Source organism: Chanos chanos, chromosome 10 (assembly GCF_902362185.1).
Source record: "Chanos chanos chromosome 10, fChaCha1.1, whole genome shotgun sequence".
Classification (NCBI taxonomy): domain Eukaryota; kingdom Metazoa; phylum Chordata; class Actinopteri; order Gonorynchiformes; family Chanidae; genus Chanos; species Chanos chanos.
Window position 1 is genome coordinate 23,080,166 of NC_044504.1, and position 141,151 is coordinate 23,221,316.

The following is a 141,151-nucleotide window of genomic DNA, read 5'->3' on the forward strand; positions in this document are numbered from 1 at the left end:
ACAACCACAGACCAAAGCTTCTTTACTGCACAACAAAGCATGTGTGTGTGCACATGTGAATGTGAGATACAATTGTACATGTACATTTAAGCAATTTCCAAGATCCCCTTTAAATATACACCACACACATACACACACATACACACACATCTAGTAGCTGGGTGGAGTCTTACCATTCCTGGTCAGTAACTAAGGGGCACTGAACACTGAGCATTAAATCAAACATATGAGTCACTGACTGATCGCCAATGCAAAAACAATTACGCAAAACAACAAACAAATCTCATGGAGCAGGACCAAAAACAACACCACGTTTCACTTTTTTCCCTCTGACCTCATTTTCTTACCATCCTGAAGGAGAGACAGAGAGAAAGAGACGGTGAACAAAAGATCTACTGTCCAGAGCAAGAGTTCTGAGAACTTTTACCAGGACCCTACACACATAACACACATAATGCACAATATGTCAACTCAGACAGAGTAGATATACACACGCTTTGCATCCCAGCCGACATGCTCAAGTGAATGGTCGGCTATAGGGTAACCATAACAACCAAGACGACCATCTGTCCATCTGTGTATGTGCCCCTAATAAGTACTACCCCACATGTCCCCACAAACCCGAGGGACTGATAAACATAAACAATAAACTCAGACATGATGGGTATACACACGCACATGCACGCATGTGCACACACACATAAACACACATTTCCTGGACTGGGTCATTTTTAAACTCAGATTTCATTCCAAATGCATTGTTTAATTGATTTTTCTGAACTTTGAGGCCAACTGGGAGTCTTTAAGGTGGATTTCCAGGCAGCAACTGAGGCAAAAAGCCATTAAATGGAAACGGCACAGCACTCCGTAATGTGCAACGCAAATGGTTAGAAGACACACAGACACACACACACACACAAATCTGTGCAGTTTTCTGAAATCTTGAAATCTACAGTGTGAGTCCTTTGAACAGAAGTTTGCACCAATCCTTTCTGATGTATAGCCAGATGTGTATACGAGTGAGAATGGAGAAAAGAACAGAAACATGTGTGTGTGTGTGTGTGTGTCTCTCTCTCTCTCTCTCTCACACACACACACACACATGCAGGGATATCTTTGAAGGAAAAAGAATGAACATATGCGTCACATGACAGGCATGGCCCAAATCAATTAGGAGCGGCTGCCTCTCTTACACTGGGTCTTTCTCTCAGGGGCCAGAGAATAAGAGCACGCTCAGATGAGTTTTCCGCACGAGTGCTCACCCAAAATCTGCCCAGACTACCCAACCAAACCTCTCCTCCTTTCCCCTCCCAGTAGCGGCCTTCAAGCCACTCCACATTCCCAACACGCCGAGGGCACGGTTTGTGCTCTCGCTGCCAGCCAACCAAAAAGCAGCCGTCTGATGCTACCATTTAACATAATCAATACAGAGAGAGACATTTACTGTGCTCATTCCGTCAGAGAGGGGCCAGAGCAAACATTAGCTGTGATGTCATCTGGACTGATCTGGCCTAATGCTATGTTCACATTAAGACAAAAATATCGACGAATGTCTAATTAGCTTTCCTGATCAAATTTCATGGGTGTGAACTGGTGTTGTGGTCATAATCCTGCTATAGTGCTGTGTTGACTGGTAACTTGTACTACAACATCTCCTCTGGTGGCTATTAGAGTCTGTTCTTAGGCAAATTCAACTGGGAGAAAATCCTTGTACTCTTGCTGGTACTGTCTCTGCAGAGAAGCAAAGTCTGAAAAAGGGAATGCAAAGGAAGGCATTTTCATCTCATAACTGTCATAAAATTCCACAGGTTTCCCCATGAAGGCAACACTACATTACTGCACTGTTAAAGGTGTTCTGATGGCTAGTTTAAAAACAATATTAACAGACAGCGAAATATTTGTGCACTATTTATGGATGGCCAATGAATAACTGGTTCATTCCACAATTTGAACTGATAACTTTCATGTCTCAGCAGGTAAAATTTTCATATTGAAACTGTCACAGACATGATATGATTTACATATCTAGTATGTCCACTGTAGTTTGAGAAAAACACGAGGTAGCTGAAATCGAGTAAGATAATCTATTACACCAACCAGCCGCTAAAACGAGATCAAGGAAACAATGTGTTTGCTGTATGGGGATTAGAAGCAGCCAGCGGAGCGACTCATTAGAGTGTTCTGTCCACAGGGACTCAGTGTGAGACATCAGAAAGCTCTGTTCTAATGAGAGAACCACTCTAAACGTACAGTACATCAGTCCACATGCTCTCGGCAGCTGCAGTCCAGCAACACAACAACATATAGTCCACATAATCTTCTATAGAATCAACCGTCTACACAAAGTGCCTCCAGCACCCCACAAGTCAACTGATCAAATGTATACTGTTATGCATATCAGGAGTATAATTTTTACCTTGGTTAGGGAGGTTTGAGTTTGCACAATTTTTTTTTTTTCTTTTTAGAAAGTATGTATCTGAAAGCCAAAAAAGGTCATATTTAAGCCAGACATCTAGATGCATATGTGTGTGTGCGTGTGTTTTTATTTTGTGTGTCTGAAGACAGCAGGCTTTTAGAGGCCTGTTAATATTTAATGAGGTTTGGAGAACTTCATCCTTGCAGAGGAGAAAGCTGAAGGAGGGAATAAGGGAAAAAGAGGAAGTGGTTGTTTGGCATGTAGACGATGATGATGTATCAGCTTGAAGAGCTTCAGAAACAGTCTGTTTCTGCTCTAAAGTTTGAACCCTCATCAAAGATCAATTACCAGAGCTCTGAGTGTAGAAAGATCTCTGGTATTGAACATCAACCATCATCTTCAGGTATATTTAAGACCAGGCATCAGAGCGGACGACTCAGAGGAATCTGCTCTGTGTACATCTACAGGCTTGGGCTGGAGATAAGGAAAGCAATTTGAGGCGGCATGACAGCACACAGACGTTGAGGTGGATCACACTAGATAAATCTGGGGAAGAACCTCAAATCTTCTAACGCTTTCACATGATAAGGAGATTCAGAATTTCTAAGAGACCTGAAAAGGTTTACATGACAGACATATAGAGTGACTGCTTATCGTTTGTGTTTAACACAGCACCTTTAATGGCACACTTTGAATCACTGGAAATAACTGTCTCTATCTGTAATTAGATCCCACTTGGTCTGGCCATTTCAGCCTACTGATGAAATCTGCAGCCTATAAACTAATAAAACTCTAATATGTGCTGTAGTTATCAAATTCCTCTCTCATCTTGCTCTCTCTGCCTCACACAGCTAGCAGAAAACATCAAAACTCAGTGTGCAGCTGAAATAAGCTTCTGTATTTTTTCTTCTCGTTTTATAGGGGCAATAGTGAAGGAAGTGATGTATGTGCTAGCAGAATGCACGTGACACTAATTGGATTCCCCTTTTCTTGTGTGTTTTTATTGGCCTGTTGTCCCACTGCTAACTTGAACTGTTCCAATAAAGCAGTGACACTCTCCACATTAATTTTAAGTTCCCCTTTCGATGTGGTACACCATGAGCTAACAAATCAAACCTCTGAATCCCAAATAAATCTGTTTCTCTTACACCAATACAGGACTAGGCCAACATTTAAAATGAAACTGCAGACAAGAGAGGGGGGGGGTTACGAATTTCGCTAATTTTATTGGGTGCTAATACCTGTTTGATGTATGATGTAGAGGGCCTATTTTGTGAGGTTTTTGGACTCACTTTAGTTACTCAATGATTCAGGGATAGTTGAAGTTAAACCAGTATAAGAGTCAGCTGCCCTGACTCGTGGTACAGTAGCTAGGCCTATGTGTTTATGACATCTGAACTTGAACCTCAGGAACAGAAGCTGTGAACTGATAACCCTGAAAACCCCGCTTGGGTGTACAATAAAGCCTGCTCAGCCTCTGGCAGCCACTACTATGTCTGTTAATACAAGCTCTATAAGGATGTGTGAAACATAACATATTTCAATGTAGCCTACAGCTAGCAATGCTAATATATTACCCCAATGACTATAGCCTACACTTAGCGAAAAGCTAAATCAGGTGACACTAAAGCTCTGCTTAGACTTGAACACAGGCATGAGCTTGACCTTGGCTCCTGAAGCTATATGTGTTTGTCCAGACTGGGCTAGAAAGAAAAAGAGTAAATTAAACAGCTTTGGTGACTGTTCCATATGACTGTACTGAATGTCCTGAACTATCACAGAAACATGCAGATTAAGGCTCTATAGGCTCACATTATCCCACTCTGGACTTTCACAGGCTAGTCAGCTGACTGACACATGGCCCAGAGCTAACAGTTACTTAAGTCATATACACGACAGATGAGGAATGAGAGAGAGAGAGAGAGAGAAGGAGAGGGAGGAGGTGGGGAGGGGGGAGCTAAGTGTCAGGTATGTTTGCAGATCATGAGCTCTCCTTTTTCGTTCCCTTCCACAGTCACATGAACAAAAGGAGCCAAGCCCTCTTATAAAATGAATAATGGCCTTTGTACATGAATGCACGAACACAGAGACAGTATGAAAAATCAAGCGTACTTCTAAAGCTGACACACCTAGCAGTTAGAAAAGGACAATCTTTCTTCCCCCTCCACCCCAGTTAGAACAGGACAGCCTTTCTACCCCCTCCACCCCAGTTAGAACAGGACAACCTTTCTACCCCCTCCACCCCAGTTAGAACAGGACAACCTTTCTACCCCCTCCATCCCCGGGCCAGTGAGGTGAGGTAAGCTTCTCCTAACCACTTAAAGCCACATGGCTCCGTGGGGGATAATCTTGAAGTGTTTGTGCTTTCTCTGAACTACTCTTCATGAGCGTGCCTGACTAGTAACCCTACCAAGTCTATGTCTTTGGAAATCAGAGTAGACAATCACAGCAACATGCATCATTCCTCTCTCTTTCAGGTTAAAAGCAGGTGGGAGGAACTGAGAAAGACTGACAGTGAGTTTCTTAGCACCAAGTGTTTGTAAGTAGTTAATGAGTATTTCATCTCATCTGTAATATCGAGCACAGCCCCGATTCAGTCCCAAACACTCCTGTTTTAACAGTGACACAACAAAAATGTCAGCACCTAATTCCAAAGGTATTACTTGTATTTCCATAAACTCTTGGTTTCATCCTGCCACTTAAGAGTTAATAACACAGCTATACAACTCAAAAAACTTCCTTTTCAGCTATTTTTTTGTCTCTAATGGAGAGTGGGCTAATGGCTATGAGTAATGTAAACCTGAGTGGTTTGAGGTAGTAATTATAAAGACTGATATCATCATATGACTCAGATCTGACCACAGCATGTGACCTTAACCTTGATCCAGAGCCTAGAAAAGACCCTTACATAAACAAATTAGGATGAGATGGTATTATACACATAGCACTCTAAGCACATGGGACCTGAACATATGCAATGCTGGATCATATGTGGGAACAGATTAGAACTTCCTTTCAAAGGGGGGCTATCTTTCGGATAATTCCCTGTTCACAGAAGAAGCATGAAATCGCTGAGTCGTCTGAATGATGTGGATGGTAAGATTGGCCATGCAGCATTAGCACAAGGGGCCATGGTACTGATCAAAACAGTGCTGTTTCAAAGCACCTCCACATCCAAATGGAGTTCACCACACACACTGCAAAACACAACATCTTCTTGAGTATCTCCACAGACATGGAGCATGATTACTGATAGACTGAAAATAGAGCACTATTCCAGAAAAAAAAAACAGAAATCAACCCAACAGTACAAGGACACCTTTGTACCTTTGAGTTATTTTGAAGACAAAGCAGATCAAGGTGGGCTACTGCTAGTGCCCACTAGGCAAAACAGTGTTTTCTGTCTGATCTTTTGTTTAGGGCTAATCTGCATAAATAAGGTCAGACTGGCCAAACCTGAAATGCAAACTGGTCATTTGAATGAGATTTCCATCCCTAAATGCTTTGAATGACATCACTCTTGACCAGTGAGATAGGGATCCATCGCACTGGCACCAGCATAGGCCAACCATCAGCTCGGAACAGAGCTCAGCTTCGGTTAAAACCACCATTTTGGTTCAAACAACCATTTCGGCTCTGAAACAACTGCCCCTATGATTCGGATGCTACTCCAGGCCTCGCCCAATCCTCTGTGTTTGCAGAACACTGGAACACTAAGCCTCCATAGAAGGATGCTCTTTAGATAGACTTGACTCTTTTTAAGAAGGAAACCTTCACTCTCAGTGAACTGCACAAAATGTTACAAAGTAATTACAACAAGATGTGTCTCTAAACTTTTCTTTTGTGATAACCTGAAGATTAGTTTAAGAAGTAACAACATCAGCGATACTGAGGTAAACAGCTAAAATAAGTAAGGAGACATGCAGGCATTTAGAATGATGAAGCTATGTAAAATGTTACCTGTGTTTTTGTAAAACATTACCAGCGTTCTGTCAGAGGCCTGAGAGTGTTCACGGTTTGATAGCAGAGATGTCACACTAGACTTCCCTTGACAGAACATTCCAAAAATCTATAGATCAGACCCCCTGGAATGCCAATGGCACAGGTGAGATCCAAACAAGATGTGACTAATTCTGAATGATACAAGCCAATGTGTCATGTTAGGTCTGCCTTTATTTAGTCATTAAAGCCTTCTATTATACACTATACTTTCAGGACACCAGTGAAACAGCCTGTAATTTTGGATGATTAAAGTGAGAATGGCTATACAAATTACATGTAATTAACATGTGACTAATGCCACAATTAGACCTCATTTATCAGGGCCCCTTTAGACGGTTGTGTAAAAGCATGTTGTCTCAAAACAAATTTTACGGTATAACACAAAACAAAAGGTACTGTTACAGTGTTGACGGTGACGGGTAGTATTCAAAAGTATTCAAAAACAAATAAACATACACACACCCACAACATAAAACATCAGACGTGGTGCTGCAGGTGAAACGCCCGATGGCAAAATAATGAGGAGGTTCAGATAAGAATGACACAGGATCAGACAGGTCGACACAGAGTGACGCAGGCTGGATTTACAGCATCTTTGATTTCTTATACAGAGCCGCTGAGTTAAAGATGCTACTGCTGCATATAACTAAAGAGCATTTGGAAAAAAGACTGGAGATCTGTGAGCCTTGACGTCATTTTAGACACCAATGCACACAAGTAACAAAACAGACCTGGTTCTGTTGTTAAGGGAGTTAAATACCATAATGCAGCAGTTTTACATCACCAGTCCTGTGGACCCCTTGTTCTGCATATCTTTGTTTTAACCCTTCATTAATCATGAGTCTGATAATTAGGTGATGTGTTGGAATCAGGTGTGTCAGCGCTGGGCTTAACCAAACATTTGAGGGGCAGGTGGGCCCAGAGTTGTGGTTTTCTATCTGATCCTCAAGGGTCCTCTGCCTTTGTTTCAGCCCAGCATCAGCACACTTAATTCTGACTCATCAAGTAACCGTCAAACACTTGCTTCTCAATCAGCTGTGATGACCGAGGGTTAAAATAAAGATAAGCAGGGCAACAAGTCCCCAAGTCTGCAGCCGAAAACCACTGCCAGAGTTAGTCAACTTTACTTGGACACAGACACACACACACACAGAGTGAGAAAGAGAAAGAGCCCAGCTGAACTGTTGTGCCCAGCTAAGCAACATGTGTTATGATTAATTGGAGCTAATTATTGAGCCTGTGAACATTCATTCAGGGACATTTAATCACAATTCTCTGCAGTATTAAGACATACCTCAGAGACTTCAGCTTTCCTCACACTATTGAATATGAATGCTAGTAACACCACTTTACAATTCAGTCTGGTTTAAGGAGGAGACAAAATTAGGAACCTTTCTTTATTATTCAACTCCTGGGATTCTGCTTCTCTAGACAGCTTCATTAAGATGATGCACATGAATGCTTACATAACGATTATGTAATAATATGCAAGTTATAACACAGGTTTCCACTCCACTGAAGTCAACACCAGTGATTAAAACAGTAAAGCTAAGCAAAGTCTCTTCCACTGCAGAGAACAAATCTGTTTACACAGCTGAGCACAGGTTGATGTCATGGACTGGTTTCATACATACACATACATGGGGAGAATGCAAGCGGAAAGATAATGGAGCCTAAAAATCATTTAGACCCAATTGGAACCATAGTGCAAATGATTTTGCATGCACACACTCACATATGCATGTGCCACACACACACATACACATACACACACACACCATGTACATTCCATTCAACAACCAAATTAGAGCTGTCATAAATACAAGTATTTACATGCAGTCCCAATACAATCCAGAATAGAAAGTCTGGCAGGCAGTACAGTGTATCTATACACAGCTCATAATCACACACCATACAGCATACAGTAAAGAACAGCACAGCCAAACCTGTTGATGTCATTACATACAGCCGGTAAAGCCTTGGCCAAATACCCTGTCCGTCACCATGCCAGTGTGTCACCATACTCTCTGTGAAATATAATACTGCAGTTGTCCTAGAACAGGCATGGCCTATTCAGGACTGCCACAAGTCTAATGTGATTATTTAATGCCCGTAAAGCACTATAACTTAGCCCCTCCACTCAAAACAAAGTGATGTGATATTTGACACTAATGCAGTGGAGTCTAGAGCTGTGTTGAACAAGTGGAGGATCTTATCAGGTTTAGGTGCAAGGACACAACTAGCACTAACTGGAATGGATCTTTATAGATACATAAGATGCCTTGACACACATATGGATTATGGATTATAAGCAAGCACAAGCCAACGTACAATATGTGCACGCACACACACACACACACACAAAACACATTCTGAGGCATAAATGCCGACTTTGGTGGTCACTAAGCTTTCAATATCATGGAAGGCCCATCCCAAGATAGTGACCACTTGGTTCAAAGCAGCTGTTGTAACACAACTTAACCATAAATACAAACCAAGCCAATGTGGTAAACAGGGGTCTATCTAACAGCTGTTAAACACACAAACACGCACACAAATACACACGTGCGCACACACACACACACACACACACACACACACACACACACACACACACAGGCACTCTAAAGCACAGCAACAGAGGAATGTCCTACATGCACTAAACCTGAAGTGTGTTAATTTTTCAGAGGGTGTGGTGGGTAGGAAGTGTGAGGGGCTTGTGGGCTTAACACCGTCTGGCCTGGCTCTCTTCGAGGCGTCTCTGTGGCGATGCTTCTGAGTGACAGGCACTCAGTCCCTTCCTGTCACACAGTGAGACTGATAACGAATGGCATGGATGGCATGGGAGACACAGGCAGGAATGCGTTTTAGCACTCATACCACAACGTCTAGACACACAAGTGTAGAAACCAAACTCAGCACATTGTGTCCCTCTCTCTCTCTCTCTCACTCTCAGTCACTGATAGTTTGCCTTTGACAGCCTTATAGAAAGGGTAAAAGCAGTGGATAAACAACATAATTGATTTATAATGAGAAAACACATGCAAAGTCCTTGGGATAAATTGCGTCCACTCAACTTCAATGGTTGTTCACTGATTGGATATTACTTGTAATTATTCTTCTTCCATGATGTGAACATGACCTCAGGTCATTTTCTGTACAGAATTACAATAATCCGGGTGCCATTTCCTCTTTTCCGAAAAGCCTGTCAAACTGTAGGTAAACAGTCATATGTATTGAAACACCAGAATAAACAGCTATAGCGCCAAACCCATGTCCTAAAAGTTCTGGTCTACAAATTACCACCCCCTGCCCCCGATTTATAGGCCTAACACTGAGAGCTAGTATCTTTTGCTAGTTTCAGATCTCTTAAGAATGCATGGTGATTTCAAAGCCATTCCTACTTTTATTCATCAAGTTAAAAGATATGACTGAGCTGCAAAACACAACTAGCCTGCACGATGTAAGCTACCTGATTTTTTTTATTTAAATATTACATAAATGACTAAAAATACGGGTATTTATGCGGATCACTAAACAAAGTTGAGCATCTTTGAGTCACTTATGTCCGGAAGAGACCGTTGCGTAAACCATCTTCTGCTTGACTGGACCAGATGAGAGCACAGTAGCCTGCTAGGACCTGAAGCATCAGAGCGAATTAATGCCTAACAGGAGAACTACTGCGAGAAATGAAAGCGTTACAGCGTTATAACACAGGACTTATTCTCTGACACGAAACACCACCTGTTGGAGAACTTTACAGCCCGAGGCTGAGTGAAAATATTTTATAGTATATTTTAAGGAATAAACGTTATTTTTCACTCTACTGGGCTCACAGCACGAAGAAATCATGGTTAACTGAAAGGGCCAATACCATTAACACGTGCACTCAGAATCAACGTTGTTAACTAAGTAGCAATATGCAGGTAGGAAATATCTTTCAAAATTAGGTAGAAGTTTACCTTTCACACCGAGATTACTGGCTTCTGTCCATGACTACTGAAAGCCTGAGGTCAGCCTGAACGTTGGTAGTTCCTGACTTCGTTCTTAAATCTATTAATCCACACAAATTTGTCTGCTTCGATTTTCGTTTCCCAGCGCTCATGTACGTTAAAACATGGTGCAACACTATACTGTCAGTTGAATGTACTGTAATAGTACAAAATTATTATTCAAAACACAGTACGGTTACTGTGAAACATCGTCTGAAGCGTCACCTCATGCTCAAAAGCATCGTTGCTGAGGAAAAAAATCCAGTCCTGCCATGGTTCAGTGACTCGCGGGTTATTTTCAGCTACGGTAAAAATGTCGAGAGCTACTTTCTATGTCAACACAGACACGATTCATTACTATCTGAGATCGTGTTCGACAGCACACGGGGAAATTCCCATTTGAAGAAGTCTTTAATGTCAGTAAAATAGAAACCGATAACAGAAGCTATTGTATGAGACCGGGAAATCAGAATTTAAACTGCACTGTTCCCGCAAACGTTCGAGCTAGTCGACGAATGAATGAGATGCTCCAGATCTATTCCGACATCATCGTGTGGGTCCAGCAGGCTAAAGGCGGAGCGTTCCGGAGATCACCTGTGTCTCAGCGTCCCAGATCTTGTGACTGTAAATATTGACGATTCAAAACGATTAGCCTTTTAGTCTCCACACACGTGTAATGCCGTTAAAGTGCCCAATCAGTGGTGTCTCCGTATAAAACCACAACGTTACCGACTGAAGTCTTAGATACTGTCATTCAAACTGTACATACCTCGGGTTGTTTGCTTCCCAGTGTTTTCATTCCCTCCTCCATTCTCATGCGCGGATACTATGTGACTCTGACGTCAGACGTTTTTCATTAACCCAATCCTCTCCCTTTTTTGAATATGAGGGTGTAGTAGAGTATCAGCACGCGCATTTGGGTTGATGATTCTTGTGTTTGAATAGAGAGAGTAAAATATCCATACCGACAAATTATTTTCGTCTGTTTGTTTCCAGTCAAATAGTATTGACGCCTGAGATTTCTTGCTTAATTTCACACAGTTCATATGGTATTTGGCTGTCTAGTGGTGGTGTCCAAGGTTTCCTGTCAGCAGTTCTGTAACAGGGAACCGTAAAATGTTTAGTCTGCATCAGCAATTTAATCCGTCTCTACCTTGGTTAATCTGGGCGTGCAGTGCTTGTTCTCCACGACCTCTATCATTCTCTCCCAGTCACAACTGGAAACATCCAGGGAGACAGAATGTTTCCTTTCCACCCCAGTAAACAGGGGCAGTTTCTCAGCACTGGCTATGAAAATTTAATCTATGAAATCTCAGTTTTCTCAGTACTGTCCTGAAGAGGGCCCACTGCATTGACATTTTAAATGTCTTAAAACAACAATTCCACCACACTTTAAATTGTGAGACAAAGAAAACAGTCACTCACGAAATGATAAATCATCACGAATACTGTAATGTGGAACACATGGCATTACGGAGCAAGTGTCATGGCAAACATTATGTTGTAATATCACTTTTCACCGCTAGGTGGAAATAGTTACCTGCTTCATAGACAGTGCAATAAGTACTGGATGAGTCCAGTATAGTTGTATGTTGAATTGTTCTAACTTTAGACGAAGCGAGGGCAAACAAACTGATTAAATCAGATACAAAGATGCAGAGGAAAATACAGATGCTTTGTCCATATAGCAACTTGACAACTATCTGTTACTTGTTACTGGAATGGTGAAAGATTTTAACAACCAGCAGTTACATTTACCAGGCAGCTTTTGGTTGGATCTCTGATGATTCTGTCAGTCACTCTGCATGCCCTGTAATTTCTACACTGTGAGTGATTTAACTGTCCCTCAACCTTACTACACTCCCTCTGCATTCAAAACCATCCTGCAATGAAGCAATGGTTTTATATAAGTTTGTTTTGGAACTGTATATTTTCATTAGCCACAAAAACACGCGATTGAACTACTTAAGGCATTTGATGGCAGATTGATTTGTAGAATCAAGTTAGCTGAAACAATAAAAATGACCAGTTCTTTAGATTCCCAGAGATGGATTTGGAAATTTTGACACAGGCTGATATATTATTCTGTTTGTTGGATGTTTGGGACTCTCAGTATTTAGTGTTGTTATGAAATTCCAACTGTTCCTTAAGATGAATATTACATTCAGTAAAGACAAAAAATAGGCTATAGACATCTGAAAAAAAGAACAAGACAATCATCCATCAACTGGTAAACAATGGATGTCATTAATATTGTCTGGCAACTGAATGCAACCTCCACTTTTGCCATCTCACATCTGCTGGTATGTTTAACTAATGCTTGAGTTTCACAACACTGTGCAGGTCTTGTAGAACTATTGTAACATTAATTAGCCTCACTTATACAACATTTACAAAAAGTCATCAGGTGACAGATTATTCTTTGTTTACTGTGTCCGAAATCTCTTTTGTGTCTGCCCAGACATCAGGAGCAAATTTGATAGAGTTTATATGTCAAAAAACAATGTCACAATTTTATTGCAATTACTTTGAAACATCTCAACTTTAACATAAATATACGAGAGAGAGAGAGAGAGAGAGAGAGAGAGAGAGAGTGAGCAAGAAGAGGACTGGTTCTCATTGGGGCTGGCATAGTTCCATGGATACAAAGATTTACAAGGCAGAGAAACAGATGGGGGGAGAAAAAAGGGTAGGAAAAGAAGAGACTCCAAACAAGTGAAGCAGATAAACTTCAGACATCTCCTCTGCATTTATGTGTTCTCTACAGTGTGTGTGTGCGGACAGATGTGTGTGAGTGCGGTTTTCTAATTTAGAGCTCCTCACAGGTAAGGCTTAAGAATGTGCTGAAAAGAAGTAGAGAGAGGGGAAAAGATAAAGAAATTTCATAAAGCAAGAGGGTAAAAATAGCAGATCAAATAAAAGCAGAGAAAGAATTGACAGCAGACAGTCATAAAAAAAAAAAGCGGATCTAAAAGGAGGGGTTGAGTTGAAAAAGGGAGAGAGAGTGGGATAGAGGTATGTTACTGGCACTGGGAAGAAGAGCCAAGGAATACCAACAGAAGAAGAAGAAATAGTAGAAGTGGAGAAAAAACAGAAGGAGAGAGACAAAGACGAAAATTCAGGTAAGAACATCAACAGCGGTGGAAGAAAATAGCATGGAATTGAATGAGGCCGTCAAATTTTGACTGGCATGTTCATGTAATTTAATCTACTCTGAGCCGTAATGCACAGTAATGACTTCCTACGAATAAGGTCTTATTACCTCACAAAGACAATTATAAAGGCTTCTCTAGGGACCTCCACATGATACCAGCTCTGCAAAGAGAGTTGAAAATACTCACAAAACCCCAGAGACTCAAAGCCAAAAAGAGTGAGTTTACTATTAGAAAATAGCTTGTTTAGAAATGCAGAGACATTGTGAATTTGCTCTAAAGTATTTGATTTGTGCTAACAGGATGTCATTTTTGGAAAATAGTTTCCTTGTTACTTGTTACAATTTCGGTCTAACTGTAATTTTCTTGCCTTTCTTTCTTTCCTTCTGTCTTTCTTTCTTACTTTTCACAAAAAGTAGGTCAAGAATTCAGTAACATTTTATATTTGTTTGTTTTCTTGTTTGGTTTTGGAAGAGACAAGGACTTTGCAGCAGAACTACCATGTGTCTGAGATGTCACCTTCTCCTGATTGTGGTGCTGACCTGTCATTCCCATATCATCATGGTGAGCAACAAATGTTACTATAGCTACATCAGGGACCTTTGCTTGCTTGTTTTCTGTTGTCTATTTTCTGGGGGGGGGGGGGGGGGGGGGGGGTTTATGGGGAGTTCTGATATTCCATACCACAACATGTAGAGAGATGTAGAGAAACTGCAAAGAAGAGACAAATAGAGAAATAAAAAAAGAAAAATGAAAGAGAAATTTGAGAAACTGAGATTGAAACAGATCGAGAAGAGCAGTAAATTGTGAAAGACGCAGAATGAAAAAAAAGGAAACGAGAGATTGAGAAAGGTACAGTACGCAGAAAGAGAGGGAAACAGGCAAAAATAGCATGAAAGTGTAAACACCTGTGTCAGTGAGCTGAAACTCCCTCCTCCACACTAAACTGTTAGATTAGTCCAACCACTGAAAAATTAAACCAACCAGCCTACAACCTCACTACAAGTATTTCTACTTTTTAACCTGATAACTTCAGGTTATGGGGAAGATAAAGAACATGTGTAAGTCTATTTGAATGTGCATGTGTGCGCGCATGTGTGTGTGTGTATGCATGTGTTCTATTACTCTGAAGTTTGTTGAGTGACATAAGGTTGTTAAGCTATCCAGCCACAGACATACACAAAACACAATGAGCTGAGAGCTGTAATGTGTATGTGTGTTTCTGTTTGTGTGTGTTTGAGTGTGTGTGTGTTTCTGTGTGTGTGCATGTGGGCACGCGTACACGTGTATGTGTGTGTGTGTGTGCTTGCGTGTGTGTGTGTGTGTGAATTGCAGGGAGGGAGAGCACAGCGTAGACAGAGACAGGCAGAGGATTCTCTCAGGCCCTACATTGGGAGAGTGGCCCCAGGTGAAACTCAGCCAGCACACCCACACCCACACCCAAACATGCACATACACACACACACACACACACACATATGCACAGACACTGTATTCATTCAGTATGTACTGCCACAGCAGTAAAACATTTTGAAAGAAAAATGTGTAAATTAATTTTATATTATGTAGATCATCATTCTCTTTTTTCTGTCCACTCCTTCTCTCCTTCTCTCTCTCTCTCTCTCTCTCTCTCTCTCTCTCTCTCTCTCTCTCTCTCTCCCTCTCCAGAACAGTTGTGTGAGTTGTTGAAATGCCACAGCCCCATTGGTTCCTGGTGTCAGGTAGTCAGAGAGGGAGGGATACTTGTCCCAAAATGTGTGTGTCCCCAAACATGCCCACGGTAGGTTTTTCACACACACGTAGAAATATGCATATGCACACTTTAGTAAATACAACTAAAAAAGACTATAGAGTCAAGGCATTATCTTATCAAAGCATCTCAGAAGGTTGCTAAATGTGATGTGTCACCGTTCAGTGAAGAAAAGGATATTTAAGTCGAGGGAGAACTGGACTGAAAGAAGAGTGTTTCTGTATGTGTGTGTGTGCTTGTGTGTGCAGACAGGGGGTGCCAGTGTGTAGCGTACTGGGGAAGACATACGGGAATGAATGTCTTCTACATAAAGAAGCTTGTCGCAAGAGGCGCCGTATTGGTTTGGCTCACACTGGAATGTGTCTGAGTAAATATACTATAATCTGTCTGTATAGATATACTTTCTGTGTGTTCAGTTATTTTAATTAAGTATATCATACTGAGAAAATGGCCCTTAGTGGTTTTTCTGTGTGTGTGTGTGTGTGTATGTATGTATGTATGTATGTATGTATGTGTGTGTGTGTGTGTGTGTGTGTGTGTGTGTGTGTGTGTGTGTGTGTGTTGGTCAGTCCCGAAGGCTCAGTGCTCAGAGCTGGAGTATGGTCAGTTCCCATATCGTCTGTTGGACTGGTTTCTCCTGCTGAGCCGTATGGGAGAGAGTTACAGCCCAGCAGCACCAACACAGAGTTGTCTTTCACATACACAACGAATGCAGCTCGCCCAGGTCAGTTATACACACACTTATGTCACACATACATTCACACTCACACACAAAACTTGCACAACTGAGTTATAAACATAATTGTATTCTTTTACATACAGTTTATCAGTTATACATAATCTTTATGCATAATCTACATTTACATACATGTACTCTCTCTCTTTCTCTCTCTCATGCACATACACACACAAACACACACACACACATGCATGCAGCACAGATCAATCACTCACACACATTTACGCGTAGTAACACACTCACTCACACAAATAAAGATACACATACAACTAAACAGCCTATCCTGAAAACAAAGGACAGCTCCTCCCTGTATATGAGTAGAGTCATTATGTTCATGTTGACTAGCATAGACTGTATCCATGTAGTCAAAAATACCTAATCAATGATTTATCCTTAAGATGTCATTAACAACATCTTCTCAAATTTCACTCTTCCTCCGTCCAGTTCCCAGTATGAAAGAGCTCCTGCACGTATAAATAGATGTTATTGATAACTACTGATGGGTGGATTTTCACCAAGAACATTTAGAAGTCAGGAAAATAATCTAGATCAGCAATACCTCATAACCTTACACAATACATTCAACCATCTTTAATCCATCCCCCCCTTTCTCTCTCTCTCTCTCTCTCTCTCTCTCTCTCAGAGAAGGTTTTCTCTCCTGGATCGTAATGACGATGGTAAACTGAGCAGAAGGGATCTGAAAAAGCTGCATTATAAGAGAATGCCACTGGAGCACTGTGCCAAAAGATTCTTCCTGTGAGAAACAAACACATCACACACACACCAAGCACATGCACACACACACATATACAAAAACACACACACCACGCAAACTTTCCAGTGCACAAAACAATGATTGCGTAAAGCTCTACTATGGCCTTCTCTTTAATAGTGCAATTTAACAATTAAACCCCCTCTTCAACACTATGTCAATTATTTTCCCTTTTATTTCCTCCTCTCTTTCTGTCTATCCCTCCTTTCCCTCTCTCTTTCTCTCCCTCTCTCTCTCTGTCTTTCTCTGCCTCCAATCTCAATGTCAGCTCTCTCACAGCAATGATAATGTTTATTACCCAATACCCACTGAGCCTCCCTACTGTTTTAATGAGACCAATGCCCTTCAAACCTAATGGCTATGCAACAACCCCAAAGCCTGCATGTGTCCTATCAAAATGTTCAGTCTGAAACTTGTGCTTATCATGTCGATATTGAACTCAGGTCATGTGACAAGAATAAGAATGGAAAGGTGACCCTCAGAGAGTGGACATCTTGTCTAGTGGACCGTTCAGAACTGTGGTTCCAGAACTTCACGTGTGAGTGTCATTTACTTTCACATTTACAACAACGTAGATATATACAATACAAATAGTTATGCATTTATGTAAATGTATGAACTGCACACATCTCTAAGTGACATGCTTTCTTTTAACTGTTCTGCTTCTCTCTTTGTTCATTGACCTTCTCCATCTGTCTTCCAGCTATGAAGATGGGTTCCCGCAAGCTGTGTTCAAACACAGATCATCAGCTTCTTTAGAGATGGGCTGAATTTAACATGTATGTTCCATTATCAGATGCCATTCACAATAAACCCTGTATCGAGCTGACATAATCAACGAAATTGATTACGGATCTGTTTACAGAGGTACAGAAACTGCTATCTTACAGTATACTCTGCCCACTACAGTCTGCCCCTAGTGGTGATTTGTCCAAACTGCAGTTGGATGGCTATGAGCAGTCGTTTGTAAAGTGTGATGTGAATTCAACTTTAAAAACAAATGGAGCATAATAAAAGTGTAAATGTCTGCACTGCCCTTTCATTTACTGTCAGTGACTGTCTGTATGTGTGTGACTGTCTGTATGTGTGTGTGTGTGTGTGTGTGAGCTTGTGTGTGTGGCTTTAAACTGCTCATTGAAAAACAGACGACATATAGCATGGATCACAGATCCAATTACTGCCAAGGAGAGAGAGGAAGAGCCTGTGGAGAGAAAGAATGATAGAAGAAGAGAGCAATAACCTTAAATAGAGGGATGTAAAACAGACAAATAGAGGGATACAGTTTAATAGGAGAGAGATGAGAGAAAGATGGGTGACCTGTGAGAGAGATAAATGTCTGCGTGACCAGGGAAGAGAAGGATGGATAATACAGAGGGTGTGTGTGTGTGTGTGTGTGTGTGCGCGTGCGTGTGTGTGTGCGTGTGTGAAGAGGGGTGGGGGGGTGAGGGGGGGGCAAAACGAGAGGGGGGGGGGGGGGGAGACAAGAACAGAGGAGTGCAGTAATGCACTTAGAGAAAAGGGGGAATGAGAGAGAAGTTAAAAAGGAGGATGTAATGGAATTGGAAGCAGGAAACAGACTGATGCATGAAAAATGGAGCTGAGAGAGAGAGAGAGAGAGAAAGAGTGAAGGGGGTGGGGGGGGGTAGAGAGTGTGAGTGGGAGAAGGTGTGATGGAGGAGAGTGGGAGAGGAAAGGATGGAGCATTCGATTCAGGAGGGAAAGTGAATGGGAGGATTTTGGATTATAACACAGGATAAATAGCACTATTATTATATGAAACACTGACATCAATCATTAGAGTTTTGACATTATATTATTTTAGAACTGTAAGCAGTACATTATTACATAATAAGTGGATTTTGTGACAATAACGTAACAACACCAAACAGAAACAACATCAATAATGAGAGGAGGATGACAAGGCATAGAATGTAATGCAGTAATCATAAAATAACAACACTGTATTAATTGTATGGATCTACTAACATGTGATATTTTTCTTTTTTAACCATCTGGGTCACTCATTAGATTTGTGCATGTTACCCATTATTGCCTGGTGCCAAATCTATCTTTTATCAGTGTTTCTCCCTTTAACTCAGCATGTATCAGAAGCACAAACTGATGTGAATTATTGACTGTTAATTTGTACCATTAATTATTGCATCACTCAGGTGACTTGGAACATTTTTGAGAACATACAATCAATATTTGCACATACGATCAATACCACTTGTTTAAGATCCTTTAGGAGCCAAGAAAATCTCACTTAATCACATCTTATTGTTTGATGAGATGGTTTGTCAGAGTTTTTCTTTCCAAACAATACATTTTTATGTCAAGACTGTCAAACTTTGCTACAAAAACAACATTATTGTATTTTAATGAAGCCCGTCCAAAAGCTTTTTTTTTTTTTTTGCCCTTGGTGTTTTGTTGCTTCTTATTCCCCTGTGAGTAGTTGAGTGATTATTAAATGGCGTAGTTGGAGTGTTTCAGTGGAAGGGCTATGATACATGGCCCGGGGTTGTCTTTCACAGAGTTGCATTGTTTTACATCTGTTCAGCTCCTGTTGTTCATCAGAGATCAATGATGTACATTTTCAGCCTCAGGTCAACACTGTGGGTTTGGCTGGGGTCTCATTCCTAATTAACTGTCTCATCTGCCCTCTCTGCCTGAGGAGAGAGAGAAAAAGAGGGAGAGAGAGAGAGAGAGAGAGAGAGCGAGAGAGAGAGACTGAAGAGCTCTACATGACAGTAATTTGGAGATGTTCAAAATAAATAAAAAAAAAAAAATTAAAAAGAGAACGAGAAAGAGAGAGAGAATGTCTGTGTCTGTGTGTGTGTGTGTGTGTGTGTGTGTGTGTGTGTGTGTGTGCGTGTGCGTGTGCGTGTACAGTTCTGCTGTAAATTGAAGCAAAATTGTGATAGATGATGTATTTTAAAGGAGAAGAGAGAGGTGTCTGTATGCAAATGTGAAGAAGGAGATGTGATAGATGGGCAGTCAGCTCTATAGCAGAGCATGCATGGTTCTGTATGAGTGATCCACTAATTAAATATCTGTGAAGCAAAACTGTGTGTCTGTGTGTGTGTGTGTGTGTGTGTGTGTGTGTGTGTGTGTGTGTGTATGTGTGTGTGTGTGTGTGCGGTGTTTAGTATAATCATGAGTGTGTTTACAAGTGTGTTTCTGTTAGCAGGTCTCAGACACATCCTTCCCCAGGGATGAGCTTCTTTATCAGTGAAAATGAAATGAAATGAAATGAGGTCTTTGGGGGGCCAAGACCCCAGAGGGAGCAAAGCCACAGTCCCAGTCTCCTTTACATGGACATCCCATCCCCTGTACCACGACCACCAATAATAGAGATTTTATGCAGAGGAAGAGGGGTTACGCCCCCACCCCATCTCCCTTCAAAAGTATGTGTATACACATAGACACACACACACACACACACACTCGCATCTATCTCATTAATAGCTATTCTAATTTCCTGTGTGTCTGCTCCACCACGCCTATGTGCTTATGCTTAACTCCCCAGCATCTGAAAGCTACTCCCCCACTGCTTCATTCCAACTGTTCCTCTGAGAGTCTGAGCACAGGGCATAGACTCTATATTCCCTACAGTCTGGATGGTCATTTTAACCCCCCCATCCCTCCACGGCTTCTGTTCTAAGAATGAGATAAGTACTGTGAGTCATGTTCCAAAGTCCTGTTTGGCTTGGATATCATATTGACTCCACCACCCCTAACCTTGGTCCATACACATCACCATACATCGTCACACAGACACACACACACACACACACACATACACCAACAACAGCTGTGATGAACAAGTGATGTAAATTGCTGACATGTCTCATGCTACACTTACTTTCTATATTCAGAGGTCAGAAATTGACGTGTTACAAGGTTCAGAAGCATTCACGGTCTTTACTTGCCGTTGTTGTTGTCTTTTAGCTTTATCACTTCTCATTTTTCGCCTCCACTTTGCCCCCCCCCCCCCCCTTCTCTCCCAAGGGAGACACTAGCAGTGGTGGGCCAGATGGGCAACTACTCATCATATGCTAAATAAGGATTTCAGTCAACACACTCCTGCCATATCTCTCTCATTCCTCCTCTCTCTCTCCTCTCTCTCCTCTCTCTCTCTCTCTCTCGCTCTCTCTCTCCTTATTTCTCTCTTTCTCTATCTGTCTGTCTCTCTGACTCTGCTTAAACATGAAACATTACAAGAGTTCTCCAACAGAATGCAGAAATTTCGCTTCCGTGAAAAATACACTCCTCTCATGAGGTAAAAAACTCCGCATTACATATAACTGTTAACCAACGATAAATCATTAATAAAATAGGCCAATTCAGTGTTTGAATTCTATCAGATACTTGATGTATTTGGGTATTTGTGGTTGTGTGTAGGTTTTACTGGTGGTTGGATGTATCCAGTGAATGCTTGTGAATAAATTATTAAGAGGAAACAGTAAGGTTGTTTGATCAAACAAAATAACCAGACAGAGAGAAAGAGAGAGGAGGGGAGGGGGAGGGGGGGGGGCGTTTATTTATTTAATTTTACACAAATAAAGATCTAGTCAAAACTGGGTTAAAGTACAACAGACTTAAAGAGTGACAGGTGACAGTGAGAAAGAGAGAGTGAGTGAAGAGAGAAGAGAGAATAATAATTAGGGTTGTCAGTTTAAATATGTGCTAGAAAGCCCAGAAGGTTAATCAGTAATAACTTGAAAAACTCCTCGGCAGTGAAAGCCAGCGCCAGACCTCTGAAAGTTCAAAGGGATTTTAAAGTGGGCCAGGGACATCTCCAGACTCCCAGCTCCCAAAGGCTAGCTTGCAGAAAGGGATCCATCTAAAAACACCCAAATCAGTGCCCTGATTAATACGTTTACATTCCAAAATATCTCTCTTTTTCTCAAGGACTGACTGGTTGAACTTGCCTCTATAGCGCAGAGTCCAGTCTTGTTCTCATTTTATAAAATCTTGTGAATTGAGTTTAAAAAGAAAAGAAAAGAAAAAGCGAGAAAGAAAGAAAGAAAGAAAGAAAGAAAGAAAGAAAGAAAGAAAGAAAGAAAGAAAGAAATCTATGTGTAATCTATGTAAAATAATCTTTGTCAAATCATGAAAAACCAATTACTTTTAATAATATTCACATAACCGGGTTGTTTCAACTTCGAACAAATCTTGTGTTGTTTTTTGGGCACTTTGACATGAATGCTGATGTAAAATGGAGAGTTTGATGCATTTGTATAACTTGCTTCCTACTTATGATTATTTATTTTCTTCTGTCACTAACTTTACTACTCTGCTACATCAGTGTAACCAAGGGAGAAACCTTATTAGACTTCTTATACAGGTTTGTAAAGAATTTTTCATAAAAGGTTCATGATATGTCATTTCAATAGAAAACAATGAAAAAAGGTAAATATCCAATGCCCAGCTTGAATCAGTATGCCTTTAACCCTATAAAATCATCATTTTAAAAACTTTAACTTTAACATTAAACTTAAAATAGCAGCAAAAACTACAAGTAAACCTATTTTTGTCAAATTCTAGTTCCTCTGTTTCTTTTGGGTACTTATGTAAATATGAATTCAGTCTTATTATTATTGATTTGGTTTTTAATATTTTTATGAACCTTTAATAGAGCATTTCCACTTTTTCATTTCTCTCTGTATTATTTTTTCTCTTACAGAAACATCTTGTCCATCTATAAATCTTGTCCTTCTTTGTTTTAGACACATGCCTGTGGAAGGTCATCTTAAAGTCTTTAGGTTTCATTACTTGCCTAGTCTGGCGGTCATTTCAATTTGTTTTTGTGGTGTGTACAATATGGATACTCTGTTTCTCTGTGTTTGTGTCATGAGAAACTAACCTTTTACCAGAGTGTCTTAACTTTACTGATAAAGCTACTTGTAGTTTACTGGTAAACGTACAATATCCAGCTTGGTTTTAAACACGCGCGCACACACACACACACACACACAATGCCCTGTTGGGTGGAGTGGGCCCATTCTCATCACATCAATAGCAGAGCTAAAGTACCTCTAGACTGAATGCAAAAAAACCTCAAGAGGGAAGGTTAACACACACACACACACACACACACACACACACGCACACACACGGTGCAAAAGGCCTCTCTCATTATCAGATGGATTTTGATAGGAGAATGGAGGGAATGGAGGGTGAAAACAAGGGAAGAGTAAAAGATGGAGAGATAGTATTGTGTGGCCTATTGTTGGGGGAGAGGAGAGGGGCGGTGTCAGGGTTGGAGGGGCATTCACATACACGTACATATTCAATCAGCACAAGATCTGCACTTGACCTGTGGGACATGCATACACAAACAGCCAAACACACACTAGTTTTATGATTTCATTTGTTCGGGTATATATATAATATATACGCAGCCCAAACCATTATTCCCAGTAAAGCCTCGTCCCAGAATGTTTTTAATGACCTCTGGTGATGGCACGTACCAGTCTGTTCAACAAACAGTTAATCTGAACATTAACACACACACACACGTGCATGCACAGACCCCTCCCCAGCCTCTTCTATCACTCCTTACCACCCCCCTTCTCTTCCTCTTTGCCACACACACACACGCACAAACATACACATCCTGCAACCCCCACTGCTATGTAACCTCCTAGTCCCCCTTTCAGGCACACACATACACACACATGCACACTGACAGCTCTCACTCAGTCACTCTCTCCCTCTCTCTCTTGCTCTTTTTGCCTCACTCTCTCTCACTCACAGACACGGACACGGACGCACTCGCATATGTACACACATGTACAGCCACATGTGCATGTGTGTGTTTGATTAGTGCGCCTCAGTTATCAGACCTCTCTGATCTGAGTTGGGGAAGAAGAGGGGAGAGGAGAGAGAGAGAGAGAGAGAGAGAGAGAGAGAGAGAGAAAAGAAAACAGGGAGAGAGAAGAGAAGAGAAGACAAACAGAGAGTCTTTTCTCTCAGCCCTGTTGGGATCCACTCAGGACAGCAGGAGTGCATGTGCATATGTGTGTGTTTGTATATGTGTGCGTGTGTGTGTGCGCGCGTGTGTGTGTTTATGTACGTGTGTGTAAGAACTGAAACCCACCACTGAACGGACCACCTCAGCAGAACCCAGACAGAGCACATACTCCACATCTCTCCGTCTGCTGTCCTCCACTTCTCATCCCTTCGTCCTTTGACAGAGGTCTCTGAGGTAAGGATGCATGTGCATGCCTTTTTATTTTTGTTGCTTGGTACAGCTCTGAACAAATCCCTCTTGTCATGTCGTTGTTTGTTAACTCTTCTTTCTTCAGCATCTCCAGAGATTCAGGGAAGCTCGCGGTTATATTTTAAACACTTTTATTATTTTATCTTATTGCTTATGCTGGTTTTGCTTTTTTTCTCTTTCTGACAAAAGTGGATTTCTGTTTTTCAAATATCTTTTCTGTTTTTGAAATATGCTGGTTAAACAATGTTTTTGCATATTCACATATCTCTCTCTCACTTTCTCTCTCTCTCTCTCTCTCTCTCTCTCTCTCTCTCTTTCTCTCTCCCCCACTGAATACTTTATAAGGCTAGATGCAAAAGTGTGTCTGTAGAGTGATGGGACAGTAGTACACTGAGTGAGAGTGAGTGAGAGAAGCAGGGGATAAAGAAAAACACAGAAAGACGTTCTGGAAATCAGGCATGAAATCCTGTAACAGTTGAGCTGAGCACCATAACATTAGTGTCTGTCTGTCCCTCTGTGTCACTCTTTCCCCTTTGGAATAATGAGAGTGCCCCAGATCCCAACAGTACTTCTCATTTTCTCCTGTTTGCCATTCAACCTTCAGTCCTTTTCTTCTCCTTCATTCTTTCTTTCCATTCCTCTCCCTGGTTCTGTCTCTCTCATTCACTGGGGAGAGGCTGGGACCCCAGCAAAGAGCATGTGACACTTGACACCACAGCAACAAATGACATCGTCAAGAGAAAAAGGGAGAGAGAGAGCGAGAGAGAGCGAGAGAGAGAGAGAGAGGGGAGAGAGAGAGAGAGAGAGAGAGAGAGAGCGAGAGAGAGAGAGAGAGAGAGAGAGAGAGAGCGAGAGAGAATGAAGGCTAGGCGGTGAGCAGGAGTGAACAGAGAAAATAATGTAGTGTTGAACTGGAGTGGTGTAGTGTTAAACGGGAGGTTTAGCTGTTACATTACACAGTTAAAAAGAAGGTCACATCGGAGGGTCATAAAATCATTGTCCTTTGCATTGGAAAGTGTGTGTATTCATATTTTGCAATGTGCACAGTCTCCGTATATTTGCTTCTGTGTTTTAATTCATTTAAGTGAGCGTTGTCAATATAAATTTGCGTTTGTCTGTGAGAGAATAAGAAAGAGAGAGGTAGTGGAAAGTGTGTGAGCGTGTGTGTGTGTGGGGGGCACAACAGGGAATACACAGAAATAGAGACAACCAACAAGATTAGGAGATATTTAGAAAATTACAGAAGAGGAAGGGGGGAGAGAAACAGATATAGCATTACTGGCTGTACTGCTGTCACACTCTCCCATTAGGCATTCTTGTGACGATTTAATGGGTGAACAAATCCAGTGCAAGATTTGATTACACTTCGTTAAGAATCATAAACAAACACATGCGCATGCACACACACACACAAACACAAACACACACAGGCACACACACACACTCACACACACACACACATGGACACACTGATAAACTCCATGCTCAAATCATGACTCAATCAGCCTTCATTAACAGAGCTGTTATTTGTCATTTTCTCTTTCTCCACTGGAGGTTTCCACCCTTGCCTTGTTCTACCTCTCTCTCTCTCTCTCTCTCTCTCTCTCTCTCTCTCTGTCACTCCTGTCCTGTTGACATTTTCACTCTCCTCTCTTTCCTTTCCTTTCTTTCTCTGTCACCTCCTACGTCCTCTTTCCTTTCCTTCTTCTCTCCCTTCTCCCTCTCACCTCCTACTTTTTCTCCCTCTTTTTTTCTCCCTCTCACCATCCTCATCCAACCCATCACTCTTTCTCACCTCCTACGATCCTTCCCATCTCCCTACTTTTCTCCCTCTTTCGATCTTCCTCTGTTTCTGACTGCCTCTAGTTCTTTACCTCTCTTCAGAAACCCCATTCATCTACCTTCTTGCTTCTCTGTCTCTGATGTCTCTAACTTCCCAGCAATTCATCCAGGTTCTTCATTCTTAACTCTTTATTCTTCTCTTCCTCTTCTTGTTTTTCTCTATCACTTTCTCATCTCTCTCTCTCTCTCTCTCTCTCTCTCTCTCCCTAAAGTTACGTGGGTTGTTCTGTGCTCTGAGTGCGTAATGAAGGCTGTGTAGATCATGTCTGTAATGAAGCAGCTGCTGAGATGAGAATGAGTGAAGTGTAAGTGAAGTCACACAATCCACTAAAAACCCACACCTCTGTCATCCGATCTATGGGGCGTCGTTTCCCTAGTGACAAACTAGCACATTGTTATGGGAACACTTTTTGAAGACTGTAGCTTTGATCACACACTCTCTCTCTCTCTCTCTCTGTCTTTCTCTCTCTGGGGACATTAACTCCAATCAACAAGGTAGAACAGCCAGAATAAAACTACAAAAATAACATCTCAAACACAAATAAAGAAGTTTAGCTGTTTTTTTCTTGTTGCCTGGCATTTGTCATGTGGAATCTGCTCTGGTGTTAGACTGTCTTCAGGTTTTAATTTGGTTACATCTGTGTTTCCACATTTTTCACACATTCATTTTTAACAAACAGGCCAATTTTCTATCTAAAACAAGAGTTTCTTTGGCTAAATAACCACGTAACAGAAAAAAAGGATATTACATCTCAGGAAAACATTCATTTGAACTGAACGACAATGTAGGCCAAAGACAGGTACATTCAAAGCAATGCATTTCTCCATCATCACAGGCACTGGCTCCAGGCTTATTTTTTGAGTGATTTTTCTCACTGAATGTCAAGCGAAATGAAAGATCTCAAAGTGATGTTGCATGATAAATTTCTGTGCTCATATGAATAATTCTCTCTGAATAAAAGCAAATGTTTCTTCCCATCACTGAATCATCAGCCACGGAGCGCTCTCTCTCTTTCTTTCTCTCTCTGCATATTCAGAACAGATGGAGAGTTATATTGGCTTGATTGACTGATAGCCCTCCTCCTATTTTCCTGTCAGCTTTAATGATGAACCTTTGTGCTCAGCAGGTAGACATACATAAACACGTTTGTCAGCACCTCAGCAACAGAGAAATAAACGAGCAAGCACATCTGTCTTGGTTTGTCAATTCAGCCTCATTTTAGCTAAAGAATGTCTCATCTGTCTCATCTTTACTTGAAGATTAATTATGAGTTTCTTCCTCTCTCTCAAAATGTTTGGTGCTGATATCACTACAGAAGACTGCATGTTAAAAGTTTTGCAGCGTCCTATGAACTGGGCAGGCCTGAGAGACATACAATGGGAATTTAAAATGTGATGCTTGACACTCTATTTCTCATTACGGGGCCAAGATCACGTGAATCACATATTTCCAATCAGTGTTTTTTTTTCCCCCCAACATAAGATTATTTAATGTTAAAGTTGTACAAATATATCCTTATGGTGTTTTTGTAATACTGAGAAACCTGAAACAAAAAATTAACCTATTATATGAATCTCATGTCTTTGGAGCAGTATTTCTTCCACAGTTTTGAACCTCTCAAAGCAAGAAATAGGTTAAAACATTCAAATGAAGAATTCAAGCCTTCAGTAACATTATCTCCTCTATTCTGTTCACAGGAAGCAGACGGTGGTGGGTACTAAGGTATAAAACATGACCATCTCCTGGTATCTTTCACTAACTGCAGCCCTTCTCCTGGGCCCCTGGGGGTCTCTGACTCTTTCTGCACTGGCCCCTGAAAATGAGGTGCCACTGCGACCCACAAACTGGCTTCAAGAGGACAAGGTCACTACTGTGAATCTGCCAAAAGGACGCACCCGCAGGTACAGCAACACCATTTCAAGTCATAATGACAGGGTCTTTTTCTTCCTCTGAATTTTATCACTTGACAAATTGAGCAAAATGGACTGAACACACAATTGTTTCCAGTATATTTTAGACTTACAACTGTGAAAACAATTAAAAAGACTTAACAGGCTAAAGCAATATTTAAGATCTTGCAGGAGCGACTTGTCATGACTTTATCATGCAAATATTCAATAAATAAATAAAATGTGTAGCGCATGCCCTCTATATTACATGCTTCAGCATTATAGTATTTTTTAAATGTTTTTGTTCAATAAACAACATGGAAAAAATAGCACTTGTCCAGCTGGGTGCACTCACCCATGTAGGGGGGGAGCTGATCTCCAGCAGTGAGAGGTATGAGGGAGGACAGGCCTTGGTCATATGAGCACTGGAAAGAGCTTTATTGTGATAGAGCCTATACTATGATGGCCCCCCTAAAGCACGCACGTGTGTGTGCGTGTGTTCGTGTGTATGAGAATGAGAGGGGCGGGAGAGAGAGATTCACAAACAATATACATACATTCATACGCATGGCACAAAATTTAATCTGTGTGTGTACTGTTTGTGTGACCATGCTATCGTATACTCACCCAATCTGCTCCTCCAAGACAGGCAAAAATAGACCCTATTGCCTATTCAGCTTAATTACTCAACTAAACCCCATTTCATCATGATGTCCTTGACAATGACAATGCTGTGTGTGCACAAATTTAGAAAAGAAGCTCAAAGGATCTGAGGAAAGAATTTGGGCTGTGTGCAAGATTTAGACTCAGCAAACTTTTAAATGTTAGCAAAGTCTTTAAAACCAAAGCTTCATCCAATATCTGGATGACAAGGTCAAGGTCAAAACTATCAGACAGATTACTGATACAGGATTCAATCAACTTTATGAAACCACATATTGAAAAAATGCAAACGCAATGCAGATTAGCAAGCAAAGTGGCATCAAAACGTGTAAAATTGCTAATATGATTTGGTGTTAGCTAATTTACACATAAAACAGGAAAAAAGATTAACCGAGTCATTTTCTTAGCGTGATCCAAATCTCCCTCAGTAATGGGACTTCAAGGTCAAAAAAAAAAAAAAGCGAGTGTTAGCCAAAACATTGGTGTTAACAAAGTTCCCAACAGGAGGGTAGCCAGTATTTGGCTGCTGTGATTATTCAGCATGTTGTGAACCATTTTTATGTTTAGAGAGGATGAGAGTATATGGGGCCATTGCCAAAATATTTTATCTGTACAAACATTGCAAGCTACTAAGCTACTGCTGTCCTTTATCGAAAACTGATAACGACCAGATGTTTAGAGATACATATCAGTAGAGTAGAAATCAATGAAGCTTTATCAGAGAGAAGACAATTGACCTCGTTCCATCTCATTACCTTTATTAGACCACAAGGAAATAAACTTTAAATAGCAATAGGACAAAATTGATCGATGCATTCAAACAAATTCAAACAAATTAATCTGAAAGGTAACAGTTTAATCGATCCAACTGAAGAATCTGAGGAATTAATGTTAAAACCAATTCACTGACAGATTTTAAATCCAGAAATGAGAAGTTCATATGTGTAAATCAATCAAATAAATGGAGATATGTATATTTACATGAAGCTGTTGTCTTCCTACAGGCTGTACTTCACATTGAGAAAGAGAACCACGTCTATGTCTGTGACTGTAAGCCCCTGTGCAGTGCCTATTGAGTGGACGCTCACAGCCCGAATGCTCAAGGACAAACCGAAGAACCCTCACTGTAAGTGTATGTATGGGTACACATGCATTTAGAAGCTCAGAGGTTCAAGACTCAGGCTATCAAGAGTAGGGCCCCATAATTCAAAAATACACGTGGGTATGTAATTAATGATGTATTTAATACTTGACTTAGGAATAGCCTGCTTTTGGTGTGAAGTACTCTCGATGTGCGTTCAAGCTATCGCTAGTTTTGCCTTGTCAAAGAGACCCTCCCCCACTACATCCATTACTGTTGTCATCAAATTCATATTAGAATAAGGAATATGTAAACAGACGCATGTAAACAGTCAGACAATATACATGAAATAAACCTGAAATAAATAAAACTGAGTTCAGAGACAAGTATAAATGCCAGTCTGAGACTAAACTACACAATGAGCTGACATGCTCTATTTAGCCTAGGCTTAATTCTTCTCTGTAAGCAGATAACAGAGCAGTTTAAACACAAAAACAAACACAGACAGAAGGACACTCAAGTGAAACTGGCGGAATCTGCCATGATTATCAAAGTATTTCAGAATCATACTTATCCGTAAATTTGTATTATGATGCCATTGGAGTGGTTCCTCTGTGTTGTTTATTCAGTCTGTGAGCAGATGCTCTGATCATCTTAGTTCTCCATTACTCTGTGTCTCTGGAGGGTCTGTATGGTGTAGTATTACCAAAAGCAAAAGTGATCTGCCCCTCCCAAACTCACCCTCATTCTCACTGCCTTCTTTAAGAGTCTGTCATCATCCTCTCAACTTTGCATTGAGTGCTGCGAGACATAAATTCTGTTTTGAAACAGAATGTCTGATGCATTGAACATCAAGACTTTGAGTTTTGTGTGGTTTTTTTCTCTCTCTTTTTTTTTTTTTTTGGTTCCATAGGTGATGATGTGACATTTCTTACTGATAAGTATTTTGAAATCTTACATGAGAGAAGTCTTTGAAGGCTTTATTATCTGTATTGTATGACCTCATCCAAAGCCCTCATTCCCTAATGCTATGTCCCTGAACCAAAGCTTTGGATGACTCGTTAAACATGGTACATGGCTGAGAGAAAACATTTGATAGTTGAGAGATAAAGGGATAGAGTGAGGGGGAAAGAGACAAGAGAGATATGGAGAGACACCACATGCAAGACATTTCCCGATTCTTTTCATAATCATCAGCATCATCTGTATCCATAAATAAATGGATATTCTGCAGGGGAAGGGGAAAACAGCATTATGAAGTCATAAAGTGACATATTAAACATTCAGAGTGTGAACTCAAAGGTTCCTTTCTTAGGCTTTAAATTATTCATTTTGATTATGAAACATTTACTCTTAGAGTGTGCTGACAAAAAGCAATGACACTTGAGATGAAAAATATAGGCTTATGTCAGAGCCTTCCAAATATTTGGGAGATCTTTTGATTCTAGAGGTTGTTTAATGAGCAGAAGCGCCAAGAGTGCTTCAAACAGCCCTTGTCTTACCTTATTACCTCTGTTTACAGGGAGTGCCAAGAAGAGTTTGCCTGAGGTTTGGTGGAGGAACTCTGGGAGAGAGGCCAAGATTTATACTTTTACAGGCAATGCTTTAGATGTGTACACAGGTCCTGCATATGCCCCTGCATCTATCTACATCCTCCGACTGAAGTCACGGGAGCAAGACACTAAGGTATCTGTGTACCTCCATGAGGGGCCTGAACCATCAGGGGTTTTTCCACAGCTGCCAGCCGATCCTCGGGTGCACACCCTTGGAGTGGGCATGACCAGCGTCACTTTAAGTTGGGCAGCGAGCTCCTCTGTCCCCCTGCTAGGGCCAACTGACAAACAAAATCATGAGTATTGTGTCTTAGTGAACCGCAAGCACAACTACCGAAGTCTTTGTGCTGCTCAGGAGGAAATCAGAAATGAAGGGGAAAAAGAATATGGACGAGAGACGAAAGACAAGCAGATCAAAGATTCTGTGTGGCCAGTTCTCAAAGACTGGTGGTGGCAACAGTGGGACACTCTAGAGGATCGTCCCCTGACACACAACTATGAGGAGCCTGACTGCATCTGCAAAGGAACAGAGAACGTATGTACAGTGTCTGACCTACTCCCAGACACACAATATTACTTTGATGTGTTTGTGATTGACAGAAAGAATGGGACAAGTGCAGCCTACACTGGTACCTTCAGCCGTACACACGAAGAGGCCCAGCCTGCAGTCACCGTGCTGAGGGAAGGCCAAGTTCAGTGGGTCACTCTCCAGGATCCCAGGAGCTCCAGGCAGCAAGGGGAGCAAATCTTCAGCTTTCGGCCCCGAGGGAGGCAGCAAAATGGCCTGCTTACCCTCCAGAGCTGTGATAGTACTCATAAGGTCAAAGTCACAGTATCCACTAAAGGAAAGGTCCTCATGTCCCAAGAAGTTGGAGAACGAGTGGCTCAAATATGGCTCCAGGGTGGTCCAGTGTATCTCATCCAACTCCAGATTGTCGAGACTCCAAGTGTTAGATCAAACAAAGGCTCCAGGACCTCCAAAGTCTCACTGAAAATGCAAGCCTCATCAGCCTACCATCGTAGGGCAGCACCTGTCTTTCCTGCCACTCTGCAGATGAAGTCTTTCAACAAGCTTCGCACCTGCAATTCTGTCACCTTGGCTTGGATGGGCACAGAGGAAAGAAGCCTCTACTGTGTGTACCAGCGAAAGCTCCCAAACAATGGAAAGAAGACTGGCTCTAAAGGTGATATGGATCAGTGCTTGAGCCCAGAAACACGGCCCAGCTCAGAAAGAGTCCTATGCAAATACTTCCAGGAGCTCAACCCTCGAAGGGCGGTCACTACAGCTGTGATTGGAGGACTAGAACCTGGAGTTGTGTACATGTTTGATGTTTATCTTGTGAGACGCTGGGGACTCCCGATAAAATATTACAGCAAGACAGTGCGAACCAGAAGGGAGTGTTGAGGGCTCTAAGGTATCTCAAAAACATCCCAATTAAAGCAGCCAAGGACTCAGCATAGTGAGATGACACAGAGATATAACTGTGAGAAAGCCATTATTTTTTCTTAAAGGAGGATGGTGATGCCATGAAGTAATGGTCACATTTGACCATTTATACACCTATACACACATGGAAACACACATTTACACAAATCCACAGATGCAAGGAAGTGGGAGAGTGACCTGGCACCAGCAAAATGCATTTCCATGGTTGCTATCCTACTACAGTTCATACTGACTGAAAAAAAAATGTGAGCAAGTTGTTTGTAATACTCAAAATCGGTGTCTGTGAAAAGAAACAAACATTTCTGATATCTCTCATTACAAAAGGATTGTGCCAAATATGCAAGAGAATTGGCCCATAGGCTTAGAGCACCAGCTGAGGCAGGAAATGGTTATCAATTGCTGCAGATCTTACAAACTGCAACTTAAGAGACAAAGAGACAGACACAGGGAATCAGATCTGCACTTCGTCAGTGTATGTGTCAGCTTCGTTCTGCTTATGCATGCAGCAGGGAATATGAGTTAGCGTCATTGTCTTTGATGTGAATTTTGTGTTACGCATTTAGACACCAATAAACACACACTGCTACCGAGCAGTTATATGAAAAGTCTGCGACAATCTTGAATACCTCTGACAGAATTTGGGGATAAGACAGCACTGAAATGTTTACAAAACATTCCAAACGCACTGTGCAATAGCGCCCCAACTATCACAATGCCCAGGGAGTTTTGCACACGCACTGTGAAATATCTTATTATGTAGAATAGTTCACTGACCTGCATAATATGATCTGCCGTTTTGTTTATATATGCGATTCAGTAGAACAGTATTTCTTAATGTTAACCCTGGAGACCAATTGGGCAGCAAATTTTTACATTTGCCAATGACATTCCAGTTAACAAAAGCTGATAAGTAGATAAACTGATAAACTGAATGTGTTAATGCTGGATTAGTTCCTGGATTAGTTGATTAGGTGTGCTGTCAGTACAGTTCTACACTGATTTGGGACACTTCAATTTATAAGAAAGTGAGGCTACACTTAGCTAATCTAACTCAAATCATTATATAAATATGCAGCTTCAGGTCATTCAAATTTAACACCGCTAGAGTGAATTAATTACGGATTACACTCGTCTAAATTTGGTGGATGCCCCACGTTACTTTGTTTTTCTTCCAGAGAAACTAGAGTTGAAAAAAATAAAGAGTGAGCGAACATGCGGGTATGTCAAAAATCTTTTGTGCCCTAAGAAACAGTCGTTACAAAATTTATGGATTTACAAACATTTGTTGACAAAAGTGTTTTTCACCAGCTACGGGAAAACAGTTGACAACTTTGTAATAACTCTCATTTTACTAAAGTGGAGCACACAATCTACTATGTACACCTCTATGGTTTGGATCCGACGCGGAAGCACGCAAGCACATTGACGAAAGCACGAAACTGGCGGGTCCTGGGTAGCGCGCTAAATTCATTATTCGCAGTGCTGTGGCGTAAAGAGTTTCAGGTTGTAAACAACGTTCCACGGAGAATTCAGCCGTAAAGGTAACCACATGATATGTAAACCATACATATCCATATGCACACATCTTTAATAATATTAATATTATTAATATATTTGTTATTACATTTGGGTTGGTGGTAAAAACTAGAGGAAAAAAAAACTAAAAATATCCAGAACACTGTTGTGAATGCCGGGTAATCGCCTGACGCTTCATGTTTTACTGTATTTAGAAACGGTGCGCCATGGGACTGATTGAACACTGTAAAGAACTGTTTAAGACATCAGACCTCTACGCCGTGCTCGGAGTGACAAAGAGCGCAAGTGATGCTGAGATCCGTCGTAGTTATTATAAAGTGTCGCTGCAGGTTCATCCGGACAGGGCGCTCGATGACTCAAAAGCCACTGAGAAATTCCAGGTAACATTTTATTAAGGGTTCGATGGAATAGAAAGGTCGATTTGATGAAACCGAGCAGTTATTTGCGAGACTGTGGCTTTTACTGACAGATTTTGGGAAAGGTGTACTCTGTATTAAGTGATAAAGAGCAACGCGCCATTTATGATGAGCAAGGCGTTATCGATGAGGAAAACGACCCGTTGGATCAGGACCGTAATTGGGAGGAGTACTGGAGACTGCTGTTCCCTAAGGTATTGATAAAAAAAAAACAACAACAACAAAAAAACAAACAAAGAATTACCTTGACCAATATGCAGGTATCATGAATTGAGAGTTTTGAAATAGTAGTTGCTATTATATCCCCTTTGACTATCACTTTGAACTACTGTCGTCGTCGTCCCTCTCTCTCTCTCAGATCACGGTGCAGGACATCAAGGTCTTTGAGGAGAAGTATAAGGGAAGTGAGGAGGAGAGACAGGACTTGATACGTCTGTATGAACATCACTATGGTGACATGGATGCCATCATGGCTGCAGCGTTGTGTTGTAGTCAGGAGGATGAGCCCAGAATCCAGTCCATCATACAGAATGCCATAGACGCGGCAGAGCTCACAGCCTACCCTGCCTTCACACAGGAGAGTGAGAAGAAGAAAAAAGCCCGCAAACAGAGGGTATAACATTCACAGTTCATGAACACATGATCATATAGTGCCATTACAGATAGAGCCTGGACATGGTATACAGATACAACATAGACGTTGTATAGCTCAAAGTCTACCATGCGTTCATATGCCCCCACGAAAAGAATACAGGCATGAAGTTCCTACTTTACATACAGTTAACACAGGAAATATCCCATACAGACACACACACTCACTTAAATCAACTAATGACTTGGATTACCGGTGATTTAAATGTGAGAGGTGTGTGTTTAGACAGAGTGCGCTGTTGTATGTCCTGCAGGCTGATAAGGAGAGGAACGAAGCAGAGGAGTTGCAGAAAGAGATGGGACTCCACGCTGAGGACAGCCTGGCCATGCTGCTCCAGGTCTCATACACACATCACACATCAGAGCAGTCAGACATGCTACATACCTGTTCTGTTTTACCATAGGACCCCAGATTAAACTGCTTCTCAAGCCTTTGATTAGTTTGAGAAGGATAGCTTTGAAGGGTTTGAAGTGAGATCCTAAGGAATATGAAATGTCTGCTGCTTCATAGTCTGTTTAATGAGCAGTGATTAATGACTACTGTTTTGGAGGTAACAAATGAGGGATCTTATTTGGGGTAAAAAAAAATAAAATAAAAAAAAAATGACTTGCTTGCTGTACTTTACATGGGCACTGAAAGGCTGCAGTTGCTTATGTTACTTTACTTTGACCTCTTTGTCTTTCTTTTTGGCATTCCCTCTCCCTCAGAAACGCCAGAAGTCCAGAGAGCAGGGATTCAATTCCTTCTTGTCTGACCTAGAAGCCAAATATTGCAAAAAAGGAGGGAGGGCCAGCGGAGGAAAGAAAGGAAAAAAGTGACATCAGCTAACACAGCATTGCACTGGTCTTTCATTTTGACATCTGAGTCTTGTCAGTGTGACTATCTCAGTTCCTCTCCTGATGTGATGAACCACTTCGGACTAGCCTTATCAAAACAAAAACATTACAAGTCTTTATGTAGCATGTTTTATGTTGATTTCTCATTTACCTTTTTAAAATGTTTTCTACCAACTAAAAAACTGTTTTGAATCCACTCTGCTATATGCTGTACAATAAGCTGAACATATTTATTAAATTGAAGTTAACCTCAATGCATAATTGTGTAATTATTTCTTTATTATTTTAATATAAAATACACAACAAGTAAACATCCAGTGGATCATCCATTTATACAACAGTGCTACAAGTTTAAAACCTTGTCTTCTCCATGAATTGGAGAAACGATAATTAGTCACATAAAAGAGGTGGAGACAGAGCCCTGGAACATTGCTCTGGCTTATGCTTATATGAATACTCTGGAAAAAATATATACAAGATATAAATTATGTAGTTCTCTCTTCGCCTCCATTTTCCTATCTGTGCGCTTACAATACAGAACTTATGGGCAAGTCCATGTTGGTCTTTCAGTATAGGTTCTCTCACATGGAAACACACATACAGTTTTCTTAAGTTATATAACATACAGTGCAGATCACATAGTTTGATCACCATGAACAAGCCCCTCATTGTGTGTATTGCAGTAATGCATTCTGAGCTACAGTTAGACTTGTCTGGCTTCAGTATATTGCACAAAAAGGGGAACAGCAGAAAAATAGAGGCTACAGAGAGAACATTGGGAGAGCTATTTCCTGAAGAAGGATTACTGAGTTAGCCAGATAACCCTTTGAAATGTCATGTCTTATAAAGATTGATCTAAACTAAACTTACATAAAAATGACTTAAAAGACTAAAACTCAAACTATCTACTTACAGTAGAGTTATCAGGCTAATTTGGCAATCCTAATTTAAGAGCCCCATTGAGAGTTTGACTGGTATGTGTCCATTATGGCTGCAGAGTTATGGCTCTGACTACTCTGATCTTATCCGATGCTACCCACACTAAGACAAGGCTGGGACCTGGCTGTTAGAAAAGTTATCATGATCAGCTTCACAAGAAGGTGTAACAGCTTAAGTCCCTGTATGATAAAATGCATAAAATTCATGTTGCTCAAAATGAATCTCCAGAAAAAAAAATGACAATGATGTGTTAGCATCTAAGTTTATGCATCATGACGTTAGATCGTGGTGTTTTAGAAAGTGTATATTTTTTTTTTATATTGACATAAGCCATTATGACTGTTTGTGGCACCTTTTGTAACACTGCTGTAACAGCCTTGAAAACAAGGCTCAAAGAACAGTGTTATAATGTGAAGTTTTTGCATAACCCCTGAAGTTCTTGTCACAGTAGAGCCATTGACTTAAATCAGTCTTTTCTTTTGAGCTCTTCTGTTTTTGTTTTTTTCTGGGTGTAGTGATGGCTGACTGAACTATCCTGAGATGCTAACCCTGGGAAGGATCTCCTACATTACTAATGCATACACTCCATTCTCTGGCATCATCATATGGCTTACAGGAGTAAAGCCCAATCACAAAAGGCTTTGTTCAAACTCATTTAACACCCCCTCCCCCTTTCTTTTCTACAAACCTCACACAGAAGAGGCCAAATGTACAGAGTGTGCTTTTGGTCTCATATTGTATATGCAAGGGGGAATGTTGTGCTTATTGTTGTTACCTGAAAAAAGATCACCATGTTTCTGAATTCAAGGGAACACACTGAGACAGTACCCTGGATTGAAAGACTTGTTTTTTCACCTTTTAACTGTGAAACTCTGCATAGAGTTTTATCTAGGTCAAAATGGCCATACATGGGGTTGGTGGAAATCTTAGACTCAGTTAACTAAGTTCTTTAGTTTACAGAGATGTTTGTAGTTTGGGCAAAACCTGTAGCCTGATCAGTCACTCTTTCTACAACTATGAAGGTTTTTACTGCATGCCAACGGTTTCGGTCCATGTGGCTCTGTGTAACCATTTCATCCACACATACAGTACGTCAAGAGTTGAGAGTGATTGACAGCTGACTGTCTTTGGCAGCTTTATGAAGCTGTTAAAGTCCAACATACAAAAATAGGGCTCTAGAAAAAACAACAAACAAATATAAACAACACGAGCAATAATAATAAATAAATAAAAAGCCCAGATAGCGTGTCAAATAAGTCCTGATGCACTTTAAAGAGTCTGTAGTCACTGAGAGAGGGGAGTGTAGGCCTGGCTCATGGACAGAGGAGGGCGTGTGTCTTTGAGGGACTCTTTGTTCATTAAGTGTTCATGGAAGAAAGTACATATTAGAGGTGTGTGTGTGTGTGTGTGTGTGGTGGAGGTTAGAGTCCTAGTCTGCTGCTTCGTGCTGTGCCTCCACGGTTGTGGGAGCGTGCTTGAACTGACGCAGGGACTACTAATGCTAGAGAGGGAGAGAGAGATTTAAATATGAGCATCTAGTATTTACAGATGTGCATGATAATAAAGTTACTTTTGAGTAAAATTAACATCTCAAAGTAGCCAATACTTTGGATTTGAAATATCACAAGCACACAACTGAGCTTTTTTAATTAGTTACTAAAGTATACCTAGGGAACATTAACATGAACAAAACACTAAATAATTAACAACTGAGGAAAATAAATACAAAAATAAATAAACATTCCATTGGTCCCCTTGCTAATCCTTAGGCAACAATCATCTTCAAGGCATTTGGTGATAATTAATACTTTGATATCAGATTTCATGAATAATGTATGAGGATATGGTTTCATTGGCTCCTACTGACCTGGGGGAGGGGCTTTTGTGTCTGGTTCCTCCTCATCCTCAATGGGGGAGTTGCCAAGGGGATGATGGGTAAATGAATCTAGGAAGGAAGAGCTGCTAATCCCCAGGCTGATGCCTGTTACACCAATGCCTAGTGACTCTGTGATACATATGCAACAGAACATATACAAAGCTTATAACTGACAATATATCTCTGATAAAACAACAGTAGTTAGCTACTTAACATACAAGTATAATTTATTTGAAAGAAAAAAAAACAAACATCCTGAACGGCATGGAAAAATGTGACCAGAAACTATGGTGTGTCTGTGTGTACGTACGTGCATGTGTGACTTGCTGCATGTGTGTGTGTGTGTGTGTGTGTGTGTGTGTACCTGTGCCTACTGATGCCCTGCCTTGGCGTCCTTGTCCCACATTATTGTCCAGGACAGTGAAGGAGCGGCGATACGGGGTGTCTGACTGAAACACATCACAGAGTTCACACACACTCATCTACATATTCTAACAAAACACAGTCAGACAAGGCCTGTGAGTCTGCCATATAAAAACACAAGTAAAACATACATAAAGTCAAACACACTCTTAAAGGTTTACCTGAATCTAACAGAGAAGAATGAGGAACTGTTTTAGAATGATAGATATTAAGGTGCTGTTTAGGAGCAGGAGTGTGTATGTGTGCCACAAGGTACTGTGAATGTGTGCCTTTTGTTTCCACAGCAAGGAGGGACAGTGCCTGAGAGCATGTGTGTCATTACCCTGAATGTGTGTGTAGTGTTTGGTCTGGAGAACATGTCCAGTAGATGCAGTCTGTCTCTGGACAACATTCCACCAGCCTCGTCTGTGACGGCACTGTGTGCCCGACTGGAGGATCCCCGCAGACGCTACACAAACACACACACACACACACACACACACACACACACACACAGAACAGTGGTATGTTTTTTCCGATACAGGTAAATACACTCTCATTTACTAACATGCACTGTCATTCCTCATACAAGTATCAATGTTAGTAATGTTCAAAGCGTGGATCATGTGTAGTAGTGTGTGTACATTACCTGTGTGGATCGTGTGTGTTGTCCCGTGTTTACGGGCTCTGTGTCACTGGTGCCAATGGGAGGGAGGAGTGTATTTCTACTCAGAGGCATGGAAGGAGAGGCGAGACGATCACTGGGCGTGGCACTGGAAAGATGTTCACACACATACACACACGGGCTTACATACCTTTTCAGAGTTTCTCTTAAAAAACACATTCAAACATTCTGTCATGTACGCCAGGCTAAAAAACTGTACCAAAACACCCCAAACAACAACATCACCCAGTTTTTAAAAGTTAAAAGGAAGCACATTTTTCAATAAAATGGAAAACTCCTTCGATGTGGTGAAAAACATAATGAACTGACAGCTGTAAGATTTTTACACTTCACTCAGTGTAAAGCACATGAAAAGTTTTAGAGTTCACACTGAGGTCTCCTGTCTCCTGAGTTCTGATCAGAGCAACACTAGCAGGCACACACGTACACGTACCTACACACAAACAGGCACGGATAAAGGAGAAAAAAATGAGGAGAGGTGAGAAAAAGGGTATATGACAGAAAAAGGAGAGTGAGAGAGAGAGAGAGAGAGAATCTGAATTTGAAATCCCCATTTATTGGGTCATTGCAGAACCTCACACCAGATCGGCTAAGCTCTTTCCTGTCTATTTCATTTGGTTTCCTCGAAACTAAATGAAGAGGAAAAAAGATAAATAAAAAGTACAAAAAAGTCTGTATAAACTGTCTAGCACCATCAACTGTACATTTTGTAATCCCCAAGTACAAGTGAACGGGCAGGTTTCCAATCAGCATGTTCAACTCCGAGCCGTACAGTTGCCAGACATACAAACATGTTCACTGAATCTACAAGGTCCCAGAGTGCAGTCTTTTCTTGTTTTTCAAACTGCTAACTGAATGCCAGGAGAAGTGAATGCCAACAGGACCACTACAAAATTTCTTGGATTGTGTGTTTTGGCCCCAAAATGAGCTAACTGAAAGAAAGCGTCTCTCAAGACCGAAAAAAAAGAAAAAGACTAAGGCAACAGACAGACAGAGAGAAAGAGAGAGAGCAGGAACTCACAGTCTAGTTCCTCTTATGACTTCATCCATTGATCCTGCAGTGCTGGCCTGACTCAAGCCGGGAACCAGAGGCAGCAGTGTGCGGGGTGGGGGGTTCCGTCGGCGTGCAGACTGAGGAGGACGAGTCAAGGAGGAGGTGCTAAGTTCGATGGCACGGCGTGGGCGTGGCTTACCTGAAGGGACAATACTGGAGTCTGGTCGATGAGATACCCGTTCATCACACTCACTAAAAACATGAGATAGAAGCTGTATTGAACTGAACTAAAATTGAAATGAAGAAAACTGAATTGAATTAAGTTGACCTGCACTCTGGGTGAACCAATAAAAGATTTACTCGAGAGGATATGAAATTATGAATTATGCTGACTTCAACCCTGTTCTTACTGAGCTGCTCTGTCCAGGACTCCCAGGTTCCTTTGCTGCAGTGGAATACCATGGATCATAATGAGGTCATTCAGGTTGTGATGTGCCGCTGTAGCCCCTACAGGCACACGGCTGGACTGAGAGAGAGAAAGAGACAGAAAGAGAATGAAGGAGAAGAGTGGAGAAAAGGAGTGATGAAGGCAGTAAAGAGGGGAAAGGGGGTCAGAGAATTAGACAGAGATACTCAGATCTGTTACATAGAGCATAGCAAATGAAAGACAAGGCACAGATATTCTCATTAGTAATCCTTAACGTTTGGATTCTAACAACTCAACAAAATTAACTCCCAACATAATTATGTCAGTCAGATTCTGACTTGAAATAATAATGTAACTGGATGGAGCAACCCAACATTTAAGCAGAAGTATATTAAAAAATATGCATTGAAATGACTATGAACTCAACTCAGAGCAAAACAAAAGCAGCCAGACTCTTAGTGGACACAGAAAAAAAGTTAATGAAAGGTAAACAGGAAAAAAAAAGTTACTGAAAGGTAAACAGGGAAAAAAAAGTTACAGAAAGGTAAACAGGTCATCAAAAACTTGTAAGAATGTTAGAAAGGAGGACCATGGTACGACTGTTAATCAACAGGCACAAGCACATAAGCACATTTTCAATTTGGTTTTAAGTTTGGGAGCAAAAGACATGCCCACATAATACACACAGACCCTCTTAGCTAAGGATCAGAGCTACAGGAATGGTTACATACAGTAGATGGCTTTCTCTGTCTTTTGGATTTCCGTCTTGACTTGTGCTTTGAGCCCCTTGACTTTGTGTTCTTTGGAAACAATTTGAAGACAGAGAAAAGGAGAAACAGAGAGAGAGAGAAAGAGAAGAACAGAAACACATTGTGTGATATGAGAGGAGTGAAGAGGACAGAAGAGGAAAAAACAGAAAAAAAGGGCATAAAGTTAATGAATTGGAAGCTTGGAAAAAGGGATGAGAAGAGAATGCTGACAGTGGTGTGAAACAGCATGTTAAAGCAGTGTGCATGTCAGGGAGGTGAAAATGGAAGACTACCACAGAACTGCCTGGTGTCATAACATATCATTAATGGTCCCGTCAAGGCAGGGCTGACAAATGGAGTTCAGTGATTTAAGACAAATCCAATACCTCCAATAATTCAAAACTTTGCTAAAATTGTCCACAGAAGCCAGAGGAAACATATGCATATCTAAAGGGGAGGGGGGTTAAAAAGCCAAGAATATTCCAAAACAAATGTGCTTGAAACTGATATTTGTCAGCATTTAATTCTAATTTAATTAATTCAAAGTCTCCCCACACTGGCTTCGAAGAACATTCTCCCTACTCTGCACTTCTGCAAGACCACATAGAGTACACTGACTTGGAACTCAAACTTGGCGAGACTCCCCCCTCTGGTTAAAACCGGCATTTCTTAGTTTTCAACCACTTGAGCCAGAAACAGGACACAGGCTGAAGTGTCTGCCTGTGTGTTCTCCTGGCTATCCCATAACCCCAGACTCTCTGGTCGTGTGATCCACTAGAGGACTGACCTGAGGCTGTGGGAGCTGCTGCATCCTGGGTTGGCCAAGACGGGGAAGCACTGTGGGGAGGCTGGACAGTAGGAGAAAAGGATTCTGGGAATCTGGACGAGCAGGGCTGAGGGCAACAACGTTCTTCTCATCATCTGTTTGTGAATGTTGTATGAATCACCATGAATCAGCATTAGAGATAAATTACCATCATGATTTTTGTGTCTCAGTGCTGTAAATCTTAAACCTACATTATACATGATAAATGTGATTAAAGGTCTATGGCAACAGTCGTATCTAATTCAAAGTTACACTGATGTGAGCTAAGATTTCGGTAAAAAGCTATGATATCGTATAACTCACCAAGAAATAGACTATGACAATATCCAGAACAAATGGTGAACAGATTAGTATAAAATGTCAGTACATTAAAATAAATCGTACCTGACACGCAGCCCTCCCAATGCCGTCGCACCAACTCCTCCATCCAGCCAATTAACTCACGCCATACGTCGTCAAACAATAGGTCAAGCACCGCCTCCCGGCGACAGCGATATGGGGAAACAGGAGGCAAGCAGGTCCTCCTTCTGCAGGAGTTTACACACTCTCGCTCCCACTCCTCATCACTACACACACACACACAAACATGTATGCTCTGTTAACAGGCGCTTAATGCATTTTGAGTATAAGATGCTAAAGACACTCACTTACACACACACTTTTGGAGAAAAGTAGTGGGGACTTGTATGTGGGGACCACAAGATGTTACCACTAGGTCAGCGGACATTCATCTCTAACACAGGCATTTACTGTGATATTTAAGAAGCTGAACCACGCACACACACACACACACACACACACACACTCACAGGTCCGTGCAGTCATAGGCCAGGTATTCCTCCACTAGTCCCTCTGCCTCTATCACTCTGGGATGATCATCATCATGGAGACCACTGGGTGTCTTTGAGGGCTGGTCTGGTTCAGCAGAGCTCTTGGTCAAGATGGCTCTGCGACCATGAACACACAACCTACCAAAAGAGATACACACCTATTAGCACACACAAATACACTTACAAACATTCTCAAAAGCAAGCAGAAATGCTCGCACATTAAACTAATACACAATTATAAACTCTTTTTTTATGTTCTCTAAACAGCATCTTCTCTCACTTAGTGTGCAATGGTGGGTTCGTTAGTGGCAATGATGTCAGACAAAATGTAGGTCATAAAAGCTCAGAGAGAACTCTCATTTATAAATCGCAGATGCAAAATACTCAGTTTGCTAGAAAACTGAAACAACACACACACACACAGACACACACACAGACAGTTTAGTTTGGCTCAGAACTCAAACTCACAAAAAACTTGTACACAGTTAAGCTTGAACACATATACATGCACACTCAACATGTGACCATCCATGAAACATCCAGAACTGAAGGGTATTGAGACACTGAAAACTTACTCAGTGCCTGTTTTGTCCTTGCCCTCTATACCCACTGGATTAGCTGACGAGGTGCCCTTGGCAGAGGTGGCATACCATTGGAACCCTTCATCTGACGGGCCCACCAACTGCTTCCCAAGGATCCTGTTATGGACACACAGAAATACAAACACTCCCATAACATACGGCATAATGACATCAGATCTGTTCAGGTGTATAAGCATGTCTGTGTGTGTGTGTGTGTGCGCGTGCATATACCGGAGGTGGGGGAATCGTGAAGCCCATTGGTGACACTCGTCTTGTAGTCCCCTGAGCTGAGTCCCGCCCCTTCCCTCATACAACTCTTCATCAATCTCATCAAACATCTGCTGCACCTGCCGAGAGGCTGCCTTGTCAAACTCCTACACAGTTAGAGAGGACAGAGAGAGAGAGAGAGAGGGAGGGAGGGGAGGTGGTTGGAGTGGGGAAACAGAGGGGAGAGGGGAGCTGAATGAGTAAATCTGATGTAATCATCAATTCCTCTTTCAGACTCTCTCACACTCACACATACACTCTAGAGCAACACATTTAGTAGATCTTTTCCTCATCTATTATCTGCTTTTACAATGAAGCAAACAGAATGATGATCCAATGACACTCAGGGATGTGTTTTTGAATGTGGTGTGTGTGTGTGTGTGTGTGTGTGTGTGTGTGTGTGTGTGTGTGTGTGTGTGTGTGTGTGTGTGTGTGTGTAAGGACATGAATAAGCATGACCCCACAGTGTTGTAACGACGCTGTGCACTATGAATATAAATTTGTTTTCTTGAAGGTGAATGTGTTTGTTTATGATTCTGTCTAACCCTGGTACGTGTGTGTGCATATGCATAAGGGTTTTAGATAGATTACACATTTGTGTGTAAATAAATCATTGGGGTTTAAGAGGCACATCAACCAAAGTGTGCTTGTTGGAACAGATTCTTCAGCACAAAATGCATCAGGCATTCAGGCTGGAACATTCTAGAGCTCTTGGACTGTGCACTTATTCAAATATTTAAAGCTCAAACTCTGAGGAACAGCTTCAATGAGCGAGTTGATCTGCTTACATATTAATTTGTTGTGCCCTGAAAAGAGGGAGTCATTCTGGTTTCCATTTGCAGCTCCAACCTCAGAAAACCTTACTTTAAACTTAACTTTCTTATTAGGATACCCTGTGTTAGTTAGAGGATTTTGGAACAGGCAAAAGACTCGTATCTCAGTCTCTCTATCAACATATGCATTATTTCACTGTTTGTTTTATCTGTTGTTTGAAATTGAGTGTTTGTTTGATCTCAAATGAAAGCTCTTCATGAATATGTATTGTTTTGTCCTCCTGCCAAATCTGTGTTATCACATAGCCGCACTCAGACTCTCTTGATGGATTCTATATGGTCATGACCTCCTGTACTTTTGAGTCATGTGCAGACGCATGAACATAAGGAAAATGTATTCACAGTGTCAGAATGAATAGTACTTTTTTTATTCATTAAAATGTTAAGAACAGGTTTCACGGTGTCCGACTCACATCGTAGCCCCAGGAGAAAACAGAGCTGCGCTCAGTGGAGATTTCCGTGCTTGTGTAACTGGGGATGCCAGACCAAGACCGCGCTGTGTCGCCTGTGTTATCTGTCATAGAATCTGATGCATTCGAGCTACTGAGAGAGGGAGAGAGAGAGAGGAAATTTTGAAAAAGCTTGGTCTTAGATTTACTCTGAAACTGAATATCTTTCCTGACCCGAGTGCACATCAAAAGAAGGCATATGACAACACAGACAAGGAATAAAACAACATTTTCAAGGGATTAAAGTTTTCCTTTCTTGAAGCATGTTTTTAGAACATAGCAGAAGTGCCAAAGGCTAGAACAGGTCAAAACTACTCAGCCAATGCCTGCAGTTCAATCTCAAAGCCTGTGGTTTAAAACTATGCTCACTTCAACAATCAAGCATGCCTTGCTAAACTTGAAGAAGACTCTTTATAGTTATTATTGACTTTCATGTCCTGCTCATCATGACTTTAACCTCAGCAGATTCAGAACAGATCCCTCCCTAAAATATACCCACTGATTAAGGTATCACCAAAACTCCAAAAGACCAGCAGATCAAGTCTGGCCTCTGTCCCAAAACAATGGAAACTAGAACAACAGTATCAGTTCCCTTAGGGTAAGCACACAGAGCCATAGATGAAATCACACGAGTGAAGCCTTTATCCTGGGGTCTTGGTGTCCTGTGCCTTTACGCTGTGGTCTCAGAAAACTAGTTTTCACAATTTCAGTTTTGCATTTTGCAGCAACTGTTCAATGTCAGTTTAAAACCCATGATTATGGCTAAACATCTAATACCATCTGATAGCATAATCTACGGGATCCAAAATTCCTGTGTAAACCTATGTAAGTGGAAAACTGGAAACATGAGCCACACAGCATTTTTTTTTTTACTGTTGAAATGTTGCATGCTGGCATCTGTTTACACACACAAACACAGATGAAACATGGTTGAGGGATCAAACAAAGTTTATGAGGAGCTGTTCAACATAATATACATATAGCATAGTGTGTCAGTAGCAAAATCACTGTAAATCATTGATCACCTGTTGTAGGTGGACACAGCCTCCTGCAGGTCATGGAGAAGATGCTGAGGGAGGTAGTCATCATCATCTGCCTCCTCTGGTAAGGGATGAGGGTCCAAGCTACTTCGAGATATACCGCGGCTGCAACAAAATACAGACCAATCATTGTTCTCTTGTTTTTATGGACTCTGCGGTGTAGGTATAGATAGAAAAATATCCTGAACATTAAGCTATGGTATCAAATAATGGGTCTGTATACTCAATGGAGTGCACAATTTTTTTTTTATTTGCAGTTCCTCTTTAAACACCCAGAACAGTCATTTATTCTAAGGAGTGTGTTTATAAATAATGGTAAGCTCACGAAGAGCTGGAATCATCAACCTTTTTTTATCAGAGATAGCAGTTTGTTCATTCCATCATGTGAGAGACAGACACGCAAATTGTCACACATAACCAAGCTTAATGCAGTAAATGAGATATTTGATATCTATTAAACCCAAGACTATGATAGTTTGTGCACTATTTAACGTCGTGCAACAATGGAGTAAACAAATTTACGCAGTACTGCAACAAGATTTTTAAGTTGCACTTGGAAGTTCAAATGGTTCGTGTCAAAGCAAAGACAATCTCAGGTGATTTAGGACTCGACACTCACATCTCTAAATTGTGCGATACTGGCCTCCGGCTGTATCGTGAAATCATTCTGTAAGCTGCTGTTTTTATCGGCACATGTCCATCTCTAAATCCACCTCCGTCTCGCTCCTCTCCTCTCTCCAGGCCCACTGCCACCTCAGCCGGCGGTATCTCATTCCTCCTTGTCTTCAGCTCTAGGTTACATGCATAAAGCCCAGTCAAATAGAGTGGAAATGACTAAATTTGTCCGAATTTGGCCAACCCGTGGGCACAGTTTTTTCCCGTAACTACCTAGAGCCAACACGGTTGGTTCCTTCAGAGGCCAAGACAGCTAGCTAGTCAAATAGCTGAGCAGCGAGCTAGACAGTTAGCTCAGGAATGAAGCCACGGATAGGACCAGAAGTTATTATCAAAGCATTGCGATGCTATGAATTAGTTAAAATATTTGTTTTGTCAATGTCAAAAATCATTATTGACTGATTGTATAATACGCCTTGACAGGATTAGCATCCCGACAACAATAACAAGATTGTCATGGATACCTCATTTTCGGTCGCAGTGCCTCTCGGGAAATGTATTTCAATAATGGTGTGGTGTGCAACGAAAGTTATTTTTACTCAACTTATAATGACTACAGCTACATAGATTCCTTCCTAGAGAATGCTGTTCTCAGAAAAACGGATCGAAATGCTCACGGATTCCATCTAAGGGTTCCGAGGAGTATAACAATGTGAATATTACTTTGTATTCATTACAATTTTATCAAATATTTTGGATAAAAAATGTACTGTGTTGAATTGCATCAGAGTACATATTTTATTAATCTTGTGCACAGTATTTTAGATACTTGGTTTTGTTTTGTTTACAACACATCGGTACATTATTCTGAAGGTTGCTGTGCGGTTACCATGGTGACGCGTCACCTGGTGAAGGTTGCTAATCTTTTCTACGAAAATGTTTTGGACTTTTAATATTGTTTAAGTTTTATAACTTTTGTTTGTGTGGCTGGTTGGTTTCTTCAATTAAAGGAGATTTTTTTTAACTTTGCGAAAGAAAACAAACTGACTTCCAACTAACTGTAAGCCGGAAAAAGTAGGCTTTACGCTGGCAAACTATGACTGGTAAGTTTCAAGATGCTAATTTGCGGCATTGGGCCCAAATAATTGAACAATAAATGAAGAAGATGGAGGAGGACGAGGAGCATTTGGTTTCCAGCTAAGGACTGTTGTTACTGATATGCTACTACAGTCTCAGCACTTCAGAGGTGTTCAAAATTAAAACCACAGAGGTGAAAAAGTGAAAACTGGTACACAGAGATAACTTGTTTATCCCCTAAATTTGTGCTTGTGTTTTGACATTAGTAACAGATGGGCTAAGGTAATGCAAAACATCATGTAACAATTATTATCGCACAGCCTACATTACTTTTAAATGTTTTCCTTGGAAAACTAAATGTGCTGAAAGGGGAAAGCGAAAGTGTGGTCAGTGGTCTGTCTGACCTGTGGTACTGCAGGTTTAAAGTATTCATCTAGTTTGTCAATTTTATTCCAGACACCGGGAAGAGAGAGGTATCATACGTTTTTCCAAATGGAGACACATATGGTAAATGTGTATGTTTGTGACGAACTGTAAACAAGCAACAGCTAGAATTTTTACACTTTCTGTCAAATGCAACTTTTGCCTTAATTCTCTCTCTCGCTCTCTCTCTCTCTCTCTGTGTGTGTGTGTGTGTGCATCTGTTTTTGTGTCAGAGGGGGAGTGCTTTCGTAATTCTGAGGGCGTGTTAATGAGGGCAGGTATGGGAACACAGACATCAGCTAGTGGACTGACATATAGTGGAGAATGGACCAATGATATGGTAAGTGTATGTTCATGTGCTTGTCTGTCTAAGGGTAATGCCATTTCTATATGCCAAGTGCTCAAGTGTTTGATTTGTGCAAATGTGATAAATACAAATATGAGATAACATCTATGATGATGAGATCGTTGTAGAATAATTGTGATGTCTGAAGGTCTTGCTGACATGTTGTGTTTTAGCGTAACCCTTGTGTGTGAATAGCAGTAGGGCCTCTGTTGAAAGTGAGGTATGATAGGCTCTTTAGGTCCCCTTATGGAGACCCAAAATTAATTACAGCTGGATTGAAGAAACTCCTGATGGTTTGTTCAAGATACATTTTTTTTATCAGTTTGTGTAGCTGTGGTTTATAATAGCAGTTGAAGATATTTTGTTCTGTTGTAAATGAATCAGTGACCCTGGTGATGTATTGTGACTACTGTAGTTTTGAACTGTTCTGTTGCAGTGAATAAGACTAAAGCATTGTGGATGGTGTAGCTTTGAGTCATCTTGCAGATCAGTGACAGTGGATGAGTGATCTACTGTGTTTTATTTTGTGTTTCAATGAAAGGCTGTAGGAGGGCAGTTTATTACAGGTATGTATTTTCTTATGGCCCTCCTGGCACTGAATGGGCAGTGTGTTGTGAATACAAGTCACTTCTCATGGTCCTGATAAAGATGAATGGCAGTGAAAAAGCAGTGCACCGTGGCAACCAGGGTTTCCCACGGTGCTGCTGTAGATGAATGGCAGTGGTGAGGCAATGCTTTGTGGGTAATATAGTGTCTTATGGTCCTGTTGTAGATGAATGGCAGTGGGACTCTACGTCATCCCTCAGGAGCAGTGTATGAGGGCCACTTTAGAGACAACATGTACGATGGGACTGGAACATATCACTTTCCAGACGGGAGCAAATGCATGGGTACCTTCAAAAACAACAGGTCTCTAGAAAATGTTTGAATTTTTTAACTACTCATAAAATCAGCTCTTTCTAACACTCATTTATATTTGGTATGTAGAGTTTTTTAGCATGTAGTTCTTTTTTCATTGTTGGTCTTATACTAGTTCTTGTACTTTTCAGGCCTGTTCAGTTCTTTTCCTTTCTCACCACAGGTTGGAAGGAAAGGGAGAATTCATTGACTCTCAGGGTATTGTATGGACTGGAAACTTTGAAGACAAAAAGGTCCAGACATTATTCCTCAAAGACAACATGTAGTACACACAAGGTCATACAAAAACACATTCCCAACCATATGACTGCAGCATATACATAAAGCCATGAGGAGCCTCATCTCCTGTCTGTAGTGATACCAGAGGCAGAACATGGTGTGTACTATGTCTAAAACTTGGATAAGAATAAAGACATTGTTAAAGAGAGACATCCTGATTGGTGAGAGCAGTGTGACCTTCAGAGAAATACGCATATCCTGTTCAAAATCGGAACATTTTTTATCAACAACTCAAAATCACACACACACACACAGACACACACGCACGCGCACACACACATACGGCCAAGCTCATGACTGCACTAATAAAGCAGAGGTTGTGTAAGAGCATAGAAAGGGTTTCCTGTCTTCTGGGAAGTTTAGTGTGTGTGTATGTGTGTGTGTGTGTTTGTGTATGTGTGTGTGTTTGTGTGCATCTGGGTTTGTGTACTTAAGTTGCTCTTGAGTTGTATAATTGAAATACATCTAAGATCTCTCCTAATGCTGGATTGTTTTGTTCAGAAAATGACATCTCCTATTTACCAAGGCTATCCCTTCGTTAGTGACGTAAAATTAGGTGTATTGTATCTCCTGTGGAAAATATGGATAGAAAATGGTATTTATACAATATCTGTGTTGACATTTAAAAATTTCCACTGTTTTCTTGAGTGTTTATTCTTTCATGAAGTTAAGTGAGACACAAAACAAACATGAAATAAACATGAGCCTGTTTCAGAACTTTACAGTGTGTTCTGATGTTTCAGTTTTATTTTATTGGGTAATATGAGCAGAAAGCTCTGTAGAATCCAGAAGGACGGTGTTTTTAGATGATATAGGTTCCACAGTTCTCAAGGGTGTTTCTGTCCATCTCACGCTTATTGTGTTGACGCAATGCACATCTGGTGAACTCGTTATCCTAAATGTTATATTTGTTTTCTCTGTGGTAATAAAGTTTGTTATATTGAACTGAAGTCTGAACATTGCTCATGGGTCTAAATTTGTATGAGAATGGGTGGTTTTCTCAGTTTATTAGGTGTGTGTTACTCTGCTCCAGTGAGGATGTATGCAAGAGAGAAAGTTGTGTGTGTGTGTGTATGTGTGTCTGTGTGTGTGCGTGTGGTGTGTGTGTGTGTGTGTGTGTGTGTGTATGAGGTGTCCCACTCCCCTTCCAACCACTGTTGGGTTTCTGACTCAAGTAAATTGGCCTGAAAGCCTGAAGAGGAAATTGAATAGTCTGATATTGTTTTCATGAAGGAATCAGTAACCGCTACCCCCCCCCCCCCCCCACACACACCACCACCCAGTTCTCTCCTCCCTCTCTCTTCTGCTCCATCCTTCCACTTACTGTAAAACAAGGCCTGTTTTTGTCTAAAGGGCTCATCAGACTCACATGCTTCAGAGAACGAGGGATGAGATAGGTGGGACAGAGAGATAGGGAAAAAAAAAAGAGGGAGAGAAGCCAGCAGGCAGCGATTCCAACAGAGACAGGCAACGCACTTTGAGAGGAATATCACAGGTACAACACTTCTCTTCAACTCTTCAACTTCTCATGGTTGGCTACAACTTTTCAGAAAACCGCCAGGAAAGTTCGAGGAAAGTAACGGAGACATCTGATAGGAGGATTGTGGATCTCCAGGCAGCGGTGCTCTTCTGAAACGTTGCGGACAGATATTTGCAAATAGGAGAGAGACAGCCCAGCACCCTTCAGTTCAGCATGGAAAATGGCAAACTGGAAGGTGAGAAACTTGAAAGTGTTAGCTTCACTCTTCCCACACACACACAAACACACTGACACACATATGCATGTGCACACACACACAGGTAGGATGATGCAGTTGGTTATAACAAGTATTACAGTATTATTATTATAATGAGGTCAGGATACAGTCCAATAGTATGAACAGTGATGTTTTCTCTTCCGATAGAACATATTTGTACATGTATCTGAATGGTATTTACAGTGTCTGTATTAATTTTGTATGTTACGTAACAGTTGTGACAAGATACACTACAAGTATCATTTCTAAACTAATTATGATAACTGTTTCTCTCTTATTCTTCCTGTCAGAAGCGGATACGCACATCAATGAGACAGACCTGCACATAGTTCAGGTATGGTGCCACATCTACATCACACACACATACAACGCTGAAACACAAGGCAGGAAAATGACATGCAATACAAGGAAGCCACAAAAAAAGTCTCTCTCCCTCTCTCTCTCCCTCTCTCTCTCTCTCTCTCTCGCTCCCTCACTCCCTCTTTCTTTGATGGCTTTCACATGACTGTGTTTGGTGTGTGTCAGGAGGCAGGAAGAAGGGCAGCTTTTTTCCCCTGTCTGTTCACGTAAACTGATTCACTTATCTCCTCAGTCAAAACTCACACACACACACACACACACACACACACACATAGAGACACACAGACAAACCAACACAGATCAATGTTGGCCATTTGCGGTGAACTATTCACTAAGACAATAAGTTGTTAATGGAGAAAATGTGACTGAATTTAAATTTAGCTGGACTCCACTACTATAATTACATTAGATAAAATAATGTAAACTCTCTCTCTCCCCCTCTCTTTCTTTGAACCTTAACCTTTCTGCCTTGCTACAGTTACAGGCTCTGTGGGCGGAGCTGAAGGCAGGACTTGGAGATGTCATCCAGGATGTCTCCGCCTTGCAGCAGAATCACATCATATTTGAAGAGAAAGTATCCACTCACCAGAGAGACACGAATGACAAGATCCTTTCTCTACGAAACACACTCAATACGTTACAGGTACTTGCAACTACATGTGAAAACGTATTTCTGTCTAACATATGTATAACCCAGCATTTCAGGGGTACACACACACACACACATATAGACACACAGAGACACATAGCTCATTTCGATTTGGTTGTTTTTTGTCATATAATAATGGTTATGGTTATTCTATGGTTGTATAATGATTGAATTACACAATATATTAAGTTTGTGTAATGGTTGTGCTGTGGGTGTACACAGGAAGACCTGAGCAGCGCTCTATCTCAAATCTCTGAGCTCAGCAGCAGACAGAAGGAGCTACAAAGAGACTTGGACCTTTTCCAGAGTAGGCAAGAGAGGTGAACACTGACTTACACACACACACACACACACTCTACCATATATATATATATATATATATATATATATATGTATATATATAACATCCAAAACATTTCCTCTCTCATGTTGGCTTCCTTTGATAGAATCTCTGCAAATGGCAGGAAAGACTCCAGGGGGGAGGAGTCAGTGGATGGCCATGCTTCTCTTTCCAGTCAAACAGAACTCAGCCTCATACAGCACTACATCAGCAGCCTTCCGTCCAATCAGAGTGAGTGTCACTGATGTCAATGTCAAATCAGATTACCCTGACCCTGAGTTCCCAGTCCAGAAACTGTCTCTAGTCCCACTTCTTGGCCTTTGTTACACATCTATAGTATGCAAAATTGAAGTGTGTGTGTGTGTGTGTGTGTGTGTGTGTGTGTGTGTGTGTTTTTCAGCATCCCACTCAGAGCAGGGCAGTACTGTTCAGTCTCCAAGAAATCGGACCAGATCTCCAGTGTGGAGGGAGAGAAAAGACAGCAAAGACCTCACACAACAGAATAACCATGAGATCAGTGAGTCATACATGTTACCACTAGGTCAGCGGACATTTATCTCTCATACAGGAATTTACCATGATATTCAAGAAGCTGAACCACACACACACACACACACACACACACGCGCGCGCGCGCACACACACACACACACACACACTCACAGGTCCCTGCAGTCATAGGCCAGGTATTCCTCCACTAGTCCCTCTGCCTCTATCACTCTGGGATGATCATCATCACACACAGACACATACACAGACACAGACACAACCCAAACTAAATTTACAAAATCTTAAAAAAAAGAGTTACTCAAATTACAGGTGAAATTATTCCCAAACAGGCCTTTGATAATGCTGTTTGTGTGTGTGTGTGTGTGTGTGTGTATTTATATATGCACATGTTGTGATTAGGTCAGAGGCAGACAGCTGCTCTGGAGCTGTTGGAGTCTGAGAGAGTATACGTCTCTTACCTTTCCCTCCTGCTGAAGGCCAATATTACCTTCAATGGCTCAGAGAGTGCTAACCTCAAAGACAAAAGGTAACTTTCTCTCTCTCTTTCTCCCTCTCTCTCCATGCACAGGCATATGGAAATAGCCCAGTATCTCAGCATATCTCAAAGACAAACAGACACTCTTCCCTGCTCTTTTTCATGATATATGTTCACTCTACCCCTCTATCTTTCTCTCTGACACTCATACACACACACAGAAGCACACATGCACACAGAGGCTCTCACAAGGTCTAAAATAGCTGGTCTAAATCAAATTAATCTTCAACAGGAAACACTGAATAAAGCATAGTTGTCTGTTCTCAGCAGTGCAGCAGAGCACAAGTTAAATTCACAGCTCTCTTCATCTCTGTTTCTGTGTCTTTGTCCTCAGGCCATTCCCTTCATCACTGCGTTTTCTGATCCAGCAGCACTTGGAACTATTGCATCTCCTCCAGGAGCGTGTTCTCAAGTGCCAGTGGCAAGGCATCATGGGAGACGTATTCCTCAGGCTCACCAGTAAAGAGGTGCTTTAAAAACCTGACATCCATCAAGAGTAAATGCATTTGAATGAATGAGCACAGTTGCACTTGGACATACTATGATAGGGGAATAATAGTGTGGTAACTATCAACTCCGGAGAAACTGATAAGATCATGCAGTGTGTGAGTCAGGAGACCTAATGGGTTCATTTGCGTAGCTGGTATGCATAACATCATTAAATGTAGACTGTCTGAAGAAGTGTGCATTTGTGTATGCTGCAGCATGTAGAGTGATATTTAGATGGTGTAACAACAGTGTGTGTGTGTGTGTGTGTGTGTGTGTGTGTGTAACAGTTTGCACCAGTGTGTAACTGTGTGTGTAACCGTTTGCTTTGCAGAGTGATTTCTTAGACCACTACGTGTCGTATCTGAAGGAGCTTCCAGAATGCTTGTCTGTTGTAAGCCTTTTCTCATCCAGCTCCTCAAAAACCCCAGGACTACTGGAGGTAAAGCATACTGTCAACATACCTACAACAACTAAGCTATGATCCCATTTACTGAAAAAAAACCCACTTTACACATGAAATGAAATTTAACTGATTCATAGCAAGAGTGAAAATATAAACGTATAAGATAGTATAAGGTATATAAACGTATAAGGAGTGAAAAGCTGACAAATTCCAGAAGAGGAATCTCATGCCTGAGTTATTACATAACTGCTTTATGTAAGGTGTGTTACTACCAGTATTGTTAGTTGTATTACTTTAGTTCTCACTTTAAGATATCTTTAAACAAATTGCCTGGATGTCAGAAATAAAACAAAATTTATTTATTTAGATATGACACAATGCAATATGATGCACTACGATGTGATGTGATGTGATGTGATGTGATGTGATGTGATGTGATGTGATGTGATGTGATGTGATGTGATGTGAAGCGATGCGATGCGATGTCATATGTGATGTCATATATGACATAGCATAATACAGTATGACATGAGACAATATGACACTGTATCTGACAGTGAAAGCCTTTTTGCATAGCAATAGGTATGCCTGACGATCTAGGCTTTGACTAGCTATCTGCTCTGTTCCAGGGTGACATCATGGGAGATGAGACACGCCCACCTCTCCACACTCTTCTCCTTCAGCCCGTCCAACGTATCCCAGAATACCTTGGGCTCTTACAGGTGAACAGAATGAGATCACATTTCTCCACATCAGAATGACAAGATGTGGCACATAATTTACATGCTGGTTGTATGCGTTTCTCTGAGTCCCAAGTAGACTTTTGAGTGTCAGTGTGTGTTTTTTTTTGGTCAACTGATGTGTGTGCATGGGGGTGTGCGTGTGTGTTACAGGGCTTGCTCCAGCAGACAGAATCAGAACATCCTGACTATTACTTGCTGCTGGTGTGTGTGCAGCACCTTCGCTCCTTCACCACTCAGTACAACCACCTGCTCCAACACAACCAGGACCTCCTCACTCACACACATGGCATCCGTGAGCACACACACAACCTGCGCACACACCAACAGGACCGAGCCCCGCACTCTCGCAAGGAGCTCAGCAGGTCAGCCAATAACTGAGAGAGTTAGAGACAGAGAGAGAAAGAAGTTGTGTGTGTGTATGTGAGAGACAGAGAGAGAGAGAGAGTGAGAGAGAGAGAGAGAGAGAGAGAGTCAGAGAGAGAGAGAGAGAGAGAGAGAGAGAGAGAATGTTCGTGTGTTTTTACATGTGAGAGCTTCTGTAATGAAGACTCCACTTGTTTGCTGTGTTTTGTGTCAGATGTTCAGTGAAACAGCTCTATAAGGCAGTGGAGTATGAGAGTGGCTCTCACTACAGCACCAGTAATGCACTACTGTGAGTAAAATAATATGACACACTATAATCATTCACTATAATAGACTCACATCTTTGCCTCTTTATTCATACATTCATTCTTTCGCTATGTACCTCTTCCCTCCTTAAAAGTCTTTCAGCAGCCACTTAGACAGCTAAGCAAAGTTGGTCTGACAATATTCTCATCCTCAAACACTGTTGCATTTTTAAAACCTATTTTCCTTTCTCCTGTCATTCTCTGTCTCTCACAGTGACCCAGTGCCAGGGTTGAGACGCAGTAAGCAGGCAGCCGTGAGACGTTACCCAGACTGGGAGGCGGAGCCTAATCGTTACGACCCTGAGATTCCATCTCCCGTGTCTTTCTTATCTGATTCAGAGACACGTCTGAAACCTCCTCCTGGGCCTTTACACAGTATCCCAGAGACTGAAGGACCAGGCTCCGCCCTTGCTGATGCCATAGGGGCGTTCCTTCCATACGGAGGCGGGAACTCTCACTGCTCAAGCCCTTCCCACTCATCTGATTCCAGTATCGACATTGCTTTTGTCCGCTGTAGCCCCTCTCATAGCCCAGCACACCAATCACACACAGGAGGGCGTAACAGCGGAAGCGGGGTTTACAGGACAGGCCGTGGCTGCGTGTCACCTGATTCTGTGGGGATGATGAGGCCACGCCCCTTACAAGCAGTCCAGCGGAAGAGCAAATCTTTAAATGGCTTGCAGTTGGACAGTATCGACAGTCACGTCCATCAGATAAAAAATCCCGCCCACCCAAGGCTGGAGCGCCAATCAAGCGCTAAGTCAAGGCTAAGACACAGTAGTCCTCAACGACGACATGACACGCATACACACACAGACACTGAAGAGCAAGCACAACACACACATAAGAAGGTGAGTTTTCCTCTCTCTCACTATTACACGCAGAAATACATCTGTAAAGCTTATATCTGTTGATATTAATTCCTGTTGTCAATACGTGTGTGAGTGTGTGTGTGTTTCTTTGTAAGTTAACTGTACTCACTGTGTGCTTTTTCTCAGGACTCTGGCAGTCCAGTCTGGGGGGAGGAGCTAAAGTGGAGGGGCATGTCCGACGAGAGCGGCCATATCCCACTGAGTGAGCGCAGCCGGAAGCAGGAAGGAAAAGGGTTCAGGAGCTCCTTCAAGAAACTCTTCAAGAAGAAGTGAGAATGACAAGTAGATGCATTCATACACACACACACACACGTACGCACCTGAAATACCAAGCCTGGAGACATGAACATAAGTACAGTATACTTCCATTTAGACACATACACGCACGCACACACAAAGATCAAGAACTTCTTCAACAGGTCAAGTCCACTGAGTAATATTACAACCATTCAGCTCCAGTGCATATTACTCATATTACTTATATTATCGAAGTTACTATTACCATTGTGTGTATACGTGTGTGTGTGTCAGGTCCAGTGGAGATAGTAAGGACAAAGCCGGAGAGAAGACAGACAGTCAGAGCTGCAATGAGCTGGACTCTGTGAGGCCTAACAGAGCTACTCATCCTGGAGATATCGACAGAGGAACAGCAGTGTAGACACAGGCACACATAACACACACACACACACACACACACACACACACATCCATAATCTGCTTGAAAAAAGAATGTGACATATTCACACCCATAATCTACTGATACATACAAACTGAAACTGCATACAAACTGATACATTCAACTGCTGGACAATCTTAAAATGTCTTTCACATAAAAATTACTTGTCTTTATCTTTTCCAAAAAGTCATTTTACTTTCACATACACAGACACACAAACACACCTACATACACACATAAATCCCAACAATTTCTTTAATAGATTGTAATTGTGTTATCATATTTCGATAAATTCTTTAATTCTTCTTGGCAAAATCATTTATCAGTGTGTCTAATTTTAATTTCATAAATAGATTATTAAACATATATAAACATAAAGGAAATAAAAAAAGATCTTCTCTACCTAAAATAGCTCACGTTTATTCCGTATGTGTGAGTGTGTGTGTGTGTTTGTGTTTGTTAACAATAACAACAGGACAGCAACAGTTATCCCATCCTTCTTTTAATATGTTATTTCATCTTTTAAATCTGTTCCACATCTCAAATAAAATATAGGCAATTATACAGTCTGTAAAACCAATATTATTTTACAATATATACAAGTAATATGCACTGAAATATGAAAAACGTTAATTTTGCAGACAGAAGTAATTTGTTCATCATTAATGCATATTTCACTGTGTAAATCCAAAGCAACTTCAATCTCATAGTGTTAATTCCTTTGAGGATTATTAACAAAACTGTAGCATCATAGACCTCTAAAATCTTGTTATTGCTTGCTGTATGTGTGTATGTGTGTGTATGTGTGTGTGCCGATGACAGACACATATCAGTCAAATGAGCTTTCCTAGTTGTGTTTAGGTCGCATAACTTTTGAAACCATGCTATGATGATACAGTTTCATGCAAATCCACAATGCGAGTTTTAAAGACAACATCCTACGAGGTAGACACCCATCTCAATTTGGCTATTAATCAACTCAGCAGACATTATTTTGGCATTATAATCTAATGAACACATTCAGTGTCATACAAGCTGAATTCCTCTAGCTGAACACACAACGACTTCTGGTTTGGTCACAGAGAACGTTAACTAACAAGCCAGGCAAATATTCATGGTGTGAGTAAAGACTGTACTGCCCTCTTGTGTATTTGTCAGATAGTGTTCAAGATTAAGCACAACCATTTCTGCAGCGTTATCAAACCACAGACATGGGAATTAGGTGAGTATTACCCACAAACCCTTGTATGATTAGATATACTTGCTCAAAATTCAGAATCTTTAGTATAAACTCATTGACATTCTGTTCTCTGTTTAACTATGAAACATGCTTATCATTCTCAAAATTCATAGTTTGGGAAAGGCCTGAGTTCTCTCCACAGAAAAACTAAACACTGGTATGATTTTTTTTAACTGAATTTTACAGAGATACTCAATCACTGGGACTTTTTACAGTGGCAAAAGCTGACCTTCAATGGTACTGATATCATTGATGTAATTATCATTCTTATTATTTGTAACAGAAAGTATCTGACTAATCTCTATCATCTATATCACAGCTTTGTCAGAACACATTTGTATTTCATTCACATACACACACTTGATGCGAAGCGACGTATACCTCAAGTATGCATACATGTATTGCATATACAGTCTATGTTGAAACCATAACATAGTCACACTAGCAAACTGTAAAGTCACATTTTCTCCTATAACCATTTGTGCAAATTTCAAAACCAGTTATTAGTAAATATTACACAAAACAAAAACACTATGAGGCATGGCTTTCAAAAAAAAAAAAAAAACATATGGAGAAAAATCCCAAGTTTGATAGACTTAAAAATCTATTTTGAAGGTAGAGACATCTTTCACTAAATGCCTACACATACAAACAAAAGCTGTACTAAGAGAAGGAATGCCACAGAACTCATTTGTTCTGTAGTGAGATATCTTACATAGATTTAGTGAAAATTTGGGATTTACTCAGTGGCTAACAAGTTTCAGTGGGTTGATCTTTGACAAGATCTCTAAAAGCTAAAGCAAGGGACAGGGGGGGACTAAAATCTATAGACTGAAAAAAAGGTCATCTACATCTCTGTAGCATGCCACAATAAATTAACTTAAAAAATCTCTACAAAAAGGCTTGTCTTTGCCTCCCTGTCAGCATAACAGTTTCCTGTGAGAGAATCTGAGAGCCATGTACAGGGCTGCTTCAAATCATACAGCATTTGTACTGCTCTAGTGTACAATGGAGAGTAAATTTTAGTGTTTGTTTGTTCTTTTTCACAGAACAGTTGTAGTGGAGTTCTAACAACACCGTGTATTTTGTATAGTGTTCAAATGTGCACTTTCACAACCGTACAGTGAGTTAAAGTTTCCATAGAGTGCAGCAGCTATTCACAGAAAGGTGTTTATCCTTACTGGAGTGTGACTTCAACAACCGTGCAAGTGTCTCTGTAAGTGTGTGTGCGTGTGTTTGTGTGTGTGTACATCTGTGTCCTTGTGAGTCATCTAGCTAGATTAGAGTGTGCAGTGCAGCTGTACTGGATTATGATGACTGTTGTGTGTGTGTGTGTGTGTGTGTGTGTGTGTGTGTGTGTGTGTGTGTGTGTGTGTGTTTGTGTATGTGTATGTGTGTGTGGGGGGAACAGTTAGCTTCGGGGTGGTAGTAGTGTGTGCATATGCAGTGGGGAATATAAACATTGTCAGCTTTAGAGGTCAGTAAGACTTGCACATGTGTTCAGTAGCTGTTCTCGTGGCCAGTTAGAATATACAGGTTACACTGGGCAGTGGGGTTGTCTGTTGGCCGACTTTCAAGCACCACTGACCTGAAACAAGGATAAGACAAGTAAACAACCAAACACATACAACCCAACCTGTCGTGTCTGAACATGAATAAACCATGTTGCCATATCATTATCATGTGAAAAGGTCACAAATGTTCTCACCTGTCAGAACCCAGCAGTCTGAAGATGCGACTGTTGTCAGAGATTTCCTGGGTGATCTAATGCATCAAGACAGGATATGTTAATAATTAGACAGACACACACCCACACCTACACACACACTTCCCTGAAACAACAAGCCTGGATAAATTAACATGAACATTAGTTCATCAGACACACAGTATACTTCCACTGATGTACACACACATACACACACGCTTACAGACATATACACACTTTACAGTGCTTCAAGTCTACTCAAACATACATGAGAATATGACTATGTAGACGGTATATATAACAGGGGTTCACCTCATTTGTTTTGAAGCTGCGACCTTGCATCCCATGTCTCCAAAAGGCTAGAACACTATCTTGAAGACACACTATAGATACACAACAAGGTTTCAGTGCCAAAACACACACACAGTGAACACATACAATGTCTCTTTTTTTTTTTCAGAATTCTACACAGAGTTCAGGCAAATACACAAAGACACACAAACACACACAAAGCTCTCTCACCTATTGCCTCAATCTGGAAGTTAAAAGTGAGTTCAGCAGAGAGCTTAGTGTTGGATTTTAACTTTCCTTGTAAATTCACCATCTTAATACAACCTGCCAACAAACCAAACACACACACCATGCTTATTAGAGCAACCAATAAAACCGGTGCACAAACTCACACAGAAACACTCAGGTAAAGGTATGGCTATGGTAACTCTGAAGACACAATGTAACTATAGGACCTCAGCAGATATGATTTAGCCCCTTTACACCAGCAACAGTAAATAAACAGAAAAAATGCAGCAGAAATGTGTAGTAGTAACTTGTGAGTAGTAAACTGGTAGAGTAATTGTATAAATACTGTAATTCACAACTAAGCAATGACGATTCAGCCGGCTATTCAACAGTGATATGAGTACATCAGTAATTAACTGATAGCAGCTGTTCGGGATTATAGCTCAGTAGTAGTCAATAAGCAGTACTAGTTCAATAGCAGTCAATCAGCAGTAATAGTTTAGCAGTAATCATTCAGCTGAATGGTAGTTCTACAGCACTAATAGCTTAACAGGCATTATACTGTGGTGAGACTTACGGTCCAGGCAAACTAAAATGGTGTCTCTCTCCAGCTGCGTGACATGAATGACACAGGTCTGAGGAGTGTCTGAGACAAAACAAAGCAAACAACATTAACCCCCATTATTATTACCATCCTCATCATAACCATCACCACCACAAGGAATATCATTAGTGTGCAAATGAAAAATCTTGTTAACACACACCAAAACAGACAGCTACACAAACAAGCATTAATTACAAAAGTATTTTCTCAATTTTTGATGGACACAAACTTTCCAGGAGAGCAGAGATGTATATGAGACATATACTGCATGAAATTTGTCCAGACTGATTACCAATCAATGCAATGTTACCGACCAGGCTGAGTGAAGACAGGTGTGGTTAGATTGGGGTTGACCGTGCCAAAGGTGACGACCTGGTCAGGTTGACTGCCCTTGCTAACTGCGACACAGATGAGAGGATACTGGTGCTCTGGAAAAACCAGCATCTCAAACACTTCCAGTGGGCATGGCAAAGTGATGTCTATGCTCTATACCACAGAAACACAAACACACACACACACGTTTAAACACACTCATCAAGATGAAATCTCTACACCAGAGATGCAGATCAGTGATCATATTTCTATTGTCATGAACCCCAACCACAGTTTGAAAATGGAAACAGGTGCAAAATAAAGATGGATTCTGTTTGACAGTGCCTATAGGAGTAGCTCCACTCCACTGAGCACTAAGACAGGTAATAAACAAAATACAACTGTATGTTTTTAAGCTTATATACCAGAGGAATGGTTTGTAACTTAAAGGTCAACATTGCCGATAATGACATTAAATTAGATACAACCAAGCAAAGTATACACATAGTAAAGGACACACTAACACAGACACACACACCTTAATAAGCATGAAGCGCTGCATGGCCTCCACCCACTCAAACAGGACCACACTGGACTGGAATGCTCCACACAGGTACTTATGGCCTGTATAAGGGTTACGCACTGCACACACAAGCACAACATTCTTAGTTTAAATACTGTATATGTCTCATAGAGCATGATAAAACAGACACTAACTTCTATTAGTGTACATGTACTTCAGCTGCAGTGGTACAGTTGGACAAAGATCATGCATTTAAATTAATCCAACAAATTTCATTAGTTTTCATTAATTTAATATTAGATTACTGTAAAAGGAATATTCCCTTTAGAATTTATAGCAGTAATGAGCTAGGCTCTGTTCTTACAGTAGAACAGATAGTCCTGGCTAAATTATTTTAATATAAACATTCTATGTCACACTGTATTGCAATGTTGTATTTAAGTATGTACTAGTAAATTATAGATTACTGTAAAATAATTTGTTGTTTTTGTGGGCTGTGCCCCACTATTACAGACTGCAGAAATTTATGTTTGTTCTATGTTTCCGCACACCCTAGACAAAAGATACACTTGGTGACTTTGTAATGTTCTATTTATTATTCAAACGGAAAAAAATGAAGCAACACAGACATTTTTTCATGTTCATCCACCTCTGCATGCTCTATTTCAAAATGTATCTAGGCTTTGGATTTCTAGCGTTTGAAACCATCTTGTCTCAATAAAGAGAAAGTATGAAAAGAATGCCTCACCAACACAACACTTCTGACATCCCTTTGTATCTGGAATCTTATTGGTCACTGTAAACTTCCTGAAAAAGTAAAAAAAAGAATCCTTACACTTAAACACAGGAAATTTTAAATTACATGAACTGAATTTTTTTTTTAATGATACCAACATAAAGTTTAAAATCAGGGCTTGACATATAACCGTGAACACTTCCAAATGCTTTTCTGAGCAGTGCAACTCTCTGACTCAACCTGACATCAGATGTTAGGCTTTCATGAGTTTGAGTGTCACTACAGTACACAAAGGTTATGGAGGATGTCCAATGTATTCCTCTGATGGTTCACCTTGGAATGATTTTATCTGGGAGTTTATGCGTTGGTATGGCAACCGGTAGCTTCTGCATCTGCCGAGCTTGCTCAAAGAGGCCACACAGGTTATGAGAGTACAGTTGGGAGGCCCTTCCTGCAGAGAACAGGGACAGTCACTAACACAAATAACAGTAACCAACACACACATACCAAATGCTACACACACCTCCATATCCCTTATCTCATGTAAAAAGAGAAGAAGAAGAGAGAGATACAGTCAAACCACGGGGTTCTAAAACACCTTTTGTTTTACATAAAACTATTCATACCAGATATGGACAACAGCCAATTGTTCATCACATAGAGCCAGGTGCATCTCCGTGGAAAAAGCTATGAAAGAATCAACAGAGAAAAGAATATATCTTAGGAAAGTCAAACATGGCAGATTCCAATATTTCCAGTTTCATTCCTAATGCCTGTTTCAATAGCAGACGCATTCCTACCTGTTCCATGGAAGTCTCATGCAACTCGTTCAAATTTAGGGTGTAAATCCCCTCCTCGGCTCCAAATATCAAATACTGATCTAAAATCACACACAGGAGACAATGACAAAGAAAGAAAAAACAGTTTTTCGCTGAGCAAAACAACTTGAGGACTGAGCACAGAAAGAACACTGCTGAATGAACAAGGAATGCACCTGACATTTTAATATGCAGCTGCTGGTCTAGTCAACCACCAGCTTCTGACAGACCTCATTAGAAAGTTATACATTTTGAAATCTTCAATCCAGGATATATTATATAACATTTGACATAAATATTCAAAATTAAATATCACAAATACTATATAGAACACAGTCTCTGACAGTCCAGATTAACACTGTTTTTCATATCAACCAAGTACTGTGGTCTGTGAGGGGGCATAGACCAGCTTTTCAGGATCAAAAAGGGAAAGAAATGTCCAATTACAAGGAGAGGGCAAAAACAAGCAGAGGCCCAGACATTCAAAATATGAGTATACATGGAACGAATCAGAAAGACTACTACAATGCTAATGAGAAAGCTCACAATTCATACACTGTCATTAGCACAACTCAGACTAATTTGTGTAATCCTATCTGACACAGTGGAAAACTGTACTATTGACTACACTGTTGGTGTTGTCATTGATTGAGGCTCACCCCGGCTGTCCGGGTTAATCCAGGACGTGGCACAGTGGATCTTTAATGGACAGCCGTTAAACACTTTAGCAAAACACGCCCCCATCTACACAAGAGAGGCAGGGTTAGTATTGCATAATAAACATTCATTATCATGAAGGAAACAGAGAAACTTTACAAACCATTCTTAGGGTATTAGTAAAACTCTGTGTGTGTGTGTGTGTGTGTGCGTGTGTGTGTGTGTATGTGTGTGCCTGTGTGTGTCTGTGGCTGCTACGTATGACAGCAAAGGCTAGCGCATTGTCTATTTCTGTTTAAATGTAAAAAATTACGGTAAAACTGTGCGTGTGTCTGTATGTAGGTATGTATTTATATGTATACCAGAGAAAAAGAGCAAGACAGAGAGAGAGAGAGAGAGAAATAAATAAAAACTCACATGTACTTTGGGTGTTGGAGGCAGACCATTGCTAATGGGTTTCTGATGAATGTGCAGAGATGAGTGCATTAGACACGACCAAAACAACACAAAATAAATCTCAGAATGCCACTGATCCAAATCCAGTCTCCTTACTATAAACACCTTCCTCCAAATCAAAAATGTCTGTGTGAGGACTTACTGGAATGTCCTTGTTCTTGCGGATCGGTATTGTGGGTAACGTGGACTGCCTCTCCCTCTCTCCATTCTGCTGAACAGGACTCACCCCACTACCTGTATACAACATACACAATACACTAAATCAATACCTTAACACACTCAAACAAACACACATGTACAAACACCTTTCTCTGTCCCACTACACTCACTAAAGGGTGACTACTTTTTACAGAAGACAGGGAGGAGCTCACATTGCCATGTGATTATTCTGCACCTATAGTGGTAATGGTCTGGGATACTAAATGCTACTCTCAACCAATGACACTGGCCACTGGGCAAAGCCAGGCTTACTCTGTTCCTCCTCCTCTTCCTTCTGCTCAGCATGAAGCCATTCCCAGAACTTATAACTCCCAACTTCCCCTTCTGTATCCCAGCATGCATCTGTATTTGTGCTCTCAATGGGCTCGTTACCTAGACTACTACGTCTATGAGGGGGCAGACGAGGGGGTGGCGGCCTGGGAGGGACACAGGAGGAAGGACGAGCTGAAGGGGTGGGGTTTGGGGTGCTTGGACAGCGTTTAATTGTGCCATGACTGCTGCTGTGCTCTTCCGGACCATTCTGAACTGGACTCAAACACTTCGGCTATGAGACAGAGAGAGAGAGAGAGAGAGAGAGGGAAAGAGAGAGACAGAACATCACGACTCCAGAAGTCATTTTTGATATAATGGTTGTTAATTTGTGGTTGTTAATCACAGGTTGTGTGTGTGTTTTCCTAAGTATATGCTGGTATGAATGAATGACTGTGTGTTGGGACAGACTAACCTTGGGCGGTAATGGTGGAGGCACTTTGGGCCTCATGGTGGACGTTTTACGGCTGGAGGAAGAGAGCAAAACTCTTTAGTCAGGGAAGGCAGACACTCACACACACGATTTTGTAAACATTTTCAGACTCCATGATATTTCGCAAATAACACAATGAAAGAAGAGCAAATCAAAATCCAATTAAGGTTTTGTTTCAGTGATGTACATGAACAAAGAATGTTACACACAACATCAACTTCACTTTGGCATGACAAAAACACAGAGTGACCACTAACGGTAACATGTTTAAGAATGAAATCACAAAGTCACACGGCTTCAGCAAATACAAAACCAAAATATCACACATGAAGTAGCATGCTCACGCATCCTGCACACTCACACAAACACACACACTCACATGCACGCACATACACACACACATACGCACGTGCGCGTGCAAATGCGCACACACACACACACACACACACACACACACACACACACACACACACACACACACAATTAAATCACATTGATTTCCATGGAAGAACTTCATGTAGATATGGTAAAATATTAAATCACACACGAAACACTGACACGTTCCTATGATCACCAAGCACTTCACAGAACAAATGAAACATGGCTGAGGCAACATAAAGGATTATGATGCAGACATCATGCACAAGGCAGGAAAGCATGTGTGACATTCTTAAATCCTCCTCTTCCTCACAGAAACTTACTGTACAGCTTCATCACCCCCACCACCACCACCACAATCATCATCATCATCGTCATCCTCTAAATGCGTCACATGACCCCTGAGGAGACGAAGATAGGGTGGCGGCTAAGTGTGGGCACAACAGCCAGAGCAGACGCCAAAGATTCTCTCTCGCTCACTCTCTCTCTCTCGCTCTCGCCGACACACAAACACACACTCACAGAGCCAGAAGAAAAGCAAAGCTGCACTGAATGTGACTGATTAGTCATTGCTGCATAGCTGATGGGAGTTGAGATTAAAAATTAATGAATCAATAAAAAGAGAGAAAGGAGAGGCAATGCTCACCTCTGATTAAGCTCCTCCTCCACACTCTTTAAGAGACTCCTTTGTGAGAGAGAGAAAAGTTGTACATAATTACAGTAATTACACAGACACAAAATATTTTCTACTAAAGATACAACAGGGAAACATCCACATACAAAAACAGGTACACATACTTACTTATGATCATTCAAAAGGCTCTGGGGTTCCAGCTGGAGCTCCTGTTAGGAGCAGAAATACAGTTTACACATCGATGTGATGTTTGGTCATCAGTTGAAATGCAAAGTGATTTTAACCAGACATGGTTTCAAACACACCTGCTCATGATGAGGTTCTGTCTCCTTCCTCATAGGAGGGTCAAACTTCACCTGACCAACTGTATGAAAGAGAGAGACAAACACTCGCTATTAAACAACAACTGAGCACACACACACACACACACACACAGATAGGTGACTCACAGTTGATCTCGGACAGAGTTTTCCCGTCTCTTGAGCTTCGGCTAGTCGAGCGAATCCGATGTGGGACGGAGACAGGTGACTGTAAACAAACATATAATCAAGTCATGAGTTCTGGCTTTGACAGCAAGCTGATTCACTCATACTTATAGAAGATCCTTTCTCCACAAAGAAAAGTTCTTCAAATCATATCATTCTCCATGGCAACACTGCAAACAAACTCAGAAAGGTTAGAGCACAAACACACACATTTCAGCAACTCAACTGCAGTACAAGCTGCCATGCTACTGGCTGAATCAGTACCTGAGTGACAGCTGGTCGAGCAAGACGCTCGCCTTCACAGGACAGGTCTGAAGAAATAACCAATATATATTCAGTATTTCACCTCTGGACCCTCCTCCTTTGGTGTGATTGGATAAAGGCCCACTATGAATGACAACAGAAGTTTGTGACTTTACCTCCAGATCAGGGTCCTCGTCGTCCAGGTCACTAAAGGGGGTGTGGTCAGGGTTGCTAGCTTTGTCCAAAAGCTCGATAGCAAGGGTTCGGCTCAGAGGTTGAGACACAAATGGATGCTGCAAGACACAGGGGTGGGAATAAAGGATACCACAATGTCACTGCTAAGAAATGTAAGATGGACTGACAACTCAACTAATCAGAACTGATGTATGAAGGTATTACCTGCAGCAATCTGTCAGCTGTGGGTCTCTTCTTTGGGTTTTTGGTCAAGGCCACTTTCACAAAGTGATGGAAGTTGTTTGTCCTTTCAGAACCAAATTAAAAGAAAGTGTGACTAAAACTTTACATGAAATTTAAGAACAAATTTTCATGCAGTCTATTGATCTGCCTGATAAGACTTAGCCTTTCCAAATGCAACTTAAGAATTCACACACATGCACAAACACACAAACACTTACCACTTGACCTTGTCTTTAAGTTTGGGAGGTTGAAAATTGCTCTTGGACATTAGGAAGAGAGCTCTGCAGAGGAGAGGAAATGTCTGTGCATATTTCCATTCATAGATACCAATGCACACTAAGTCAATAGAAAAACCTTTTCATGTTGATTTGGGAATGTGATGCATAATGTGTTTCTTATGACTGGTGAAAAAAAAAAAAACTTAACGTTTTCTCTCTCTCTGTTTCTCTCTCTCTCTCTTTCACACACACGAACACATGCACGCACACACACACACACACACCCACACACACACACACACACACACACACACACACACACACACACACACACACACACCCCTACCTCATGGGATGCAAGTCAAACATGGGAGGCTGTAGTTCTGCCAGCTCAATGGCTGTGATACCCACAGCCCAGATATCACAGAGCTGGTTGTAACCTCCCTTTCTTTCCACTGCAGCAACCTCTGGTGCCATCCTAGAGAGAGGCAGATGGGAAGAGAGAGCCAGAAAGTGAAAGAGGGAAACAGAATGATGTTTCATATCAAACCTCCAAGATTTCAGCTCAGAACATTGTGACCTGTCTACAGGTCAAAAGCAAGCCTGATTGCCACGTCAACTTCATTTTCACTTTACAATAATTTGTCATTGCTATAGCTATATAATTACTGATATTGCTTCTACTTCCATTTACATTCAACACTTGGGTAATGACAACACTTACTTAACTATTTACTCAGTGAATGTGTTGCCATTGCCATGAGGAAAACTAATTAGAGAAACAGATTACATGAGATAATTCATGATGGAAATGTAAGGGCTACATAAAGGCAACACAAACAAGTAGTGTGAGACATTACCAGTAGGGTGTGCCAATGAAGGACTTCCTCTTCGCTAGTGTTTGTGAGATCTGAGCAGAAACCCCAAAATCCGCTATAGAAAAAGAGAATAGAGATGTTGTTTCAATAAAAAAGGATATTTTAGAGAGTGATAATTATGATTTGAGATGAAGGGCAGGTCTGGTTGTCTTACCTAGTTTGACATAGCCATTGTCTGTTAAGAGGATATTTGCTCCCTGTGAAGAGAACAGGTTTTTTACAGGTATTGCACAAATAAAGGAACCCAAGAGGAGAGTCGGTGAGGGAAAAATATGTAGGACATTTTAAACAGTGCTTTAGTTTTAGATTAAAATAAGAACAGACATCCAGCCTACCTTTATATCTCTGTGCATTTTGTTTTTGTTGTGGAGATAATATAGACCCTAACACATACATAAAGAAATGGCAGTTAGTTTGAAGGTTTGTTTTAAACTCTGTGCGTGTGCCTGTGCGTGTGCGTGTGTGTGTATGCGTGTGTGGGTGTGTGTGTGGATGTGTGTGTGTGTGTTTTGGTGTGTGTGTGTGCGCGCGCATGTGTGTGTGTGTTTGAGAATATTTTTATCTCACAAGAGGTACCTGTAGGGTTTCCCTACACACATAGGCAATCTGAGATTCTAACAAAGGACCAGTCACTGCAAACAGATAGAGAGGGGGAGAGAGTACAAAAGACAGGGAACTGTTAAAAGGCAGTTCTCAAGGCTAATGGTTTTATTCTTGTTTTATTTTTGTGGTTATACAGATAGTTACCATGGTAGATATCCTGCAGTGAACCCCCTCCGCAGTATTCCATACTGATCCATAACTTATCTCTCCTGAAAGAGAGGACACATGACTATTAAAATGCAGCCTGACAATCAAACACTCAACACGCTGTCTGACACAACTTGACAAATGAACAAAACAACAGCCCAGCAAATATCAATACGACCCCTGACAACAAGTCTGGATAACAAGGAACAGCCTGCCAGCTCAACCAATCAGCGCACAACATAACAACAACTCAGCCAATCAACACAAAACCTAACACCACCAAGGCAAATCAACACAACATATGGGCAATTTAAGACTTTTGGCTGTATTGTAAAATATTCTCCATCTCCAATGCATCAAATGGCATGATGCAATAAATCTGATATTTGTTTATGTGGCGTTAATAAAAAATTTACAGAGGAATATGTATAAATCACGTCCTGTCAATTCAACTTCAAAACCAAGAGAACCAATAAAGAAAAGCATTGGGACAAAAGGGAAATGTGTTTTGATGTACAAATTGTATTAGAAAAAAACAGCTCTTCACTGTGCAACAACAAAACCACCAAACATTGAAAATTTCACTCTTACTGCATTCAGTATCACTAAAATAAACTGGCAATGGAGACAAATGCAATTTAGCATTATCATTTGTTCCTCTAATGAGGTGATAATCCTCTCAGAGGGTAATAATGAAAGGCTTTCAAGTTGTTTAATCTTAATTCAGTTGCTACTTTACACATTATTCATCATATCAACAATTTCTGCACTCTTGGAAATCAGTCCAAGCTTTGTATCATATGTTTTGTTTCTCCCAAAACACCACTTTGGTAAACCAGTATCATACTGACAGACTTTGAAGACCAGCAGCAGTGAACTGCGTATTGAACAGGTACTGTATGTCAGCTCAGTTACTGGTTTCTGGTCGACCCTGAATCCAAAAACTCACAAGGCATAAATCATGTACTTCCACGCTGAAAATATCTAGATTTTTTTTTCTGGTCATATCACCCAATATTTAATCCACACACAGTCAGACACCCCAGGCCATAAACAGTCAGACAGTATTCCTACCAATCAACACACTATCTGAAAATACCCCAACCAATTAAAACATAGCCTGACAACATTCCAGTCACACAACACAGGGCGTGACAGCAGCCCATCCAATCACCAGAGAACCTAACAAAACTTTAGCCTAACTAACTACAAACAAAAAAAACATATCTTAACTGATCAAAATAAGGTCAACAGCACATCAGCCAATGCAAACAAACCTTGATATATCCAAGCTAATCAGTATCGATGATTCCAAATCAAGATGGTACAGCTCTACAGCACACCACTGGAAATGAACATGGTAAACTTAGATACAACCTCACTAGTCTATCACTATGGGCACTTTGCCTCATTTAAACTATGCATGTAGTGAACTTCAAATGGAATTCTCAAGAAGCACTCCAGTGACTGTTGTTAACATTGATTTACTCTGCTGATATTTAGTGTCACTTTATAAAAAGTGGCTGTATGATTGGCCTAAAGCACAGGCAGAGGAATCTGACTTCCACAGTATCTCCTTAAATAGAAAAAAAATGTACCACAGTCCAATCCCTTAACTCACGATACACAGCCTGGGCTTAAACTCTGTGTTTAGCCATGTGAATTTGCGCAAATGAATGTGATTTACCTGAGATAGCTGCCAAAGTAGGCCACGATGTTAGAATGCTTACAGTCCTTCATCATGATAATCTCCTGCTGAACCACTGCAAAATCTTCACCTAAAAAGGTCAATCAAATCACTGTCAAGTTAGTCAGTCCCGTTCCATTAAGGATCCATAGTGAACTAAGTGAACTAGAAAATACACAAATACCCAGAAGCACGAGATACACAATAACACATGCAGACACACTCACACCTGCACTTATGGAAACTGTGGAGTCATTGGAAAGAATGTGGTGAGAGTGGTTTTTAACTATGTAAGACTTGACCATACGGCAACAGACTCTAATACTACATGGATTTAGATCACACAGCATACTCAAACACACAGCTAACAACTCAAAATGATCAACTGTCTGTAACTGCTCCCCTATTAATTTTACTCATCTATACCTCACTTTAAACATTATACACACAGGGATCTGTGTGAATGAGTGAGTGAGTGAGTGTGTGTGTGCGTGTGCACTGTCTGTACCATTCAAAACGGTACTTAAAGGCACTTAAACTAATGAGAGGTAGCATAGCTCAGTAGGTGGATGGATGGGCATGGGCCATCATCAACTCTTGCCTGGTTCCAGTTTGATGACTTTGATAGCAGCCAGCTCTCCAGTGTTGACATTGCGTGCCTGGAAAAGGAGAAAAGAAGAAGAAACAGGAGAGAGAGGTGGAGAGCAAAAAGAGAGAGAGAGAGAGAGAGAGAGAGAGAATTTGAGATCTAGTCTGTAAGGGATGAGAACACAAGCATGGAGAAGAACAAGTAATGTAGAGAAAAAAGTACTTTCATCATGTGATATCAATGTTTACAGCACGATAATAACATGATAAATCAACAAGTTCAACAAAGTCACATTTTCATGTTTTAAACAATGTGATTACCATAATATGCTAAATAACAAGTGCATCCCATTCAAAAATCTTTAGATGTAGCATCTTAAACCGCCTCTCACCTTCCATGTAGCCCCACATTCTTAACTACTGTTTCTCTCTCTTAATCTATATTCCTTCTCGTCCTTTAAGGCTATTTTTGTGTCTCCCTCTGCTCAAAATTTTGAGAGGATTTGATGTGAGATCAAAAGTCATGTTGAGTGACTGAATGAAAGCCACAAATACAGACACACACACACACACACACACACACACACAATCAGACATACAAAGACACCCTCTGTATCTCGTTACTGAAAGACATCTGTATAAAAGAGATGTTCTGATGATGTCATTGGAGACTGGAGAGGGAGAGAGAGAGAAAGAGGGAGAGAGAGTGAGAGAGAGGGTACTCCTATTCTTTCTCTTACTCTCTCTCTCTCTCATCTCCTACTTGTATCCTCCTCTTTGGAAAACAGTAGAACACACATTCATCACTAACAACATTGCATAGTCTAACTGTACTCCTATACATCATACACACAGAAAGTCTCCCAATTGTAGTTTGACATCAACCTCTTTTCAGTATCTTCTTCCATAATCTCTGTCTCTGTCACTTCCACTTCAAAAAGAACTTCTCGTTGAGAACTTCAGACTGCCTCCAAATAGCTTAGTATCTAATTGTTGGTACAGAATACTTAACAGTAACAGAGATTTAACAGTAACCAACTTCCTTCAGGGACCAGAATGCCTAGAAATAGGGTTAGTTGTTGGGAGTTTTGCCAGAAAGAGGCATTGGGCAGAACAGGGTAAGACTAAGAGTCACCACTGTGAAGGCCAGGGGGTGGGGAGTTTAGCCAACAGTCTGGAACTGGCCCCTGATCCACTCACAATCAGGTTTTAATGTCTGGCCACAGAACTGCAGGAAGAGGGAACAATCAGGAACAAACAGGATGGACACAACTGCACACACTCTCTCACACACAAACACACATACACGCACACACATGCATACACTCCTGCTCTCTTGCATTCTCAGGTCCAGCCATTTCCTGCCACCACAGGAAGTTAAAGTCACTCAAAAATGCAAGTCTCATACTGACAAATTTCCATACTTTCCATGATTCTTTCTGTCACTATTTCTCACACAGAGACACACACAGACACAGACAGACAGACACGCGCGCGCGCGCGGGCACTCACACTTTTGCCACCATCTGCCGTGAACAGGCGCATTTCATTGTGTGCGAGAATAATACTCAAGAACTCTCTGAGGGTCAGACGACTCTGTTCGGCTTGAGGCAATGCGTTATTTCACCACCTCGCTGGCAAAGTGTATGACAGAGCTCAAACGATCAGTTTCTCTCTCACTCACTCACTCTCTCTCTCTCTCTCTCTCTGGCCTGGTTTGTTGTGAAAATGCAAGCACAGAACTGGTAAGGACACTGCCCTGACCATAAAGGTTAGTGTGTGTAAACTGAAAAACCCACAATTAAACATACACATACTACGCATACATTACCCGGTGGCAAGATGACGAACTCCGTCGTCTTGTTTACTGCAAACAAAACAGGAGGGCAATATCCCCCATCCGATGTCATTCTAGCGATTAGACACTCATACCAGCTGTCGTTCACGGCTTGATAGTGCATTTCACTACATCAGCCTAGAAGCTTAAACCGCAGAACCATAACTGCGTCGTTCGTTACAGTAACAGATATGACGCATCAGCCCCCCAAATGTTGTTGTGTTATGTTTGATCGGTAGCAGCTTAGGTTTGTTGCCTCTGTTGATACTGTTGCTTTTCACGTATACCTTGTACACATCCCCATACGTTCCGCTGCCAATTCTCTGAATAAGCTCGAAGTCCTCTTGCGGATTCCGTCGGGACAGATCCAAATTCGAGTTCATCATCCGGCCCCAGCTTCCCCACTCCGGCAGGTTTTTACCGATGTCAGAAACGGGAAGACGGCGAACGGAGCAGGGACATACAGTGTCAAAAATATCACGTTCGATCCCAACAAAACCTCAACATGGCCTCCGCTACGTATTGCGCCTGCGTTAAACCCTGGCACACGCTCCCCGGTTAGACTACATAGTGGAGAGGGCTTGTCACAAGTGTGAAGTGACGGAAACGTAGAATCAAATAGGTGTCTGTCAAAGAGAATAAGCTCGACTTTTTTCACAACGTACGGAAGTCACCTTTTAACTCTTTTCATGTCTGGTAGTTGGGAAATGCTTTTGAGGGAGATTTGCCATAGTAAAGAAATAGTATGTCTTTCGCCTTTGTCTATAGTCATAAGGTGTGTCCTATGAGCACTGGATAAGTGAGCTGTTGAGTTTCTAAAAAATGAAGCTGCGCACGTAGGGTGGACCCCACCCTATTAGTCTAATACCCTGGCACCCGCCCATACCACACACGCAGAAATACACAGAGCGGGAGGGAGTACAGTTGATTTCTTCTGCCACAATAGTTTGATTTGTATGTGGAAGGTACATGTGATAACTTCATCATGCTGTCATCAAGTCAGTTCATACTGCGCGTGCACACATGCACGCAGCTGAGTTACTGATTTAGTAATGATAATTCGGAATCTGGGGTCTGATCTACAGAACTTGCTTTGCTTCATGATTACAACATTTCAAAAAAACAAATTTAATGGGCCTTGTGATGACAGTGACAGCTGATGGTAAACTCAAATACTCTCAATAACCAAAGTGAATAACACTGTATGATAACACTGAGTTTATTAAAATTATAAATAACAATATCTGATAATAAAAATCCTGTTGTGCAGTTGCTTTTGAGAGTTTGAAAGTATGACTGCTTTTGAATTACATATTTTTCATTTGTGTACTACTTCTGGATATCTATATCTTTATGAGTGTGTGCTTTAGTTGCAGTGTGTCCATACATTGTCTTTAAGTATTTGTGTATGAGACCATCTGTGTTTCCTAAACTGACTCTGTATATACTCTGTAGTTGTAGTGTGCAGGGAGACAACTGTATGTCTCCTTCTGAGCTGTGTTTGTTGCTGTGTGTATCTGTGTCTGGCCTACATGTGTTGGTGTGTGTGTCTGAACTATCTATGTTACTGGTGTTTTTGTTGGTGAGTGGGTCTGTGGCTAACAAGCATCTGTCTGGACTGAGCAATTTCTTAAGCAGGGCTGAAAGCTGGAGACTCAAAAGAAGAACCAAGGATCCATTGACAGAAAGAACTCTGCAAGAAAACACACACACATGCAGGCACACATGCACATACATACACACACACACAGGGAAAAAGAGCAACTAAATACAGCATAGAACAGACACTCCGACACACCCGTATGCAAACTCTTTAAATGAAATATCTACAATTAACTGTATGTATTCTTGTGAATACCACACATTATTAACCCACAAATAAATACACTTATATGCACACACACACAAATTACCTCTCCATTTCTCTGATGAGCTTTGGCAATGCAACAGTCACATTTGTTCCACAGCTAAACTTTCTGCCAAAAGGGACATCACAGATTACACCATCCACAGAGTTAGATGGCAGTGGAATCTCTGTAGGAAAGACAGACAAGCAGAGAGAGAGAGAGAGAGAGGGAATGAGAGAGAAAAATGGATCTGAATATGTATTTGGAGGCTCTTGAAGAAAAAGTGCATACACACACTTTTCCGTACCCATAGCCGAAGACTGCAGTAGTTCCACTCTCCCACCAAGGCCAGCTGTCTCCACGTTCTCTGCAGCTTTCAGTAACTGAGCTGCTGAACAGTCCATGCCAATAAACAATGTACTCTGCAGATACACACATACACAAGATCACTAAAGCATATAAATAGAAACACAGTCGTTCTGTCACAGAGAGGCGGGGTTGCTTCAACACGTACGGAACACTCCTGGGCGGCCTCCAGAAGAACTGTGCCAACTCCACACATGGGGTCTAAAATAACACAGCCTTCCTAACAAAGACCGAATGAATAAAAAAGAGAAAGAAAGACAGAGAGAGAGAAGGCCAAAGGTGAGTGAGAACACATATTCAAAGTCATCTAGTTCCTGCTTATCATGGTACTGTAGCATAATGTATTAATATTGAAGAATGCATTATGACAATATTCCACAAGAATAAGGTATTTTAGCATTGCAGTACATGAAAATGGTATATAGTATTCTAACAACTGAGTATGGGTGTTACAACCAGTTAATAATTCATTTTAATTTCTAAACACATGAAGAAAGCCTTGTAGTAGTAAGAGGGGATGTGAAATAGGGATGTAACAAGTAAACATATTTTCTTACTGCTTAATCTCACAGTTTTTAAACAGTTAACCATGTAACCGATAAGGGGCAAAAAAAGCCTGTATGAACATCTGAAGACATACTCCTTATAACCACTAAATAATGGCAAAAGAATTTAAAAACACTTTTGAGCACACATTTTTGAACAATGAGTGTTTCTGACTGAACGTTTCAGTTAACTGTTTAAACGTTTTACCTTTCACATCCCTAATGTGCAATATACCTGTATTGAGCAGAGAGAAGCCATGGTCCAGGCGACAGTAGACCTAAGACCGCTGTGCTTGATATAACTACGACTGGCTAAGGAACACCTACAGAAGAGAGAGACACACCCTTACTGTGAAAGCAACAAAACACACCCACTCTTGCAAACAGAACACACTAACAGTATATAAACACATTTCTCTTCCTGCTAAAATTCTGATACGTACTTCAAAAGAGGGATCCCCAGTATACAATGGTCATCATTTATTGATACATTCACCTAGGTAAGAAAGAAAGAGTGAGAGAAAGAAGCAAATTAAGTCTCTGTGTGTGTGTGTGTGTGTGTGTGTGTGCCTGTGTGTATGTCTTCATGTATGAGTATGTCCATGCACATACTTCCAGATCAGGCTCTCTAAGGTCTACTTTCCATCCCAGTTGTCGTCTGATGGCTGTCCCAATTATCCGACTAAAGTCCTGCAAAAGCAAGAGAATATACCCAGTGAATAAAACAAGTATTATTTTTTTCAGTTTTCAGAAAACATTATGAGAAATACACAATGCAAAATGTATTGGAGACACCCTGAAATATACTAATCTACTAACAAGCAAAAGAATAATAAACACAGACTGCTTGGGATAGACAAACACATACACACACCTGGGAGGTAAAAGAGCACATGACAGCTCCACTGCAGCGACAGTTCACTCTGAAAGTAGGTGAGGTTTGTCCTAATAATGTTCTGTTTTGATTTCCACTCTCTTTGGTGTGTTTTTTTGAACCTTGAGAAAGTGTGCAGTTGGACCCCTCACTCAAAGACTCTTCGTTTCTTAAACTTTTGTCATTTACTCTTGTTTCATCCTCTTCCTCTCTCTTCCTTTTCTGACCCCGTCCACTCACAGGTTTTAGCTCCTCCACCAAGCGGCTCCAAATGGACAGGGTGTGAATCCAACTGTTTAGATCACCAATGATGCTTCTCTGAATTTTACTAATTGTTCTAGCTAAGGAGACAGAGATAAATAACAATAAAAACCAATCAGGAAAGTTTGTTTTTATTCTCTGACAGAAAGAGGAGTTTGTCCTTTAGAATTTATTTTTCGACATAAAAAGTTGATAGTGTTCTCAATGATGTATACCTGCAAATTTTGGGAGGGAAATGGGTGGGTCTCTCCTGATAAGCAAGAACAGCCTCTCTGCTGATTTCAGTTTCGTGACGTGCTCTAAAGGTGCACAAGTGCTAAAGAACACTCTCCCAGAGATGTGGTCAACCTAAGTAGAGAAAGAATTGACCACTGTAAAAGTATTCGGTACATATTAACTCTCCAAAGTTCTTCTATCTCACCAACAAACAAACTTGGCAGTGAGGAACAGCCAACTTATTAAAGTGTGACCGATATTCAGAATGCTACTGACAGCGTAAAAGAGGGCACTGGTCGCTGTGGTGACATACAGAAAACTTACATCTGTTGCAGAGAGTTTGCTCTTTACTTCCTCCACGAGAAAGGGCTCCATGCCACTGCCAGCAGTACAGTAATACCGTATACAATCATATTCTTCCCCCATTGTAAACTACGCCTCGGATCTCAGGGTGAAGCATTTGAAGAGAAAAAATGCTGTGAATTATCCTCTCTTCGTAAATTCGCTATTTAAGACAGATGCACCACACCGGAAATCGTCACATTTGTGGCGCTACAATGGTTTGTCAAATTTAAAGTTCACCGAACGCCAATAAACAACACTGAAATGATCCGTTTCGTGATAATGCAACACATCTTATATGAACGTTACTGGCAGCAATGTATCTATTCAATAAATGTCATGTGAACTAAATAAAATAACATACTCTAATCTAGTTAAGCTGCTTAACTCAAAACAGTCTCTTTTGAGAAAGAGAGGCTTTTATTTTAACGTTCAACACATTACTGACTGGGAAATACTACCGGTATCGTAAAGGTTGCGTTTTACATAGTGCATTAGCTCCCTCATGGCACTCTCATGAATATAGGCTACAGACTGTCTTTAGACTGATTATTGACGATTCAGGGTAAAACATTCTTTGCTTTCAAAGGGTGCTTGACTTCTGGACAAGTGGCTGGACTTAAATTATGCAAAGCTGACTCTATTTACTTTCTGGATGTAGTGATATTGTATCTGACATAAATACAGAACCATGGATACGGACCTGTTAAGAAGACCCGCATTACCGGAGGATGCTGTCCAGTACCGTCTCTTTCTTGTACAGACTGGACCGAACACACAAACTGGGGAGGAGTTACTGCAGCGACTTCAGGAGAAGATTCTGGCTGAGTTCGCACCTCTTTTGGTGCCGTATATCTGGCAACAACAACCCTTCAATCTAAAATACTATCCTGAAAAAGGTACACAGGACGGTTCCTTCCAGTCCAAAAACTATGTGAGAAGAGGGGATACGTGTTCTGTAACTTTGATCGGTGTGGTCGAATAGTGATCATACATCTGTTTCTAAAAAAACGGGAATAGACTCGATCTTAACAGACGTAGTTCTATACAGACCCAGTTTTAACTCACTTCTCGCTCTGCTGAATGACACGCATACAGAGAATTACATAATCTGTTATTAATGTAGGGATAACTTTGTCAGGTTCTTTAAAATGAAAGTTTAGTGTTTAATGACATGCTGTTTCTTACATGTCTCGTAGGGGGTGTACCTGCTCATCTGGGTGGCAGTACCGAGTTTGGCGATAACGTCGAGGACGAGTGGTTCATCGTTTACTTGCTGAGACAGATCACGCAAACTTTCCCAGAATTGACAGCAACTGTTCAAGACAATGACGGACAGTTCCTGCTGATCGAAGCAGCTGACTACCTGCCCAAGTGGCTGAACCCGGAGACCAGCGAAAACAGGGTTAGACACAATGAAAATTACGTGATAATGTCGTTGGTGATTTTCCTTTATTAAAGTCTATCGTGTTGTGGGTCACCCTGGCTCAGATGACCTTTCAGCTCCGTTTGTTTCAAACAATTTGTGATGTTTAAGATACATACCAAATTCGAGCTATTTGACTGCGCCCAGTTTGGAGGTGGTGTAGGAAACACAAATTTATTTGTAAAAACAGACCTCTGAGTCATCCAAGGCTCATTGCTTACAATACTTAGGAAAACAAAGAATCCCAATGAATGTGTCAAAATCCACTTTCTACGTAACATTATATATGATAACCCTCATCTTCTTTTGAACTGTCAGATTATTAGTTGGAAGGCTGTTAGAAATCTACACTTTTACAAGTCACGTACACTCTTAGTATCACCATAAAAATATTTGGAGGTTTAGCATGAGTAAAAATGCTCCTTTAGTTAAATTTTTAGTCTTATATATTGTTCTTGAGTATTCCATTTATTCCAAAACTAAGAATACTTCCCACCCATATGGTGGTGATTGCTTTATACGATTACCTGGATGATGCTCCATCCTCATTGACTGTTCTTACTGTTTATCATTGCATCAGGTGTTTCTGTATAGGGGAGAGCTGCATATCCTGCCCAATAGTGTGCAGTCTGGAGAGGTGGGCTGGCCCAAAGGCAAAGTTCCCTCAGTCAGCCAGGCTCTAGAGGTTCTGTCCTCACACAGCAAATCTTGCCTAGCAAATCAGAAGATCCAGTCTTCTCTGAGGAGGAGACTGCAAGGGTGAGCTATGATTACTGGAATAATGATGGCATGACAATGGTTACTGTGATGATAATGACGATAGAAAAATAGTTTTGGTGCCAGTGTTGAAGCCAAAGCTGTGTGTTGATTGCATGTATGTGTGCCTGTGTGTGTGTTTGTGTACACAGGTTTCCGGAAAAGATTCAGTTAAACCTACACCGAGCCCACTGTTACCTGCCAGCAGGTATTGCCGTTGTGTTGTCACAGCGACCTGACCTGTTGGCACCAGCTGTATCTGCTTTCTACCTGCGTGACCCCATTGACCTCCAGGCTTGCAGAACATTCAAGTATTTTCCACCTGACACCAGGGTCCTCACATCGGTAAGACCTCTCTCAGTACGCTTAGAAGCTCTGTGATTATGGGTGCAGTGTGTAGTGACTATAATGTCCCGTACATTTACTGTCGATATAAGACACTGATTGATAGACCAATCAATAATTCAATCAGACCAATCAGTTACACAATCAAAAATGTTATATGAATTAAATGAGTTGCTTTGGACAAAAATGTCTGCTAAATGAAGGTGCAAATGTTCTATATGGAAAGAGCTTTAAATTGTATTACAGAGCTTCTGAGTCAGAGATGTTGTGTTCAGCTCAGTGATGTAATGTATGTTTCTCTTTCTCTCTCTCTCTCTCTCTCTCTCTCTCTCAGGTCACATTCACTCGTTGTCTGTATGCCCAGCTTCAGCAGCAGAGTTTTGTTCCTGACCGGCGGAGTGGCTTCACTCTGCCTCCCCGTTCTCATCCCCAGTACAGAGCTCATGAGCTGGGGATGAAACTGGTGAGCACCCCGTCTCTGGGCCCTTTCTATCACTCTAAATGGAGAATAGGGCTGGATTCTCACATCAAATTACAGTCACAACACTCTGGAATACCTTTTAACCCAAACTCTCTATTTGTGTTCCAGTTTGCTTACATGAATACATATTCCAGTCATGCAACAGAAAATGGTATACATAGTGGTTATGAGGTCCTAAGTCATAATTATAATAAGTACATTTTAATGACTGATTAGTGTGTTTTACACCATGATTTCCATGAATTGTGTTTTACTTGTGCTTCCTAATCTATTGCGCTGTATTGTTGGTGTTTTTAGTGTACCCCAGTTCGTACACACTAGATTTAACTCAGCTGATCAACAGACTCTTCCTTAAGTGAATCTGTTATGTTAGAGCCAAGATAAACTGAACATTTAGGCCCATGAGAGTACACTTTGAAATACTGTTTTAAGCTGAGTATAGTGCTCTGCCATAAAATTCTGTATTCTAAGCTTTTTCTCACAGCAAATTGCCCTGTCATGAGAGTAGTTTGAGTTGTGTTTTTGAATTGTTTGTGTGTTTTGTCCTCAGGCTCATGGCTTTGAGATCTTATGCTCTAAGTGTGAGCAGACCTCAGTGGAGTCAGACAGTCCTGCTAGCTGTAGCCCCTTCTGGAAGGGCTTTCTGGACAGTCTAAAGAAGAATGGCTACTTTAGGGTGAGAAACCCTCAATTGCACAAAAGGGGACTAATGGCACTTCTTTCAGTTAGAGTTGCTGTAGTCGACTCTATCTCTGCAGTATCTGATTTTCTCTCTGTCTGTGTGTGTGTGTATGTATGTGTGTGTATGTGTGTGGGTCCATGTCCAGGGGGAGCTAGAAGGTTCTGCATGCTACAAAGAGTTGATGACTTCAGCAGAGACCTTCTTCAAGCAGTCATTTACTAGCACACAGAGGTGAGCGTTTGAGAGAGAGGGAGAGCTTATGTTTGAAACAGGGAGACAGGGAAAGAAAGTAAAAGAGAGGGAGAGATTTATATATTTATATTCCTGTTTTTCAGTGGTTCCAGTGCAGTGTCTCCTGGTCAGGTGGTGTTGCAGGTGTTACAGAGTGCCCCCTACAGTCTGGAGGAGCTCCGCAAAAAAGAAGAGCATCTTCCACCAGAGGACAGTATGTGCCCCTCATTTATTTCCCTTACTCTCACTACATGTCCCACCAGGGGACAGTATGTATGCTTCTGGTGCGCTCTCTCTCTCTCTCTCTCTCTCTCTCTCTCTCTCTCTCTCTCTCTCTCTTCCTCTCACACTCAGCAGTTCTGTAGTATGTACTCTAAACCATGCAAAGTTTACTTTGTGTCATAATTCTATGTGAATAATAGTTTTGTTAACATTACGAGTGGTACTTATGTGACGCCACCTATCCCTTTAGGTGACAACTGGCTGGACCTTACTCCACAGGACCTGGAGCACCTGTTAGAAGAGAGAGGGGGTAGGGGTGTAAATGAAGTGGCAAAGGAAAGAAAGGGGGACATTTGGGGGGGAAGGATAAGAGGTGACAATGTGGAGAAGGAGGAGGAAGAGGTGGGTTATAGTCTAGTTGCTGTGACGCAGGGAATGAAGAACTTCATAAACGCCATGTCTTCTCACGAGGGGGCGGAACTGCCACAGTAAGACCTGCTTCATGTTGACCAGCTACAGTCACTGAATGTCTAACCCTTACACTATAATCCAGCCTTAAGTTGTGATACAAACAGTATTACAACACAGCAGTTTGCTACAATAATATAACAACATCAGTGTGTCGTTAAACAGCACAGTAATTCAACACCACAGAAATTCACTTTCTCATTCTCCCAGATAAAAACTGTGACACAGGTCAACCTCATCAGGCTCTCAGTCTGCATCATATAGTACAGGAATGCAATGTAGTTTTCTATTACAGGTCGTAATGTCAATGGAACTCAAGACTAATCTTATATAACCTAATTATCTATCACAATAGCCACCCAAACAGTAAACTAGGACTGTTTAGATCCTATATTGCACATTAATAGACTTTGAAGTGCATTGTATGTGACGGTGGCACGGCTCAGTTAGTTTGCATAATTTCTTTGAAGGTCTTACACAGTTGACCCCTTCAGTTTTGACCCTGATGCTGTGACCAGTGCACTTGACAGACTGCTAGGTAAGTAATAGTTCATCGCATTCAGGAATTTAATTTGCAGTGGGAAAATAACAAAAAAAAAAAAATAATAATTTAAAATAATTTTATTTTGCAGGAGGGAAAGAAGAGGAATTAGACTCTGATGATTTAGATGATGATGATGATGATGATGAAGATAATGATGATGACGATGAGGAGGAGGAGGAGAGGGAAGAAGACGTGGCCTGTCCTGGACCGCGGGCTGGTGCAGATGCTCTAGAGAGTTTGAGGGGGTATATGGAGGAAATGGACAAGGAGCTTCAGACCACTAATGTTGGCCAGAGCTTTACCCGTATCAACAAGGTGAGTTACCTAAAGAATTCTCATAAAGGACCTGAGTGTTAAATCAAGTGGTCCATCTCAGAGTCTCTTCTGCATCTCATTCCTTATCAATACAATAGTCCTTAGTTGCGGACAGTTTTTTTTTCATAAGGCCATTTCTCAGAGGTTTGAGTTAGATTGTTGTCAATGCAAATTAAAAAAGTGTCTATGGTGGTTTCTTCATTTTAAAAATAAATACCGTGATAGACGGATAAACCTCTTGTTTTGAACAAATGTTGTATCCTGTCGAAAACTCAGATGTTAAATCTAATATCCTTCAAAACGTCAGCTGCTCATAGATATAGCTCACTGAGTCTTTCTGCATACCATTCAGAAATGGTAACATTTTTAAGGGTTTAATAAATGTGTGAAACCTTTTATATTTAACAAATATTCACATTTTTTTTGCATTTAACAAATGTATATACTACTTGAAAAGTAGTAAAAGTGAAAAGTGAAGAAAAAAACAAATTCAGCGTCACAAACACATACCTGCTAAGCACATATAAAAACCATTTATAAAGCTGTTTAAAATATGCACACTTATTGTCATGTATGGCATCTTTTACAAATGTTTTAAGTCCAAAAAACATTTGCTGAATGTTCAAAGATTCAAACATTGTTAAATTTGTTTAAATATTTGACTTAGAAAAACTGTTTCCAAAGTGTTGCTATAAGGGTGTGTAATGAAAGAAAGGTTAAAACTGCTTATTGTGTGTCACACTTGTACTTTCAGGTGAATCATAACAAGCAGTCAATCATGTCAAGCAGTTTACACATGCTACAGCTATCCCATTTTATGCTTTATTACACCATGATAAAGTTATTTACTGTCTCACAAACAGGGTGGGGTGAGAACAGAAGCAGCCCAGAGCTCCACAGCTGCCCCAGGGTCTGAGCAACAAATGGAGGAGATCCAGCCTCTGGACGTGGACCTCAACTTGGTCACAAATCTGCTTGAGTCCCTGTCTTCACAAGCTGGGTTATCAGGTCCAGCATCCAACCTCCTTCAGAGTATGGGCATTCATCTCCCACCAAATGCTGATCCATCCTGAATATGAATATCTTACTGTTTCTCAACCTACTCCCACTAATGTAGTGTGAATACTCTATCAGCACAGATTGTTACAAACTAGAACTAGAGCCCAAATTAATCTAACTTCACTTAAACAAAACTGTCAGTGAAAGATCCAGTCTGATAGCGCATAGTGTAACACTTTTAGGTGCTTGCTCAGTACTACTCCCAGCTAAACAGTAACTATCAGAGTTCATTAACAGAGGGATCTGGACATTCTTTCCCAGTGACGCCAGTCCTCCTGTACTAACACAACACTCAGTCATCTGCTGAATTACACAGATCAATTACGAGTGACGAAAAGATCATCTGAAAAGTGAGCCGATCTTATTCAAACTGACACACACCCTTCAAGAAAAATGTTGTGGGTTGAGGTATTGGAATCAGACATGACTGTGAATCCCCCACATCAGTTTATTAACCAAAGCTGAGAGAGTTCATGTGTAAGGAAAGAATATTTTTTTTGCCTTTGTTACCTGAATATGGTTTTGTATAGAATTTAAAATAAAGACTGTATTTTTCTATTGCACATGTTCAACTTTTATCCATATCAAATATGATATTATATGAAATTAATCACATTAATGTGGTAAATTTGTTAAAGCACCAGCTCCACAGAACAGGAAGAAAAAACAGTGAAATCAGTGTCGCTGTTCCTCATCGCTTAAAGTTTATGGCAGTGCGCCATTGACATTCCTCATAATGTTGTCAATCATTTGTGTTTCCATGGTGACCCACACCATAAATCTATGTATAACCCAGTGGTTTATGTATTGCTGCAGAACTAGCAGCCTTTAGACCTTCTCGGTTCTCAGTGAGTCAGATGTTCAGTTCATTGTAGCTCTGCTTTGCATATGGTTAATGTTCCCTTTTTATAAAAATGAAAACGCTGATATAAGTGTTATAAAGATGACCGGCCTCCACAGTTTTTGATTAAACTAGATGCACTCATCCTATGCTGGTAAATCTTTTACAGAGACTTTCTCTCGGCACTGAATGTTTACACATGGTCTTATACGAGTTTAGATATTTCCGAAATCACTGGCTGTTGATTAGATATCCACATATTTGAACTCACTTCTGTGAGATAATTAACTAAGACAACAGTGCACAAAGTTGATTAAATTAGCATTTATTTAGTACATAATGCACTATACATAAAGTTCTTATCACATATGCCCATAAATTATCAAAATGAATGCAAGTGAGCTGAGGAAATTGTCCTGCAATACAAAAACAAACAATAAATTACAACTTAAATTACAATGACTCAACACACATAAGTTTTCACAGCAAGAGTGAGATACTCTTTACCATCATTTTGAGTTTGAAGATGATTCAACTCTCATCTGGTCACTCTCTGATCATGCCCCAAATGTGTGTTGTGGAAAACGTATAAACCATGTATCTGAGGAAATGTTCTAGATGCATCATAGATTAAGAAGACTAATTGTAAGATTAAATTTCCAGAGCATTCTCCCTGCCAGCAGTGAAGAAATGCCTCCCTATTGAATCCCTATACACTGCAATTAAGCCTAGATTATTCTGAGTACAATTTTTCTGTTCCAAAATAAGTTTAGTTCCTGGCTAGTCTTATTTTATATAGGAAAACAGTCTGACATGGAAGTGCATTAATACTCAGTGCTTTTATGTAAATGCATTTACAATACTATTTAGTTTGTGATCTGTAGACTTAATAGTTCTCGCAGTTTAGATCTGTATAATGCAACTTTTTAATTATTTTTTCTAATTTTTTAAACTAGGTTATATTAGTTGGAGATGATGGCGTATTAATGGAGATTTGTAGTTTGTCCATGGAGAAGAATGTGCCTGTTGAGATATCCAGATTTTTAAAACCTCATGGACAACACTCATAAATGAAAACCTAAAAAGAACTATCTAGCATTTTTTTTGTTGTTGTTTTTGTTTTTTTCTGGTGCTAATTCAACTGCATTTTGTTATCCCGACTAATTGGCAAATACCAAAAAAAAAAAAGATTTCACACACATTTCAGTGTCTGACCATACAAGATTACCTCTCTATATCTGTTTGGATTATTCATAAATTTGTTTTTGATTGACTGATGCCTTGTAGCACATTCCTGATTGGAGTCCTCGGGATCATCACTGGATCGTCACTGGACTCCTTGGGTATGTTGTCACTTGACCCCACTGTGATGAGTCTGTGAATGGGCATCCTTCATTATTTTCATCTTCATATCTTCTTAAGCTTGTCTGAGTTATATGTTTATAACATACTACAGAACGGCTGTAGCAGGCCACGGGCAGAGTGCAAGAGGGTGGCTGGCAACACAGAGAACCGCAGTGCCACCATGTCCACTAGGAGGAGCTGTAAAGCCCCCAGCAGAAGCATGCCAAGCATATATCCCAGGAACAACAGACTGTGCCAGTTGCCATCTGTCACAGCTCTGGAGCTGTCAGGGTGCAGCAGACATAAGACAGCCAGCAGCACGGTGCGGTTAACGGTTAAAGTGTAAAAAAGGTCAAAGGGAGAGGTGTGCAGCTTCTCAGACTGGGCCACCTTAACGAGCCAGACGAGGGATATGGTATGTAAGATCAGACTCAGTGGAGAGTACAGCCACTCCAGAGTTTCCACTGCATACATACCGTTATACACTGAGAGAGAAAGGAGAGTAGAAATTCTTAGACTCTGACGTCGATGAGAGAAGAACGTGCATACATTCATAATCAAAAGTATAAACCATGTACACACATAAAAACAGAAAAGATGCATTATACTGTGGCCATCATAGTATGCATAAAATTCTCTGGAAATAGCCCCAACAACCACAAACTTCATCAAAAACACTGCATATAGAGCCTCGTTCCTCCTCTCTCATACCTGAATTGTAAATGAGAGAGTTGCACTGTGGGTAATGTAGTACCTGTGATGCTGACAGAGGCCACAGTCACAGCTGTGACCAGGCAGGTAACGGAGGCAGAGGCAGGTGTGTGTATTGCTAACAGATGTCCGAAGGCCAGGCTGAGGAGTGGAAGGAGACGGCCAATCAGAGGGTAAAGACCTGAGTGGCCACTGGCCTCTGCCCACAGTGCCAGCACCGCCTGGGCGCTGCCACAAACAGCAGGTACCAGCAGACGCTCTGCCAGGGGCAAAGAGAAGGGCTTTAGATGGAGTAAACCCACACCGTGCAGTGCAAGCAGCGCCAACAGAACAATGAGCACCTGGAGAAACAGAAATAAAAAAAAGAACAGAGGAAAAATATTCCTCGCTAAGTCTTTCTGTGTACAATCACACACACAAACACATGCTATGAGCAAGTAACAGAAAATGAGAATTTTATGCAGTCAGTTACATGACATTGGCACTGAACAATGCGAGTTTGTGTTGCAACTGATCATTTACCAGACAATACCACTTATCAGAAGTGTATTAATGGCACAGGTGCTATCTGTCTTTGTTACTTAAAGTGCGAAGCACCCATCCCCCTCTGTTAGAGATCATGACTGGAAAAGCTAATAATTAATGATTACGTAGCTAAAGATTGCTAAGCAACAGGACAACTTCCACATTCACGTGTACTTAGCCTAGTACTTATCTATAACACATTGTCACTGCTGCACTGTATCTCCTCTGTTATAAAGTACTACTGCCATTGATCAAGTTTCTCATTTAAAATGTACTGTGTGACTTAAACAGTCTTATATCTTGTTATACATGTACAATGTCATAACAGAGCTCAGGCCATATCAAATACATTCTCATATCCATCGTCATATACAAGATTATATGATTTTCCAACTTTTCTCTCATATCATTACTTTGTTATCTCTTCTGTTATACATCAACTTTCTCACATGCACTGTCCGCATGCACTGTCCCCATGTGGCTATAAATGATATTCTGCATTCTAAGAAAATAACTGTGTTGGCCCACCTTTGACTTTCAGTTTTTTCTTCATTGTTTCAGTGGAAACAATTAAATATTGTAGTCAACGTTAAAAGCACAAGGCTCAAAATGAGGGTTTTTTCAGATTATTTGCCAAACCGTTATTTATTTAAACCTCCAAAGGAAAGTCTTATCTGTTGCCTGATAAAAGCAAAACAGATTGATTGAAACAGAGAAATAAACTCGACATTGTAACAAAAAAAAGAAAACAGCAGAAGCTAATTGTATTAATGGATGATTAAAGTAGGTTAGCATGCTGGTGCTGACTTAAATTAAATAATTACCAAAAAATCAAGCCTTTACCCAAAAAGCATAAAACATTTTTTGAGCATACTAAAAAAATCACTAAGTTTAAAATAATTTCAAGAGTGTCATCTGGTTTAGTTTATAATCCAGAAACAATGACTAGTGCAGTCTAAACACCATATCTTATCTAAATGCCTTGGAAGTCTAGGCATGATTCCAAACACACCTAAATTCCCCCGAAAACAAACCAACTCAACTCAAATGGAAATTTGAAATGTAGTCTTCACCTCAGTGGTAGACCTAATATTTACTTTGCCACATAGCCCAAGACAATTCAGACAACTCTACCAGCAAAATAAATAAAATAAAATAACAAACAAAGCAAAACTAAATTCTGTTGTGTTAAAAATTCTGTCCATTACTGCTTTAGTTAAAGTTTTGTGAATTTGAAAATTTCACTGGCCATATAAATCAATTTATTCCTGTGGTGACTGTTGAAAAGGAGGGATTTGATTGAATTAACCAATCTGTTAAAATCAGTTTTTGTTAACTCAGTGTGAACGCGTCATGAATACTGACAGGCAAAGCAGTTCACAGAGACAGATTAAGTTACACAAATGGCGACACAATTCAGTGATAGTACTTGAGCTACAACAAATCTCAAAGGGACATCAAAGCAGCATCATTCTATTGTAACCTGGGAAGTAAGGGAGAGCAGGGTCAAACCAGTTTCCCCCGTTATTTAAAACATTGCCATGTACCTGAGCTTTATAGACACTATGGTGATGTATGGATGTTTACATAACCAAAGCTTCTTTATCTATCACTCCTGTGAACAGTTTAGCGGTTCAAAAATCATTTCTGAGTTTTGAATTAAATGTTGAAATTAGGGATATTTTAGCTTCACATTAATACATGTGTGTACCGGAAATGACTGATTTCTGCCTTATGTCTGTGTGTGTAGTTACCTATATGTATATAAACAGATACTGTATATTTCTTGCCTCTCTTGCCCACCTTTCTTATGACTAGCACATGTAATGTATCGCAGTGGGAGTGGCACAAGCATAAGTTATGACTTAACTGTCAGGGTTTGTTGTAGCACTGTACAGAATAATTCTAGCGGTCTAGTGACACACCTATGCCAAAAAAATGACAAACTGTACCTTTTGCTCACTTTCAGGTCACAGAGTGAAAAACAGAGAAAGAGAGAAATGGATAAGTGGACAGGGCGCTGCTTTAAAATGCTAAAATGCTCAGGTGTTTTCACACCTGAAAGTCCAGACCAATGTTGGAACCAAAGTTCATGTTTTTGGTACATTGTATACATTAGATTCGGTTAGTTTTGGTTTCACACTGCAATTTTGTGAGTGCACTAAAGAACTCTGCATGACACACTTGTGTCCTGTCATCATCACCTACATGGGCTGCGTCTCCCTTTACTTGACACTGATGACAGAGTATGAGAGAGAGAGGATGTGGGAGGATGGGAGAGCAATGCCACCTGAAGATAAAGAAACAGAGGCAGCAGTATACAAAGTTGGTGCAGCTGGTAGAGATGCCATAATAATAATAGTATAGTGGCAACAAAATGAATCTGTTCATTTTTCTCCACTGAAACGGAAAAGGCTACCCACCACGCCGACATTAGATGCATGCCCGTTTACAAACCAATCAGTGTCAAGTATATGGAGACACAGCCCACGTAGGTGATGACGACAAGACGCAGGTACATCACGCAAAGTTCTTTAGTGCACTCACAAAATTGCAGTGTGAAACCAGAACTAACTGGATCAAATGTATACAATGCAACAAAAACATTTGGTTCAGACCTTGAGGTATGAAAATGCCCTAAGACTGCAGACAGGGGCTATGAAGTAAGAAAAGTCACCTGTTAAAGATATGGGAAGTACGTCTGTTAATCTGTGCTTTTTATCAAGTTAGTCAATATATGTAGCACATATCCATCTCGATTCTTAGAAAAACCTGTCGTAATTTGTTTGCTCAGCTTGACACATATTAACAACTATATTGATCATATACTATTAAGAAAATGAAATGGTTACCTTCCAGGATTTGCGATAACTTATCCATGTTAAAATGTTTTTTGTGTGCCGCAGTATTGCACACGCTTTTAATTTTGATCAATATATGGAATAAGCAGGTATATTTTACCCATGAAATATTGTATTATACTCAAATGACACTGTTTGCATTGGTTTTTAAAGACATGCATGGCAGAGTTACCTTTAGCCCACAGCTGGTTATGTATAACCCTGTCTATGGGACACAGTGAGATAACTAGCCCTCTGTCACCTTCTGTTCAATAGCACATGACTGGCATATCATGGAATTGGGATTGGAGTTTGTGATCATAGCAGAGACATACATAGAATTTTTATTAATCTAATTCACAATGAAGCAAAAACCAGTGTTAATCTCCCCCCCCCCCCCCCCCCCCCCCCAAATCTCGCTTAGAGTGAAAAATGTTTATTCCATTACAGCTCTGCTTGATTGAATTCTTTCATTTTACCTTAAATATCAAATACTTTTGAAAACCCCAATTCCAAACTGAACTGCACTGCAAAAAAAAGAGCAGAATGATTGCTAATGATTAATGATTGTTTTGTGCCTTGCAAACCTGATTACAGCGTACAATAAAGTGCATGACTAAATACTTAATCCGTCTTTCTCACACTCACTCAAACATCTGCACACTGTGTATAGACCTCCCTTGTGGTAGGGTAATTAGCCTACCTCTACACAGCCACAGAGCATGGCTGCACAACAACAGAAGACAAGACTCAATGTGTTCATTGGCTTTTTTAGGAAGCCATCAGAGGTTGTCTGGGCTCAAGTTAGAGCAAGTATAGTACAGTATGTTGTGAATCACAAAATTCATAAGTATTAGTGAAAGGTTAATTCATAAGTTCACATGTTAAATGCAGTATTGTGCATGAATGTGCTCATTTTTTCGGTGAATGGTGAACGTATCCATTTGAAACTAAAGAACGTGAACGTGAACGTTGTTCAGGTTCGCACGAGATTCGGAATTCTCGGGTGCCATAAAACACAGTGCACGCACACATGCTGCACTGTAAACAACACTGGCTAGCTTAACCATTCTTTTTCAAAATGGCCAGTGCAAGTGTCGATTCAGACAACGCAGCTAGTGGTACTGCTGAAGCCAGTTAATATGATTATTTGAAGGAGTTTTATGTGAATACAGATTCTGACGGAAAAAATCTCACATTTTGGTCTGAAAAAACAAGTCCTAGCGTCAGCCACATTGTCATCAGTTTGAAGCAACACATTGAGTTGAAGCATCTCTTGGGAAATATCTGAGTCATTCTATAATTTAGTGTACATTCCATGTCCATTGATGATAATTATGTTTATTCTAACTATTTTCTTCAAAAATATCATATATTACCTATTAATGGAAAGCATGTTACAATATCACACAAACATTATGTGCATCCTATGCATCATTTAGTTTAAAATTTGTTGTGATGTTCCTAAATTGACAGTTTTTGCTGTGTCCGTTTTTCAGTTGAGGATGTGCTGGTCTCAAAATAATGAATGAAAACCATTAAAGTCAATCACAACTATTTGTTTTTTATTTCAAAAGCCTGAATACTAAAGAAAAATAATACTTTAAAAATTGATTTTCTCATTTAAATAATTTAAACATCTTAACTGAATATCTTAATTTTCACACTGTGGTGACTGTCCTCTCATTTTTTTCAGTATCTTATCTATAATAGTACACTGTCAATGAGTATATTAATTGACCATCCACTATGTTACATGCATTATGTTACATACGTTATGGTTTACAATTCTTTAATGATTTTAATTCAAATATATGTTAAAATTTGACATTAACCTGTTCAAGAAAATGATATGTGGTCAGCCAGGCAAGGCCTATCATTGGAATTATGGGTCGAAATAGGGAAACTACGTTACCTGTCAACTAAGTTACCCTGTAGTCTACATCATCAGTCATTATCAAAATCAATCCACATGTGTCACAACACTTATTAATATGGCCACACTTTCCTTTTTTCCCTCATTAACACATTTTAAAAAATTTGTTTTAAATAGTAATAAATAAACAATAGTAGTAATAAATAATAAATCATAGTAATACTACATAGTAGTAATTCACATCCTTTCCCCTAAAAAATAAAACAATTGGTTAATCTTTAAGCTTTGTAACTAGTGGATATGCTACATTGAAGGAACATACTAGCTTGAACCACTGATTGTTCTACTAAGAACATTGTTTTTGTACTTTTTTTTGTTGATGTGAAATGTACCCCAAATTAGAGAATATCAATCACTTGCAGATTAGTCAATCAAAAGAAATCATTAACAAATCATTAACAATGCACTTCTTTGTTGATGTGAAATGTACCCCAAATTAGAGAATATCAATAACTTGTGGATTAGTCAATCAAAAGAAATCAACAACAAATCATTAACAATGCACGGTTTTTGGCAGGTGAGTAGTGAGCACTGAGTACATTGATGTATATATGCATGCACATGAGAAAACAATTGGATTTACTTTGTGTTTTGAACTTTTTACTCCATTTGCTTCTGCACTTCCACTAGTACAATACATAACTTATGAATGTGCAAGTATACACAACCAATGGGAAGTGGCAATGATTAGAGCAAAGATCAGAGCAGCTCAACCAAAAAAAAAAAAACACAGAAGAAATTAACTAGGACTGTGAACTTGTTCAAAATTCAAAATCGTTAACTGTGAACGTGTACTTTTTCATTTTGATCTATGTGAACTTTGAACTAGCTCTTGTGAAGTGTGAACTTGCATAACACTGGATAAATGCTAAAAAGTTACAACTTGGCAACAGCCACAAACAGCAACCCGGTGATCATCCAAGCTATGAGTCAGCACAATAGGCTCACAAGGGTGCAAGGGTGATTTCCAGCACAGAGTGTTCATTTTGACGCACGGACACAGCCACAAGTGCAAAATGGTGCTGTAAATGCATTTTTACACAGCAATGATGTACAAGCATAGAATTTATACTCAATGTTAAAACCAAATCTGTCCTATCACTTCCTGCCATTGATTGCGCCCCATCGGTCCAAATTCCTACACATTTGTCCCAGCACAAGTCAGCACATCAGAAATCACCTCATCAGTTGTGTGGGTTTGAAGAAGATGACAAAACAGAGCATCCTCTTCACCTGGTCTTTGAGAATTCTTACATAGGTAAACAACCAGGCTTGCCCGGCAACATCACTGGTCTCATCTAATTGCAGTGCATAATATGGACTTTGCCAAACATACTGTATATGAAATATGAAATCCTGCGACCCACTGTGTCATTCAAAAGTGGAATGGCACTGAGTTTAGTGGCAGCACTTTCCCAAAGCATGATTCTGCGCATATCTTGTGCTGCAGGCAAAAGCAGTGTCTCGGCTATAGAATGTGGCTTTCCAAGTTTTGCAATACGTTAGGAGACGACATACGAAGCCTCTGTACGCTGACTGGACACAGTTGTGTGTTCAGTTATAGTGGATCTTTGATGATCAAGGGCATCGCGTTTTCTTTTTAAGAGGTCAGTGGGTTTGTGTTTCATTTTGGGGTGCTTGGTGTTAATCTGCAGGGTTTCATGCTGTCATTAGCAAGCACCTCCGCACAAATTAGACACTGTGAGCAAGGTTCCGACGTACCAGTTACCGGAAAACCAGACTGCAAGTACTTTCATTGTATTTGCAGAGTTTTGTTTTTTTGGGAACTGGCAAGGCATCAGTCAGAGCAGCTCTTTTCTCGAGAGTTGAAAATGTATCCATAGTGTGCTTGTTTACGCTTCCCAAATTAAAAGTGATGATTTTGGTTGATCTGTTATGAGTGTATGTGTTGGTATTGTGTTTGTGATATGAATAAATATATAATAATGCCAGGAGGCTATTGCGCAGTAGGCTATTTGAGGGGCGACTGCAATGCTAGCACCTTAGAAACCAGAGCAGGTGGGTAACAGCAATAGCGATTAGTTCTGAAACCAGAGAGTAAATAGCTTTTTATGTTTATTGCACAATATCAAAATCTGTGTTGGGGATCTGAAGGCTAAGCTCAGAGGGAAGAGAAAAGAGATGGAAAGATAAGATAACACTGTTGAAAGGCTGCAAAACTGATCAAAGTACGAAACTATCCATACACAAGTGGTATGTTTCTGATGTCTGAACTGGTGCATAATAGGTCCTGGTTGCTACAAAGGCAATTCAGGCATCAATATCTATACATTTTCAAATAGGTAATGTAATGTAGATTTCAAATTACCCCCACATTGAGGGGGCACAAGTTTTTGTTTTCCTAGCCACACAATTTGATGTTTGTGAACAGGCCAAGTGTATGTTAAAGGCTTGGCACATAATAGGTGCTGGTTACTACAAAGGCGATTCAGGCCTCAATATCTGAAAACTTCCTGAAAGGTCATTTAATGTAGATTAGGGATTATCCTCATATTGAGGGGGAATAAGTTTTTGTTTTCCCAGCCACATAATGTGAAATTTGCGAGTTGGCAATTACTTAAGGCCCACAGTACTTAAAAGGCTTGGTACTAAAAGAGTCATTCAGGCCTCAAGATCTATACATTTAAGGTACTGCATTTTAGTTTAGAAATTACTGCCATATTGAGAGGGCACAAGTTTTTGTTTTCCTCGCCACACAATTAAAAGTTTGTGAGTAGGCGTTTACCGTAGGCCTACTGTATACTACAGGGTCTGTGTACTTGCCCCTGGTTACTACAAAGGTGATTCAGGCGTTAATGTCTGCACATTTACTTAAAGGTACTGAAATATAGATTATAAAAAAAAAAACATATTGAGGGTGCAAGTTTTTGTTTTCCCAGCAAGACATATTGAGAAAGACATACTGAGTTGAGTCTCTATGTTTTGAATATGGTTTGTGGGCTTTTAAAGCTCTTTTTTACGACTTTAATCCTTCTAAAACCCTTTTTAATTATACGTTTTTATTGAAAACATATATATTTAACACATGATAAGTGTTATCAATTTGAAGAGTAGTCCTTTTAGTCACTTTGTGATTTTTGTGCCTCAAATCAACAGCTTTGAAATGTCTTTTATTTTGAAGTTCAGCCTAAGTTTAGTCACAGATGCTCATTTCCTGTTCCCCTGTTACTGGCACTAGCTTCACACTGCACTGATTGGCTGTCGTTCGACTTTGTCACTGCTCATTTGCATAAAGTTGAACTTTGCTCAACTTTTTTTTGTCACCAAGTCGCAGCAATTTTGTCGCCAGGCAACTCATCACTGTAACACTGTAACACATGTAAATCATGAAATTATTATTCTATTTAAAGTTACATCAAGCTGAATATTTTGTGTTAGGGATGTAACGGTACACATATTTGATACAGGATGTTCGGTTCGGAGCGCGTTGTCATTCGAGTGAATATAGTCTAGCTATAACCACACACGTTAAGTGAGTAACTTTATGCTCTGATGGTCAGTCGACCAAAATGTCAGCGAATAAAGTGATACTTGACAAGATACTTGACAAGTGATACTTGACAAGATACTTGACAAGTGTGCCCTCTCTTCTACATTTCTGTATGTGGAACTAAAATTAAAAACTCTGTTTCCTCTCTGATTCCATTATGGAGCTGTTCACAAGTTTGTGCAAGTTTACAAGTAAATTCATATTAAATGAAAGGAAATTTCATGTTTTGAATGTCTTTTTTTCACTGTACTGAAACCATACCGAACTGTGACTTTAAAACCGAGGTATGTACCAAACCATGACTTTGGCGTATCATTACACCCCTACAATATAGTCACTCTTTTCAATGACTGCCGTGAGCCTTCCATCCATGGAGTCTGTCAGTTTCTTGATCTGTTCACGATCAGCTTTTGCTGAAGCAGCAACCACAGCCTCCCAAATGCTATCCAAAGAGGTGTATTGTCTTCCCTCACTGTAAATCTCACATTTGAGAAGGGCCCACAAGCTCTCAATAGGATTGAAGTCAGGTGAGGAAGGTGGCCAGGTCATTATTCAGTCATCTTTGAAGCCTTTGCTGACTAGCCAAGCAGTGGAGTACTGAGATGCATGTGATGGAGCATTGTACAAAAGATCGTGGCCCTCTTGAATGCTGTGGACTTCTTCCTGTACCACTGCTTGAAGAACGTATCTTCCAGAAACTGGCAGTTGGTTGGGAGTTGATTTTCAGTCCATCTTCAACCCGAAAAGGTCCAGCTAGCTCATCCTTAATCAGCCCATACCAGTGCCCTTCCTTCACCCTGCTGATGCCTGACTCAAAGTAGTGCCCTGTGCCCATTAGTGATCCAGCCATAGGCCTGTCCATCAAGAGTCAGTCTCATTTCATCTGTCCATACAACCTTTGAAAAACCTGTCTTCCGGTATTTCTTGGCCCAATCTTGATGCTTCAGCTTGTAAATCTTGTTCAGTGGTGGTCATGTTTCATCCTTCTTGGCCATGTCTCTGAGCACTTGACACCTTGTATCTCTGGACACTCCAGGTAGGTTGCAGTTCTGGATTTGGTGGCACTGGAGGACAACGGGTTCCTAATAGCTTCACGTTTAATTCTTCTCAAGTCTTTTGCAGTTAATTTGCGCCTTTTCTTCTCCATACGCTTTTTCCCACCCCGTTGACTATTCGCAAGAAAACATCTGATTGTCCAGTGGTCACACCACAATAGTTTAGCTATTTCAAGAGTGTTGCATCTGTCTGAAAGGCATTTTACAATTTTGGACTTTTCAGTGTCAGTTAAATCTCCTTTTTGGCCCATTTTGGCCCAATACATATCACCTGAAAATGATTAAATCCAGTAAGCATTTAAGTCTATGTAGTTTGGAGCTGGAATATGCACGTAGAAATAATGACAAGATCAGAATGCTTACTTGCCGAATAATTGTGCACGCAGTGTAGTGTGTGTACTTCAGACGAAGCAGTACATTATCCATGAAAATGATGGGAAGAAATCATATATCACCATGTCTAAGCATATATTAAAGTAACCCTAACCCTAATCTATGGACTTAAAGTATAAAGTATAACCTTAATGGCTAAATAGGTTAACCTGTTTCATAAGTAAAATGTCTGTTTGCACATTTTAGTATAATGGCAGGAAGCGTAAGTGGTTGCATATATAATTTGGTAACTCTAAGGAAACATATATTGACTTTGAAAAAAACCTAAGTATTTGGATCTGTAAGGCATCTAAGTAATAACATAACCTTTATGAAATATATGGCATCCATGGAAGTATATCACAGGAACATCACAGATCTATCCAAGTGCATGTTATCTGTACAGATCACCTTGGAAACATGGCATGTGTTATCCTCTATTAGATTACAAGATGCTAAGAAAATGACATGTGCCTTTGTGTTGACGTTACCCTGATTGCAGTCATACACTATTTACTACGCTACCAACAAAGCCCAGACACAGTAATTCAGCAGCTGTTAAATGATCTGCTTATATTGTCAAACACTGGTCCAGCGTAATTTAACACTAGCATCAGACATGCTGTGTAGACAGACTACAACTTGTGCCAAATCCTAGAACAGATGAGAAGGAGAGAAGATATTACACCTGACTTGGCCTGATTGCACCGGCTTCTCAAATCACTTAGGATTGATGTTGAGGTTCTCCCATTTGTGTTTTGGGGTTCCAACCACTAGCAACTTCGTACATTTCAAAACGTTTGAGTGAATATGTTCCTAGAAATTGGTCAAGATACTCCAGTGCAAGCCCATCAAGCAAACCCTGAGACAAACGCTGTTTTGATCTGTTAAGTGCTGTGATTCATTCATTACCTAAATATTAGCAGCAGAATCTGCTATGTGAGAGAATTAGTTGTGTCTGTGAAAGGCTAGTTTAAGTTTTGTTACCTGTATGAAAGTGAGAGGCACTGCATAGGGATAGTGGTACTGAGGGATGAAGATTCGACTGACAAAACTATGCAGTTTGTCAGTGAGGGAGAACAGAACCATGGCTACCACGGCACCACCGAAGTATATGATAGGGGCGATCACTTTCCACACCTCATACACACACACCCTCAGCTTCGGAGGGCTTCTCATTCGCAACCAGTCTGAGCTAGACAAACAGAGAAAGAGAGGGCAAGAGGGAGAAATCAACCAGATATGAGAAACATGTTGTGACACATTTCTTAACTTTTTCAACAAAAATGACTTCTCAATCGATTTTGAAGAATGAGGGGAGACATATTTTGAGACATAATGGGGTTTTTTTTTGTCTTAATGAACATAAATAGTAATTGTCCATGATTATTTACACTTTTATATTTTTTCACCTGTTAAAAATAAAGGTTTTTGTCTGTCAAAACTATCCATTTATCTAAAAGGTCTGCAGAAGTTAAATTATTCATCCCATTGTCATTTATGCTATGTATTAACATAATGGAAATCTTACCATTTGGAAGGTAGTGTGTTCTTTGAACCTGGATGGGAGTGCCAGGACTCCAGTCTGACCATAAACCCAGCCAGGAAAGAACCTGAGTTCTGCTGAAACTGAGTCATTTGCCTCTGTAAAGTAGCAGCTCCTAAAGGTCAGCCATGGTACCTAGAGACAACAGTAAAGCAAGGTAAATATCATTTCAGTGTACAGACAAGAAAGAAAAACTTAATTCTGGTAGGCTACATCAAAACAACCCCTTTGGCCATGTTACTGATATCACAACAGTTAGTTTATTTGGAATCCAACTTGTAGCACTATTTGTAAGAGCTGCAAAGCCACAAATGTCTCTGAACATTACTCCATCTTCCTCTGTGTATGTGTTTAGTTGCGTCATCCAAGTTACCGTTTAACGTTAAACATTAAATATCCAGATGTATGGTGTGATCTTGTTCGAACACATAGTTGTGATTACGTGAAACACACTGCTCTTAACGGTAACAGAACAGATAAACATATAGCTCTTAATGGTGAAAAATAACCGGTGGTTCGGAGGGTTTCAAAGAGGAACAAGAAAATCTTTTCCTACATACATTTTTTTAGACCATATTTTGTTTAATCAAACTTACCCTCTCAAAATTACGGACGAATAAGGGCTCCCGGGACTGAATTAACAGATCCAAATAATCCACAACTCATTACCCAGCTGTCGATTTATTTTCGGGTATAAACTGAAAGATGAAGAGGTATGTCGGAGGACGCAGCGCGTTAATCTCTATCCGCGAGGCAGAGTTGCGTTGGGTATATTAGTGAGCAGTCCAAACGCACCGTAGACCACCACGCTTGGACTTTGAGCTTGTGGATCTCTCAACGGTATGAGCTAATAATTCTTATGTAGCCTTACCAGTTACATGCCGTGACAGCATTAAACAGACATTATTATCTTAAACTTTTATAACCTCTGAGGTACATAAACTGAATTAAGAATAAGGATTCAGTTCAGCAAATGAAGACATAGCAGTAGGCGATTTGTCAAGGGATGCCACCCCCCTTGTTAGCAAAATGAATCCCCTTTGTTAACCTACCATCCTTCTATAAACTCTATGGAGTAGTGTCAGTGACCATTTGGCTATCACCCCTGTTAAAAAATAACAAATCGCCTACTGCACATTAGGGTATACCCTACACTCAAACTGTCGCAGCATTTGCGATATAATAGACGAAAACAATATGGACCTAATGTTGAATTTGTTAGTCAAATAGTTTATGACTCGTAAATGCTTCGTAACAGGGGAAACTTTGTTCATCTTGGGATAACCTGCAGGTTTTGACTGGCAACAGTCTTTGGATGGCAAATTCAGTTTTTGACCTGAGCTCGAAATGCTTCATAGGCTACAATATTGAACACGTCGTCCTGAGCAGTCACTCACTCATTATTTGCGCCTCTTATCCTAATTAGAGTCGGGGGTAACTGGAGCCTATCCCAGTACTCACTGGGCGAAAGCTGGGTAAACAACCAGGTCGCCAGTCTATCGCAGCGTCCTGAGTATGTCGTATAAAATAGCAAACGTCTGCGATCTTTGCAGATCAGACTTAATTTAGTAAGGCAACAGACAGTTGAGGATATTTAGTTCCCCTAGCATAAACACTGAAGTGTCCGAAAAATGAGCACAATTGAAAACCACAGTTCCTGTGCTGAATATTCGCTTCATCCGCGTTAAACTTTCTGGGCCCGCCTCTAAACCCCTTTCCTCTTCTTACTGACCGATGATTTGCGTATGAAAAAGTACACCATACTACGGTGATAAGAACGTTTTTCAGTTACTTCAGTTTTTTTTTCTTTTTAAGAAACCAATAAAAAGTGTAAATGGATATATTGAAGGTCTTTCTATAATGACTGATTTCTTTCTATATTTGGTATTTATTTTTGTTTACCTTTTCGCGTGCGTTCAGTTTGAAACAATTTGCTCGTTATTAAAAGAAATTAAAGCTTAAAAACAGGACAATGGTTTGACCTATAAGCACAAACACTGCACATTCAACAGTTCAAACTTCAAGCATCTGCGCCTGACACCAGCTCCCCCTCTCCATAAAGATTCAGACCTTGTGCACCGACAAGGATCATTTCAGAACGAAGGTAAAAGAGACAAACACTATGCCGACACAACTGTGACGTTGGGAATTCACAGTTACAGCTGAGCAGCCATGAGCGCTGCCTTCAAAATGAACCCATAGTGGTTTTCATAACCTATAGAAAAAGTTGGACAGGGCCCAAATGAGGGTAACTTACCGTTGCTCCTGGTGAGTTCTTGATCTAAAACAGGGACAGTCACTTCCAAAGACCTCTGATTATGTCATATGCTCAGTGCTGTCATGGTGTACTGCCTCATGTACTGTTTCACTGTAATAGTCGGCTCAAAATGATGAATAATTTGTGCTGTACTTTGTTATCAAGGCGTGTACGACTGTGAGTCTCTGTCTCCATGTGTGTGTGGGTGTGTGTGTATTAGAGAGAGAGAGAGAGAGAGAGTTTGTATATGAGCTGAAAAGCTGAAAGGCAGGCAAAATACATAATAGTTTATATCAGATTCTGCACTGTGATTAACATGTGTGCATGAGTTTGTTTGTGGTGGGTGTGTGTGTAAACTATAATATTCCACCAGAGCAGAGCTGAAAAGGAACAGATGCAGCCCATGCAAACAAACCTGTGAGAACAGCAATTGAAAGACTTTGTGTGGACAAACTGATGAGTTAAAGACCCAGTCAGGTCATGATACCGCCACAACATATGAACATGAAGAACCTGATGTTTTTTTCCTGAACCGACCTAATGTTCCCCATAGTTTTCTAGGCTGTGAGAATTAGGTTTGGCCCACTCAAAATGTTTCCTAGTGATTGCTAATTTTAAAAATTAATTTTGGAGAATCTGCACTGTAAATGATGAATGTTATTCTCTCTGTCACTCCCTCTCTTTTTCTCTGTCTTCCTTTGTCTGTTTTTATTCCTATTCCTATTCACTCATAAATCAAATATTTTGACATACTCTTCTGTAATTATTATGTTTTAATGATTATTCAGTGTATGTATGTGTAGGTGTGCATGTGTGAAAAAAGGAGAGTGTGTGCATACCTCCCTCTTAACCTGTCATAGCCAGCTCACCCCTAGTCATGTGGAGCACTTCACAGCCCATCGTTGTCACAGTAACTCCCTAAAATAAGGACCTAAGAAGGAGAGAAGAGCAAGGAAAGTACAGTCAGACAGAAAAAAGGAAAAAAAAAACACAGTTGTTCCTTACACATGGAGGGTAGTGAACAGATCTGCATTTTCACAAGGATGTAAACTCAACAATTTAACTTGATTTTTGAAATCATCATCGTCATTTTTTGGATGAATTTCAGCTCTCTATGAGATTATTGTGATCTGACAAAGCAAAGAGTGTCACTTTTTGGATGGTGCATGTGTGTCAGGATGGCTGTGTTGGCTCTTTTGGCTGTTGACCCTTAGCAGTAAGAGGACTTCGGGCTTCGGCTACATAGTCCCGAATGCCTCCGTTCCAAAACCATGGGCCTTGTGCTTTCCAGGTAAGTACCTCCCTTTTCTAGGTTACTTGAACTGTTCATGAATAAATGAAAGAATAAGACATGTGAATAAATAAAAGGTCACAGCTAACACACACAATAAATGTTGTGCACTTTTTAATCTCAGAACAGTGTGTGTGAAAATGAATTATGAGGTCTATATGCTGATGTACAAGCAGCTGGATGACAGATATGTGCCAACGCAAATTTTTCTGCCTTTCTCCCAGAGCTGATAAATGTCGTATAGTTCCCTCAACACAGCTGCGGAGGGTTTGGCGGTTGGACAACAGCGCCCCCCCTAAGGAGGTGAATGGTACTGCTAACCGCTCACATAATGACACCACTGGGCCCGCCCAGTGCACCACTGAGGGTATGAGACCGAGGCTAACTCAGTGTTGTATCTTAATGAATTCTTTTGGTGTGTCTCTAATGATTATTTATCTGTTTTATGGGATAGAAAATATTGCTTGTGTGCCTGGTGCGGTCTTTGCATCATTACTCTCTAAAGAAAAGCAGTGTCTTCATTACAGCTTAACTTTCACTAAGACTGCATGCATTTTTATGGATCCAAGTTAAGCCTTGAAAGTATGTGTGTGTGTGTGTTTGTGTTTATAGAAGAGCTGCTGGTCCCTGCTCTCCCAGAGAAAGCTGATATAGAGAGAGGCTATGTAACTCCACAGCAGGTTTATAACCTGCTGAATGCTGAAGCAGGACAACCAGCCCTCCATGACCCATACTATATCCTTATACTGGACTGTCGTAGTGCTGAGAGGTACACACTCAGACACAGACACATCCAGACGTACAGACACACAGACGCGTGCACGCAAACACACACACATGCGCGCACACACACATAAAGTACATTAATGGGATTACATTAAAGTTAAAAAATACATGGTAAAATAGTGAAGTATTGGTCATGCCGTTTGAACAAAATTCCCTCTGTGTCCGTGTGTGATTGTGTGTCAGGTATAAGCAGAGTCACCTGGTGACAGCTCGAGCAAGTGTGACAGTGATCCACCCAGAGCTGGGCTGTCTGATCAGCTGTGTGCAGTTGCAGGAATTCTCCATCATACTGCTCTATGCTGAGGAAGGCCACAGCCCAGGTACAGCAGTCTCACAGCTCTTCAGTGTCATATACGTTACATCATAACATAAAGATAGCCTTGCTACAATGTTTTCAAAGTGATATAATAGTAATATCATAACATCATCAGAGGCCAGGCAAATGCTTTCTAAATACAACAGTCACATAACTACACCCCAGGTACCACATTCATATAAACTGTGTGTGCACATCCGAAGGGGAAACAGGCAGAAAAATAAATACTAAAATGTGATAAATTCTCTAAAATATTAACTATTTCAAGCTCCAAGCACTACCTTCCCCAAAGGCACTGTACCTTTCTTCCTGCTCATGTTCCCTGGGTAGTAGCACTGTGTCTTCACAGACTTATATGCTTTTGTTCCAGCTATAAGAAACAGTCTGAAAAGTTTGAAAAATATGTCACTGCTGACATTAGCCACTCTTTTTCAGGGTGATTGTGTAAAACGGGTGGCATGATACACTCAGAACATTTAACTGTGCATGTTTTTATGTGTGTGTCTCAGTTGGTAGTGAGGAGGCAAGAGCTGATTCTCCCACACTGCAGCGTTGCTTCTTCCAGCTCAGTGCTCTGGGCATGGACCCTGTCATCCTCCTGGGGGGATTTTCCGCCTTCCATGCTCTCTATCCTTTCCTCTGTACCCCTCGCATGGTGCTTCTGGAGGCAGAACGCCGGGCACTTACCATCTATCCCTCTGAAATCCTGGAAGGGGCGCTCTACCAGGGCTCTGCCTCCCAAGCACAGGATTACCGTATTGTCAAGAACCTCCACATAACACACGTGGTTAACGCTACTGCTGAGATCCCCGACGCGTTCCCGAGCGTTCTCCGTTATCTTCATCTTCGCCTCAGTGATGATGCACAGCAGGACCTGAGCGAGGCTCTACCTGCAGCAGCGAAATTCATTGCTTCGGCCTTGCGAGGTTGCCCAGAATCGCCAGGAGGCAGGGTGCTGGTGCACTGCAGCCTCGGAAGGAGCCGTAGCTCAGTGCTAACGTTAGCTTTCCTGATGGAGTATCGTCGCTGGTCGTTGCTTCATGCGTTCCGTTGGCTCAAAGAGAGGAGGGCATGTGCAGCTCCTAACGCTGGGTTCTTACGGCAACTGTCAGATTACGAGGCACAACTGTTTGGTCGCCGGCTCACTTCTTTAGATGACATACGGCTTTGAGAGAGGATTTTAGACATTGGTAGCCCCTGAAAGATTCTTTGTGGGAAATTCTGAAAAGAACAAAACCCAATAGGTTTAAACGCTGAGGGGCTGTATGACATACTCAGGTGAAGTTTTAGGTTGTTCCAGAGACTGACAAACTGTCATCACAAACTATGGACCAAACACCAAATGAAAACTTTACAAAAGCTGAGTATATCGAATTAGTCACGAATTTTGCTTTCACTTCATTCATGCCAAAGATTGTTTGCTGATTCCAGGAAATTGGTAAGGCCTCTGCAAAACTGCAGTATGAGCTAAGAGAAATTTCTGAGGTACAGAAACACAAAGATATTAAGAATTAGCAAATGTTTATTTTTGTTAACCTTTAAAACTGACATAACACACGGCAAATCTTTCAGCTGCTGTGATTAAACATTTTTTTTCTGGGTATCTGAAATTCTGGATTCCACTGAGATTTTTTTTCCCCCTTTCTTTTTCTTTTCACTTAGACACCCCTGAGTTTGAAATAGATGAAACAAGCTACGCTCAGTTAGACAGAACACCTTGCCTTGAATGGAAGAACAACTTGTGCCTTAGCGATTTCCAGTATTCTCAGACGGGGTTTGGAGGGAATGTGATCTCTTCTGCAGCTGTGAGAGTTTTATATTACTTATTTATTTATATAATTTTATCTGTTTTTCTCAAAATGTAAAAATGTGGTTGTCATCAGGTGTCTTGGAGACCCCAATGATGTTTAGAGAGTAAAGGCCCAACTCTTTTCCCTGTTGTGGAATCCTCTGAAATTGAACTTTGCAGTGCATAAACTTCAGTTTTGTTCTATTTAAACATTTATGAGTTCATATAAGCTTGTTTGTAAATTGACAACGGTGCTTGTAAGGGCCAATTGTTGATGATTACCAAAAGTCATAAAAATGTCTCTTTTTGTAAACTGGGGTTTCTTCTAACTAATTATAGTACTTTATTTTTAAAGGTTTCTCCTACTGTAATTGTTACAGTCACAAAAAAGCTATGTTGCACTCTACTTTCCAAAAGTTCAAAGGATAAAGATCTTTCATTTAAGTTATAATTTCTGTGACAAAAATTGGATTTACTGATGAATGTGATATTTAATCTGATCTGTAGTGGGTACACAGACTGGATAATTCCTTTTCTTGGGGATTTGATTGGACCTGTTTTCTCTGATCACATGTGACATTAAACTCTGGCAACATCAGAAAAACTCAGCTGCATGTCTGTCTTGTGGTCTGGATAATGCAAACGTCTTGGTTTTAAAGAGAGAACGGAATATAGCTTCAGTACAGGTTACTGAAGTTACCTTGAGGAACGAAGAGAAAAAATTATGCTTTTAAGCAACAGCAAGACCCAGCTACAAACAGTAATTTTGCTTTAGCTTTTAAATTCATTTTCATTAACTTACATTACATTTAAGACAGTATTGTTCACCCCTCAGTGGTTAATGTTCCTTGATTAAAAACTATGTTTAGATTATTTATTTGTAAACTAACCATTACTCTGTGGTCACATCCCCATTTCTGTCCATTATAACATGAAATTAGCCTTACGTTTTGGTTGTACTTTTGAGTTGCTTCACAAATATAACTTTGGTTAAGATAACCATTGCTGCAGTTGTATTAAAGGGGACTTTTATTTTTATAACATATAACAGCTTGACTGTGTTGTGGTTTGTTTGAAGAAGGACAGTTTTCTTTGTATTTGGTTAGGGTAAGGATTATGGTTTCTCAGTAACAGTGTCATCTGCTTCTTCACTGAACAAATGCTAATGCTGACTTTTAGGGCACAGATGGTTAAGGTAAGAAAACTGGATTGTTTTGTACACATTTTCACTGGCAAACGATAAACCAAGCACTTGTGAATTCTCATAGGTCAGAGAATCCTTGGACAAACTTTACTGTACCGTACTCCTCAGGAGGAATGTAAACATTTGCAGCAGAAATATTTGCAGCTGTGGTTGTAATCACAATTTTGAAGTAGAAAGTTACTTCTGCAGCCCAATCTACACGATGGCAGAAGGACAGTGCAAATAACGTCACACATAGGCTGAGAGAGAAAGGGGGGGGGGAGAGGAACTTATTCAGCCACCTCCAATCCAGAAAAGTCAGGCGATCCCTCCCACTTGAGAGTGGAGTGGAGGCAAAGAATTTTCTGAAAAGTTCCACAATAAGGTCAAGTCCAGGACCTCAACTTTGGCAGAAAACAACATGCTCTTCATATTTCATGCTCGTCTGCAGTTCAACCGTCAATGCCATCTTTTCATCTACATCATATTAAAAAATGAACTGATTATTCTCTGGCCCTTAACATCATACTCAACTGCAAAAGTAAATAAAAGTGGAGCAAAATCAGACGAAGATGAATCCATTAAAAAACATTTCAGGAAGAGTGACTTACGTCACAAACACGGCTAAACATTTACACATGCACCTATCTTAATGATGTTCATATTTTGGTAAGGAGTTCTGTGTCACCTCTCAAAAACTGCAGTTCACAAAGCCTGAGTTGGCATTGCATACGTGCAGAATGGTGCAGATAGCAACGCGTGCCGATGTGGCACAATATGAAATCCTTTTACAGTTATTCACTCGGATCACGTGAGAAAGTATACAGCTGGAAGTGGAGCGCTTCCTCTGTACTTAAGTATTCACCCCTTCAAACGTAAAAAAAAAATCGTGAGGAAAGCGTGTGTGAGACTCTGCACGTAGCACGGTGGGGTCACTGCCGCCAGATGGCGAGCTCAAAACAGGAGGGACGCATTCGATAAAGAGCGGTGGCTGGATTGAAATAGTGGTAAACAGCACTAAGGAAGGGGAACGTAGCGAAGCCACATCCTTTAGGATCGGGAACCGGGAGTCTCAAATCTGGAAACGGACATAGTGTGACTTCTACCCTTTTCTGCGTTAATGGCATTAAGGAGGTGAGAATTTATTTTGCAAGCGCCGCGTCATTGAAGTGTTAGGTCTATCGGTTTGATCCAGCATGAACAGATGAAAGTAGTTCTGGGCAACATGCAAGTTTCAGTTTTGACCAAACACAATGCATGCCACTATTGTATGTTCTGAGTGTGCAGTATCATATGTGGGTAATTTTTTACCCCATAAGTGCAAAGTCTTGTTTTCTCATTTGTCAAATAATCGTATCGTTTAACCCTGGTCGGACACCGGCTAAAGTTTTGTATGGCTCAAGGGATGCATACACCCCGGAGGAAGGTTTTGAGTGGGTGTCGCTTTTCACGTCTAACTTGCATTTATACGGAATCTATCAATAGTCTTATAAATAAATGGACCACGGGGAGTCGTCTAACATCGTATGTCCTTTCTTTACCTTTTGATGTGGTCCTAGTCAGTCCATTTGTAGGACAGTTACAGTCACCAAATCATGACCGGCCTCGTCAGTTTAAGTAGTTGTATTCCCTAAAACGCCGTTTCAGAAAGTTTAGTTGTTCGAAATTTTGAATACTATGACTGAACAGTTAGATTGTTAGAATTGAAGAACTGTTTTGTCCCACTGCAAAATGCAACGTAGCGTGCAACACCTCAGGCTGACCCCATCTCACTTTTCACTTGATGGAGTTGCCAGCGAGTTGGCACAAACGTAGCGCCTATTTTACAGTGCGTGCAGTATGTAATCCGGTATTTTAGCGATGTAAATTGGTATGCAGATAAATTCATCTCTCTTCCTCTCCCATCATTGCGAAGAGGAGTCGTGGGGGGAAGGGCGAGGACGTGGCAGTCCGTACCGCTACGTTGAAGTACGACTTCTTATGGCTTCCATGCGAGACCCTTGAATGCTCACGAACGTAGTCTCTCCACGTCCCCCAGAGCAACTGCACTTTTGTGGTCCATCAGTAGATAAGTCAAAAATATTAATGTCGATTTTAAAAATGTGACTTGCATTGTGACCTACATCGGTTAAACAACTCTTTAGAGCCGTTACTGATATAAATAGTGAAAGAAAAAAATAAATGGTTTAACGTCCATTGATTGAAAAACGGCACATTCAAGCCATTTAATTTTTTTTTTTTTAAATCGTATTGAAGTGAGTGTGAAAACGTTACGACACAGAGATGTGTTACACTCACTGACACCCAAACACACACACTTGGAGGTTAGATTAGTACGGGGCAAGTTTCTGCGTGTTTTAAGAACCTTTAGGCATCACTTCGTCTTGTGAGTGGAGTGCACACCTTCTTCCTCCTGTATACACTTGCACACATGTGTCTGCACTCAGGGACAGATTTGTAAAATACACTCACACACGAATGCATAGACATGCAGTTCCTTTCTTCGCACATTCAGCCTCCACTAGTCCATACTGACACACACGTATACATGTGTACTCAAAGGTACACCCAGAACTGAAATAATTTAATGCAAATCTCTCCTGTCCCATTTTGCTCATAGTATCATTGAATGGAGTAAAACTGCATCACTGCAACTGTGTAAGTGAAAGTTATACCTAACCTGGTCATATGTAGGTCTCTCATTTCTCTCTCTTGCACGTACGCACACACACACACACACACACACACACACACACTTGTATTCATATGTTAGTGGGGAATTCCTGCACCTAACCCCAGCCCAAACCCTAAGCCTAACCTTAACTCTAACCAAATTAGTTGTAACAATATCTTTAAGAAAAACAAAATTACAGCTGTGGAGACCAACGACTACTCCCATAAAACCACCACTTCTCAGATGTTAACATCATCATGGGGACATTTGGTCCAAACAGCATCACAAAAATGTGTCACACACACACACACACACACACACACACACAAACAAACACACATAGTGTCTTTGTATGACTTCATTTGGAAATATCAAGGTAATTAGTCTTGTATTGTTTAAATGGCTGACTGTACTTCAGCATAGTATGAGACTATATGGAATGGACACAGGAGTTGACGTACATTCAGTGTCTTGGAAAGATCACAGCTCTGCTGTCCATATGTGGTGTTTGAGGGTGCCTGTGTTCACACTTGTGAGATTTTGATTTCTCTGCATCAGGATGCAGAAAAGAATAAAAACCGAATATGATTAGCAGAATCTGAAATTTTCTGCTTGACATTTTTACTAGCCTTTCTTTATATGTGATATTTTGGTTTGTGTTTCCAAATTGAATTTATTTATTTTTGTGAAGAACCGTTCTTCAGTATTTTTGCTAAAGCATCTGATAGTGTTTAAACAGGCAGTGGCCCTCAGTTTGCCCACACACACCAATTTTAGTAAGCATGTAGATTCACCTCTTTGGGTGGATAAAAGCCTGAGAGAAAGCTTGACTGACTGAGATCGGTTGGCATCAGGATGCTTTAAATTGAACCGAATGCCCATACATCATGCTCATGTGTCTATGTGTATGGCTCTCTCTCTCCCTCTCTCTCTCTCTCTCTCTCTCTCTCTCTCTTTCTCTCTCTCTCTCTCCCTCCATCAGGATGATGCTGTGTTTACTGGTGTTGAGTTCTGTTCTCCACACACTCACTGCTCATAATGACTTCTTTACCTCCATTGGTAAGATTCTCCTTTTACTCTTCCTCTGTTGTAGGGAAGAGATGCCTTAATGCTGCTCTGTGTCCAGTGTCTCCAGTCATCCCCAATCTCTAATATGAACTCTTACTAAGAAAATGCACAATTTTTCTAGCATTTTTACTCTGAGACAGTCATTACAGACTCTTCCTTCTGTATCGCTCCCAAAGTCTTTTGAGGTCAGTCCGCTTAATGGAGCTGTTTTACTGAAACATTGCTTGACCAATGATGATTTACGATTTTTACTTTGGCATTATTTTTTAAAGTTAACATTGCCCTAAAAATTTCTAGATTTTCAACTCTACAAGATCACGTCGAATGGTTGGGAACTTTATGGAAACTCGTGGAAAAGAGTGCTGAATAAAGAGTTTTCCGGAATATTCTCGTTCATTTGTATGAGTCAGTAGCAGTTCAGAGCTGGACTAGACTGTGAGGTTAAAAAACAAACTGCACACCACTCCAAGAAGGCTAATTTGAATAGCTGGCCAGATTGTCTGTCCAGTCTCTCTGGTCAGAAAGAAATACTTGTGGTTTTTATATTTAGTCTAAGCAGGAATTGGTTCTGTAATGAGTCTGTGTACATTCCATCTCTTTTATTTCTGGTGTTTTTGTCATTTCTGCTTTTGATTGATCTGTTTAACTGCTAATTTAATCCTCTTTGACATTCAGGTCAGATGACAGACCTGCTCTACACAGAGAAGGATCTGGTGACATCACTAAAGGACTACATCAGAGCTGAGGAGAATAAACTGGAGCAGGTTAAAGCGTAAGTGATTGTACACACAAGCACACACGCAGGTATTTGTGAACCAAGGGATTAATCACAGACTGCTGAATGAGTGTAAATACACTAAGAAAGTGTAGAGATCTTTTCTAGTGAGGGCAAGCACTTCAGATGACTATGAAGTAGTGGCCTTAGTTTGGGTTTGTAAATATGTAGTTTTGAAGTGTTAGTGCAGACATCTGAGTACACATTACACAATTCACAGTCTGTGACTTGTTGGATCGTTGGCCACAATCGTACGAAACAGAAAACGTAACAAGGGTACAAATCACAGATGGTCACTGTCAGTTTTTACATTAAGAAGGCTTACATGCACAGACTCGTACTGCACGTGCTGTATTCCAAGAGGACTCCGTCTCTTTGCGGGACAGGTGGGCTGAGAAGCTGGACTCTCTGACATCCACAGCCACTCAGGACCCAGAGGGTTTCCTGGGACACCCAGTCAATGCTTTCAAACTTATGAAGAGGTTAAACACAGAGTGGGCTGACCTGGAGAACCTGGTGCTCAAGGACACTTCCGATGGTCAGTGTTTTTGTGTGCATGGGTGTGTGGATTTGAATGGATGTGTGGACTAATGGAGACATGAGTGGGGGTATTTCCCCCAAAAATGTATGTTAATATGTCATATCAAGCAGACTTTATCTGTACTGATAGACAGTTCTGTCAGTTTCAGTGCTATGACTGTGTGATGTACAGTTGAGCACAGTTAGAGTGAAAACACATAGTAAAATACTCATTTTAAATAACTGAGCTCAGTGAGCTAGGAGGCTTGTGAGAAACTCCTTCTGTCTTGAAGTTTAGAGAAAAAAGCATTATCGTTATCAAAACATGAAAGGAATGATCTGTTCTGGATTCACTTGTAGAAGTGAAACTAAATATTTAGAAGCTGTGGGAAATTATATTTATGTTTTTAATCTGTCTTTCTCCCCCTTTCTCTCCCTCACTCACTCTCTCTCTCTCTCTCTCTCTCTCTCTCTCTCTCTTTTTCTCCCTCTCCCTCCCTCCCTGCCTCTCTCTCTCTCTCTCTGTCTCTCTCTTTCTGTCCTGTAGGGTTTATTTCAAATCTGACTGTTCAGAGACAGTATTTTCCCAGTGATGAGGACCAGACAGGAGCTGCCAAAGCCCTGCTCAGACTACAGGACACATATCAACTCTCCACCAATGCCCTCTCCTCTGGGGACTTGCCTGGTAAGTATGGTCATGCGTGTCACAGAGTTTGACAGTTGAAACCTAAGGATCTAAAGATTGTCTAAGGAGCTAGAGCAAGGTATTTATCGAAACAAGATTACATTTCCATATTACCATATTACTATTAATAATTAATCTTCATCTTGGTGTGGCAAACCCTGTGTGTGTGTGTGTGTGTGTGTGTGTGTGTGTATGCGCTATATCTCAGGGGTGATACATAAGAGCCGTATGACAGCAGAGGACTGTTATGAGTTGGGGAAGATTGCGTACTCTGATGCAGATTACTACCACACCGAACTATGGATGGCCCAGGCTCTTTCTCAGCTTGACCAAGGAGAGGAATCTACTGTAGACAAGGCCACTGTGATGGACTATCTGAGTTACGCCATCTACCAGCAGGGGGAGCTAGAGAGAGCACTGGAGCTCACCAAGAGACTGCTCAAACTGGGTGAGTACACAGGAAATTTCAGTAAATCAAAAATACAATATTTTAGGTATAAGTATAAGCAATGACCTTACAGGTCAACAATGCAAATACAAAGTTAAAATAATTTGTGGGCTGAATAGGTTTTATCAAGGCATTTTTTAAATTTACTAACCCTCTCAGTGTTTGTATGTGTGTGTGTGTGTTTGTATACAGACCCAGAGCACCAGAGAGCCAAAGGGAATCTGAAATACTTTGAGTTCCAGTTGGAGAAGCAGAGAAAAGAGGCAGCAGAAAGGAAAGAGAAGGTTAAAGAACCAAAAAAGAGTGATGTGGATAAAAGAGAGGCACAGAGGAAACGCTCCAAAGACCCCCTTCCCGAGAGGCAAAGATATGAACGGTTGTGTAGAGGAGAGGGTGTGAAACTGGTAAGGATTAGTGTTCTCTCTCTCTCTCTCTCTCGCCCTCGTTGTATCTCGCTCACCTTTCTTTCTGTCTTCTGTCTTATTTTGCTTTCTTATTTACCTGTTTAGACTCTATTATTTGCTCTTTCTTTTCACCTGTAGACCCCCCGAAGGCAGAGCCGCCTGTTTTGCCGTTACTACGACAACAGCCGTAACCCCCATTTCGTGTTGGCTCCAGTGAAGCAGGAGGATGAGTGGGATCGGCCCCGTATTGTGCGTTTCCATGACATAATCTCTGACAAAGAGATCAGTAAGGTGAAGGAGTTGGCCAAGCCCAGGGTGAGTTGTGTTGTCCTCTGTCTTGCCTTCAGTTGTCATGGTTTACTTAGGGGCTGATCTGTGTGTTTGTAACCTTTTAGCTTAAAAGGATACTAGTTTGTCAGTATATTTGTTTCTGAGTAGTTACTGGTGTTCATTCGGAGTGAACTTGCTCTAAAAAGTCAACCTCTTTGATCTTTACACTGAACCTTTTATCTGAAAATCATTACTAGCTGGAACATCTTCAAAAACTCAATTATGTTGTAATGTAATGTTGCTTAGAGGGATTTTTGATGCATTCTGGAACTTTGGTGTTGGAAACAATATAGAAATGAGAATTTTCATACTGTCTAACACAGGTAAGTCTTTTCCTGAGAGACTTATATTTAAATACTGTACATTTGACTGAATTCCGCTCCAGTCATTTCATATTTGTGGTCTAAAGCTACAAATGCTTGTCCCTGAATTTCAACTCAGTCAAAAATGACCGAAAGTGGGATATTTTTGTGAAAATGAGCTTTGATAGAAGTTTTTATGTAGTTTCTTTCAAATTGAATTCAGTTCAGTTAAATTCAAAGTCTCTCACTTTTGGGACTGGAGCAGCAATCTCCCCTCAGCATTGTAACCACGTTCAGTCATATCCCTATGTTGCAATTTTTTTTCTCCTTTACCTTGGAAGAGAAGCTTCAGTGTATCGAAGTGTATCGTCCTTAGATAGTCAGTGTGATATCTGTCTAAGCAAAGAAAGTGATAAATAGTGACCAAAAATTGATCTTGACAAGACTTATTGTGATCCTTCCACTTTGAAGAGAGCTGAAAATGGAACCCTTAAAATCTGTTCTTGCACCTCTAATTTGTGAAGTTGTCATAATTTGGGTCGTGATATAGATACCCAAAATATTAATAATTATAATTAAGAGGCTGTCTGGAACACATAAAAATTTGCAGCAATGTACTTATATACATTTACCGTTCAGAAAAGCAAGCAAAGGGTAATGAAGCTTGTTAGTGCCAGAGTTACAGGGTAAGGAGAAAAACCCTTCATACTCGATAGCTAGGAGAATTGTGGTGACAAGTGCCTACACAGGGTGGCATAAACCCTAGTTATGAAGTTCTCTGGAGTGGTGGAGCTTGTAAGGGACACACAGAATGGAGTGTAACCCCTGTACCGGCTCCAGCTTCGCAGGGCCACCATCTCCAACCCAATCACGGGCGTGCTTGAGACTGCCCACTATAGGATCAGCAAAAGGTATGTCAGAGGGCTAATGCCCCTCGAATTAAACCCTCGTCACCGTCTCTGCTTTTGGACGTGTGAACTCCTCAGCAAACAAACCAACCAACCGAGAAATAGAGGAGTAGGAATTAAAGTGCCCCCTCAAAGTGAAAGACTTGCATTGGTTGGACATTCCAGAACATTCTGTTAGTTTATTTAGAAAGTCCACTAGTAGATGCACTGGGAGGGTAATGGGACTTTTGCTGAGCAGTTTGCCTTTGGGGTTTAACATGGTGTGGTGGATGGAGTTCATGAAGAAAAAGTAAACACAGTTTTTACTTTTTCCATACAGGTGTGTTAACATGCATTCTTACTGTAGCTGAGCAGGGACAGCAAGAAGATCTACTTTGCAAGCAACATTTAACATTTAACATCTCAATGTTCACACCATTTATGTAAGCTAGCATTTGTAAAGAGCTGAATGTGGAGACTGAGTGAGCTGAACTGTGTCAGTTGAGTTGAATGGACGTTGAAACTTCTGTTTGTGCAATGTCAAGTATGTATGTGGTGTAGAGTTGATCGCTAATTAGTGTTAACATGCATTCATTCATAGATGACTGTTTAGAATTGAAATTAGTCATGTGTAAATGTGTAGAGTTGAGCTTATTTACCAGTGAATCTGTAGAGTTAAGTTTATTCATGAATGACTGCGAAAAAAAATGAATTTATTTGAACATATATGTGTTGAACTGCATTAAGACTATATCTGTTTCTGAATGTGTAGAACTGAGTCAACATGAAGCTGAACGTCTGGAGTTTATGTCCAGATACATTAGTTTTGAGTTGGGTTGATGTGTATGTCAGTCTAGAGTTGAGACTACATGAAGTATGTTGTTGACATCAGCAAATATGTGGGTGAATGAGTGATGTTATTGTGTGTGTAAATAGATATATTTCAGAGGCTTGTCCCTGCTCTGCTCACAGTCACGCAACACAACATTTTATAACCACCACTGATCCCCTCTCTTCTGTCTGTGTCTTTCTCCTCTCTCCGTGTTTTTTCTGTCTACCTTTTTACTGTTTTCCTTTTATCTGTGTTTGTCTTTATGTGTTTCTCTCAATCATCCCGGCTCTCTGTCTCCTCTGTCCCCGTTTACGTGTTCATGTTGGTCTTGTGTTGCGGGATTAGCTAAGACGCGCCACCGTGCATGACCCGATAACGGGGGAACTCACCACTGCTCAATACAGAGTGTCCAAAAGGTAAGGGGTGAAAGGTGAAAGGGTACAGGTCAAGGTTAGTTTCTCCTGGCCTTAGTATGTTACAGGTGTTTTGTTGGGCTATTGCTATTTTATCTCTCCACCGTGTTTGTCATTACCATTATAAGGGCACTTTAATACACTCAGACATTGACTCGGTCATCTGATCTGTCATGAGATTGAAATGACTCCTCTTGTTGTGCAGGCTGATGCAAAGCCACCCAAACCCTCTGTTTCACACACAGAGAGAACACGTTTTAAAGGTTATTTGCTGTAGATAAGGTAAAGGTTTGGGAGAGCAATGCTCCACACTGTCATTCTCATTTTCTTCTCTCTCTCTCCCACCAGTAAAACATTTCTGGTTCATGGAGGAAATTCTCTGTGTCCTTATGTAGTTAGTCAGTAGAGTCACAGTCACTGAAATAACCTTTTAACAGACTTATATTTGGAACCCCTTTTATTCTGGAGCCAGTGCTACTGTGGTTTAGCTTATTAGAGGGTTTTGTGGTGTGTGTGTGTGTGGTGTGTGTGTGTGTGTGAGTGAATATGTGTGAGAGTGACTGTGTGGGGACACTGGGTGTGGTCAGTGGAAAGTCTGTGGCCACACATGTGTCTCCCTTCTTTGGGTTCTTCAGAGAGCATTAATACCTTATCCTGAGGTGAACTTGAGAGAGAGGGGTAGAAACACAGTGACAGAGAAAGAGAAAGAGATTATGACACAGTCACGCCCTAAGCTGATTGGAGATTCTGTTGGGTGGGATCCTCCTCTTTTGGTTTGGCATGATCCGATCCTCCCTTCCCCCCCTTTTTTTTTCATTTTCCACCTCCTTTCACTCCCTCTAAGTCTTGTTACACCTGCGTCCAAGCTCTGAGACAATAAAGTCATACACAGTCAGACCTTTTACCAAACAGGTTTCTGGGTCTCTTTCGTTTTCATTCTGAATGCAGTCCATTAATGTCTGTTGACCTGGGAGTGCAGTTAGAATAAATGAATGAATACATTTCTGTATGCATACATGAATAAGTGAATAATTGAATAAATAAATGCTAAATGTGGGAGGGAGGGATGGGGGGAGAAAAAAATGTTAGTGTCCTCATTTGAGACCCTGTAGGAGCCTAATTGGAAAGGCCTGATTTAAAGTATGATTAATTGCATGTGGAATATTTGAATTGCGCTTATTTGAATTTCACTTTAATTTGAATTGTGGTCATTAATACTCCTCATCTTTACTGACCTGTACTTTTTCATCCCAGTGCCTGGTTGAGTGGTTATGAAGACCCAGTGATTGAAAGGATAAACCAGCGAATCGAGGACTTGACAGGTTTGGAAATGGACACTGCAGAGGAGCTGCAGGTATGAGGGGCTCTTTTCAATACTGTTTATTCTGTTATCAACTGAATAATATAAAATAGACACCAAAACAGACTGATGTTTATTCACCTCATGAAATATGTTGAATTATATTGAACATCACTGATGGTATGGATTGATTAATACTTATTACTTATGATGATTAATCTCTTTAGCTGTGTGAAAAATGTGTGTTTTCTTGTTTTTCCCTCACTTTCTTCTCCAGGTGGCAAATTATGGAGTAGGAGGACAGTATGAACCTCATTTTGACTTTGGAAGGGTGAGTTGCTCTCTCACTCCTGAATAGCAAAGTAACTCTCCTCACACTGCTGTAGTGCCTCTTCAAAATCTGAAAAACGTTAGAGTGTGACAGGTATCATCTTATCACTCTGCTATGCAATCAAAGGCAGATGCTTGTAGTGTGTGTTTTATATATCTTTTCAAAACATGTCTTTTTTTTCAGGCTGAGGCAGACTGTAAAAATGTCCAAAAACCTTCACTGTTATCTATAAACAGCACACTAGATTATTTAGTTCATATGGTGGTGTTTTGCATTATTCGCTCTATGTGTGAATGTGTGTGTGTATGTGCGTGTGCGTGTGTTTGTGTGTGTATCTGATTGTATGTGATTGTGTTTTTGCAGAAAGATGAACCAGACGCATTTAAAGAGTTGGGTACAGGAAATCGCATTGCCACCTGGCTTTTCTATGTGAGTGGCTTTTTCTGTTTTATCTGTCTTTGTCTACATCAACATAGATTCATGTTAATCCGTAATGTGTCAGTTAATATAAACTGTATTTGACTAAAGCACATCACACTTTCCTTCATTTATGTGGCCAAACAACTCAATACGTTCTGGTTTCTGAACCGTTTTCTTTTTTCTGCCACGTCCAAGCTGCAGAAAAGGGTATTCTGATGCCTGTACTGTAATGAGAGAAAGAAACATCTTACGACCGTCTTAAAAACACTGTTTGTCAAAATATGGGTCAAGACCCATAGGTAGGATGAGGCCAGATGAGTTGGTGGTTGTGTATAGAAATGATCAAATTTATTGTGTATACTTTAGAAATGAAATATAGACAAATTCCTCAAGAGGCAGTCTTTGCAGTCCTGTTACATATTATAGGAATAAAACAAATTTTAAAGGGAACTTGAAAATTCAAATATAAAGTAGTTATTGAGTGTGCATTCCTTACAAGCCAATTAGCCTGGCAGATGTAAGCATCATACTGAGAGCACTGTGGGAGAGATTTCTGTGTTTGATGTCTGGAAATTGGCATTAATTAGGAGAGTCTAATAAGCGCGGATAAAACTAAAGTGAGGCACATGCTTGAAATGGTTCACTCACAGTTTGCTCAATTTAAACTACATAATATGGTTCATGTCGATTGCTGCTAATTTGTAAAACTATTTTCCTTTATTTTCTGCATTTTATGGTGACATTATGCAAGACTATGTAGTGACTGACATTGAGGAGGTTGAGGAGGAGAATGGGAATGAGATTAGACAGCACCTCTGTGTCTCTGAGAAGGATGTAGACATGGTTTGTGAGGCTATACAGACAGCAGAACAAGGAGAGGTTGGCATGGCAAGTGAGAAATACTGTCAAGGCATGGCAAGAGGAGAGAGTGAAGCTGGAAAAAGAAAAGAGGAACCTGAAGAGAGGATGGAGAGAGCTAGAACAGGCTCAAATGCAAACTCTGTCCTTACTAGAAAACCAGCCTGACTTGCTGAGAGGGGAGGGGATGAAAGGGGAAATTGATGTAGGCAGTGAGAACTCGAGGAGTTGTAATGAAATACTGGACAAAGACTGGACATGGGTAAATGAGTTGTTAGGAGGTTGCCTTGAAAGAGCTTAAAGAAAACATGAAAGGGCTGGTAAAGGAAAAGAGGAAAATTGAAGAAGAGAGAAAGAAACAGATGAAAATAAAGAAGAAAACAAGCAGAAGGAAAAAGCCGTGAATGCAGGAGATAGCAAGAGCTATAAATAGTGGACAAAATAAGACGAAACAGCCATGAATGACGGAAAATGCAGAAACGGAGAGGAAAGGGAAAAAGAGACGCTGAAATGTTTATGGAGGAGCCGAGGGCCCACGACTGACCACATTACAGGCTCGCTGAGGGACAAAACAACAGTTGAGCTGTAGAAATGAAATAGTAGTGAAAGCCTGGACAGAGACGAATGAGCAGTAAAGGCAGATGGAGTCTGCTTGGACAGGGGATAAAGAAAAGCACAGATGCCTGCTAAAGGAGAGAAAGAGGACGTTGAATATGAAAGGAAGAAAGAGAAGCTGGAGATAGTGATAGAGAAAATGGTCAGAATGACGAGGCTGGAGCTTCTCAAAAGGGAGCATTGCTGTTACCATTGAACAGCAGAAGGTGAAATAAATAAGAGGGAACAAAAAAAGAGAGAGATGGAGGAAAGAGGATAGAGAGCAGATTATCAGTTTTGTGTAGAGCTGAAGGACAAAGAGAAGCACATTACGCCCTTCCAGACAGACAGAAATAGACTGACACAAAAAGAGGAGGATGGTTAGAAGAAAAAAAAAAAAGAAAAAAAATGGAAATGCAGTGAAAAAGTGGGCTGAACTGAAGAGAGAGATGGAGGAAAAAGAGGGTTTGTTTTTGACAGCAGTGCCTACTGTGATGTTCATAAAACATAACATGGTCCAACAGACAAAACAGTCCAAGATCCCTCAAGCAGCAGATGGAAAATTCACCAGAAAAATAGTTAGAAGAGAGAGAGAAAGAGACAAAGAGAGAAAGAGAGGCAGAACAAACTGTAAAGGTTTATAAAGGAAGAGGAACAGGCCAACAAGAAAAAAAAGATTGCCAAAAGGTTCGAAAAGGAAAAAAAGAAAAGTTGGGGTGTATAAAAAAGCACATTATGCTTTTGCTAAGGAAAGACAAGGAGGAGTCAGAGGACTCTGGTTGATTAGGAATTAAGAGCTGAAAGTATAATTTTTCAAATGGGACAAAAAGAAAATTCTTCCAACAACATGTCCAGAATAAATACGTCATAGAGAAACTGAGCTATCAAGATAAAGTTGAAAAACAGATGAAAAAGGCTTATAAAATGCCTATAAACACCAAAAAATTAGAGTAATAGAAATCAGGAAATATTGTCAGAGCTGTGCTCATCACACTAAAGACTGAATGATCTGTATGCAGTCTAAAAACACTTTAATAGAAACTTCATCTATTGACTTTGTGTCGCTTAATTTCTCTGTTCTGTATTTGATTAATGCAGGAATGAGCCATAGTAATGGAATAAATAAATAATTGTACAATAGTTCTGGATTGAATGTATGACTTAATTGTTGTCAGCCAGGGGTGTGGCCACAGGGGTGGCATGGGGTGACAGCTGACACCCCTGTAGTGTGGTGTACCACCTCTCTTGCTGGCACAAATAAAGCTGTTAAAAAAGTTTTGCTTTGTGACATTGTCACATCAGTCAGTTTAACTACTCACTGTAGATTAAACAATTTGACCTCAGTTTGTTCCAGAAAGGAAGGTTGGATGCAAAATGGGCATATTGACTTTCTATGATTATTCCATCCCAGCATTTGTCCAAGCCTTCTCCCACACTTTTATGTTCTGGACACACCCCTGCATATGTGAAATTTATGATTTATAATGTGTTTATTACATAGTTGTGGGCATGTTAAGTAGGTGCAACATGTACTAGGGTACTTGTCGGCGAGTAGAGAACTATATGAATTAGTGAAGAGATATAGTATTGATGGTTAAATATTTAAATTTGTTTTTTCTCTGTCACAGATGAGTGATGTGGCAGCAGGGGGTGCTACAGTGTTCCCAGATGTAGGCGCTGCAGTGTGGCCCAAAAAGGTAATCAAACAAGCAGCCTCTTTTAGAATGTTGTTTCAGGAGGTTCTCCGTATTTTGCAGGGTACTACAAACCTCTCTCTCTCTCTCTCTCTCTCTCTCTCTCTCTGTGTGTTCACAGGGTACGGCAGTGTTCTGGTATAACCTGTTTGCCAGTGGTGAGGGAGACTATAGCACACGACATGCGGCATGTCCAGTACTGGTGGGCAACAAGTGGGGTGAGTGTGTCCCTGCCAAGAATGTCATCATCTCTCTGACAGTAAAGCTGATTAAAACCTCTGGTAACAAAAAAAGAAAAACCTCACCCAGCAGAGATAGTCAAATCTTTGTCAGCTGTTGGAATAAAATAGGCTAGGCTTGTTGCTCAACTGACTTTTAAGTACATAGAATCATCCAAATCAGGTTTTGATTGTTTTTGTTTTTGTAATTATATTGAAATACTGCAGACAAAACAGAGTTCGAATATGAAAGTGAATGAAGGAAAAATGGAATTGAAGGAATTGAAATTCAACAAAATTCAGATTACCATAATGTCACTCACAAACTCACTATGATCAGACTGAATAGCTCTTTATTACGTGGTGTAATTTTTGATTGATTATAGTTAAGGTTATAAGATAACAGTTAAAGTTCAGTTTTCTGGCAATTAAGTTCAAGTTCACTGAATCAAATTTCAGCGAATTAAAAAGCTCTGTTTTTTTTTCACCTGTAAAGATCTGTCTTCTTCATTCTTCGTCCGTCTTTGTCTTTTCATTTTTTTTCTCCCTTTCTCCTCCTTCAGTATCAAACAAATGGATCCATGAACGAGGGCAAGAGTTCCGACGACCCTGCGCCTTAAACGAGATGGAATGATGACTGCACTCCTCTTCCATCTTTCCTCTCCTCCCACCTCTTCCCTTCTTCCTTTCACACTCCAGGATGTCTTCATGCACAACACTCTCAATATTAGGGTGTGGACTATGACAGTCATTCCCCTCATTGTGGTTCCTGCCCCCTGGTCCAGCTCAGCTTTAAAACCCCGGGCTGGGGTACGGTTCCTGGAAATGATGTCTCCGGTTGTCCCTGCTGCTTCCGTTGTACCCTGGACTCATGAGAGGCCCATTTAGGACTCAAAATCGTTTATGGTTGTTGATGTTTTCCTTTGCCTGTGATTTGTTTTGCACTCTGTGGTTTTGACTGGATAAACAACATGCTCTCTTTTTAAAGCTAGGAGAACCTGTGTAGATCGTAGAGTAGGAGAGGACGTCTTGTGTACGACATTATTCTGCTAAGAGTCCACAAACATATGACCCTTTCTGGTCACCTACACGTCCATACGTACACATGCCTAAATGCACTCCAGTGTCTTAGTCTCACTTACTTAAAACCTCCTTCTTAACTCAATAAGCTCAGTTCTACAGATGGGCATGTTCTATCCACAGGGACCGTACATCTGTACAGGTTTTCAGTCTATTTTCCAAACATTTTGTTAACTGTTACACTATAATGAAGTCCAAATGAGATCCTCTCCATTGTCTTACTGTCCCAGTCACCCAGCCTGTAAAATTTTAAGTTTTTTTGGTGCTGATTATCAGTTCATCCTCAATGAGACAATATTGTTTCTAGTATAACTTAAAACAAATAGGGATCTTGAAGAGTGGATTTTGAATGATTGGTTGAAAGATACACCAAAGATTTATGTTTTTTTGTTCTTTTTATGATGCCCTGGGGCCAAAGTGAAAGCAAATTTTATTTATCTAATAGATCAAACCCTAATATGTGCTTTTAAATGTGTGGAAATATTTTTAAAGTGTGAAATGAATGTTTTCTACAGAAATAAAAGATTGTCATTGATATTGGTGTTTATGTATGATTGTTATTAATTTTAATTAAGTTGTTTTATATGTATATTTACACATTTATGTTAAATGATGCATTTTAAAGTTCTCACTTTATTGCATAATGCATTACAAAAGTATATCGTGAGACAGTTATAGCTGGTCTCATATTCTTTCTCATAACAGAATGTCTGCACCTTGATCTCAAAGCAGCTGACTGTAGACGAGTACTTGTAGATTCAGATATAACTGATACAAGGCTTATGCATTTGTATTTTACGGAATCTCTCTCTCTCTCTCCCTCTCTCTCTCTGTGTCTCTCTCACTGGGAATGTGTCTGGCTCTCTGGTGGAAGGGCGGGGGTCACATGACCCGTCAGTACTAATTGATATCGGCAGCTCCCGCAGCGTGCTCACTGCAACCAGCCGGCGGTCGTTACGGGGGAACAAGCAAGGGCAAGCGTGAGTGAAAGAGCGTGACAGAGAGTCAGGGTAAAACGAAGGAAGAGTTGCTCAGAATTCAAAATAGCGCCTTACTAAAGATAGTTTGTTTATCGTCTTGTAGTAATTATCAGTTGAGGTAGTACCCTGAGTTTTCATCATTACTCATATTCAGTTCTGGAAACTAACAAATAAAGATGACTCAGATCGATACAACTGTGCATTACGACAATGGATATGATCAGGATGAATATATGATGCAAGAAGAGGAATGGGACAGAGATCTGCTGTTGGATCCGGCATGGGAGAAGCAGCAGAGGAAGGTAAGACAACCTAAAGGTGGGCTATCACAATCGAAAATAACTCAAAGCTTCTTTGAACTGACTCAGACAATACATTTTCACGCTTCGATAGAAAACCGAGTCGCTAAACTTTTGGTATGCTACCATTCAGAAGTATGCTGTTTGGACTATCTGGCTCGTTAAGAAGGGGTGGGGAAAAGGGTCTGCTTTGGCTCCGGCTGACGGTTCTGTCCTGTTGAGGGATGGATGCTGCGAGTAGGCTACTAACTATCAATAGCGGGCTGGGCTCGCGGAGACTGATACGTCTGGTATGCGAACTGTCAACAGATGCTTCTAACACATGATGACGTCCCTGGGATTAGAATGGATGCTAGAACTAATTTTAACTCCAGGACCAAAAGGCATTATAGAGGGTTAATCCGATGTCCTTGGTGTGGAATTCTTTTGTTTATAGAAACCACATGGAATACTACACCCAGGCTTTTGTCTCAAGACTTACCCTCCTCATAGCAAGCATACATTTTCAGACTTTTTATTTGCATACCTATCACATATTTTCGCCGTGGTATATGTGTTCTAACTCTAAAAAGAGTTTTCAATGGCGCAAATTCCTCAGAACACTCCCTGTGGAGTTTGTTTGCATTTTGTCACCTCTCAGTATCTTCTTTGGCGTCTTAAACTGGGATGCACTCAATAAGCTTCAACTAATCATTTCCTCTTGCATCAATCCTCTTATTCACACATAAGCACATCTCTCTCTCTCTCCCTCCCCCTCTCTCTCTCTCTCTCTCTCTCGTTTGTCATAATTAACTCCTTTTCGAGGAAAGAGGACAGACACGCAGGATACAGGAGAGGGCATAGAACTGTGACTAAGACACTTTCCTCACATTAGCAGACTTAGATCATTCAAGCATCACAAAGAACACGACGATTGCTACCTAATACTAAAATTCTTTGAGATGACCAGTTGTATACAGAGGACAGATGATCTTCACTCTCATAAGGATTGGCCTTTGCTTACTTTTCCATTCTCCATTGTCCATGTGCCAACAAAGGGTCCTCTCTGAAGACTGTTTTATATGATTCATAAGAGTATATTTAGTCCTATTGGGCTGCATTTGCTGTGTGCGAGTGTGTCCTGGGTAGGGCAAATGAAAAGACCAGACTCTGGCTGGCAGCTTTGTGTCACATGCACATGCACTCTAGTCCCATTTGCTTTGTGGAATATGAGTGTCACTAGAAAAACTCCAGCACTCAAAAATAAGCATGTCCTATAAACTGAGCACTTAGCTAGGGTCGAAAAAGGACCCTGTGATGCTAAGAGCTTAAGGATCTTAGAGACCAGCTCATCATCCCAGTGACTCAGGGGATACGTTGAGACTGTCAGACACACTCTCACGCACATGCCCAGTGTATACGTTTCACTTACAAAGAGAACTTGGTTCTGAACACTTTAATGAATTGAGAAGTCACATTTCCACACCATAAATGGTTAAATTTAGTCTCTCTTTGAGGAATTTCTTTTTTTTAAATGTTTATTAAATTATTAGTCACACAGTTATATGTCTGTCAGAAACATTTATGTGAATTTATCTGTTAAAGAGAAATAAAGACTTTGAAGAGGAGCTTTATGTCACACATTAGGAAACAAAAAACTTTGTCCTTGTGACTTTCTAGAACTTGACTTTTCCAGTCATCTGAGATAAATAATGATGTTTTCAAATGTCTCATTTCATTACCTAAAGTACTTAGGAGAGGTTTCATAAAAAAATTATTAACATTAAAAATTGAACATCCATTCATATAGTATTATTATAGTATATGCATTAATTATTCTTAAAACAAAATGTTAACTGAAATGTCAAACTGTAAAAAAAAGTGATAAATAAATACAAATAATGCAGAATAAATAAAACAAAAATTATTTTAACCTCAGTCTGCTCAACATTTGAGCATCATCCATCAACATGATGAAGAACAGGGAAATCGTCCCTCAGAAAGTCCATGAACAACAATTTTTCTCTTATGACTATGAAGAAAACTATGCAAGCCAGAGATAAGGTACTTTTACATTAAGTTCTCAGAGATGAAATTTTTTTTCTCTAGGTCTCTTATCATGTTGGTCCCGGCAGAGTGGGGCTAAATTTAAGCCTTTACCTCGACTGGAATGCGCTCTGGAGTCCACCCTAAAGCTTTGATCTGGGCTCATAGTCCACTACACTAGAACAGGTTTAAATAGAAACTGCACAGGCCACAGGGACTTTTTACATTACCCAACCTGATGGAACTTAGCATAGATGTAATGGACATTTTAGGCCCAGGATTTTCCATGACATTTGAGTAGCCACTGTACTGGACCTTTGGCCATGAAATAAAGCTAAGCCAAGGCAAGGTAAAAGCAAAAATGTATCACCCATCTGGAGCTATTTCCACACTGATGTATCACATTTGCATATTGAATATTATTCATATTTTAGTTAGAATTGTTAAATATGCTTAAACTACCATATAATGAACATCTACCAGCACTTTCTTGGTACAAAATTGGGCAAAAAAAACCCCAAAAAACATCACCACACCCAAATGGATGATAACAAAAGAATTTCAGGTTATGTAGGTTAGACAACAATATTTTCTGAGGTATAAATTTGTCACTTAACATAACACGCATGCATTCTGTATATCAAAGATATTTGAGTAGTTACTTGATATCATAAGAAAACCTACAAATATGCAAAGGTTTATGGGGGCAGTTTTGTAATAAGTTTTTCAGATAAACGTGTGAGGAGTTCCACATGACAGTCCTGTAAAATACCTGAATTCCATGAAATTATAGGAAAAGGAAATGAATACAGGAAAAGTTTGACTTCTAGATTTTTACCCTCTGATTTGGTGAATAGTTGTCTGAGGTTGTCGTGTACGTTTTCTGCTGGCATGAGTTTGGGGAATTAATATGATTTATCTACTTTAACATCTTTTACAGAGGAAAATAGGTTTGATTCAAAGTTTGTTTGGTGTTAGACCATTAGGCTAATTAAACCACACTTCTGTCAGACTACCCGAATCTCCAACAGTGAGAAGCAACAGTCATATGGCAGGTAGCAATTATTTGTGAAACTACCTCACTATAACTATGTCTTGACAGTTAACACATTAATGTACATTTCCTGACTTACCAACCTATATGTCACCATGTTGCTAAGATGAGGATATAAATATTCCTATAATGTTACATCTTGCATCAGAGTACTGTGGAAAAAAGTTTACCTGTTTGAAGTTTTCCATTGCTTATATTCCATTACATCTTCATCTGGCTAGTGTCAGAGGATTTGGTGCTTCTCTGATGACTGACCATATCATGGAAAAAGCTGACGTGTTGTCACACTGTTGGATTATGGAGTGTTTGAGTCATTGATGTTATTGCATGTGTGTGGGTGTAGGTGTAGGTGTGACGGTGGAAGGGTGGGGGGGGCGGTCGGTGGTGGTTGTCTGTGGGTGTGTTTGTGTTTTACTGATGGTGTTCTTATGTTTCTTAGACATTTACAGCTTGGTGTAACTCCCACCTGAGGAAGGCTGGCACCCAGATTGAGAACATTGAGGAAGACTTCAGGAATGGCCTCAAACTTATGCTTTTGCTTGAAGTCATCTCGGGTATAAAGAACAGGAAAACAACGCTCACACACACACACTCGCACACATGCACACACACACACGTGCACACACGCGCACACACACTGGTGGTATGTTGATAGTTGCATTGGACCTGGCTTTTTTTGTGGATTTTTTTGCAGGTGAAAGGTTACCTAAGCCTGACAGAGGAAAAATGCGTTTTCACAAGATAGCTAATGTCAACAAAGCACTTGATTTCATCACTAGCAAAGGTGTCAAACTTGTCTCAATTGGAGCTGAAGGTACACAAATACAATATTTACCAAAACAGTATTATTTGTTAAATGAGTTGCACAGTTTACAGTTGTTGCATTTCTGGTGAAGCGTTATACCTGTGTTTCATGACTGTGAACCCAAGTCTGAGACCTTGTTCTTTAACATAATCATAATCATTTGGTGTTAAAGTTTGTCTATTGGTGTGTTTTAATATATTTTTTCTACATTTAAGAAATTGTTGATGGGAACGTTAAGATGACTCTCGGAATGATTTGGACCATCATCCTCCGCTTTGCCATTCAGGACATCTCTGTGGAAGGTAAAGGTGACGCCACACGGCACATTCTAAAGACTACTAATAACAGATTTCTACACATCAGTCAAATCCAAAACAGTAAAACATATTTAGTGGAGGGGTGTTATTGTAAGTAATTGGCCACAACTGTATTGAATTTTTCACATTAGTGAAAAGGTTTTCCCACTCATTATTTTAAAAGAAATGCATGTTGTAAGTCTCTGTGTTCTACGGAGGTGACTAAGTCATTTCAATGAATGGCAGTGGGATGGCATGTCCAGTTTAGGGCAGTTTTTGAAATAGTTAACCTGATTTCAGAAACATCGGCTAAGGAGGGCCTGCTCCTCTGGTGTCAGAGAAAGACCGCCCCGTACCGAAATGTCAACGTCCAGAACTTCCACGTCAGGTGAGACTGCATATAAAATGGTGAACTCAAATTCCTTTTGCATTAAAACTAAATTTGCATAGCTTATGTGGTAAGTAATTGCACATCTCTGTTATCAGATATAACTGAGGTACCTAATTTTCAGCAAAAGTTGTTAAATTATTTATCAGTGTAGTTTTTAGAAATAAGGACAGTTTAGTAGCTAAACACTGGTGCATTTCCTTGCTTTAGGATGTGTTAATTTTATGACATGTTCCTTTATAACTGCTCCATGCCAACTGTTTGACCTTGATCTCTGACCTTGAATATGACCCTGGCTGTTGGTCTTTGCTGATGAAGCTGGAAGGATGGCTTGGCCTTCTGTGCCCTCATCCACAGGCACAGGCCTGACCTCATTGACTACGCCAAACTCAACAAGGTGTCAAGTGTGACCCCCCCCCAAACTAACATCTGATTCATCAACAACAAGATCCCTCGATGCATGTTAAAAACTTGATGCTGCACATGAACTTTTGTGTACTGAAATTTTGCACTCAGTCACACCAATCCTTCCTTGAACTATTACTTAGAAGACGAGATAATTGGTTTGAATATTATCTGTCTATAAACAAGATAAACAAATGAGAGATTATAGTAATACTGAATTTGCCATTTTATTTTATACTTGTACATTGCAGCTGTTTGTTTTTATATTTGACTCAAAATATCTGTATTTAATACAGGTGTCCTCTGAAAGGACAGGTTTGGCTTTTTTTTAAAAAAATAATTTTGCCACCATGCTCTTACATTTAAACAAATGTTGATTTTTTTTTTTTTTATTCTACTGGTGGTGACACCTGAATTTCAAGATAATAACATAACAGTTAGTGTTATTCGTTGGAGGCACTGAGAGTAGAAAAGCCAGTATTCAAAAGCTGTAATGATGAAAAACAGCAAAAAGTTCCATGAAGCTGGCAAGACCCTGAAACTAAGCAAGGAAAGTTTAAGATGCTCAAAGGTCAGAGTGGGAGAGCACAGATATGACATGAGCTGTCATTATCTGCTGTAGCTTATTATTGTGTTAATTGGTCATATTCACACTACACATAACTCTGTGACTCATTCCTCCATTACTGTTTACACCTACCCCCTCTCTGCATGCATACATGGTTGGGTTGTTTTGGGCCTATTGTCATGGAGACAGCTGGAAAGACGGCCTGGCCTTTTGCGCACTCATTCACAAACATAGACCTGAGCTGCTTGACTTTCACTCTCTCAAGGTAGCCAGTCTATGTGTGTGCGTGTGAGTAGGACAATGGTAGTGTGTGTGTGTGTGTGTGTGTGTGTGTGTGAATAGGACAATGGCATGCAACTCTGTGACTCTTCTCTTGGGAAAGAACAGTGTTACAGGAGTATGCTCCTGCCCTATGAAGAGTCAACACACCTAACAGTTCCAGTGAGATGCTTTTTAGAGTTAACTTCAATCAGAAATGTTTGTGCAGAATTGTGGCCAAAACTACACAGACTACGTATCTGACAGAGAGTTGCATACCACTTGTGTAGGAGGTGAAAGCTGGCTGATTAGGAGTTTGATGTAGTTGTTGATGTAGCTTAGTTTGTGCATATAGAAATTGTGCATATAGAATAGATGTTTCTGTGTCTGGATTAATCTCAGTTTATTATAAGAATGTGGATTTGAACCATACTTCCACCACCGTATCGGTGTCTTAGTTGATTTAACTGATCATTTAGCTGTTCAGTCACAGAGGGCCTTTCTCCCAGAGGAGCATATGCAGTAAGTCCTGACTCTGGAATAGAAATGGGAATGTGATCCACATCCCAAAGGGACTGGATCACCCCACCAGTTGTGTTTGACAGGTGCCAGTCCAGGGAGCCAGTACTGCATGTAGGATCCTGTTTATGGAGACTCGGTCACCTGGAGTGTAGGGGGGATTAGTTTGTGTTGAGTCAGGTACATACAGTTCAATAACTGACTGAAAGTCTAATACACTCACACACACTCATACACAGACACTGACAAGCACACACACACACACACACACACACACACACACACACACACACACAAATCCACACATTCATATGTGCACGCACACACATGCAGACACAGACATGTGCGGACACACATACATACACATATGCATATACTCTACTAGACATTGACACACACCTCCCTTCTCTCTGTGTCTCCCACACACACACACACACACACACTCTCTCTCTCCCTCTCTCTCTCATCTCTCAGCTGTTGCCATGAGCTCCAGGTGAGCTTGTGCAGGGTAATTCTGTCCGAGCGTAGCCAGACTGAATGTTTTGTATTTAAGCAGGGCATTAAGAGGCTCTAGGCAGAGTGGCTGCCCTGCAGCTGCTATTGTCCTGCTCTGTATCTTCCCTGGCCTGGTATTAAAGCAGCAGACAATGGAGTTCAGTACCTTAGCCATGACCCCACTGGCCTCTGGTAAACACTCAATGACTCATACAGCAGTTTTAGGGCATAACTCATACGTTAATGATTCATTTGCCTTAGTGACTGGCAGAACATTAAAGTGGCTTGTGGTCTTACTTAGTGTTACCCCCCTTTAGAAGTCACATTACAGTCAGTGTTTCATTACATTTGAGAAATGAACATTGTCTTTCTGACAGAGCAGAACAGTAGCGTCCATATGTTGCTGCTTGGTTGATACTATGGATTCAGTATATATTGTTAGTTCTATACTGTTGTGTATTTGAGGAAAATAACCGTGGTTCATGTGGCTGTTTCCATGCTGCCCACACGTACAATTCAGCAAACACACACTTTTTAAACAGTCAACTTTACTGCTCATTCCTGTGTGGCGAACACCTAATCTTGCCATTGGAATTATGGGGGCACCACACTAAAGTATCCAATACATGTTTAAGCATTCGGAGCCTAAGTATATGATACAGACCTTGCACATTTGTATATGTGTGTGTTTGCGTGAGTTCATAGTGTTAGTCATTGTATCATAATCACCCTCTAACAACTTCACCAAACTTCAGTAATCTGAGTGTTTAGTCACTTTAGGCTATTAGAAAGGACTAACTAATTTACTCTCTCTCTCTCTCTCTCTCTCTCTCTCTCTCTGCAGGATGATCCTCTGGGGAATCTGAACCTTGCCTTTGACATTGCAGAGAAACACCTGGACATCCCCAAAATGCTGGATGCAGATGGTAAAACATGAGTGCCTCTTTTACAGTAGCATTGCCATAAAACATCTTTATAGAGTATGAGACCATTAGACCAGGAAAGTGACCAAGATGTATGCATTAAAAAAAAAAAAAAAAAAACCACTTTCAAAACCTTAAAAAGAGATTTTGACTTTGGTTTGAGTTTCATAAACCTAAAACAGTCACACAAAATGTTAGACACAGAAAGTAAAACGTTTAAGATTTTAAAAATGTGAAAAATATTGATATATATGTCCCAACCTTAATATGACTATAAGTACATTTTTTCTTCATAAATATTTTGTTAAGAAATGTTAGAGTTCAAGAATTGAATAGAAAGATACATGGCCTCTCCAGTCACAGAGGTCTGTAAACAGTCTGTAAACCCTCTGGGGTAAATGGGCTCTCGCTTCACAGACTTGGTAAACACAGCACGACCTGATGAGAGGACGGTTATGACTTATATCTCCAGCTACTATCACACGTTCGCAGGTGCTCAGAAGGTACCTGGGACATACCATGTCTTACTTTTAGACTGGGTATTTTGTAGCGTTTAGCAAGTCCCCCTCTGTCTCCTTGGTTTGAGCCTCAAACACAAATCTGAACCACTCTCAGGCCCTTTTTTTCTGTCTCAGGATGTAGTGTTGTAGTGTAATTGGCTCTTTTCTGTCTCAGGATGTAGTGTTGTAGTGTGATAGGCTCAGTACATCCAAGTTCCACTCTGCTTCCTCTCCCCAGTCCTCTCCAAAGGAACCCATGTGAACCTTTTTCTCTTATTGTGGAATGTTCCTTCTGTTTCTCATTGCTCTTTTTTATCCTCTCCTCTCCTCTCCTCTCCTCTCCTCTCCTCTCCTCTCCTCTCCTCTCCTCTCCTCAGATATTATAAACACCCCCAAGCCTGATGAGAGAGCCATAATGACTTATGTGTCATGTTTCTACCATGCTTTTGCTGGAGCAGAGCAGGTACACACAGTGTGTTTGTGACAGAGAGAGGCCGAGATATGTTCATTCCCTGTGCTTTTATTCCCTCTGTAAAGTTCATCAGTCAGTGCTGTCTAATCATCCCCTCATCTTGCCACTCCTCTGTAATTTCACAGGATTTACATTCCCTATATAATCTATAGAGAAAAATGTTGCTTTTTCTGCCTCTTCAATGCCATCCATCCATCCATCCATCCACCCATCTGTCTGTATGAATTTTAATACTTTCTGTCTCTCTCAGGCTGAGACTGCTGCAAATAGGATCTGTAAGGTGTTGGGGGTGAATCAGGAAAATGAAAAGATGATGGAGGAGTATGAGAGGCTGGCCAGTGAGGTGAACAGAGATGCACTCCTCTCCATACATAGATCTCCAGTCCCTCAATGCCCTGAACTGTTCTCTTAATTCTCTTCTCTTGTCTTCTCGTCTCTTCTCTTCTCTTCTCTTCTCTTCTCTCTCTAGCTTTTGGAGTGGATTCGTAGGACGACTCCTTGGTTGGAGAACCGTGTTGCAGAGAAAACCATGGCAGAGATGCAGCGTAAGCTTGAGGACTTCAGAGACTACAGACGTCTACACAAACCACCAAAAGTTCAGGAGAAATGTCAGCTGGAAATCAACTTCAACACTCTGCAGACCAAACTTCGCATCAGCAACCGACCTGCATTTATGCCCTCTGAAGGGAAACTGGTGTCTGTAAGTAACTGTAGAATACTTCACTGTCCCAGTGTATTTCAGAGGTGAAATCCAGTTCATGAGTTGAAAAATGTTAATGAAATGCCCTTAAACCACTAAACACCACGCTGGCCCCAATAATTTAAATCTCTGATTATAGTTTCTTTGTTCTAAAAAATTAACTACTCAGAGCAGTCAACAGAGTGTCCTACAGATACAGCAGTGAAGATGTGTGTGTATATGTGTGTAGGACATAGCGAGTGCGTGGCAGGGTTTGGAGCAGGCAGAAAAGGGTTTTGAGGAGTGGCTGCTGACTGAAATTCGCAGACTGGAACGACTAGATCACTTGGCCGAAAAATTCCGCCAGAAAGCCACAAGCCATGAGAGCTGGGCCAATGGTGAGTGTGCGTGTGTGTGCCTCAATACGTTAGCTGACCAATGAATAGTCTCCATTTTCTATGAACAAAACAACTGTACCAGCCCGTGCTCCTGGAAGTCTGAAGGTTGGCAGAAGGGTGCCTGTTTACATACAAATGAGGAAAAGGACCATCCTTGTCTCCTTGCATGAAAACATGAACTCTTTTTTCTCATACCCAGTGAGCCAAGTCAGAAGTTCAGATCTAAAGCTTGTAGACACATCCTTGTCTGTGTGTGTGTGTGTTTGTGTGTTTGCCTGTGTGTGTGTGTGTTTGTGTTTGTGTAAGGGTGTAGGTGTGGATGTGTGTGTAGATGGACGGTTGGGTGTTTGTGTATATTCTTTGTTTCAGTATGTATTCACTGTGTATGTTACAGGTAAGGAGGATATTCTCACTCAGAAAGACTACGAGACAGCCTCCCTGATGGAGGTGAGAGCGTTGCTACGGAAGCATGAGGCGTTCGAGAGTGACTTGGCTGCCCACCAGGACAGAGTTGAGCAAATTGCTGCCATTGCTCAAGAGCTAAAGTATGACCTTTAACCTTTGACAACTTACCCTAAAATCACATTCTTGAGAGTAAAATAATATCAGAGATCCATTACCCTTTGCTGACGTCCTTTCCCCCTGCCCTGTCCCGTTGGATGTGTAGAAGGCTATTTTAGTCTTCTCTATCAAACCAACTGTTCGTTGGATTGATAAGAAGTTCAGGAGACTGACTAACACACAGTTGACCAATCCAAAGCTAGATTCTTGCTCTCTTGTTCAGTACTGTATGTGTGCCCTTGTGATGGGGGTTTCACGTCCAGTCCATGCACTGTCTCTAGTGCCTTGATTAGCTGTTATCTCCATGCCTGCTCTTGAACTCACTCACACACACATAGTCCCATGCACTTCATTAGATGCCTGGTCTTCCGCATAACACTCATTCTGTATTGTGTCACAGCCTGTGTTATCTCCCTGCAGACCTGCGTGTGTGTGTGCGTGTGTGTGCGTGTGTACGCGCGTGCGTGTATGTGTGAGTGTAAGAGGGAGATAGGAGGAGTCGTGATTGTGTATTGCCCTGACCTTTGTGTTTTGTCCAGATAAGTCTGTCTTTGGTCACTTCACCTTAAATGTACAATTAAGTCCACTTGTTCCCAAAATCCTTCCCTCTCTCTTATGCGCGTGCACACACACACACACACACACACACACACACCACCACCAACATGTGCTGAAGAGCTTTCCAGCTGAGATCATGGAATTGACTCAGATTAAAGATGGCCACATAGACAATCACCCTGTTTGCATTTGCATTTCAATAATTAGATGTTTGCAGTATGAGGAAATGATGATTGTTCAACACATGACATAGCAAGACACTTTCTATCGCCTGGATTTAGAGGATGGAATTAGCCTGAAAAGAATTTCAAATGGCTCTATTTTAATCCAAAGGGTTCAGAGCATGAAGGGGTAAAATATATGCTCCTTTGGACCACCAGAGGGTGCCAAACATTGCCCACTTCAGTGATGCCTAAGTCTCTCTCTGTCTCTCCCTCTCTTTCTTTCTGACTCTCTTTCTCTCTGTCTTTATCTTGCTCTATTTCTCTCTCCAGTGAGCTTGATTACCATGATGTGGCTGCTGTTAACCAGAGGTGCCAAAACATCTGTGACCTTTGGGATAAGCTAGGCACACTCACCCAGAAACGCAGAGAGGCCTTGGAGGTCAGTCCAACGTGTGTGTGTGCGCGTGTGTGTGAGAGTGTGTGTGTGTCTTTTGAAATTGTAAATTGAAATCATTAAAAAAAAAAACTATGGATTACTGCCAGTCAGATTTGTATGTTTATGTAGTAGCTTAATGAAAATGTGATTTCTAGTAGTGTAGGAGAGTTTGGATGAAATTGAGTTTAAATTGAGTTTAGGGTATTTATTAATATGTAAAATATGTCATGCTCTACAGAGCACACAGTGAGCTCCCATTCAAACAGTAATTTTGTTGATATTTGAATTTTATACAATATACAGATGTAAACAACACATCTGCACTCAGTCTTTGTTCAGAAGAGAGTTAGTAGAGCATGACCTGTATAAAAGGAGAAGAAAATGAATCTGTCAAATTTTACAAATATTTAATTTATGCAAAACGTTTACAAGAATGACCAATCGGAAAAGCTCACTGAATGTGAGGTGTATGTTTAGTGCATAAATTGTGTGTGTGTGTGTGTGTGCCTGTGTGTGCAGAGAACTGAGAAGCTGTTGGAGACAGTGGAGCAGCTCTTTCTGGAGTTTGCTAAGAGATCTGCTCCCTTTAACAACTGGATGGAGGGAGCCATGGAGGATCTGCAGGACATGTTCATAGTGCACACAATCGAGGAAGTTCAGGTAGATGCAGATAAGCACACACACACAAACGCGCGCACACACACACACACACAAACACGTTTTTACCTTTCTCTCCAAGAAAAGTCACTATGTCCTACTCTCTTTCTATTTTGTCTCACTTGAGAACCCAACCCTTTATCTTCAGCTGTTTATCTCTCACTCGCCCCTACTCTCACCATTTGTCTTTCTCAACTCTCTCTCTCTCTCTCTGTAGACTCTGATAGCAGCCCACGAGCAGTTTAAGGCCACTCTCCCAGTGGCAGATGCGGAGAGACAGGCCATTGTAGGGATCCAGAATGAAGTGCAGAAAATCTCTCAGAGTTATGGTATCCAGTGCAACCTGACCAACCCCTACAGCACTCTGACCACAGAGGACATCCTCACCAAGTGGGAGAAGGTCAGTAAACTATACAACACAGTGTCTCCATTTGAATGTGTATAATTACTATTACTACTTTTATTGTGTGATTTGTTTACTGATGAGCAAACTGGTGTTTGTGAAAATAAGTCACAGTAACTGTGATTGTGTGTGTGTGTGTGTGTGTGTGTGTGTGTGTGTGTGCACGCGTGTTCGCTTGCTTGTGCGGTGTGTGTGTGTGTGTGTGTGTGCGTGTGTGTGTCTGTGTGTGTGTGTGTGTGTCCATGTGTGTGTTCAGGTGAAGAAGCTGGTTCCTCTGAGGGATGGTGCTCTGCAGGAGGAGTTAGCCAGGCAGCATTCTCATGAGAGACTGAGACGACAGTTTGCTGCACAGGCCAACCTCATCGGACCCTGGATCCAGACCAGGATGGAGGTCTGTGTTATCATCCTCAATCATGTGAATTATCCAGTAATCGGCATAGAGGAAAACTGAAAAAAAATCACCTAAAACCTAAAATGTAGTAGTTAAGGAAATTCCCTCAGATAGTACAATATTCATACAAAAGTACAAAGCTTCGTACAAAAGCAACACTGTTTGCTACACCTATTATAACAGCTTAATAACACCACAATTCATACATTATGATTGACACTTACAGCAAAGCACACAGACCATCCTCAGATGAGCCTTGTTAGACTTTATTGTCATCTTTAAATGGATTGTTCCAGTGTAAATAGATTGGATATAAATGTGTTCATTGTTAAGATTGATCTATTAATGATTAATTTTTGGTTGCTGTGTGTGTCATGTGGTGTGACAGGAGATTGGTCGCTGTGCACTTGAGATGGGCGGGACCCTAGAGGACCAGATGACTCAGCTGAAACAGTATGAACACATTATTGTCGCTTATAAACCCAACATTGACAAACTGGAGGGTGACCATCAGCTCATCCAAGAGTCGCTCATCTTCGACAACAAGCACACTAATTACACCATGGAGGTATACACTTATATACAAGCATACACACAAACACACACAGTCACATATATGTTAACAGATCTCGTATGGATACAGAAATATACACATAAGCACAAACACACACAGACATGCACCCACATATACAGAACTATTCACACATATAAACATACAAACCATACCTTGGACATTTACACCTCACCCTCACCCAAACAAACATAAACTTATGAGCAAAACCATATACATAAACTACATATGGTCCAGTTGTTTTTGATTGTTTTAATATTGATTCCATTATACATCGTTCACTTATTTCTGTTTTGATGGATAAAACAGCACATCCGAGTTGGTTGGGAGTTACTCCTGACAACCATTGCTCGCACAATCAACGAGATCGAGACTCAAATCCTGACTCGAGATGCCAAAGGGATCAGCCAGGAACAGATGAACGAGTTCCGCTCATCCTTCAACCACTTTGACCGGGTACTGTACTCAGATCACCTCTTACAAACATTAAGTGCTCATGTACACTAATGGAATGCTGTACTGGGATCAGTATTGAAATATACTGAGTGTTTCATTAGGCACTGTACACTGACTGGCTACTGCCCTAAGAGATTTACCAAAGTACTACTGAAAATGTGAGGAGATTTTAATCTGCATGCTGCCTGTTTCCTCTAAATTTTTCTTTTTAATTAACAAATGATTTGTAAGTAATGTATAGGTACATATTGTTTGGTAACATTTTTGCACAATCTATGTTTTACGAGCCACTGTAATATTAGGAAGAATGAGAAAAGACCTATTGTAACCGTATATAAAGGTCATTAAAGACAACAGAACTAAAATATAGAACAGCTTTAATTAGGACTGCTTTGAATTTCACTGACTGATTTTCTTTCTTTCTTTCTTTCTTTCTTTCTTTCTTTTTTTCAACTTCACTTTTCTACCACTGCAGAGGCTGCATAAGGCTAGAGTAATTGCTAACAGTTTCTCTTTTTCGTTTAGCTGTAGTATGAATTGCTTTGAAAGAATTTACTCGTAGAAAAGTCCCCCTCAAAAGTTTTAGACTCTGAATGACATTAAATAGTGCTCATCATGGCTCATCTTTCTTCTCCATTAAATCTTTTATCCTGTGGTTTGTAGTGTGGTGAGATAGAATGCTAACAGTATGATCAAATAATAAAGTTTATTACAGATGAGTAATGTAGTACATAAATGCCCCATTTGTATAGTTTCCTTTTATTGACTGTACCAATCACTCTACTAATCCTTTGCTTGTGTGTGTACGTTACCTGGGTTTAGGAGGAGACAGGTAAATTGCGTCGTGATGAATTCAAGGCATGTCTGATAAGCCTTGGTCATGTTGGGAATGACAAACAGGTACTAATCAAGACACTTACACTGTTTTCAACCTTCTCCCTGAGCCACTGGCCTCCCTGGCCTCTTGATCCCTCCTTTCCTCCTCCTATTAGAACTGCTGCTGATGCATGCTCTCAGGAATATGTATCCACACAAATAAAGCTGACCACACACATACACACACACACACACACACACATCTTATTAATCCTACCAAATCATTTGGGTGCATTTAAGAAGTCAGTGATCACCTGCCAAAAGGTTTATGAGCTAAAACCCCACTGTTCCTGTAAACCTTTTTGCTGTATGTAGTGAGCTGAGTATAGAGTACTGAGGTATGTGTCCTCTTGTTTTTCCCTTGTCTGTGTATGAATGTGCTTCTCTGTCTGCCTGTCCATCTGTGTCAATATATGTTAGGTGCTGTCTTCCTCTCCATATGATTTCTACTTTCTCCTTCATATTGGTCATCATCCCCCAAACTCCACCCCCCACCCCCACCCCTGTCTCCACCTGACCTGTGTGTGCTGTGGCTATGCAGAAGAAGAATGGAGCCATGGACACAGATGACTTTAGAGCCTGTCTCATCTCGATGGGTTATGATTTGGTAGGGTGTGCATGAATGTTACAGCACAGTAAATGTGTGAAAAATACTGCACCCCCTCACATTTTTTGGTTGACTGCACTCCAGCTGTTTTGGTTTGTTTTTATGTATGTCTGTATGTATG

General features: G+C 40.6%; 14 protein-coding genes across 19 annotated transcripts in view; 9 read left to right on the forward strand and 5 right to left on the reverse strand.

Annotated features, from left to right (window-relative positions):
* ccser2a (coiled-coil serine-rich protein 2a) overlaps positions 1–11,196 on the reverse strand; it is a 40,559-nt gene extending 29,363 nt beyond the window's left edge. The window contains exon 1 of the mRNA XM_030787490.1: positions 11,180–11,196. The gene's annotated coding sequence lies outside the window, so the exon portion shown is untranslated. The remainder of the gene's footprint in view (positions 1–11,179) is intronic.
* A 4,137-nt stretch (positions 11,197–15,333) lies between these two features.
* Positions 15,334–17,582, forward strand: sparcl2 (SPARC-like 2). Its single transcript, XM_030787491.1, has 6 exons — positions 15,334–15,342; positions 15,565–15,679; positions 15,882–16,036; positions 16,695–16,807; positions 17,267–17,361; positions 17,527–17,582. Exons 1-6 carry the CDS (start codon positions 15,334–15,336, stop codon positions 17,580–17,582), a joined length of 543 nt encoding a protein of 180 aa, XP_030643351.1.
* Positions 17,583–27,625: 10,043 nt separating this feature from the next.
* ndnfl (neuron-derived neurotrophic factor, like) lies at positions 27,626–32,760 on the forward strand. The gene is made up of 3 exons (XM_030787177.1): positions 27,626–27,795; positions 29,451–29,578; positions 31,050–32,760. Exons 1-3 carry the CDS (start codon positions 27,626–27,628, stop codon positions 32,483–32,485), a joined length of 1,734 nt encoding a protein of 577 aa, XP_030643037.1. The 3' UTR covers positions 32,486–32,760.
* A 1,509-nt stretch (positions 32,761–34,269) lies between these two features.
* On the forward strand, positions 34,270–35,949 carry LOC115823251 (dnaJ homolog subfamily C member 9-like). The gene is made up of 5 exons (XM_030787289.1): positions 34,270–34,443; positions 34,533–34,673; positions 34,838–35,092; positions 35,385–35,468; positions 35,839–35,949. Exons 1-5 carry the CDS (start codon positions 34,270–34,272, stop codon positions 35,947–35,949), a joined length of 765 nt encoding a protein of 254 aa, XP_030643149.1.
* Positions 35,950–38,327: 2,378 nt separating this feature from the next.
* Positions 38,328–47,558, reverse strand: fam149b1 (family with sequence similarity 149 member B1). The gene is made up of 16 exons (XM_030787493.1): positions 47,485–47,558; positions 46,851–46,970; positions 45,790–45,916; positions 44,508–44,650; positions 44,271–44,393; positions 43,675–43,833; positions 43,250–43,431; positions 42,827–42,960; positions 42,022–42,090; positions 41,274–41,389; positions 40,891–41,115; positions 39,834–39,957; positions 39,528–39,653; positions 39,147–39,231; positions 38,774–38,911; positions 38,328–38,407 (listed from the first exon to the last, which is right to left on the reverse strand). The coding sequence occupies exons 1-16, from the start codon at positions 47,529–47,531 to the stop codon at positions 38,328–38,330; spliced, it is 1,998 nt and encodes a 665-aa protein (XP_030643353.1). The 5' UTR covers positions 47,532–47,558.
* Positions 47,559–48,576: 1,018 nt separating this feature from the next.
* On the forward strand, positions 48,577–50,510 carry morn2 (MORN repeat containing 2). The gene is made up of 5 exons (XM_030787494.1): positions 48,577–48,583; positions 49,014–49,064; positions 49,214–49,320; positions 50,099–50,235; positions 50,408–50,510. The coding sequence occupies exons 1-5, from the start codon at positions 48,577–48,579 to the stop codon at positions 50,508–50,510; spliced, it is 405 nt and encodes a 134-aa protein (XP_030643354.1).
* A 1,706-nt stretch (positions 50,511–52,216) lies between these two features.
* Positions 52,217–58,507, forward strand: arhgef33 (Rho guanine nucleotide exchange factor (GEF) 33). Its single transcript, XM_030787334.1, has 15 exons — positions 52,217–52,238; positions 52,571–52,614; positions 53,119–53,283; positions 53,512–53,609; positions 53,754–53,860; positions 54,030–54,146; positions 54,539–54,665; positions 55,009–55,141; positions 55,495–55,602; positions 56,196–56,288; positions 56,460–56,671; positions 56,887–56,961; positions 57,192–57,828; positions 57,976–58,118; positions 58,381–58,507. Exons 1-15 carry the CDS (start codon positions 52,217–52,219, stop codon positions 58,505–58,507), a joined length of 2,208 nt encoding a protein of 735 aa, XP_030643194.1.
* Positions 58,508–61,171: 2,664 nt separating this feature from the next.
* On the reverse strand, positions 61,172–75,651 carry map4k3b (mitogen-activated protein kinase kinase kinase kinase 3b). Of its 2 annotated transcripts, none has more exons than XM_030785768.1 (33): positions 75,459–75,651; positions 73,348–73,405; positions 72,747–72,837; positions 71,057–71,121; positions 70,886–70,941; positions 70,645–70,692; positions 70,464–70,506; positions 70,292–70,364; positions 69,778–69,909; positions 69,432–69,494; positions 69,196–69,277; positions 68,973–69,089; positions 68,518–68,596; positions 68,374–68,432; positions 68,237–68,277; positions 68,081–68,119; positions 67,758–67,835; positions 67,039–67,090; positions 66,687–66,858; positions 66,238–66,329; positions 66,057–66,098; positions 65,642–65,726; positions 64,965–65,044; positions 64,791–64,851; positions 64,498–64,615; positions 64,177–64,235; positions 63,444–63,547; positions 62,908–63,079; positions 62,567–62,635; positions 61,993–62,085; positions 61,783–61,853; positions 61,474–61,529; positions 61,172–61,353 (listed from the first exon to the last, which is right to left on the reverse strand). In XM_030785768.1, exons 1-33 carry the CDS (start codon positions 75,555–75,557, stop codon positions 61,266–61,268), a joined length of 2,637 nt encoding a protein of 878 aa, XP_030641628.1. In that variant the 5' UTR covers positions 75,558–75,651; the 3' UTR covers positions 61,172–61,265. The 2 variants fall into 2 exon arrangements, with proteins under 2 accessions (XP_030641628.1, XP_030641627.1); XM_030785767.1 differs by having other exon boundaries at positions 66,057–66,119; positions 66,268–66,329; positions 66,567–66,858.
* Positions 75,652–76,500: 849 nt separating this feature from the next.
* Positions 76,501–79,706, reverse strand: thumpd2 (THUMP domain containing 2). Its single transcript, XM_030787495.1, has 11 exons — positions 79,605–79,706; positions 79,280–79,412; positions 78,964–79,144; positions 78,804–78,885; positions 78,542–78,619; positions 78,373–78,425; positions 78,165–78,252; positions 77,533–77,604; positions 77,326–77,440; positions 77,085–77,205; positions 76,501–76,864 (listed from the first exon to the last, which is right to left on the reverse strand). The coding sequence occupies exons 1-11, from the start codon at positions 79,704–79,706 to the stop codon at positions 76,501–76,503; spliced, it is 1,389 nt and encodes a 462-aa protein (XP_030643355.1).
* Positions 79,707–80,313: 607 nt separating this feature from the next.
* Positions 80,314–86,621, forward strand: ecd (ecdysoneless homolog (Drosophila)). The gene is made up of 12 exons (XM_030787496.1): positions 80,314–80,521; positions 80,822–81,027; positions 81,629–81,807; positions 81,957–82,149; positions 82,484–82,612; positions 83,181–83,306; positions 83,458–83,543; positions 83,657–83,757; positions 84,016–84,253; positions 84,704–84,771; positions 84,866–85,092; positions 85,956–86,621. The coding sequence occupies exons 1-12, from the start codon at positions 80,314–80,316 to the stop codon at positions 86,163–86,165; spliced, it is 1,971 nt and encodes a 656-aa protein (XP_030643356.1). The 3' UTR covers positions 86,166–86,621.
* Positions 86,622–87,301: 680 nt separating this feature from the next.
* Positions 87,302–101,746, reverse strand: si:ch211-248a14.8 (uncharacterized). The gene is made up of 5 exons (XM_030786014.1): positions 101,429–101,746; positions 100,818–100,967; positions 100,274–100,481; positions 89,091–89,388; positions 87,302–88,821 (listed from the first exon to the last, which is right to left on the reverse strand). Exons 2-5 carry the CDS (start codon positions 100,922–100,924, stop codon positions 88,433–88,435), a joined length of 1,002 nt encoding a protein of 333 aa, XP_030641874.1. The 5' UTR covers positions 100,925–100,967; positions 101,429–101,746; the 3' UTR covers positions 87,302–88,432.
* A 2,614-nt stretch (positions 101,747–104,360) lies between these two features.
* On the forward strand, positions 104,361–106,653 carry LOC115823448 (serine/threonine/tyrosine-interacting-like protein 1). Its single transcript, XM_030787497.1, has 5 exons — positions 104,361–104,380; positions 104,605–104,747; positions 104,993–105,149; positions 105,350–105,486; positions 105,992–106,653. The coding sequence occupies exons 1-5, from the start codon at positions 104,361–104,363 to the stop codon at positions 106,651–106,653; spliced, it is 1,119 nt and encodes a 372-aa protein (XP_030643357.1).
* A 2,872-nt stretch (positions 106,654–109,525) lies between these two features.
* Positions 109,526–124,155, forward strand: p4ha1b (prolyl 4-hydroxylase, alpha polypeptide I b). Of its 2 annotated transcripts, none has more exons than XM_030786292.1 (15): positions 109,526–109,588; positions 112,111–112,187; positions 112,872–112,968; positions 113,358–113,509; positions 114,038–114,175; positions 114,384–114,623; positions 114,816–115,027; positions 115,166–115,342; positions 116,500–116,570; positions 119,046–119,145; positions 119,369–119,422; positions 119,786–119,851; positions 122,923–122,991; positions 123,110–123,206; positions 123,770–124,155. In XM_030786292.1, the coding sequence occupies exons 1-15, from the start codon at positions 109,575–109,577 to the stop codon at positions 123,838–123,840; spliced, it is 1,635 nt and encodes a 544-aa protein (XP_030642152.1). In that variant the 5' UTR covers positions 109,526–109,574; the 3' UTR covers positions 123,841–124,155. The 2 variants fall into 2 exon arrangements, with proteins under 2 accessions (XP_030642152.1, XP_030642153.1); XM_030786293.1 differs by lacking the exon at positions 116,500–116,570 and adding an exon at positions 117,724–117,794.
* Positions 124,156–125,442: 1,287 nt separating this feature from the next.
* Positions 125,443–141,151, forward strand: part of actn2b (actinin, alpha 2b) — a 16,653-nt gene continuing 944 nt past the window's right edge. Inside the window, exons 1-20 of one of the 4 annotated variants that reach the window (XM_030786037.1) lie at positions 125,443–125,568; positions 129,084–129,198; positions 129,339–129,458; positions 129,665–129,751; positions 130,046–130,133; positions 130,452–130,530; positions 133,223–133,304; positions 133,719–133,804; positions 134,524–134,616; positions 134,743–134,973; positions 135,203–135,350; positions 135,745–135,895; positions 136,964–137,072; positions 137,589–137,729; positions 137,944–138,126; positions 138,386–138,520; positions 138,909–139,088; positions 139,401–139,547; positions 140,370–140,447; positions 140,965–141,030. In XM_030786037.1, the coding sequence (XP_030641897.1) occupies positions 125,443–125,568; positions 129,084–129,198; positions 129,339–129,458; positions 129,665–129,751; positions 130,046–130,133; positions 130,452–130,530; positions 133,223–133,304; positions 133,719–133,804; positions 134,524–134,616; positions 134,743–134,973; positions 135,203–135,350; positions 135,745–135,895; positions 136,964–137,072; positions 137,589–137,729; positions 137,944–138,126; positions 138,386–138,520; positions 138,909–139,088; positions 139,401–139,547; positions 140,370–140,447; positions 140,965–141,030 (2,445 nt within the window). Of the gene's footprint in view, positions 125,569–129,083; positions 129,199–129,338; positions 129,459–129,664; positions 129,752–130,045; positions 130,134–130,451; positions 130,531–133,222; positions 133,305–133,718; positions 133,805–134,178; positions 134,265–134,523; positions 134,617–134,742; positions 134,974–135,202; positions 135,351–135,744; positions 135,896–136,963; positions 137,073–137,588; positions 137,730–137,943; positions 138,127–138,385; positions 138,521–138,908; positions 139,089–139,400; positions 139,548–140,369; positions 140,448–140,964; positions 141,031–141,151 lie in introns of all 4 variants that reach the window. The other 3 variants (XM_030786038.1, XM_030786040.1, XM_030786039.1) reach the window with 3 other exon arrangements.

Bases quoted from the DNA above. Each gene is read 5' to 3' on its own strand.
- si:ch211-248a14.8 (XM_030786014.1), bottom strand. From the start codon at position 100,924: ATGACTCAGTTTCAGCAGAACTCAGGTTCTTTCCTGGCTGGGTTTATG. The intron at 89,389-100,273 runs GTAACAAAACTT...CTGTTTCTCCAG, and splicing joins TGCCTCTCACTTTCATACAG to GTGCTCATTGTTCTGTTGGC. The intron at 88,822-89,090 runs GTACTACATTAC...TTTCTCTCTCAG, and splicing joins GGCCTCTGTCAGCATCACAG to TGTATAACGGTATGTATGCA.
- LOC115823251 (XM_030787289.1), top strand. From the start codon at position 34,270: ATGGGACTGATTGAACACTGTAAAGAACTGTTTAAGACATCAGACCTC. The intron at 34,674-34,837 runs GTATTGATAAAA...TCTCTCTCTCAG, and splicing joins GGAGACTGCTGTTCCCTAAG to ATCACGGTGCAGGACATCAA. The intron at 35,469-35,838 runs GTCTCATACACA...CCTCTCCCTCAG, and splicing joins GCCTGGCCATGCTGCTCCAG to AAACGCCAGAAGTCCAGAGA.
- fam149b1 (XM_030787493.1), bottom strand. From the start codon at position 47,531: ATGATTTCACGATACAGCCGGAGGCCAGTATCGCACAATTTAGAGAT. The intron at 44,651-45,789 runs GTGAGTCGGACA...CTAACTGTGTAG, and splicing joins TTTTCTCCTGGGGCTACGAT to GAGTTTGACAAGGCAGCCTC. The intron at 43,834-44,270 runs GTAAGTTTTCAG...CTCTTTTGGTAG, and splicing joins AAGGACAAAACAGGCACTGA to GTTGTGTGTTCATGGTCGCA.
- p4ha1b (XM_030786292.1), top strand. The intron at 115,028-115,165 runs GTAAGGATTAGT...TTTCACCTGTAG, and splicing joins GAGGAGAGGGTGTGAAACTG to ACCCCCCGAAGGCAGAGCCG. The intron at 123,207-123,769 runs GTGAGTGTGTCC...CTCCTCCTTCAG, and splicing joins ACTGGTGGGCAACAAGTGGG to TATCAAACAAATGGATCCAT.
- sparcl2 (XM_030787491.1), top strand. The intron at 16,037-16,694 runs GTCAGTTATACA...TCTCTCTCTCAG, and splicing joins AACGAATGCAGCTCGCCCAG to AGAAGGTTTTCTCTCCTGGA. The intron at 16,808-17,266 runs GTGAGAAACAAA...TATTGAACTCAG, and splicing joins TGTGCCAAAAGATTCTTCCT to GTCATGTGACAAGAATAAGA.
- morn2 (XM_030787494.1), top strand. The intron at 49,065-49,213 runs GTAAATGTGTAT...TTTTTGTGTCAG, and splicing joins TCCAAATGGAGACACATATG to AGGGGGAGTGCTTTCGTAAT. The intron at 50,236-50,407 runs GTCTCTAGAAAA...TTCTCACCACAG, and splicing joins GGTACCTTCAAAAACAACAG to GTTGGAAGGAAAGGGAGAAT.
- ndnfl (XM_030787177.1), top strand. From the start codon at position 27,626: ATGACCATCTCCTGGTATCTTTCACTAACTGCAGCCCTTCTCCTGGGC. The intron at 27,796-29,450 runs GTACAGCAACAC...GTCTTCCTACAG, and splicing joins CCAAAAGGACGCACCCGCAG to GCTGTACTTCACATTGAGAA. The intron at 29,579-31,049 runs GTATGTATGGGT...CTCTGTTTACAG, and splicing joins GAAGAACCCTCACTGTAAGT to GGAGTGCCAAGAAGAGTTTG.
- arhgef33 (XM_030787334.1), top strand. From the start codon at position 52,217: ATGGAAAATGGCAAACTGGAAG. The intron at 55,603-56,195 runs GTAAAGCATACT...GCTCTGTTCCAG, and splicing joins AAACCCCAGGACTACTGGAG to GGTGACATCATGGGAGATGA. The intron at 58,119-58,380 runs GTGAGAATGACA...TGTGTGTGTCAG, and splicing joins AAGAAACTCTTCAAGAAGAA to GTCCAGTGGAGATAGTAAGG.
- LOC115823448 (XM_030787497.1), top strand. From the start codon at position 104,361: ATGGGCCTTGTGCTTTCCAG. The intron at 104,381-104,604 runs GTAAGTACCTCC...CCTTTCTCCCAG, and splicing joins ATGGGCCTTGTGCTTTCCAG to AGCTGATAAATGTCGTATAG. The intron at 105,150-105,349 runs GTACACACTCAG...ATTGTGTGTCAG, and splicing joins GACTGTCGTAGTGCTGAGAG to GTATAAGCAGAGTCACCTGG.
- thumpd2 (XM_030787495.1), bottom strand. From the start codon at position 79,706: ATGGGGGAAGAATATGATTGTATACGGTATTACTGTACTGCTGGCAGT. The intron at 79,145-79,279 runs GTATACATCATT...CTGTCTCCTTAG, and splicing joins TTCCCTCCCAAAATTTGCAG to CTAGAACAATTAGTAAAATT. The intron at 78,886-78,963 runs GTCTTTGAGTGA...AAATCAAAACAG, and splicing joins AAAAGTTTAAGAAACGAAGA to AACATTATTAGGACAAACCT.
- map4k3b (XM_030785767.1), bottom strand. From the start codon at position 75,557: ATGATGAACTCGAATTTGGATCTGTCCCGACGGAATCCGCAAGAGGAC. The intron at 69,910-70,291 runs GTAATGTCTCAC...GCCTCTCTCTAG, and splicing joins TTCATTGGCACACCCTACTG to GATGGCACCAGAGGTTGCTG. The intron at 64,852-64,964 runs GTAGGAATGCGT...ATTCTTTCATAG, and splicing joins ATGAGACTTCCATGGAACAG to CTTTTTCCACGGAGATGCAC.
- ecd (XM_030787496.1), top strand. From the start codon at position 80,314: ATGGATACGGACCTGTTAAGAAGACCCGCATTACCGGAGGATGCTGTC. The intron at 81,028-81,628 runs GTTAGACACAAT...TCATTGCATCAG, and splicing joins CGGAGACCAGCGAAAACAGG to GTGTTTCTGTATAGGGGAGA. The intron at 83,544-83,656 runs GTGAGCGTTTGA...CAGTGGTTCCAG, and splicing joins TCATTTACTAGCACACAGAG to TGCAGTGTCTCCTGGTCAGG.